The sequence below is a fragment of the Myripristis murdjan genome, chromosome 5, assembly GCF_902150065.1.
Source record: "Myripristis murdjan chromosome 5, fMyrMur1.1, whole genome shotgun sequence".
Lineage (NCBI taxonomy): Eukaryota > Metazoa > Chordata > Actinopteri > Holocentriformes > Holocentridae > Myripristis > Myripristis murdjan.
The window spans coordinates 2,469,466-2,612,749 of NC_043984.1; the positions used below are offsets into that span (position 1 = coordinate 2,469,466).

The window sequence follows — 143,284 nt, forward strand, 5'->3', positions numbered from 1 at the left end:
GCAGAGTCCTGCCTTTGGCAGCATGAAAAGACTTATCACTGTCTATGAATAGAAGTAATGAATTTGATTATGGCCTTGCAGGGATCCGCTAGCACATGTGCAACAGGGAGTATGTGACAATGAAGCTTCTATTACCGGTTCCAATTAACAAAATTATTATCAACGTCCTCACCAAGTGTCCCATTGTGCTGCAGAGCTTGAAGAGTTTCCAAGTTTATTTCATGTGGATGTAAAGATTCTGCTGATCCTGCTCACCGTGCCGCTTCTCAATACGTCTACATTAATCAGTCAGCGTCAGCTATTTTAAAGATGGATGACATGGAAGTATGATGCTGGTATGGATATTTATGAGGTATGCAGTAATATCATCTAAAAAGTAAGCAGATTTTTTTTTTTTTTTTTTTTGGTCCAGTGAAGGAGCCATATTTTTGTGCTTGTGGCCGTTGTCACCTCCTCATTTCCAGACACAACACATTCCCCAGGCAGACCACACCCGGCGCTGAGTGACCAAACATCCAACCCAATAACAGAGTTACTCAATAGCAGTTAGTCTGCAGCTGAAGGAAAGCCTGCTCCAGAGTTCACATAAATCAGTCTTATGCATTTATGTTCACCAAACATGGAGGATTTTTGCCACTTTGCCTTGTCCAAAGTAAATTTGGTGACTCCGTTTTCATTAGTTAATGAGTAAATTTACCCCCACCATCCATCCTCCCTTTTCTTTGGGAGGATGTGACTGAAGGGTGGTATTCACAGTGTGATCAACCACACCTCAAGCCTTCCAGTTCCCAGATCCATAAATTATTCAGCTACTGTTTCAGTCCTGGCTCCTCTTTTGTTCAAATTGTCCCTCCTTCTCACAGCGCAGATGCTTTTACTTTAATCAGTTGAAAATAAAGGCTGAACCCGTCTATTGGAAGGCTTGAGTGACTAATACTAGACGGAAAGCTGTGCAAAATAAACTTAACATTTTTAAAGTTCTCACACAGCTTTGTAATGATTGAGGCCCACTAGATTGTCAGTTTTGGACCTGTCAGCATGAGCTTTGAGAATAACTGTCCATATGTGGAGTTTCATGCTTCAGTAAATTATATTGCTTTGTCATTGTAGAAAATTCAAGAAATGCCTTCGTGAATGCCTTCTCAGCAACAAGGCCAGTGTCTGGTTCCTTCTTGTTCTGCACTTATCATCACTTTCAATATTATTGGCCCATGATTTAATTTTTAACATGCAACATTTTTTAGGGTCATCTTCCGCTTCACTTGCACAGCTTTTCCGGCCATGCCAACTCTAATGTTGGGGATTCATTCAGTGATTAGCCAATGAAGGAAGTGAAATTGGTGGTGACCTTGTGACCTTTGTGGGCTAATGGGTAATCATCCAGTTTTCTGAGCTCTTGAGACAACAGTGGGCTATGAGTCAGCTAAAAAAAAAATCACAGACACTTCAATAGACTTTACCAGCAGTATACCCAGATCAATGGAAAATCAATAGACTGGTATAGAAAAATAAACTATTACAAAATGTGTGAATCAACCTGAGAAAATAAGAGAAACTGTGAAAAGATTTTTTTTTACAACAACTTATGAAATCAAATCACCCACTTGTTCTCTTGATCCTTATCCTGAACCTGTGCTGGTTCCTGAACCACGTAGGCTACATGCTCCTGCAGGTAAGAACTGAATATCACAACTAAAGTTGGGTATCATTTTAGTTTTATCGATTCCAATTCTGCTTATTCATACGCTCATATAGGTTCTCGGTTCCGAATTCCAGTAGTTTTTTACTGCAAAAAAAAAAGAAGAACAAATGTTTCAAGAACAAAAATTAGCCTATCTTTATTCTCACATTCTACATTTGGGCTATAATCTGTAAACTGCAAACTGTGACAGGAAGATTTCATTTTCCCTTCATTTATAAATATACATTTTTAAGAAATAAATAAGCTACTCTTTCTTGTAAGGAATAATCAACAAAAACAATTACAAACCAAAGCTATTCAGATAAATGGAAAAATAACATTACAGCAAGAAGTTATAATTGTAGGGGGGGTGGGTGGGTGGTGGGCTATTGACATTTGAAAATATACACTATATTACCAAAAGTATTCGCTCACCTGCCTTTACTCATACTATGAACTGAAGTGCCATCCCATTCCTAACCCATAGAGTTCAATATGATGTCGGTCCACCTTTTGCAGCTATTACAGCTTCAACTCTTCTGGGAAGACTGTCCACAAGGTTGAGGAGAGTGTTTATAGGAATTTTTGACCATTCTTCCAAAAGCGCATTGGTGAGGTCACACACTGATGTTGGTCGAGAAGGCCTGGCTCTCAGTCTCCGCTCTAATTCATCCCAAAGGTGTTCTATCGGGTTCAGGTCAGGACTCTGTGCAGGCCAGTCAAGTTCATCCACACCAGACTCTGTCATCCATGTCTTTATGGACCTTGCTTTGTGCACTGGTGCACAGTCATGTTGGAAGAGGAAGGGGCCCGCTCCAAACTGTTCCCACAAGGTTGGGAGCATGGAATTGTCCAAAATGTTTTGGTATCCTGAAGCATTCAAAGTTCCTTTCACTGGAACTAAGGGGCCAAGCCCAGCTCCTGAAAAACAACCCCACACCATAATTCCTCCTCCACCAAATTTCACAGTCGGCACAATGCAGTCTGAAATGTACCGTTCTCCTGGCAACCTCCAAACCCAGACTCGTCCATCAGATTGCCAGATGGAAAAGCGTGATTCATCACTCCAGAGAACGCGTCTCCACTGCTCTAGAGGCCAGTGGCGGCGTGCTTTACACCATTGCATCCGACGCTTTGCATTGCACTTGGTGATGTGTGGCTTGGCTGCAGCTGCTCGGCCATGGAAACCCATTCCATGAAGCTCTCTGCGTACTGTACTTGGGCTAATCTGAAGGTCACATGAAGTTTGTAGCTCTGTAGCAATTGACTGTGCAGAAAGTCGGCGACCTCTTTGCACTATGCGCTTCAGCATCCGCTGACCCCTCTCCGTCACTTTACGTGGCCTACCACTTCGTGGCTGAGTTGCTGTTGTTCCCAAACGCTTCCATTTTGTTATAATAGAGCTGACAGTTGACTGTGGAATATTTAGGAGCGAGGAAATTTCACGACTGGATTTGTTGCACAGGTGGCATCCTATGACAGTTCCACGCTGGAATTCACTGAGCTCCTGAGAGCGGCCCATTCTTTCACAAATGTCTTGTTTCACAGTCTGCATGCCTGAGTGCTTGATTTTATACACCTGTGGCCAGGCCAAGTCATTAGGACACCTGATTCTGATCATTTGAATGGGTGAGCGAATACTTTTGGTAATATAGTGTATTACTCTATTTCTATTTTCCATTTCTCCAGCTTATTTTAATGGGGTTTTTTTTAACAAATAAATATAACCTGCTCACCTTGCATTGCCCTTCTGTTCTCTTTCACACACACACACACACGCACACGCACGCACACACACGCACACACACACACACACACACACACACACACACACACACACACACACACACACACACCTCTTGGGTCTCAGACTCTCAGTGCACACACACAGGCTTGCCCTATCTGGCCTCTTTCTGTAGTAACACAAACTCGTGTCTTGGATTGTTTTCAGCCGTGATTCTGTTTCCACATCAGCAACTAAGCTGCGTGTGGAGGCACCTTGTTGTTACTGACATACTGAATTGATCAAAATGACACTTCCTTTGTTCAATGCTGTGTAGTAGTGAGGTATTTAAGGTACCATGAAGGTACTGAATTTTGATACCCAGCCCTATTAACCTCAAACCTGAATAATAACGAGTAGAAAAATCTGTTTCCATCACATTATTCATGCTTTCCCAAATGACGTATTTTGGTACATCCCTAGTGTCACTACATACAAGTCACTTACTGCCATTTACTAGCCACTTTAGCAGGTAGCATTTTGTTGGGAAAAAAGCCTGGAAAATAAGAATACACCTGGAATAATTAAATAATTTCAGCGATGCTACATGATAATACTACTTCCAAGAGCCCATTGGTCCATCCACATCATCGTCTCACCAGTGACAGCTAAACAAAGGGAATGCCAGAAAGTAAATACAGCAGGACCTCATCTCGGCTGTCAGTAACACTAGATCAGTGGTTAGAAACGAAAAAAAAAAAGTATTAAAAAATATACTTCATCTGGGAGAGCAGGATGTCCAGTTCACAACCAAACAAAAATCAAGTAAAATTCTAAAAAAAAAAAAAAAAAAAGCCTGGAGCTCCTCCTACCTAGCCTGGTTCCAGACCCATGAACCACATGTTCACTTGATAAAGTTTCAAGCCATTCTGCAGGACTGGTGTTGCTTGTGAGCCAAACAGTTACTGTCAAGCTCTGGGCAGATGTTTAAATTCATGAAAATGAAACCACCATCCCATGCGTTTGCAAATAATTATCAGCAAACCAATCATTTTTGGTAACTAGAACCTAATCACATTTCCTCCTGACAGCATTATCATACGGTGTTGTCACAGACTAGTTTTTGGATGTTCTTACTCTCTCAAATAACCCACTACAATATATTTTGAATGTGCTGTCAGACCTGGCATGGGCCACACTGTACAGGTTAAATACTACCTTACAGTGGCAAACAAATTAATCAACATTAAAGGGACAGTTTGCATTTTTGGACATGTTCACTCGGCCCATTTTCGCTCCATCAGTATCAGCAGATATGAGTAGGCTAGGCCCATGTTGACACTTGCAGGGCCCTGTGGAGAGTCTCAATCAGCATCTCATCAGAAACGGCATGTTGTTTTATTAGCTGTGGGTTTGGTTTCTATGAAAACAATATCTGGACAATCACCACTCTCAGAAAAAAAAAACTGCGGGGCGCTCTGACGTAACACACAGTATGTTTGACCCTACAAAGCTGACAACAGAAATTCTTGACTATCTTTTCCTTTGGTCATCCTTACTAGCCTAAAACAATTACACCTTCACACTGAAGCAGACAATTATGATAATGGCCATCATATAGTGTTATATTATGTAGAAGCTTCACGCGTCTGATGATCCTGTGTGATAAGCTGATTTTCTTACCTGGTGGGCTGGCACAGCACTGCTCTTCAAAACATGTTGTTTCCTCTTTCCTGGGTTTGTGGGGACATAATCCTCTTTGCTGTCATGTGCTCTACACACACAAAGTTTTTTACTCCCTGCCATCTTGGTTTCGCTGCTGAAACCGACTCCATGAGGCCAAAGTTGTTGAAGAGGATAGCTGGTGACAGGAAACCAGTGAAATACATAAGGCGAAAGCTTTATGTATTTTGCCAGGAAACTACAAGTCCGCACCATTGTTGTTTTTCTTCTCTGACAATAAGCTTCTCTCTCTATGTCTAGCTCTCCCAGGTGATGGCATGTCATACATGTTGTTTTGAGAAGCAAAACATTTTATTTTTCTGACCCCAGCAAACCAGGAAGCCAGAACTTTGGCTATGGGACACCTGAAGTAAAAAAAAAAAAAAAAAAACTTTTCATGCACTACACTGCCACAGAGGATTTCATACAACTTCCTGTCCAAAAATGCGAACTATCCCTTTAAGCTTGCTTTGTCAGAATCATGCACAGCTTACAAGAGAATAATCAAAGGGTGTCATCTCAGCTTGGTCTAAAAAAAAAAAAAACTTGACTTCCTCAAAAGCTTCAGAGAAAGCTGTCACAGTACTTCATGTTTGTATGGTGCTTAGCACACACACTGCACCATTTAGACCAACATCTGGACAGACAGCACAATGGACGTGGGGGAGACGATCTACACATTACTGGAGATGCTGATTGCCGTTAGCTGCTGTGTGGGTAACGTCCTGGTGATCTGGGCAGTGTGGACCAGCAAAAGTCTGCAGCAGCCGACCTTCTGCTTTATGGCTTCTCTGGCTGTGGCTGACTTCATGGTGGGGTGTGTGGCGATACCGCTGGCCGTGTTGGTGGATGGCTGGGTGCACACTGCAGTCCACGCCTGTCTCTTCATCAGCTGCACTGTCATTCTGTTGACCCTGGCCTCAGTCTTGTCCCTGGCAGCTATCGCGGTGGACCGCTTCCTCCGTGTTTTTATACCTCTCAGGTAAGCTGTCAGCTGATCTGTGCTAATGCACGCATTTCACATGACCCATGCATGCACCCATGACGACACCGAGATTTTGATGGAACATTGAAAAATGGTAAAGCGTTGAAAAATGGCACAATGATAAGCATTTTTAATTTATTCGTTATTGATTTCATCACCATTTACGGGTGTTGTTTTGCAACAACTGTTTTCTGCAACTGTAGTGGTGATATTTTTATACACCATAAATTGTGTATATTTGGGGCTCCCTGGTAGGTCACCTGATGGAGTGCGTAGCTCTCAACAAGGCTGCGTGTTTACCGCAGCAGTTCAGGTTCAAATCTGAGCCCAAGCCATTTGCTGCATTTGATCTCCTCTCCCTCTTGACAGATACAAAGACACTTAAACACAAATTTCTGATTCAAATAGTTTTCATACTGTAGGATTGATATATACATACATAGATGATACTTGATAGCTAGTAATTACTGCTCTTTTTTCGCAGGTACAAAAGGACTGTAACACAGAGACACACGTGGCTGGTGGTTGCAGGGTGTTGGCTGGTGTCAGTAGCACTGAGCTTCACACCCATGCTTGGATGGTACAATGATGGAACCCCACCCAGCAACTCCTCCACCATCTTATGCAAGTTCATAGATGTGATCCCCATGTCGTACCTGGTTTACTTCAACTTCTTCCTCTGTACACTGATACCTCTTTTGGTTATGGCTGTGATGTACTGCTACATCTTCTGTACAATTCGGGGGAACCTTCGAGACAAACCGGGGAGCAATGCCCAATCCCACTCTCATACCTACCTTAAGAAAGAGAGAAATCTAGCAGGTTCTTTGTCTCTGGTCTTGGTGCTGTTTGCTCTTAGTTGGCTTCCTTTGCACATAATGAACTGTATCGTCTACTTTGGTAAGGTGTCTGATGTGCCACAAAAAGCTTTCTATGTCGGCATCCTGCTCTCCCATGCTAACTCAGCTGTGAACCCAGTCGTGTATGCCTTCAAAATCCCTAAGATCAAGCTGGCGTATGTGAGGATCTGCAGACAGTATATTTTATGTGGAGAAGAACAGCAACAATCTCAGACAAGCCAGACCTCGGACAACAATCCCAGTAGCAACATTAACAGCGTGGCCAAAAATAACTGAGCAGAGGCTTTCTTTTGTTCTTTTTCTTAATGTGCTCTTTTCATCCTATAGGCTCAGGTGGACTGAGCTTTTTTGTTCCTCATTATTGCAGTTACTTGCTAAACTATTAACACAAGGACTAAATGACACGAGGACTAAAACTGTATCTTTTAATGTGGCAATGTGCGCCACAGCATTTGTACACATTTTTCTTCAGAAATCTGTGTGTGTGTGTCTCTGTGTGTGTGTGTGTGTGTGTGTGACGAAGGGGGAGGGAGGAGGCTTTCCATGTGTGTCTGTATTACGAAAACCTCCCTGCTGAGTAACTTCCACTTGTATGAAAGGTTTCAGATCACTGTTGTATTTCTGTCTCTAAGTTCCAGTTCTTCAACTTAATGTCAACAGAGAGTACAATCTTTCCTGGAGACTATGTTGCCTTTCTTTCGGGACAAAAAAACCCCAAAACAAAACAAACAAACAAAACAGAAAAATGAAAAATCATCTTGCATATCAGAAATAGAGTATGTTGACAGGCCGAACATTGTAGGCCTATCTTTTTGCAGGTTGCATGTGGCATATCACCATATCATTAATAACCACTAGGTAGGCCTATAAACATATTGTAACAATTGATGATATATTTTATTTTTAACCAAGCAAGCTCAAGAGCACTTGACCATTGTTAACTAACAACTATTGGCAATGTCCATTTCTCAGTACAGTCTGTCATTTGCTGTTCATTTTCTTAGGCCACTGGCAATGATGTGATGTCATGTCGTATCCTAAGTGCAGGTACAATCATGTTTTGACAGCAGAAACATTTTTACATAAGTGGAGGAAATCAGGTTTTGGTGACAGTCATGTAGAATCAAAGACCTTATTTTTTGGACAGTCCTTATTATACAATACACTAAAACAATAAACACTGAACAAAGAAGTGCAAGTGTCAAGAATTCCCTTCTTTGACTGCGAGCCATCTGCTTGTTTTGACTGGTTGTCACAGACTTCAGAGAGGCCATAGTTTATCTATGATGATGATGATGATGATGATGATGATTTGTGTGTATGTGTTTGTCTACAATTTGTGTACACAAAATATGAATTTTAAAAATAACTAGAAAAGTGCAGTTTCTGGAAACTGCGTGGGCAAGCTGGTTCTGCTGGTTCTGTTCTGGTTGGCTGCTACAGTGTTGCTTGGCGGTTGCTATGGTGTTCTGGGTGGTTGCTAGGTGGTTGCTAGGTGGTTGCTATAGTGTTCTGGGTGGTTGCTAGGGTGTTGCTAGGTGGTTGCTATGGTCTTCTGGGCGGTTGCTAGGGTGTTGCTAGGCGGTTGCTATGGTGTTCTGGATGGTTGTTAGGGCGTTGCTAGGTGGTTGCTATGGTGTTCTGGATGGTTGCTATGGTATTTGGGGTGGTTGCTATGGGGTCGCTATGGTGTTTGGGGTGATTGCTACAGACTTGCTTTAGTGTTTGGGGCAAAGGCTGGGATGTAGTGGCAGCAGTGCCAGTGGCCACTCAAACAGAACAGGAGAGAAACCGAGGCATTCAGGGAGATTTGGAAATGCCAGAGTCAAATTGAAATCGCTTTGAAATTTATACTGAAAGGTAAATATTTATAGACATAGATGAATGTGAGTTTCATGGCCAGTGATGAAAGACATACTTTTATCTTCCGCTAAAGTAAAAGTCATACACCTGCATTGTAGAAATATCTAGCATCCAAATACACTCATAGCACAAAAAGAACACAGAAATCCAAATTACAGAAACCCTAAATGCCACCGTGTGTGTGTCATGTAGCCGATGACAGGCAGGTGTGTCACTGTCTGCCCAGAGACAGAGTTCTAGAAAGTTCACAGCATGAGTGACAGTGGTGTTATGAGATAATCTCCTCAAAGTAATGCTCAAAGAAATGCTTATTAATCAATGACAATAAGTCCAATCTAAAAATAAAATGTATCAGAGGAAACATAAGGCTTTGGGCTTTCAAAATGTGTAAAAATTATATTCCAAGTCCAAAGAATGACTGTAATTTTGCGAGTTAAAAAAGTGTGTGTTTGTTCTTCTCTCCCCAGATTTTGGGTTCCAGGTATAATGGGAGTCTATGGGGGAGAGAGCTGGCACTCCTGCCTCGTTAAGTGTCACCTTTTAAAAAGTTTAAGCTACTTTGCTTCTGTATTTATATTTTTCAAACCAAAACTAGTTTTCCTACTACTTTACCCGAATTTATGCATGTGGAGTGAAAATTGTGGCCAGGGGAGCAAGTAAAAGACAAAATTTTTAGACGATTTTTCAGGGCTGCTGCACTCTAGCCATGATGTCACTCACTCTGGCACTCCAAACATTCCGCCATTACTGTGTACTGCGGCCGAAATTCCGACTTCAAACTGGAATTGCAGAAAAATGTAAAGTTGGAGCGCCTTGAAAATCGACACACCGCTTCTTCTCCACAAGACGCACGTTTTTTGTATTTGGTGCGTGGACGCAGGTCAAAAGCTCTGTGCCCTGGAGCCTTCCAAAGTTTTGCCAATTCATTTCGCATGGCCCAGATTTTCCGTAAATTGGAATTGCGAAAATTCCGTAAGTCAGATTCCTTATAAAAGAAATAGCAAACGTCTCCCAATCAGGTCACACATTTTTCCAATTCATTGTGTGGGCCTAAAACGAAAGGTATGGAAGTAGTTACGTGCCAAAAAAACTTTCTCCCTGGTAGGCTCTCCAAACATTCCGGCATTAGTGTGTATTGCGTCTGGAAAGAAATAGTAGGAAGAACATGAGTGTGCAAGCTGCCTGCTTGCCCACTAATGATTAATAACATTCAGATTTAAGATACCCTTCTGTAAACTGTAAATCCATCAACAGCTATGAAATCTGCCATTGTCTTTCAGACAGAATAGAATAGAAAACCCAAGTACAACACAATCAGGAGCGCTACTCCTGATCAGTGCAATTAATAAGACAACAAGCACACACCCAGTAAATATGAAAGAAATAGTAATAAATTATGATAAAATAAAATAAAATAAATAATCACAATAAATATTAAAGAATGGACATTACAAACATTGTGTATTACAGATAAAAAATTTTGTGTATTGCATTTAAAATGTTTTCAAATTTAAAATGTTTAACTTTGAATTAATTTTTAAAATTAATTCGAAGTTATAGTGGCTCAGCAGATAACGGTGTTTCATGGTTTACACTGTGTTCAGTGATTTGATACAAATCAGCATATTGATGCCAGTAATTTTTTTTCATGCAAACTGTGTGTTTTAGCTCTTCCAGGGCTCTGTAGGTTGTCAAAACTATTTATTTTTATTTATTTTTTTTTTTTTAGGCATAAAAGCAGATAGGTCCACAGGTATTTGCACAGTGGTACAGTAATTATAATTTTGCCCTTGTACACCACCACAGTGGATTGGAAATGGAGAAATCAAGATGAGATTGAAGTGCAGACTTTCAGCTTTAATTTAGGTGGTTGAATAAAAATATGGCATTAACCTTTTAGGAATTACAGCCAGTTTTATACCTTTTCATGCCAATTTCAGGGGCTCAAAATAACTGGATAAACTATATATAGCATACATAACTATAATTATAAGGATTATATTTAATATCTGGAGGAAAGTCCTGAAGTCTGGAACACATGGACATCACCAAATTCTGAGTTTCCTCCCCTGAGACACTCTACCAAGCCTTTACTGCAGCTCCTTCAGGTGCTGCTGGTTTGCGGGTCTTTCTGACTTCAGTTTGGTCTTCAGCAGGTGAAGATAAAATGCGGGCTGAGTTGGGTGCACTGCAGGACCGCGTCTTCCTCAAGTACCTTTTTTTTCTTTCTCCCTTTCCACACCTTTCCTCTTTTTCCCCCGGATTTGGGGAATTAATGTATTAACCTCCACAGTCAGACACACACACGTGAGTTGCAACACCTCCTCCTCAACATGCTGCCTGTGTTTACAACATACTCGGACTGTTGGGGCGGGTGCTGACTGGCCTGGCCAGCAACATCTCTAAAAAAAAAAAAAAAAAAAGACAGGCAGGCCGCCGGGCCAGTGACAGGCCGGCACTTCGGGAATCCTCCTGGTTCTCCCTCTCCCGATGTACAGTCTAGGCCTGGATGATGTGCTCTGCTTTGGGTCATGAGCTGTTCCTTTCATTCTCCACACTTTTCTCTTCCCATCATTCTGGTACAAGTTCATTTTCATTTCATCTGTCCAAAGAACCTTGTTCCAGAGTCAGGCAGGTTTTTTAGATGTTTTTTACAAAGTCTAATCTGACCTTGCTGTTCTTGAGTGACACCAGTGGTTTGCACCTTGCTGTAGACCCTTTGTATTTATTTTCTCACAAACGTCTCTTGACTGTAGATTTGGAAAATGATACGTCTGCCTCCTCCACAGTCTTTTTTACTTCCCTAGATGTTGTGAATGGGTTTTTCTTCACCAGGGACAGAATTCCTCGGTTAGCCACTTTAGATGTCTTCCATGGTCTTCCAGGTCTTTTGGTGTTGCTGATCTTACCAGTGCATTCCTTCTTTTTCAGGATATACCAAACTGTTGATTTGGCTATCCGTCGGATAGATTTTACTTGCTTTCTAAGCCTAATAACGGCCTCCCTCACCTGCACCAGCATCTCTTTGGATCGCATGTTGAGGGTTCTGATAAACAGCTACCAAATGCAAATGCAAACACTTGAATGAACTCCAGAAATGAAATGAACTCCAGACCTTTTATTTTCTTAAGTTGTCATGGAATGAGAGAATGACTTTTGAGCCTCTGAAAGTGGTGTGACGATGTATAAAACTGGCTGTAATTCCTAAAAAGTTAGTGCCATACTTTTGTTCAGCCCATTAAATTAAAGCATGGACCTATCTATATGTACTTGATCAACCTAGAAGTGATAAGGCGGGTTGTGGTTTGGTCTGTCTGAAACTGAGGGCGACTGTGGCGAGGAAAGACTCCCTCTGAGAGGAAGAAGCCTCTGAGCGGGAGAGAGGGCCAGAGCCACTGAACACACAGCCTCTGGGTTTAGTGTTTTGTTTTTCTCATCTAGTCTGTAATTTCTGGAACACGTCAGAGCCGTGAGTCCCCACCCACCTGCACATCAAAACATTCAAATTCAACTTCATGTTCAAGTTCATTTTCTCCTCAGCAGAGAACCCGACTCTGGGATAAATAATCTGAGCCTGAACCACTGTGATTGGGTTGAGCCTGACAGGGTTCAAGAATTACAAACTCTTGTGCTCATTTACATTTTCCTACATAACGACTTTGAATGAGTTTCAACTGTTGCTGTGTATTTTGAGCACAAAAAAAAAAAAAAAAAAAAAGAGTCAGAAGGAATTGGAGCTTGACACTCCTACCTCACTCAGTTAATTTTTACTCATCACATTATTTATCCCAAACCGGCGCCACATTTTCATAATGTGAAACTATTCACCCACTATAGACGACTTCTGAAATACAATATATCAGGTTAGGGGTCTGAGGGCTTTCAGACAGATCTACATCATCATCATCATAAGGTTTATTTGCACAGGACTTTATAAAAGCCAGTTGTGCTTCACAACAAAGTGGAATGGAAATAAAAGAACTGCAGTTGGGATATGATTTATTTACTTATTTATTTATTTAGCTAAAGAGCACTTCAAATTTTTATTTGGTAGAAGAAATGACCGTAATAATTTACAGATGTGAAATTCATCAAAAGTAATTGATGGCGCATTAAAACAAGTCTCTAATGAGCAAGGATGTCCCATTTTGATAAATGCCTGTTGCGTGGCCTCCTCTTTCGAGGAATTGAGGATTTACAACTGAGAAATGAGAAAGGCCTCTGGTCTGCATCCCAACAAATGAGTGAGGTGAGAGAAACACAAGAACACATCACCATGTGTGTCAGCGTGACCCAGGCTTGGTTGGTCCACTGTTAGATCCAGAGCAGCACATCAGAATCCATTTAGTAGATTGCCATCAAATGTATGTTTTGGTGAACCCATGACCTTTCATGTAGCACCACCAGCATGCCAAATTTTAATACTCAACACTAATATGCCATAAAGTTTTTTTTGTTTGTTTTTTTGCATTGACATGAAATTTTGTGATTTCATGTTGACTAGATGATGAAACCCAGCAATTTTGGAGACCCTTTAACTCCACCAGTAGAGCCTGCAGGGCATCTGCATTAAATAATGTGCTTGTTTGAACATGGATGAGAGTGAAATGCCATGCATGTCTTTATTTACCAGATTACACAACTGGACAGTGTCTGGAAAGTCCAGGTGCTGAGGAGAAGATTGTGATTCTGGGCTCCAATCACCAGGATTTCCTTCAGACTAAATCCCATAGAGGAAGAAAAATGAGTTTTCCGGGGGTTTTTTCTCATAAATTTGTGAGTTTTTTTTCTCCGAAATGTAAAATTTTAACCTTGGAAATTTTGCTTCATCCAATAAACTTGTAACAGGCTCCATCTTTGATAATCCTTACCCCATCTTCACTGGATAGCTAAAATAAAAACACTCATACTCATACGCTCATACTGTTGACCAGAAAGATATTTTATGTAATTCAGACAGTGACTTGGGCCGATTCAGAAGAAAACAATCTTGTGATTCAGGATTTCCTTGTTACTAATCCCATTGCAAAGTAGAATTTGATGCAGCTGATAGTTCCTTGGCCAAAAAAAAAAAAAAGAAAAAGAAAAAAAAAAAAAGAAACAATATTTTTTTGAGTTTTTTCTTCTCATTAATTTACACCTTTAATCTCAGAAAGTCTTTTTTTCTCTGAGTATTACCCTCCCCTCCCCTCGCTCCATATTTCTGTACCCTACACTGGCCCAAATCCGCCATAATAATGTATTTTTTTGCTATTACTTTTTTTTTTTTTTACTTGACCTTAAAACACTTTTGTAGTACACAGTTCTGTTTCGTTACTAAACCATAAATTAACCTAACCTCATTCTTTTAGTCTTAAAAAAAATGATCTCCTCCTATCTGCCATTAAAAAATTTGTGCCAAATAATCAGCTGGCGACTGACATTGAAGAATTTTAATCACAGGAATCATCTGAAATGTATCCTAGAAGCTTATCAATATAGTGTGTGTGTGTGTGTGTGTGTGTGTGTGTCCCCTTTAACCTTTATTTGATAAGTGCATGTTATACCAGTTCTCATAGTCTTTTTAACAATAATGATAGATCCAACCTGGGAGAGGCTGTCTGTATTTGGTATTTGTATTTCTATATTCTACTGCTACTACTGCTTCACACACCTTTTTCTAGATGCCATTCTGCAATAACCGTGCTCCTGAGCTGGAAACCACATATCCAAAGTTAACTTGCACTGCCATTTTCGGTCTATAAAATCCATCAAATGAATGACGAAGCTAAAAATATTTGATTATGGAACCTTTATTTGGCTGCAAAATGCTCTTCAACGTAAGAAGCTGCAAGGTTACGAATCAAATACATTTCTTGTGGTGCAGTGGTAATACCATATTGTTTATGTGGCATGATAAATAAAAATCAACAACGCACTGTTTTCAGTACTTTATTAGAATAACTTGTGGTCATTTATAAGCCTGTATGCCTGTCATCACAGAGTAAGATCAGTTATAATCTTTTTCTTTAATTATCTAAATGACTTAGAACTGATTTTCAGTTTTGCTACTATAAGACACTTTATAAACAGTACAGAAGTCCTTTTTATTTAGGAGAGAGATGATCTGTTTCCCAGAATTTCTAGAGCGATATGTCACTCTTTGGCCACAAGATGGCATAAAAGGGGCTCCACCACACAGCCAGCAGATCCTTGAGCACCACTCAGTCTTATTCTACAGACTTCCAGGCATTCATTGTACCTCTCAAGGAAGGCAATAGACTGTATAGTTATCACCTGAATAGGATTCACTCCATCCCACAAACTATACAACCTACTACCTCACCTTGCTAGGCTCCGATCATCTGATCATACTGAATAAACAGAGTGAGCTTCACTTCACTCACTCTTCACTCATAATGCAACTTCAGACCATTTTGTTTTCGCATTGTGCTCCTCCAGAGCGAGTGATGGATTATTTCTGGAAGAGTCACTCCGTGCAACATTTCCTTTATCCATGAGGCCATGTGAGCAGAGTTCAGTCTCGGGCATCACAGGAGATCAGTCTGTCTCCTTAGGAAAGACAGTAGATTGTATAGTTATCTCAGAGGGAGGACACAAACCCCACAACTATTCAATCTACTACCTCAGCCTTAAGGACAGGTGTTACTGTTGCAAGAAGCTGCAGAAGAAATGTGTATGCCGAACTGTGAGACAAAAACAAAGAGATAGTGTTATTGTACACAAGTCATCAAGATTTTGCAGGTAATTGTCATTTGTTTGCATTTGCTTGGCCATCAGATGAGCAGGTTTACCCCATCAGGACAATTCAGAAAAGACTGTCCTGCAACTGTCTAAACTTTACAACACAAATAGTTTCTTAACCACACCCACTGGTCAGTTAAATAGACTAAAACACACAAGTAAAATATGGGTAAATATTATTGTAGACTCAAGTCTGATTTTCTCTTATCATTATAAATACACCCACATGGACGGGCACATACCACACACCCTTACAGACTTTTGTGTGGTGAAATTTGAATGACACCCCCTGCTGTGGGCTGAGGTAGTCTGGCAACAGTTTTATCAAGAAGTACCTGCATGGAGCAATTTGCTCTCTAGACAAGCCAGGGTGTATGTTGTAAAACCAGGGCTTGGTTCACCAAACTTCCACTATGAATGGATTCCTTGACTTCAAGCATGTTTATGCACATGATGAATCCAAGCCCCTGTATTTGTTAATTAAATGTAACAGATGAGTATATGGGAATGACAGGTGTGCCCAGCACCATGATAATCCAGTCAAACATTGGCATAATTTGTCCAGGCCTTAAAGGTAACTCACTTGCATGGAGAGAAATTGGCATGCAATAAAGGAAAGCTGCACCAGGAACTAGCGCCTGTTTTGCAGAGGAACTTGGGTTGAGCCTTTCCAGCTCCACTCCCCAGCAGGCTGAAATGAAAAGCTCAGTTTGAGCATGTCTTCCCCTGGTTATGTCCCTTTACAGCCAGCAAGCAATACAAAGTGAAGGGAGCAAAAAACAAAATGGAACTAAAACAAAATGGCAGTAGCTCAGCCATTTTAAGGAGTTGCTTGGCACACATGCCCAACATCAGCGGTGCAACCTGTTAACTTCTGCCTACTCCTTCTTATCCCTATCCATATCCTACAGTAGACTGGATTTGTTATGTCCTGCACAGTGCAAAAATATTGTTAATGTCTGCACCACTGCCTGTGTTCCCAGAGAAACAAAGGGAGTCCTGAGATTTACCCACTGATTTTGGTCATTAATACTTTAACGATTTCTAGGAGTTGATTCCTGCTAATTCATTCAGTTATTCACAAATTAACACTGAGGTCTGAAAAAATCCTAGTCATGATTTTTGGAAAATGCAAGGTTACCTACTTCTCTGACTTCAAAAAATGTTTTTTTTTTTTTTTTTTTTTTTGCTCAGTGTGAAAGCCACTTCAAGTCCTTTTGAAAAAGGACTCTGTTCACTGTGCCAACTCCAGTCTGGGATACAAGCTGGGCAGAGCTGTCTGGGCCCTGACAGAGCCATACTTTGGCTGCGCTGACTGAGCCCAGACACTGTTATGGTAGACGACGGTCAAACCATGCAAAGGCTGGGACACTTTGCATAAATTAGCATGTGAACCATGGTCGCTGAAAAGCGGCCGGGCAGTTCATTAACAATCTGAATTCCTCTTTGGCCTAATTAATGCCGACAGTGATTGAAATGTTTTGGCAGGCCATGAGGCTGTGGGAGTGCCAGGGCTTGCTCACTGGGGCAGAATGAAAAGGCACAAGGGCAGCAGAGAGTGGGAGGCCTTAATTGAGATGTTGAATTAATTAGATGGTAAATGGTATCACACTCCTATGACTGGCTGGCGAATACAGAGGGGATGGACTGAGGGCAGAAACAGATTCAACTTCTTAGACAAGAAAAGTTGTGAGGACTATAAACAATATTTGTTGTGCTTTGTCATTACTGTACGATTCTCTGTGAATAAAAACTATACATTCTGTAAAATCGTACTGATAAGGAGTCACACTTTCTTAAGTGTGCAGTCCAACTGAATGGACAGAGGCAGTGCTCACAAAGATAAAATTTTTTCAATGAATCTCAGCCAGCCAGACACTGTTTAAAATGCAAACTAAACTGGTACTGCATCCAGCTCTACAGTTTGTTTTTTCCCAGCTGTGGTGAGGTTTTTGTCACAGTAAGACAAAATATGTGTAACATTCGAAAGTTAGTCACTCGATGAAAAAATACGGAATGCTCTTTTTTTTTCTTGACATGATCATCTATAAAAATGTGTTAAATGAGTCGGTCAGATATAGATCCACTCACTGCACAGCAAAACAAAGGACATTTACTGAAGTCCTGCACTTGAGTGCCATTTTTAAAGTCCTAGAGCTTTCAGAATTTTTGTTTTGTCAGATGACTCCACTACATTTCAGAGGGAAGTATTGTACTTTTTACTCCACTAACTTTATCTGATGTTATGTTGCCGAAAGAAGTTCCACATGCAAAACATATGATTAGCTCATAAGATATGATGCACTGTTACTTTAAGTTACCCAGCAGAATATAGAGTAGTTAGAGCTATGACATTACAGTGCATATTACAGGTTAATGCATCAGAATAACTACTTTTACTTTTGCAACTTAATTCCTTTTTACCACTAATACTTCTACCCTTAAGGTCATTTTTCCTTCTGAAGAATTATCGCTGCTGCACACAAACCTGCTCATTGCTAACCTGTGATCCAGTTTAAAAAGGAATTGCTCACAAATGCTTCATTAAACTAATACCAGCCAACATCCATTTATCTAGTTTGTTTGATTTGAAGACAGCTTAACCACTAGCATGTCTTTAGAAAGACGTTTTATGAATTATGAGTGGAAAACATCTCTGAACCACAGGCCAGTTGGGCATGCAAACAGTTCCATTTTTTCATTCTGTCTTACCTTTTTACATTACAAAATGCTCCGTCATGCTCTCCAAATGTCATATTTGTGATTGTGCCTGTTTTTTTGGGTTTTTTTGCATTGAACTTTTTTTTTTTTTTTTTTTTTTTACATGCAATTACATTGTGCTAGAGGTATATGCCAAAACAAAGTTAGTCTCTATGCTGCTGAATGGAACCAAGCAAGAATCTTTTCAGTATTTTACCCCCGGAAGTGACGGTTTGATTTTCACAGTGTATTCTCAGGCTGCCGATTAGTGTAGAAAATAAAATGGCTGCTCTGTTGCAGAGTATAACAGAGGAATACTGTTTAGGAATCCATGACATTCATCTGATCTCTCACTCAGAACAACATGGAACTCAATATGTCGATAACCTGGTCATTCACTGTTGCTTCAAGACTGAAGATGCCCACAGCGGTTCTCCTCCTCTTACAATTGTAAACACTCATCTTATTACAGAAATCCATGTGGTCGAATGCCCAGATACCAAACAATTTAGTATTTCTAGACGAAGGCACAAAAAATACCCATCGCAAGTTGGCGTTGGTCCATGTGGCTCGGCGGAACACGAGGGACGACTGTGAGGGAAAAGACTGAGGTTGGATCTCTTATGCAGCTCTCTTCAATATTTGGTGCCAAGAAATGGGCATTGTCTGCGTGCCAAGCTGAATCTCAATGAGGCAAAAAGGGGGTGATGTCGGGGATGCGGTGTGGCAGTGCCCACCACTGACGGGGGGTGGGGGGGGTGGAGAGTATTGGCAGCCAAGCAATAAGAGGATGCCATGTCAGAAAAGGGTGTATGTGACAAGACAATAAGGTATGGTGGCAGAGCTTGCAGCCACATGCTCAGTGTGCGAGCCGCACCGCTGAGCCAGGTGCTCGAGCATCCACGGAAAGATCCTTTATTCCACGAGCAGACTTCACCCATATGTTCAGCGAGCACGTGTGTTCTATAGGGGCCTGAGGTTTTACTCGCTCCCCGGTCAAAATCTCATCATCTGTGATACATCCTGTTTATTAAAGCGAGATCAGCTAGGAGTTAACATTCATCTGGCAGCAACACACAGTCTACCATATACCTACACTCTGTATCACTCACTATAGCTGTCAGCGAGGCTTTGGTTCAAGCCTGATTTACAAAATTATAGTGATTTCCATGGAGCATCACAGTGAGCCAACCACCATGTTTTATACACAAAGCCTGCCATTTAAATGTGGAAGAGTAACTCTAGTCCATCTGCTTATAGGATTGAACATTGATTGACACTGGTGCAAAAGTCAAGAACTCTGGATTATGATGTTTGAGGTTGATCGGCATTTTTATTTTATTTTTTTTTTTTACTTACTGAAGCATTAAATTAAAGACTGCTGTTATTAACTTGACAGTGTTTTCCACATGGAGAAAAAACCTAAAAGACTCTGGAAGTCATGTTTGCCAATTAAAAATCCATGAGCTTTTCGCAACTCTTCAGTGTTTGATTGTTCTTTGAGATACCGGGCATTGCAGGACACTGACAATTTGAGACATTTAACTTTGCACAAACCTCAAAAAAGCAATTTTTGCGCCGACCACAAAACCATGAGCATTCCTTCTGGTTCAAGTTTCCCTCTTTTCCTTCGTCACGCTGCTGCTCGGCGCTTTGTGTCCTGTTTGTGCATCACGTCTTTTCAAGGCTAAATTTACTTCTTCAGTGTCAGATGAGCAATTAAACAGCCTTGCACGCTGAATTTTTGGGGGATGCAGAGGAATGTGAATTAAAACACATTTCTAATATAAGAGAATACTATTGTAATTCGAATCTTATCTTTCTTTTCTTTTGAACGAACAATAATTATTCATTCTCCTAATAATCTTAACATGAAAAAGGGAAGAAACAACGCCCATTTTTTGGGAGCTATGCCTTGTTTTTCTGGGGCCCCAGGTCAAATGAGAGAGGCTGTTCATTATGTTAAAAGACTTGATCAGAGGAGATTACCACGTCTTCATAAATAGCATATCCAAATAGGACGCTTGTTTGTTGTGGACTTTGCTTGCCTCCATTCTGTTGACTCAAGAGGTGTCAGTGTGACCGTGGCACACACTGATAGCGTACGTGCTGCATTGCTGTCCCTTCTGCTGCTTAGTGAACACACAGAACAAAGACCGCTCAAAATATATGGAGGTGGAGGGGCTGTGCCACTTTTTATTTCTAACTAGTACTGTGCAAGTTGACATGTAATCACTTTGAGAAAAGAATACTAAATTGATATTCAGATTATTCTTTGTAATTGTCTAAACTTTTCAAATTTTTGCAAAAATTCAGATTCATCGAGAATGATACTGTGCATATATGTTGATGATACACTAATTTTTTGTGGCTATCGCGATCCGATTTATTTATTTATTTGTTTTTAATTTGTTTATTTGATGGGATAGAGCACATTAATGAACATCAGGATATAATACAATATGCAAAAAAGCTGGAGTTAGCAAGAATGCTCATTTAAATCTATAGTTCCTGGTCAGGTAACAAGGAAGGAAGCAGTGCTGCTTCTGTAGTTCTTCATACATTTGGCATAACAATATCTTCTAGCATTGATACTAACATGTAGCTGTGAGTGATTACCTCTTCTTGTGAGTTTGTAATAGAACTTTCAGAATAAGAGTGGCTCTAAGCTTTTACAATATGTTTATGTCATGTGAAATGTACTTTACTGTGAATTTGTTTGTTGCGTGAAACTTTGTGAGAGCAGTGAGGCTTATATATTTTACACTGCAGGCTGTGGAAACTTTCCTCTCTCAGGGCCGAACTATTACATCCATGTTCCACTGTGCTGTAGTGACAAATGTGACATTCTCGAGATATCTGAGTCAAATTATTCTTTGCAAATACTTTTTTTATGATTTTTCTTAGTGAACATAGGTGCCAGATGGAAGTATAGTGGGTTCCAGTATGTTTAAACGGTCACAGGAGAGTATTTTTGTACACTAAGTTAACTTGGTGTACTTCACTGTAACTGACAACGTGAGCAATTTGGCTCCTTTACGAGAACCCTGCCAGTCTCATCTTCCATGCAAGTAAGAACAAATCCTGAGAAAACAAGCAAATCTATTCAGAAGTATAGTTTTCAAGTTGGATTTATGAGGAGTTATGCGTTTTCACAGAGTGTACATCTCGGTTCTCAAAGCTAGACCCGTGTTTGTGTAAAATGGCCTAGTCAACGAGGCACTGAAAAGCTGCTCAGTCGGCTTTGGTGGTGCTAACAAACAGGAAGAGCTGCAGTGATCGGGAGCTGAAAAGCTGTGAACAGTATATGTCCTGATAAAGGCACCAACAAAAAAGAGACTGTTCCTGGAAACCACAACGTCACTGAGAGCCTGTGACCGCGAGGAGGACAGACACGCAAATAGCGGGAGATATCTGTGGCTTTCCAAAAAAACATGTCATCAAGCAGCATAGCAAGTTCATCTGAGGAGAACTGGGGGAGGAGGAAACAAGTCCATTCTCTCGCTGTGTGTGTCTCTCTCTCTCTCTGCCCAGCCTCCCTGCACCCTCCCCCTTTTTTTTCCCCCAGTTTACCCTTTCTGTACATTATGCCATACTCTGTCTTTATCACACACTCAAGTGCTGACTCGCATGTGTGCAAACAAAACCAGACACAAATGCACCCGGGCTATAACATGCCAATATGTTTACGCAATCAGTTTTACAGTAAACATGGTTCATGGAACCGTCTGAGCCGTCTCAAACACAAAGGAAAAAACAAGTTGCTGCTTTTAAAATCATACGATTCGTTTTTTTTGTCTTCCTCTCGACGTTTGTGCCCTTAGACATTAGAAAAGCCTCAGCCAACGCAAAGATCCGAAATTGAGATCGTGCCATCTGACAATACAAGCCTCTTCATGTATAGAACAATGCTTGCATCAGAGAGATCTGGTTCATACTGGTTTTTGAACAGGTCTATCAAACAACAGCAGTGCATTCAAACCACTTCAAGAATCATTCTGGTTTGCGTGCAGAACACAGCAACCACATATTTTTGGGCACTATTAATCTTCCTACTCAGGGATACTTTTTCATTTTGTGGCAAAATCCATGGCACACATTGCCAGCTGGGGGATTTTTTTTTTCTTTTTTTTTTTTTTAAGTAGCTGGTTGCAGATTTTCTCCACCTATGACTAATAATGCATAATCCTGCAACACTTAGTGTAAAGGCTAAAATGCCTTTTATCTCAAAGCATTTCCTGTTTAAAACGTAGAGAGGCAGTAATTGCTTTTGAGGGGGTCACATTAGTTTACTCATTCTACAACCACTGTAGGTGTAATGTCTTTAGACTGTCGTGAAGTAGGTGTTACTTAAATCTTGCTTTTTTTTTTTTTTAACCACAATTCTGTACTTTTAGAGGCAGCAACATCTCTGATGCAGTTTCTCCTAACTTGGGGCATGTGTTTCAGACTCTTTACTACATTCACTACGCGCAAATGCTTTGGTTTTGAGCATTATTTGATGCCCTGAATCCGAGAAACCGCAGTAGCTAACTCAAAATCCTGGTGTGTCTCGGTGGAACAGAAATGGCGTAGATTTCGGCATTGTGTTCGGTGCAAGCAAAGCAGACACGTGTACAGTGGGAAGATGACAGCAGTAGAAGAAGAAGTGCAAAAGTGTGATAGAAAAGGAACACAGGGACAGGGAAATCCAAAGAGGAATCGTAAGGCCCAGAAAGTGAAGCATAATCAAAAATTAGAAATACCTGGAGGTGAGTTTTTTTTGTACAGGACAGGCTAGTGTTGACCCGCAGAGAATAGGCAATGGTGGCGGTGGAGGAAAAAAAAAAGGCGGGTTAGAAAGGAGACAAGAATGCATTTCCACATCCCTCTCTTTCGCCTGCAAGACGAGGGAAAGGCTGAGTGGTGTACCAGCGAGCCACCCCACTCGAACAGGGGCTGGGGCTTGAGAGCAGTTTTCTGGGCCATGCCCTCCTCTCTCCCTGCCCACTTTTGCCCTGCTGCCAAAAGGGAGAGACAGGGAGAGCAGAGAAAGAGGCAGAAAAGAGAAATCATGAGGTCACAAAAAGCTCGCTTAAACACACATACCGAAGATATGAATTTAGTTTTAGAGCGTGCATGCGGGGAGATCGTTGCAAGCCGGGTTCTGCTGCGGAGCAAAGTCATCAAGTTCACCAAGTGCACTCGCCTCGCAAAGAGGAGTGTTTCGAGTCACATGTAGATTGTGTGTCATCAAATAGACATCTTGTTTGACTGTAGGCTAAGACTCCGGAGTAAAGAGAGAAAGGTAGGAAGGGGAGACAAATCAGCTCGGGTAAAAAGTATCAGAAGTGAGTACTTACATGCTGTCTTGTATAAAAAAAAAAAAAAAAAAAAAAAAAAATCCAAAAGGCTTGACAGATTTATCTACAGTTGGCCAAACAATTCAATGCCAGATATTCCCGATGCATTTCAGAGCAAAAAGAGTTATAGGCTTCTCTCAGAGCCGTGCAGTGAAGCCTTTTGTCAGCAGTTGGCATCCTTCCCAGGTAGTACATGCCTCACAGTTCCCATTTTCGGTAGTCATTTCAGACGTCTGTAGCTGTTCTGCACCTGCCTGTGTTTTTATTTGGATTTGTTGCAGAGACAATAGGAAAAAAAAAATGGAAGCCAGTAAGGTTCTGGTTTAATGTGGTTGAAGTTGTGAATGAAAACCAGTGTTTACTGTCATCAGACAAAATAAGAGGTCCCAGATGTTTGCAAGAATTTCTACATACATATTTTGGACCGATCAGCTTCGAGAAGCAGTGTAAAAAGCAAGTAAGTGCGAGGAAAAGGTCAACCTCTGGAAACAAATGGCAGTGCTAAAATCCTAAGGCATTGTTCCATGTGGGCCATCGCCAAGAAATGTTAGTCACAATCCGAAGTCCCACTCCCAAACAGGCCACAGCGCTTTCATTTCAAGTGTGTCCACCCCAAGAGCCACAGTCACACACTCATCAGTACAGTATCTTTCCTCAGGCATTATCCAGGGCAGCTTCCTCTGTGACGTCACTGTCTCCTCAGATATGTGCATATATATTTATTTCTTTTAAAAATCAATCAATCATTTTCCTTTCATACAAATTCCTTCTCCTTTTATGCAGTCTTCTTTCCGGAGCAATTTTGTGGGTTTGAATTTTGCAGTTTCAAACAACTACGGATTTGCAAACGGGATTCACTGTGCTGGTGTCTGAGGCAGGTCGAAGAGTGAAAAGGAGAGGAGCTGCAAGCTCCCTTTTACAAATCTTTCTGTGTCTCGCTCTTCCTGCTCACGAATACTGAGCTTGTAAAAGTTTCAGCTGCGAGGGCTTTGGGCCAGCCTCCATTGGCACCATTTCAAAAGAGCACTGCCTGTTTCAAAAAACGGTGGGGACAAGTCTGTGAGCGAGCGCTGGCTCTTTGCACTCTCTCTTCCCTCCACCCCTCGCTCTGGGACTCCAAGCAGCAGCCACTCTCAGGACTTTGCTCTCATGTTAATGCCAGCTCATGCCAGCTCAGTCATCAGGCATCTGTTCATCTGTTAGGGATCCATGGGAGTCTGGGTTACCCTGGAGAGGCTGGTCTCTATCACTCCCTGTCACACACACACACACACACACACACACACACACACACACACACACACACACACAAACACACACACAGAGAGAGAGAGAGAGAGAGAGAGAGAGAGCATAGGAAATGCAGGCTACAGCCCTATTTCCTGGATACCTTGTCCTCCATTTAAGATGTGTGTCAAGCTCTCACGAGGCTCAGTGCTGCTTGGGTTACAGTTCACACAAGGTTCTGGCTGCTTTGTTCTGATTTTTACTCGGGGTGGCTCAGGGATTCTCATCTGACCTTCCACGTTGCTTCCTTCCTCGCACAACTTCATAGTTTTCTCCAAATGTGCCATTGTTCTCTTGTCCTTTTGCCACATTCTCTTGCTACGTTTTTGTAGTTTCACCATGACTAATTTCTCAGAATAATGCATAAAGATAAAGAGCATTCATGAGGAAATTAAGAAAAGGCTTATGGCATGCCAATACAGTATATCCAACCCCGGTGTGAGCTGTGCCTCTCTCCTTTCATTCCTGTGTTTGCTCAACTGTATAGCCTGTATATAGTGTACAGGTGTCATATGGGGACACAGCCCTCTGACCACTGTGTAGCACCAGAATGGGCAGACAGGGAATACTCCCAAATACATTGACTTTTTTTTTTTTTTTTTTTTTTTTACCCCACAGAGGTGCCAGAAAATTAAACAATCACAGGAAAGCAATCTTTGAAAGTCAACTCTGCATACTTTTTGATAGACATCTTACCAGATTCTAACTGAATTCTCCTGACAAGTTAAACCCCCACCCATTTGGCACTTGAAGCATGTTGAAAAAAAAAAAAAACAAGAGCTAAGAATTATTGAAAATTCCCAGCCCTGAGAGGGAGACAGTTTCCTTCTCTCTGCCTTCCTAGTGCTCAAACCGTGCACTGCTATTTGTACAGCAGAAAAGCATTGACCCTTCACACAGCTATCTGTGCAACGAGGAGGGAGACAAAGTTCACATGCTGGAGCTGTAACAATGATGAATAGACGCCGGCAAAAACAGCTGCTTCCGTACAGTCAGCTCTACAGTATTTTGCCGGGTTACAAAAACAGAGCTGTCCTTGAAGGGCACAGTGAGCAGCATCTATACACGCATTTTCCAAGAAGGACTGGCAATTATACGTAAGTGCATATGCTCTTCAGGTTGTTAGTGCACTGTGCCTCAACTGCCAAGAGATACCTCGTTGTCAGACCCTGACATTGGTCCATATATTATAAAAGGATCCTGATTGGTCTTGGTCGGATAATGTGCTTTGCAAATCACACAGCTCTCCCAGTCCTGCCCAAATGGTCACCAGCTGTAATTGCACTTAATGACATTTGTGCCTTTGTGTGTGTGCATGTGTTTATGTACATGGAGTGCATTCACCCGCACCTCTGTGTGCACGTCTGCATCTGTGTGTGTGTGTGTGTGTGTGTGTGTGTGTGTGTGTGTGTGTGTGTGTGTGTGTGTGTGTGTGTGTGCACGTGTGTGTGTGTGTGTGTGTGTGTGTGTGTGGATGGGGATTCAGTTGGCCTTAAAACCTTTTCGGCTCTGTTGGTCCCATTGCTGAGTTCCTCATAACAAGTGCATAGATAGATAGATAGATAGGTATAGATAGATAGGTATACTTTATTGATCCCAAACTGGGAAATTCCCACGTTACAGCAGCATCATCAATAAAAAACATAAAATAAAATTAAAATTAAAATTAAGAAGTATATACAATAGAGACTAAATACACTAAATATATACACTAAAGACAATAAGGGCTAAGTATATACAATAAACTAACCTAAGAATATGAGATGTTGAGATGTTGAAATGTTGAAACGATGGTAATAATAAATATGAAAAAATGAAATATATGCTGCGTAGATGAGCTTTATTCAAACCTGCAGAGCTTTATTGTAACTTCTAGTGGAGATACCAATTTTTCCAGAAATCCCATGCATTTCCTATTGAATTACAGGGAAATGTGGATAAAATGATGCACACCATCTAGATCTTCTCTATTTGATGTGATGCTGCAGCCATAAAACAGAGGCAGAGGGGTTTCAATATTTCACTCAATATGAGTGTGATTTAGCATCACATAAGCTTTGCAACGAGCAGATACAGAATATGGATGTGATATTGATGAACAATATGAAAAAAAATTTCTACCTGTGAACTTACCTAAGGGAAAACTGGAGTTCAAAAAGGTTAATGGTGCAACTATAACACCATGAATGAATGAATTAATGAACGAATTAATGAATATTTCACTCAATATACTGTAAGTGTGGTGTTGCTTCAATTAAATGCTACAACCAGATATACAAGATTTATACAATATGTATGTGCCATTATCATACAATATAGAAAAAAATGTTGTTGTTGTTGTTGTTGTTGTTGTTTAAGGCTATTTAGAGGGAAATTTAAGGGAACAAAAAAGTTCACCAACATCTGACACATTGTCGCCACTGGGACCCTCCACTTGCTGCCAACATGCTCAGAAAGAGTGATGTCATCATCTCCCACCGACTGTTCACATCAGTGTCCATTTCAGCCGCCCCACCTCCACCTCTTTCTCTGTTATGGGTCGATAAGGCAAATAATGCACTATGCATTGTGTAGCCATAATATGGTCTACTTTTTCTGGCCGGGAAGATTGTATTAACGAGGCCGAGAGGCAACAGAGAGGCTTGTGAGCAAAGGAGTGTTCTCAATTTGCTCTTTATTAGATTTGACACAGTGCTTTTTGGGCCTGCACGGGGAACTTTTATTTCGTTTCAACATTTGCCTCTTATCTTCTTACAAAGCTAAGTGTACCCCAATGACATATGGTCCGATGAGGAGCACATGTGTACAAATAAAGAGATAGTACAGGTTGAGGGAGATGGAAATTTGATCCCTCAGCTTTCAGGACAGCAACAGAATGAATACAATAATACATTATGCGCTGTACAAAGAGGAGCTTGAGGAGCGACACGTGGATCCTTCGAGGGATTCTACTCGGTGGCACATGAGAAATAGTTTAATTTCACTGTTGCTTCATTCATGTTAAGGACAGTTTAGGACAGAGTCAGAAGAATACAGGGTAAAAGATTGATCAGAGGTTTCATTGTTTTCTCTCCCTCCCAGAGTATAAATAGCTGTCCAGTTATCTCACCACAAACATCCTCTTGGCCTGAAGTCTCCTCAAATGAAATCTTTTCAAATTGGGACTCCATGGCTTAAGGTGTAACCCTCATTAAGCTGTAATTTATCTAACTTTTCATAGTTTACGATAGTTCTTTTCAACAGGATGTGACCTTGTTTAACCATGAAGAGTTCGTTTTCCATTATTCTATCAATGCCCCAAGAGACTATTTTGTTCCTGAAAAACATCATGCCATTTATAGTGAGTGGAAAGGAGACCTCCTGCTATTGTCTGCTTTTCTCTTCGTTCTCTCTCTCTTTCTCTCTCTCTCTCTCTCAAACAATCCCTCCTTTGGGGAAAGATTCATTTAACCCAGATTTTCCTGTTTCGTCTTCATTGTTTGCCCTTCCTGTGATAGGGCCCTCTCTGCGTTGATGATTCACCAGGCTTAGCGGTGCCACCGGGTTCACGTCCTCACCACCGTACTGTTTCAGCACTAAACGCACCGATGGACTAAAATATCATCATCATATCCCCCCTCAAACACAGGTCACTGCCACTGGAACACTCTACCTTTATGTACTTAACATCATTTTCCTGAGCATAGTGTTTGCACAACTGCTTTGAATGGTCCCTTTTTCACCATAACTTTGATTCATGTGTTTCCATTTCATTCAGGTTTGTTGTTACAGTTGTTGATGTAGTAAGAGCTGGGTTTATAGCCCCTCTCTTGCTGCTTCCCACTGCTTCGACACTATTTGCCACCATGCTGTAATAAAACACATTCGACGTGAAATAGGATTGGAAAAACAACTTATGGTGAGGAACATGCTGCAGTTACTGTCTCTTTAAGATCTTGATGGCCTCGCCTCGTCTCCCTTGAGGTCATTGGCCTTCCTTAGGCCGCCTGCCAACTGCCATGTTACTGTCAAATGTTGCAGAAATGCCAGCAAAGCCATTAGTCTAGACCCTTTTCAGCAGTCAACGCCTGGACAGTGTGAGCATGACCAGGGATGTGGACAGACAAAGACTCTGATCCCCCCCCCCCAAAACAAAAAAATCACTTTACACTCTTTACTTCCTATCACATGTGTTATTGTTCACGTCAGCTGTCATTTGCTCTCCTCCCATCTCCGCCAGTGAGGGCTGAGATAGCAGTGCTGAAGGTGTTTTCTAGATGCAGTTACCAGTTTCATTTTGGTAATAATGCTTTTCAGCCTTTAGAATATCATTGCCGAAGGTTACTAGATCAGTTTAAAATGCATAAAGGTGAAATAATGCACTTCCTTGTGCCCCCTGGTGCCTCAGCTGACTCTTGCACGGCTTTTTGTCTCTTGGGATACAGCAGCATCTGGTGGTTGTCTGAAGGAATCACATTATTAGTATTTTTAGTGCTATCAGTTTTTCTCATTTGCATTGGCTCAAATCTTCTTTCTTTCAAAACAGAAAGTTCAAATCTCTGAACAGTTAGCTTGTTGTTCACAAAATATTTGAAATTCTCATTCATTCATTCAAGCAAATTGCACATGTTTTGGCACATGTGTGCAAAAGAGTAAGTGCAATTGTCCACAATTGGCACAATAAGCACTTGCACATGGCTTGGTGACGTGATTCTCAGTGACACTGTGATGCTCTGCACAGTGTCTAAACATTCTGTCACTGAGCCATCGAACGCAGAATGATCCGTTAAGGTATCAAAATCTGTCATTGCAAGGGAACACATCAGATGTGATGTTGAGAAAAATATCTGGACAGGATGCCCACCAAAAGGATGAGAAATTGCAGTGTTGTTTTTGACTGAACTGCCACAGATTTTTCATTGTTGCAGTTTTTTTCTTGCATGGATGTCATTTTCTGGCAGTTCATTTGTGCAGCAGGGTAGCACATTGCTGCACAAATGAACTGAATACTGAATACATACAAATGTGCATATCCCTTTTCTGTGCGCAGCAGTATTATACAGTATTGACTTTTCCCAGTAAACTTTTACCTGCTGCTGAAAGTGGAATCTGAACAGCTCAGTGTGATACACAATAGCAGCCAGCGAGACAAAAGTGACATTCTTGTACAGTACAGTAAGCAGTCAGTGTCAACAAAAAAAGTAAAACAAAACAGAAATTTGTGTGTAAGAAACATTTCCAGGGCTGACAACCATGGTGAATAAACATCTAGACATTTTGAGCAGTACAGCTCAAACAATGAGAAAACAGCTTTTCATTTTGGTGGCACTGGCCAGTTTACTGACACAATAACTGGTTTTGAAGGAGGTGTTTTGGGTGAGTTACTAGTGTTTGCAGAAGTGCAATAGAGCTGTGATATCCCATGAAACAGTTGTGAGGAATGCACTTACAGTTTAGAGAAGATTAACACTGTTTCAAAGAATGAGCCACAGCAACTGAGAAAAACTGTATTGGTATTATAGTAGCAGTAGTATTACATGAATAAGTGGATATGAAAAATAGAAGAAAAATTAAAAAAAATAGAAAAAAATTGATTCTTTGCTTCTTTTTTATCTTTTTTATAATACTATTGTGTTATGGTATAAATAGTTAATAGTATCATGTTATGTGTGTATTATGACTGTGTAATGGAATTGTATGGAAAATGGATGGATGGATTATTTTTCATTCAATTCTGATGTTATTATTATTATTATTATTATTATTATTATTTTGTTATTATTATTATTGTATAGATTGTAGTAGTAGTAGTAGTATCAGTAGTACTAGTTATAATAGTAATACTGGTATGATTATGATGGTTATTTGTATCATTATATCCTTATTCATCTGAGGAAGCTAGACTGAGTATGCATAATAAATGGCAGTGGATATGGATGGATAGTTTTTAGTAGTTTCAGTGCCTTGCTCAAGGGCACATTACCTGCAGAGTGTCTTGTCCTTGGATTCAAACATGCAACCTTCTTGTCATAAACAAGCTTTTCTACCCTCTAGGCTCCTGCCTTTGTATTTGTGTGAGCACACACAGCTCACCTAAAACACGTTTTGTTTGGGCCTGTTTTTTTCTCTCTACAGTAAAGAAACCTGATTGCCTTTCATTACTTTTTCACAACATGTCAGTTGTGGAACATTTTTTGAGTGAAACTCGGAGTCATGCAAGCCACTGTTTCTTAATTTTTTAATTTTTTAATTTTTTAATTTTTTTTTTTTTTTTTTTTTTGGAATCCTTTGTAGCTTTTCAATGAAAAAAACCTAGAAATGCTCCCAGATGGTGTGTAGCTGATTAGGGTAATCCGAACTGAAGGGGCATGTTGTCTCGGTTGAGAGGTAGACGATGGGGTGCGGGCCTGCTGCCTTGTGAAAAATCCTCTTAGAAGCCAAGTCATGTGACCCTTGTCCTCTGGCCTACGGGATATGTATGAACCCTTGCGGGCATTCACAATGTGGATAGACACCTACGGTCAAACTGCTGCCCAGTGAAACGACTACCTGGTGAGACATGGCGTGTGTGTGCACGAATATAGCTTTTCACACACATTAACATGTAAGGTTAAATGCAGTGATTTACACTGGATGGTCTTTAGTCAGTGATCTGTTTCTTAGTCCAAAACCTGGATCCAACCCTACATCTACCATGCCTCTGCAGAAGGACGCCCTCAGAGAGGTCTGGACACATGACAGGTATGTTGATATTTTGGCATGGTGCACAACAGAACTTGTCACATGCAAATTTATTCATTTACAATTCAAGCAATTTCACTATCACTGTTTATGTTCACCTATAGAAGACAGCACAGTCTTTTTCTTCTTTTCTTCCCTGTGATGCAAACCATAAAGATACTAATCATTTGTATATTTTTTCCTCGTATGCATGGTGTTGCTGTGCTATATTCACTAAGCAGTCACCTTAGTTTCCATCTGCGTCCCCTCCGGAGCTTGGAAGTAAAGACATACGCGAATATTTCTTGGTTAAGTCACATATGTCCTGCCTCCTTTTCCCCACACCTAAGGTCTCGTGGTTTTCTCAATGGCTATTAATACTGCACGCTACCACGCCCAGTTTCCATACTCCACTAGCCAAGTGGTGCTAAACCAATAAGTGTCAGGGGAAAGCTTGATTCCTTGCTGTCATGTCCAATTCCTGCACCCTGCCTGACCTATTAATACAAGAACAACACTTTGTACCATTGGAAGCGCAAGAAGAGCAGATTTGACACTGACCAGGCTCCTGGCTGTCACAAAAAGCTTCTATGGCCTCTGTTTTCCTTTTCCTTTCCACTGTGTGCAGGTCTTGAATGATTACTGCAAATGCTGACCATTATTCACTGAGAATCCCCTCTCCTCACTGAACAGGCCAAACCTTGGATCAGCTATGTATTCCTGTCAGGTTAGATAGGGAGCACAGCAAAATCATGCCTTTTAGTTCCATCAAGCATTTTGCAGAGACCATCATGAACCAAACATGTGCCCTAAATGTGGCAGTTACAGTAATAAATGGCCACTATGCTCTTGAAGTATTATTATATTATTTTAATATGATAAATATGCACTTCACATTTTTGTCCCAGGCCCCAAGAGGACAATGCTGCTGCTTCAACATTGCGTCTGCAGGAAAAGGTAAAAGCTAAATAGAAGGATAGATGGATAGATACATGCATGTTTCCTCTGTTTGCTAAAACTGGAAAGAGCCAGTGAGACATTCAGTTATAGCCACTGTAATAAGTAAAGGTGTGAATGAATGCAGGCAAGAGTATTATCTCCCCATCCCTTACTCTTCAAAAGTATTTTGCAGCAGTTGTGCCAGAACTGACGTGAGTCCCCCAGATTCAAACATTCACAGGGACCATAACTTCTCTGGATAGTGGTCCCATGTGTGTTCCAGCTCCACCCTGATAAACAAGTCTTCACCCTCCTCTAAAGCCCTTGTTGGTCTCTCCCGTTGACGTGTTTCTACAGAGCAGATGGCTTTACGCATAAATCCTATTAACAACTTTCTGCTGATGGGGATGCACTGAGTACAGGGCTTTCTCACTCTCTCATTATCTCTGCCGAGAGGCCTGCTTTTTTATTTTCTAACCTCTGAGAAAGAAGCACATAATGTGTAGCTGAAGTCGGAGGCCGCACCATGTCTGCAGAGAAGGTAAATGAGTCGGGTTGTGATCCTGGTTTTGTGGTTTCTCGCTGACTTTGAAGTCAGTTTAGTTTGTTTTCTAACCTGCAACCGCTTACTGATGAGATCTCGAGGCATCTAGAGCAGGCGACATGAGTGATAAAATGAATGACATTTCGAATAACTATTTTAACGGTTGTCATGTAACATTATTAACAGTTGGCAACCCATGCCAAGTTTAGGACATGGGTTGCAATGCATTCATTAGAGGTAAAGTTGTTTTTACCTCTGTTTGAGTTTTTGAACGTAACAAAGCATCTATTTGTGACTAAGAATACTTCAGATTTCCTCATCTAAATTAGAAAGACATTAGGAAGGCTGATTACATTTAATCTCTGACCCGAATGTGAGGGAACTGCTCTTTGCAAATGTCAGGACGGGAATCATTCAGAGGAGAATGGAGTGCAGGAGACGTAACCTGGACAATATTTTGACATGACTTAGAAACTGTCACTCTAGGTGACTCTAGGTGACTACAGCATGGACGGCCTCTACTCATGGCATTAACATGCATCATGACAGCCAACCAGATTTCACCCAGATAGAGCTCATCCCCTTAGAAATGTATCTGTAAATGCACCCAAGAGGGACTGAGGACATCAAGCGTGCGATCCAATCACCTCAACAAGATGTCAGGACCAAATGTACCATACCTATTAACAGTTGTTTTTTTGTTTTTTTTTTATGCTGTTGTAAAAAATGGCCTGTCTGTTCATCCTCCAATACTAAAGTTAATTATTGGATCATAATATCATTAATCTACTTATTCAATTTTGAAATAAATGTCATTATTATTCCATAAATTTTCCTCTGACTTCTTAAGGGTTTCAGGCCTTTCACTGAATTACAATCATTACCTTCCAGTCATGTGCAATTACTGTACCCTCGGTAATCTGTTAAAGCCAAGCAACAACAGTAGAAAGACTTTAAAATTATTTTGGAAAAAAGAGACACTTTGCTTAAATTAAGAGCACAAATAATATGCATTTGGAAATGTTCTGTGTCAGCAGCAATTTTCAATTTTTAACAATTTTTCTTTGAAATTTGGAAGTTATGACTGTAATGCAGAAATGGGCAAAAGTCTACTGCATGTGTAACTAAGACAAAAAAAGAAATAGGAAAAAATGTCCTTTTTAAGTCCAGTTTAAGGCAGTAGTGTGGTCTTTTATGGTAGAGAACAAAACCACAAGAAAACAGATCAGGTTTGAAAGAAATGTTTCCCATTAGTGTCTGTCAATCATTATTTCAACAAAGAACCTGCTACTATAATGGACTAATATGTTTTATTTGTATAAAGTACATGTGAAACATGATGGGATTCATTAGCTTTAATATCATAACAAATGACAATGTCCCAGCTGTCTGACCTGCTACCTTTTCAATGAGCGGTGGATTGTCTGCGGTGAGGACAGAAATAGATCTCCATCCATGGGGAATCTACATCTAATAGGATTACCTTTACCATCGCTGTTTAAATCACATCGGCCACAATCACACTGACCTCCTTCTCTGTGACTTGGGACACTGACAGCTTGTTCCTGTCGCTACATGAGGGAGTGCAGGTGATAAAAGCCTCATAAAATCTTCAGGTCTTCCAAGACCGAGCACAGGTGTTGGGGGAACAGGCAAAACAAACAGCAGTCCCATCCCTGAGATTATTTTTGGACAGGGTTACCTTTTTTTAATGTGGATACATTGTTTTTCTTCTGTCTTCCCCTATTTCATCTGAAAACGATAGCATACAAAAAAATCTTGACAGACAAAGCTGACTAGGTTCATTCCTGGATGGATACTTAGTGAAGATGATGCTGGAGCAAATGACCCCATAGGTCATTTCTACCGCAGCTTATTATGACCTGGAGTTCCACTGTAATGTTAAGCGAACTCTAGCCACCTGACATTAGCTACCTAATATTAACAAACATTAGCTAATGTTTTGTGACCTTGTAACTTTTCATAACACAGTGCATTAACGAAGACTGCCCTCCAGCAAAAAAAGACCCTGCAGGTCATTTTCCAGCAGCTTCTTATGACCTATAGTTGCCTTTTAAAGTTAAATGACCTCTAGTCACCTAACATTAGCTACTTGATATTAACAAATATTAGCTAACGTTTGGTAACCTTAACTCTAACCTTAACTAAATATTTCAGGTGGCTAGTGGGCTAGCTAGCTAGCTCACTGAGGAAACAGTCCTTTGGCTGGAATTAGAGCTGCTCCTGTGGCTCGTATGTGCTACTAATTTAGGAAACACTCCTTTCTGGTCTCCTCTTTGGTCAAATGTGTGAGCCCAGCCAGCATGAGGAGGTGTTGGTACTGATGTTTGTTGAGACTGAGACATTGACATGCCTGGGAGTCAACCTCACAAAGTGTTGATTGTATTGTAATATGTATTCAGACCTTCTTAAATCTGGCCCCAACACACACCGCCCTTATTATAACTCAAAAAAAAAACAAAACCAAAAAACAATTCAAAGTAACACTGACACAAAAAACTACACTAAAACAAAACATTTTTAAACAATGAAAACTAAACTCAAATGAGCAAGCCCACTCTGGAAACTAACTGAAACTAAACTGAATTGAAAACAAAAATCAAAAAAGAAATAAAAAATAAGAAGTAATGGAAAATACAAAACTATAATAACTCAATAAATGACCTATGTGGTCATACAGGTTAGAGGAATTATTGATTACCTGGCTGTTAATGCATTGTTTACTTATGAAGAAGTACATTTACACAGAACACAAAATACATTTAAAATTGTCTCATCCATACTACGTTTAAATACAGCTACCAGTTACAGTTTTGATTATGAGTTACAATTAAGCATCTAGCAATTCAGGAAGACTCTTAAAATACTTTTACTGTAATAGGCTATAATTTCTAGCTCTTATTGCATTGTCCTCTGTGGTAAGCCCTACCTATCTGGCAGCTAAACAGGTTTGAAGTGGTTTGATCATTTAATTACGTTTCATAAGTTGAAGAGACAGTTTATCACACTGACAAGACATGTTGGCGTGCTGCCCGCTGTCCCTCTAGTACGTGTGATGCAATTTGTGTTTGTGATTTATTGTGCTCATGATGCATTTACTTAGGTTTCTTAGTACTCCAGTGGAGGTCTGAGCAAGTTACATAAAATAGTTACAAAACGGAGAAGTTTAAAATAGATTATTCAGTGCTTTCAAATTAAACTTTGCTTGCACGGTGTCACTGTGATTACCTCATGGCCTGTTGCTTAATTCAGTTGTCGTAACTAAATCTTAACTAAACTCTTAAGTCCTTCCATCAGTAAACAACTACAGTGTCAGAGAGGGAAAGAGAAAGGGACTAGGGAGGACTGCTGATCAAACCATTTCTTGTGAAAAAGTGGATGTAAACTTAAAGGTGCATTATGCATAACTGAGGGTTGAATGAAATAAGCGGACTCACAGAAAATATGGAATGAGCACCAAATTTATCAGTGAGTCGGGCCACCAATGAAAACAGTGTAGTGTCAGCCAATAATTTTAGCTGAACTGGGTCCCATTTTCTATGTATTAGTCTTTTGTATATGTTGTATAACATTTAAGAAGATGGAAAATGATGATTAGTAAGGTGATACAAATCAGCCGTCACACTGTAGGTCTCCATAATTTAAGCACATGCAGCTGGACAGGCTGGTTATCTATGGTGCTATATTGTCACCATTATTAGATACAGCAAGTCCAATTAAAATGAATAACATCAAAACAATGAAAACCAGTTAAGTAAGATAAAATCCAATGGTTTCCACACTTAATTAAGGTGGTTAAATTACTACAAGTTATTGTTTAGCTGGTTTGAGTTACAGTGGTCCAAAAGTTAAGTTAGATATAAATAAATGTGTTAAGTCAGTATAATGATATATCTTTATATTGGAAAAGGAAAGAAACAGCATTTTGTTGAATTTATGGTGGTCAGTTTAGTTAGCTGGACACAGACCCACTAATGAGATCCAAGTTGACCAGATAATGTTGGAATTGCATAATACAGTCCTGTTGGTTGCATGTCAATCAGTTATTGTCATCTTAATAATATTATTAAATTATAACACAACTCAGTTTGGTGGAAATTGTTGACATAACTTGATTAGGTAAATACAAGAAATTATTTTTTTTCTAGTTGTTCTCTTTTTAAATTGCTTTTCCCTTCATGTCCCTTGCTTCCCTTCATGTCTGAACTTGTGATGGTGAGTTATTATGATGAATCTGTTTAGTAGAACGCAAAATAAATGCTGCCATTTTGATACTGAGATTTCATACAACTTGCTGCTTAATGTAATAATTGTCTTTTTCAGTTTAATTTTACTTGGTCTGTGTCATGACTTTTTCTTTCTTTTTTTCTGTACCCTGAGTCTCACCTCTATGCTGTTTTGTAATCTTTAAGAACACTTCAAGAAACCAAAAAAGAAGAAAGAGGAGGCCAATGGCACCACAGAGGCCAAGTCAAACGGAACCGAAGCCAAGCCCAAAAAAACAAAGAGCAAGAAGAGCGAGGATGTGTCAGAAGACGAGAGCCCTGCCATTCAAAGTGAGCAATCTTGATGACACAATCTATCTTTTGCATAACGTATAGTTGATAACATGCAACACCAGACTCTAACTGCCTGTCCCACTATTGTTCCCCCCTTAATTGTTAAAAAGATGGAAAGAAGGTGAAGAAAAAGAAACCAGAAAAGGATAAAGAAGGAGCAGAGAAGGAAAAAGAGAAAGAGCCAAAGAAGAAAGCCAAAAGTGCTCCAAAAAAGAAGAAAAGTAAGTCATCAATAGCTATTACTGCAGTGGAAACATCGCAGCCATTTTCAGTGTGCTGTGTTAAAACTGGGATCTGTGAAGCCCTTTAGGGTTGTAACTGTGATTAAGGGCCGTACAAGCAAACCTGCCTGACTAATTTACTGCTCCGTAGGGGCCCAATTTGAATTTATTTTTGGAGCTCAGGAACGATAACAGTAAAAAGGCCAAAAATCGTTTGAGTTAATAATGTTGTGCCTTTCAACAGGTTCAGACACAGATGACGATGATGACGACGATGATGATGAGGAGGACACCCCCAAAAAGAAAACCAAGAAAAAGACAACAAAGGACAGTTCTCCTCCTCCTGCCTCTACCAAGCAGAAGAAATCCAAATCTAAAGGTATGGCAGCGTGTCGCGGGGTTTTGAACGGAGTTAAAGTGGACTTAGTACAACATGTGTAAGATCAGACTAATGCTTCTAAGAGGATTAGATGATTTCATTGTGTAATGAGGAGTAAGTGGAAAGTTTGGCTTATCTGCAAAGGTAGCAAAGCACAACTATTAGTGGAGTGGCTCGCCCCGAAAGTAATAAACTGGGAAGACAGGAGGTTTTCTTTGGATTTGAGTTAAAGTCTAAACAAATGTGAAGTGATTTGAATCAATCTGTTTCTCAAGGTATTCCACTTTTAAAAACACATATCTTCACGATCACAGGCAGTCAGACAGTCACTTTTCTGTTGTTGCTGCTGTTGTTGTTTTTTTTTTTTATATATGTTATTAAAGTCTTAAGGAGAAATTTGCTTTTTGCGTGACCGCCCTGCTGCCTGTTTTGAAATTCTAATTTTCTGTTCAGTTGGATTCCTTCTGAAAACAAAAAATCTATAATAATGTATCATGTGGATTTGAAATACATGCCTTGGAATTTAAAAAAAAAAAAAAAAAAAAAAAAAAGAAAAGAAATGAGAGTGTTTTTCGGAGAAGTTAGTATGTGCCAGGTCCTGCTGTACCTTCAGCAGTAGCAGCAGCAGTTACTCTTCCTCCATCTAACTTCTCCTGAAATAACAAGATTTTTTTTTTTTTTTTTTTTTTTTTTAATTCAAAGACATGTATTTCAAATCCAGATGTTCCACTGTGCAAATAAGACAGCTTCAGGGCTGCTGTAAGGTTTATATTTTCACTTTGACAGAGCCAGGCTAACGACTCCCATAGACTTCAAGTCTTTATGCTAAGCTAACATGAAATGCTACTCATAGGAACCAAACCAGTGGACATACAGAGGACAAAATGGTATCGAACATTTTGTCTCAGTCTGGGGAAGTCAGAAAAAGGATGTTTTGCCCAAATTGTTGAGATTTTCTTTTAAGTATTGTTAGTTGATGGTATGATTATTACAATTTTAGGTTATTGAAACATCCTAACTTTAGCCCCTTGCTGACAATCTAGTATCACATGGTACTAATGTATTCTTTAGATCATCTAGTTTCATATGATGCCAATATCTTTACTCTAAATTGAAAAAATGGTAACACTTTACAATAACAGTACAACAATTAATGTTAGTTAACGTTAGTTAATGCCGTAATGGTTAATAAACTGTTAGTTAATGATTATTATGGCATTTACTTATGTTAATAATATCTACAATAAGCCTTAAATAACATATATATTAATACCTTAGTATGAACAGCATTAGTACATGATTCTTAGACACATTAGTTAATGGTTAGTTAACTGTTACTTAATATTCATTACCTGTTACTTAATGTTTATTACAGCATTAACTAAAGTTAGTTATTGTAAAGAGTTACCGAAAAAATCATAAGTAATCATTAAAAAATAATAGTGACACTTAAGTGAATCGATTTTTTCCCAGTCCTAATTTTTGCGATGTACCTCAGGTCAGTACAGAATCTGTGCTCTATATGTTAAATCAGCAGTTTCAAGGATCAGCAGATCTCTGTAGTGGATTGGTGTGATGAAGTTGAGGTGTGCTCAGAAATAAGCTCTAACACTGACTAACAACCAGCAGCTGATGTTCAACTCAAACAAAAGTAAATGCACTACATAAAGGTGGAAATGCAAGTTTCTTTGAAAGAAACGTTGATAATGGAGTGGATCTTGTCTGCTCATCTCAATAATCCACATCTGTGCTACTCCGACCCTCCGTCTCCATTGTCTAGTGCATAAAGCAGCTATAAGAAGTTTAGCATTTGTTGCATTTGCCTCCACTGCTCGAGGGATTTAACCCATTTTTCAACTTGATGAAGTTTGCCATTTACATACATCCATGTCAGTCCTTACAGCCTTTCAGACAGCCAGTTTTTGGATGACAGGCATTTTGAGCAAAGGGCACAGCAGGAAGAATGCACTGTACTGCAGATTTTCAATTGTAATTAATAGCATATAAAATACAATGAAATAAATAGATAAGTAAATAAAAGTGGTGAAGTGGTGTGGGGTGAAAAGTTACTCTAAACCAAATTTATCAATGTCTGTTCACATTATTCTGCACTGTGAAATTATTTATTCATTAAGGTAATAACTGATTTTCATTTTACCTGTTGGTCTTTTCTCAGAGGACAAAGACTCTGATGGAAAAGAGAAGAAGTCAAAATCAAAGGAGAAAGAGAAGAAGAAGGAAGCAGCTTCAATGTTCCAGATAAATGGAGAGAAAGATTCTAAAAGCAAGAAGAAAGGTGAGTAAATATTGGAAATGATGTTTGATAAATCAGTCACATTGTTTTGTGGTCTGCCTGTTTTCAGGCCTCTGAACCCCCTACTACATTGCACTTATACTGACCCTGCATTGTGTACGTGTGTTTGTGGCTGTGTGTGTGTTTGTGTGTTTGTGTGTTTTGTTTTTTTTTTTTTGTTGGGTAGAGTCCATGCTGAAATGATACAATCTGTTAAAATAAAATATGAAATTTCTGTCATTACTGTTGACTATGTTGTGATGTTTGAAATGGCATGAAATTGAATAAAATGTTCTGAAATTAGAAATGTTTTAATAAAACATACGTCCTCTCTTATCAGCTGCCAAATCAGACAGTGATGAGAGTGAGGAGGAGACCAAGCCAAGCAAGTCAAAGAAAAAATCCAACTCCACCCCGGCGTCCATGTTCCAAACAGCAGGAGACAAGGACAAGGACAAAGACAAAGACAAAGACAAAGACAAAGACAAGAAGACAAAGAAGAAAGGTGAGTTTCTGAGCACCCTGCTCTGTCTTTTGGGTCACTAACCAGTGTGTGATTTACATGTTATTGTCTATTTCAGCCAAAGCAGAAGAAAGTGGTGATTCTGACTCTGAAAAAGAAGAGAAATCAAAGAAGAAGAAGGGGAAAGGGAAGAAGAAAAAGGTATCACTGTCATCACTCGTAGCCTCAACTTTCCATTTAGAGCATTTAGTGTGAAGTGAGCCACTTGGCTACTACTACTCAGCTAGTGTGTCGTGCCTAGTCCCTGCCAAATAAACTAATAACCCAAACTTTTCAGTCACACGCTTTATCTTATAGAGGAGATGCACCCTGAATGTTGTGCAAGATGAGCTAGATTTCTGTGCAAGTAGCAGACGAAGTAAAGGTTTCAGTGCAGACTTACCTGTTCTTTTCCTGTGTTCTGTCTCCAGGAGAGACCTCCATCACCTGAGATTGAGTTTGACAACCTGGAGGAGTTTGTCATGCAGCCGGCTCCACAGGGTGTGACGGTGAAATGTAGAGTGACCCGCGACCAGAGGGGGATGGATAAGAGCCTCTACCCTCTGTACTACCTTCACCTTGACAACGAGAAAAAGGTCAGGGACTCATTCTCTCACAGCTTTTGCACACAATTTGAGCAAATTTGTACTGTTTTTTTTAGAATTTACAGTTTTGTTCAACAAAGTCCTTTTTTTTTTTTTTTGTGTCATGAATCCTCATTTTATGTTTTTTTATTGTAAATTTGGGTGAAGATGCATTGGGAAGTTTCAATATTTAGCACATTAAGGAGATTAGCAGATTTGGTCCAAGAGTAAAAATGTAAATGAAATGTAAATGTAAAAAAAAGTAAATACTACTATTTATCACACACTTTTATACTCTTATATTTTTATATTTCTGTATTGTGTTTACTTCATTGTATTGTCCTTGGCTTGACCAGGCCTCGGTTCTTAATTTCATACCTCCTCATGTGCATGCATGTGTTGTTGGTATGACAATAAAGAATCCTTGAATCCTTGAATCCTTGAAAATAAGTGAGCACTGCTGAAGCACCAGCAGGGTAACAGTAACCTGATAATTCAGAGTGCCTTGAAAGTATAAAATACTACAACATTAAACAAGAAAAATAAAGTGAAAGCATTACTCCTAGCAGTCGTGTAAATTAAATTAATTAGTCCAGTAGTAAATCACACATTTTTATGATTTGTTCATCATATCTTATTATTTATTTTAATTCCTTGATTAAATTGCATCCCATTTGTAATGGCGTTTACTTACCCAGTAATGGAATGTATTTTTATTTGTTTATGTAAGTATTTAATAAATTTTTTCCCCCGTCTTTCCTCCTGTTTTGTAGACGTTTCTGTTGGCTGGAAGGAAAAGAAAGAAAAGCACAACTTCGAATTACCTCATCTCTGTTGATGCCACAGATTTATCAAGAGGTGGCGAGAATTTCGTTGGAAAACTGAGGTGCAGTAAGATTCAAAATGCATTCATTCAATTCATTTATTCATTCATTCATCTAATCAGTTGCAGTCAAACAGTCATGAACATCAGCATATGAATTGTGTGCCAGGATCAAGTATGGGTCATTAATATGAGAAGTGATTGTCTGTAGGTCAAACTTGATGGGGACTAAGTTCACAGTGTTTGACAACGCTCTGAACCCAGACAGAGCTCTTCCAGACATGTCGAACGCTCGCCAGGAGTTAGCAGCCATCATCTATGTAAGTCAGTGGACAAACTTTGCATTTCATGAATCATTTTCTAGGTAACGTTTGATCTAAAAACCATGTTTGTTTGGCATCAGGAAACCAATGTGTTGGGGATGAAAGGACCCAGAAGGATGACGGTCATAATCCCAGGGATGAACAAGGATAATGATCGAGTGCCTCTGCGACCGAGAAATGTCAGTATTCTCTATCAAAGTTTAGCATTACGCATGACATTACACATATGATTATAGATTATAGACGTTTGAGATGTTTTAATTCAAGCATCTCAGAACGCCTTCCCTATACACACTGGCAGCACTGACTAGACCTATACTGCTTTATACCACGCTGTGCCTACAGGCGGGCTCACACTGACCTCGCAGCATCAGGCTATATGGATCCTCTTGTCTATCACAAGTACAACACAGAGCCGTGCAAGCGTGCAAACTTGGTTAGCATTTGTTGGTTTATAACCTGTCACAATATTCTGTCAATTCTTTTCAGGAATGTGATGGTCTGTTGATAAGGCACCAGAATAGAAGAATGGAAAATCTAATTGAACTTCATAACAAGACGCCTGTGTGGAATGAAGAGACAGCATCTCATGTGCTCAACTTCAACGGCAGGGTCACGCAGGCCTCCATCAAGAACTTCCAGATAGTCCACAATAAAGATTGTAAGTACGCAGCTTGTAAGCACAGGGTTTACTTGGGATTTTTACTTTAGCAAAATAGCGATCTGCCATAATTGTTTCGGTATTAACTTTATTAATAATTAATTTAATTGTAACCACTATCATCACAGAGAATATGCGAGTTATTTTCTCTCTTTTTTCTCCCTACAATGGCCTTAGTATGCTGCCGTATCATGCAGATAGTATTACCTCAGTCACAACATAGTGTCTACATATCTTACTGCAAAATCCTACATAGGGTCCCACAGGGCAAAACTCTTTAATCTTACTGAAAGTTTGGGAACCCCTTAGATTTAATCAAAATTATTGAGATGACAATCCACTAAAACAGTATACCATCTTTTCCAGTGGACTACATTGTGATGCAGTTTGGACGGATAGCTGATGACATTTTCACGTTGGACTACAACTACCCGATGTGTGCCGTGCAAGCCTTTGCCATTGCACTCTCCAGCTTTGATGGCAAAATAGCCTGCGAATAACACAAGATCAAGATGTCCGGTCTCTATCCTGCCACCGCCAGTTTCTGGTGAAATGATGCGACATGTCCTCACCCAGAACAGACCAGCCTGTTTGGATGGACAGGCCCCCCAACACTTCATGTCATGCTGGTGACGATGAATGATGGTTCACAGTACCACCTGTTCTGCTTGCCCGTTTTTCCCATGGGATTAATACAATGTATCTCATCTTATCATGTGACCTGTCATGGCATTGGGCAGAAGAGAATCCTGGTTTTTGCCTTGGAGAAGCCATAGAAACGTTGTTGTGTCAGCATCAGTGTTTTCTGGCAATCACAGCAAGACACTTCAAAGGACTGCAGCCACTGGAGAATAGAGTGCGGATCGGGCTGCATAGATCGGGCCATCCAAGAGCATAGTAACCGAGCCCAACCTGCACCCAACAGGCATTCTTTTTTTGTGTGCAAATCCGACCCGACCTGATGGGTCTTGATGGGCTTGGGTCGGGTATCCACACACTATTGGAAAACTGTGAGATGTTTTGAGGTGATAGGAAACCTCAATAATGAAGGCTTTTTGGCTTTACACACTGTTGTGCTGTATTTGAAATACCAATAGGCCACTCAATCACTACTGTATTGTCTTGTGCTCTGATGTTTAAGTGCAAATACACCAACAACACATTAAAAATGTCCAGCAGAGTTCCTCTGACGACATATTCATATGTGCAGGTCTGACATTGTAGAGTTTTGCTCCATCATGACGTGTTAGCAACTGGAAAATGGCATTTAAAATTGAGATTTATTGCACAAAATGAAATGAAAAGGACAGGTGGCAGCCGTAGCTTATAGAGCGCATCTGCAAATCACACTAAATCATATAGGGCAGAAAATTGTGGCTGTGTCGCTTTGACATTGCTGATTGGGGTGTAGCTAGAGGTGGAATATAGGCTGAAGTTTCAGCCTATAGCAGTGCAGCAGGTCTCTGCCCTGTATGATTCAGTGATGATTTGCTCTTTAAATCCTTGATAACACATGATAACACTTTTACATGCTGGACTCTCCATTTTGTAGCTAGGTCTAACTTGGAATAATGAACTTAATGTAATAGGTACTAAGTCAGGCAGTTTTTTTTTTTTTTTTTTTTTTTTTTTACTTTATATAGGTGTCTCTGTTGTATGTCCCCCTGTCTAGTTTTAACATCAGGTGTTTTGATTAAGAATTCAGTGTAATTTAGATTTTAATTTTTATCTCAGATTCCTATGGAGTCTCTGATTTGGAAATTTGAGCTCCTGGAGATTTTTCTATTAACGTGTTTTTTTGTTTGTTTGTTTCAATATTTTTACTATTCATTTATCATGCTAAACACTGCCTTCGGTGCATTTTTAGGCCTACTGTAATAACGTTGTTAAATAAAGCATGTGAATTAAACCCACCCGAACTCATCAGCGTCTATTGCATGAAGTAAAAAGATGCATTTACACAACCTGTCACCTTCCTCGTGCTTCTGAGTTAGTTAGTGCACAGTGCAATGTGCTAAAATGTTGCAATAAAATCAACTACAAAAATAAAAGCCTTGGACTTTGCAAGTAGTCAGTCCTATTAAAAGTTACACCCCCTTTATAAAGCTAGATTTTTTGTTATGGTCCTGGTTGAGATCATTTGAAAATGTATTTGGAGACAGTACCATCTACTCTTGAGCAGAAAGCTGGCAGCAGGCCAGAAACTTTCTTTCGGTTGTGAGTTGGGACATAGACACCCACGCTGTTCTTCAGAAAAGACGGGCTTTGCTCGCAGGATGAAAAACCTGTTTGGGCCAAGGAGCTGGAGAGTAAGTGAGAGGTGTGTATTCTGCCTGAACCTGCTCAGGCAGTTGTCCAAACTCGCAGATTAAATGAAGCCTGAAGCTGGCGGGCCTTTCTGGACAGAGATCTTCACAAGTCAGCTCTTCCCCCCATTGTCTTTGCTGTTGTGTCCAGGTTTACTGCTGATTTTTTTTTTTTTTTTTTTTTACCAGATCCCAGAACAGTTATCATTCATATCTATCATATTCTGTACTAATGTCGGTACCTGAGACATTTTTCATCCAAGCAAACATCATTCTTTGTGTAATTTTGCTCTTTTAAGTCAAGTAAATGACAGTGGTGGGTGAAGTAATGGACAGTTCACCACAGATTTTAGTCATTTTTGTCTGTTCAAAATTGTTCAAAATTGGGAGCGTTATGTGTGCATTCATGCCCCGAGTTGAGATTTATTCAGCAGTAGACCTACCAGAAGTTGCAACAATGTTGTTGACCAACAGAAGGAGCTGTTGGTGGATGGAAACTTGCTCTTGGTCTGAGTGTAATGGTGATGAACAATGCCAGCAGTTTCAAGCTTCCTTTAATGGAGTAACCATAAAAGGGGGGAAAAAACTATATATCAATAGTCAGACATTATAGTGCTAATTAATTGCACCAAAAAAAGTATTCATTTTTCTTAAATGCTGATGGAAATAATAATTCCCTGCATTGTAAATATACCTCTGACGATGCAAGGGAATAGCAATTATTTTGATGACAGCTAAAAGCCTTATTTGAATGATTTTCTTACCTCCTTCCTTACCTCAACTGGTAAAGTGCTAACTGATTTATTATAATAGTTATGGAATTGCAGTCATGATTTACATTTTAAAAAGCAGCCCAGCTGAACTTGCACAAAACTGAGTAAGTCTTAGGTAAAACAAGCAACAGTAATCTTGTAATCAAAGGGAAACTATAGAAATAGAACCAAAAAACCACATACACTATTCTACAGGATTGTTGCAGCGATATTAGAGAGCGCAAAAAAGTACCATGATTTACCAGAGGGCTTTGCAAACTTTTTCATATTATGGACCTGCATGCTGACTGTCATTAAGCTGTGGACCCCCCATCTGACCCCCCATCTGAAGTGATGCAGGTCTCAGGACCCTGATATGAAAACAGATTTGCTTATTGTTTATATATATATGTGTGTGTGTGTGTGTGTGTGTGTGTGTGTGTGTGTGTGTGTATATATATATATATATATATATATATATATATATATATAATTCTGAATACATAAAAGGCAAGAGAACATAAAAACAAGCAGAGAAAGAGAAAATGAAAGTTTCCATCAGTGAACAGCTCTGTGCAAAAGAAATGATCCAAACACATACATATTTGGAAAAGGAGTGGGGAGAAGTGTAAACTTATTGAGTCCCACCCCTTCTCCATCAGTTAATGATTGATAATTATAATAATTGATAATCCTATTTTTTTTTTTTTTTAATATAAAGACTGGCTATTCTTAACTTTGTTTCAACAGAAGGTAATTGATAGTATCATATATAATAATACATAATAATTATTACTTATATTTATATTATGTTGCATGTAGTTTAGATGTCATGCTCCATCACTGACAGATTCAAAATAGTAGTGAGATTTAAACATAAAGGTAAAATAATCATTTATTAATTTAATAATTTATTACTGTCATTGTTATTATTATCATTATTATTATTGTTATTAGAACTAGTAATAGTAGTAGTAGTAGTAGTAGTAGTAGTGGTAGTAGTTGTAGTAATAGTATTAGTGTTGTTGTTGTTGTTGTTGTTGTTGTTGTAGTTGTTATGTAACAATTTCTTGTAAATTAAATTACAGAGAAATTAAACTGTAACTCATTTGGCTGAGAAGCCCCTCACGGAGCCCTCGGGTAGAGCTACAATTAAACGCACTGTAAACTCACCACTGAGCACCACGCTCAGAGTATGATAGTTTTTTTGTTTTGTTTTGTTTTTAATTAATGTTATTTTATTTGAGTTCAGTTTGGGTTACGGTCCGGTTGGGCTTTGCTCAGCCCGGTGCCTCGCTGTGCAGGACTGAGGCGGTTGAGGAAGTCCCGGTGCAGTGTGGAGGCTCCGGGGGTGGAGACCGCGGTGAAGTCACTGCCCCCCAAGCTTGTTGATTGACGCTCGCCAATGGCTCCTCCTTGCAAGTCTTTTTCCCCCCCTTCGTTTTCCAGTGTAGTGCGTTGATTTCATACCAAAGTCATACTTAACATTCCACTTATACTGTCAAACCTCTGAGAAATATTAGGGAAAACAATAAGGCGCCAAAACATAATAAACTATCAAAATTGGGCAGTTGTTCTCACTTTGAAAAGGGAAGGTGACTGCCAAAATAAAGGTAAGTTCTCCACAAATTTTGCCCTCTTTGTGTTATGAGTCTTCTCGCTGAAGTTTTTCATGCCGCTTGTCTCAGTGCAGTTTTCAGATCATTGTCATTTTTTACATTTTTCCGTGGAGCTCCCTGCGTTGGGAGGGAAGAAAACATTTACAGATTGATTGTCTATTGGGTTTGACTTTCTCACTGTGCCGGATTATCTTTGACAAGCCCTGTACACTAATATTTTCACGATTGTCCCGCTCACAGATTGACCAAAGGCTCTTTGACAGGGCAGAATGAGGGTTAATGTGTTTCTTTTCTGTGCCGCACAGTTGATACCTGGATCCCATTCCCCCAAACTTGTTCCCCAGAGGAATCCAACAATTCTGCCGACTGACAGAGAGGAACAAACGGTTCGGAGGAATACAGAAGTTCACAGTCTGCTCTGGGCCACTGCATCCTATAGGTAAGAGAACTTCTGCGTTTGTCAGCACAGTTAAACCAAGTCAAGTAGACGGCTCTTGTGCGTCTTGCAACACAAACACATCATGTTGCTCAGTTAAACAAAACAAAGTAGTAATACATATAAAAGCAATGTACTTTTCGTTACATCAGGATAGAAAAATGTCTTGAGCGCAGATTGTGAAGAAATCCCAGTTTCAGCGCACATTATTTAACTTGGTGTCCTGTCTCTGTAGCCTCTACCTAGCGATGGCAAGGGCTCAGCTAGATAAGCAGAACTTAGAGGCTTACCACTATTTTAAATAGATTTTTTGGGTATGTATACTGAAATAATTTAGGGTTAAAATATTTGTCAATGCAATTTCATACAAAAATGTCCTAATCTGCTAAATTTACAAATTTCAGCATAATCACACAGTTTAAAAAAAAAAAATAACAAAAAAAATAACAAAAACACAGAAACAAAAAAAAGGCATATTTTCTTTGTGCCCCCACCCCACAGATATACTTGTCCACTTGTACAGCGCAGTACTGGCTTCTGGTGTATTATGCTAGTATTTAGAAGCATTTGGAAATGCTGACACTAACGTGTGTTGAGTATACCAGCTGCCAGGAAAACATCATTTGGCTCATTCACAGCTGTAAGAAACGTCTGTCACAACAGTGTCCTCATAAATGATCCAGTTACAAGTTAAGAGACTGCACACTGCAATGGGTAAAAGGACTGGCTGCTAGAAATGAGTTGAGGTTTAAACTTATAGCAGCAGTGTTTTTTTTTTTTTTTTCTAATAAGGGTTATGTGTCTTTCTATCCCCTCACTGAATTAATTATTTAAATCTGTCTATCTATCTATCTATCTATCTATCTATCTATCTCACCACCAGCAGTTCTCTTACATTTTATTTGACTAACCTTTACATCAAAATCGTTAGGGGCTACTTCTTTCTTTCTTTCTTTCTTTCTTTCTTTCTTTCTGTCCTAGCTTCCAAACAGGGCAGCGATGAGTTGATACACTGCAAAGTCTCACTAAGTACATAATTCATAGGTGAGGAGTTGTGATGCATGGATATGTATACACTGAGCTAATTGCACAATTATATGAGTGGCACCTCAGGCAACACCTGCTCATGGTCTACTTTGTTAGTTCAGCTTGAGTAAACATTTTCACACTGACCAAATGTTTTAGCTGATTAGGAAATTAAAAAGTGGCAAGTTTGCACCCCCCCCACCCCCACACTTACACACGCACTATGATTTTGTACAGCTGCAGTTGCACAGTTAAATCACTGTGACTGCCATTCAACAGGTTTGGCCAAACAATAGAATGCTGTCTTACAGGTTATTCAAAGTAAGCAGAATAGCCTGTTAGCATTTCAGTTTGGGTACATTTGTATGTTATAGCCTGTCTACATGTTCAGTTTGAACACAGGTCTTTGTGACGTTTCCCACTTTTCCTGCTTTTTCATCTAGTTTTGGCAAACTATTGTGGAGTCTAACTACAGCGCATTCAAACAGTTTATACCGCCTTGTCTTATCCATATGGCTGTAAATTTAAATTTGACAGGCTGGTAGGGAGGCCTTTGAAGCCAGACGGTGTCTGTTGGAGCTGCACTCTCCGACTTTCAAATGAACACCCAGCAAAATCCAACTTAATTTGGTGCAAAATAAATATCGGGGATTACCAGTATCACTGTAGATTTTGACGCGTTGGTATGGCAGTGATTTGTGATGGTCACGTTAGGTCATGGATGGGAGACGGAATCTCTTGGTTCCACCCTTAAGGATCATGCCAGTGTACTTTCTAATTAACATGTGGAAATGATGTTCTGAAATAAAATGATCAAATAATATAACCAAACAATGCATCCTTGGTAAATGAAAGACGCTGAGACGCCTAATAATAGATTTTGATGCTGACGGGTAAATCTGGAAAGGATTAGCATTCTGCTGTTCTGACAGATTCCCCTCATTGTTTTTATGCAGCATGAATACATCAACCCTCCAATACACAATGTGGTCTTCTTTTTTTCTTAAATGTACTTTATGACTTGTCAGTCACTGCTGAACTACCATGTACTCTGAGATTTAAATGTGAGAGGGGGAAAGTTATATAACCCCACTAATGTCACAGGGGTCAATTAGATTATTGGTGTAATGTCCTCTTAAAGTGGCCATTTTCTCTCCTCAGCTCCCCAACAGGGTCACTTCAGTCCACTCAGAAGAAAGAGTTAACTTTGCGTTCTCAACATAGAAAATAGCCAGAATAATATTCAATACTTTACAAACATATGTTTAATCACATATTTCACAGCCACTGTAGCCATTCCAGGTCATTCCACAACAGATATGCTTTCATAGTCTTGGAACTTAAACATTTTCATTCTGCCTGCTGTTTCCAGTATGGAAGTGTATCCGCTTTTAAACTACGGAGTGTTTGCTCTGTATTCATGTCTGTTGACCGTTTGTCAGCAGCTTCACCCGTTTGTGTTAAACCCACAGAAGAATGGCTAATGAGCTCTGCCCATTTGTGCAGATGCTGGCTTCTTTTTAGCACCATCCCCAGAAGTGGTCGTCCAAATGGTGGGCACTTACCCCTCTGTCAACACAGATCTGAACAAATACCACTTGTGTCTGCATGGTGAACACAGAGGGCCTCAGAGAAGAGCCTCAGGCTCTCAGCAAAAGGACATTAATGACAAATCTGCAATACAATACCCAATCTAACACTACACTAGCGGCACTGATGTTAAACTTCATGGCTGTGTTTATGATGAATGCATATTGGGCTTTGAGGGCATTAAGTGATATAAACCATGAAACAAAATTCAAAATATCAAGGTTTGCATGGGTTATTATCAACTAAGAATAATAAAATGTCTATTTAGAACATATAGCTGTCTTGGCTTCACTCTTGAATTCCCCCTAAAACACAATTTATCAACATTGTATTCTAGTTAATGCATTGCACATGTTTACATATCCTCCAACCATGAGGTTTTAACAGATAAGATTTCTGGCCTCCTGTTCTGACCACTCAGGGGAGGAGCCTGGGAGTGGCCTAGAACAGTATAGTCTTTGTGTCAGCTGTCCCCAAGTTGCTAAACGTTTCAGTTGCTCTTTCTCTGGCAACTGACTGTTAAGAGTGATGTTCCACATAAATGTACTCTTGAGGAGGAAGAGCCCAGCTCGGGGAGAGAAACGCTGTGAGGATACAGTATGTGCCGGTTTCTGTGGCTTCTCCAGCGTCCATTATAGATAACAGGCTTCAAACTGCGCCCGTCTGTTCTTTCCTAGGCTTGTGTGTGTGGCCTGTGTGTTGGACTGAAGCTCCAGTGACCTAAGGGCACTCATGTGAAACCCCTTTAATCCCTGTGCTCAGAGTGTTTGGGGGTAGATGGATGACCTCCTTCTACATTGCAGAGTAATTCATTTTGGCAGCCCCCTATACACAGGTGTTGTGTTCATTGTGAAAATGATCAAATTGTTGTGTGCACTGTCTAGAGCGAAGACGTGAGGCACTCGGCAAAGTTCACTCCTGGTTCAGTGTGAGTGTCTGATGTTATTTTTTCCCAGTGTAAATCCCCTCTATACAGCCGTGATCATAACCATGAGTCCCCTTCATATGGCGCTTTTAACGCCTTGTTCCACAATTTCTATGGTTAGATGAGTTATTACTAGCGCATTCTACTGCAAAGTTATGCATGTCTTAAAGGTTTCACAGATTATGGCTTCAAACCGCTCGCCTCACCACAAAATGACCAATTCAGGCGAGGATGGCTTCTCTGCTACGTTCCCTGGAAAATTTCCGATTAAAATGCTGAATCAGGCTGTAAAAGAAGCACTCTGGCGCGCTCGGCCTGCTTTGTGTCAGTCTTTCCCTCTTCAGCTGGATTAAGGCTTAATTCTCTGAAAGTGTGACAATTCAGGGTAGACTGTGGCCAGCACCGTGCAGAGTTAAAATAGAGCAAGAATTAATGAAATGGGCCTTATGTTCAGGCTCTGGCTCAATGTGTGATAGTCGTTTAAGAGTGTATCCGCCTGAGACTTTACGGGTGACTCATTTCTTGTTGGGAAACCAATAACCCTTTCTTACCTCGGAGCGAGTCAGTCGGTCCCTTAATGCTAAGCGTAATTTGTTGACGAAAAACACGCCGTTTACAGTGATACTTTGGGGTGCAGATGCTTTGAGACGGATCTATTTTAGAGGCTGCCAGCTCATGCGCCTTAACTCTGAAAATGTGGTCGCTCATTCTTGCGTTTGCTAGACTTTCTCTGAACATTCGTGTTTTTCTTGGGCATGCAACTGGTATTGAGCTGCAAATGTTTTACTTGACGGGAGTGTGTGTGGTGGTGGTAGTGGTGTGTGTGTGTGTGTGTGTGTGTGCGTGTGTTTGTGTCAACCTTTCCCTCTGCCTCTCTTTCTGCTCCTTGCCGTGTGAGCTGTTGGCCGTCCGGCCCTCCTCTCACTCTCAGCTCTGATTGTTTCCTGAGCGCCGTGCCAGATAGGAAGTAGGAGGAAGTTATTGGAGGAGCTGGGGAGAATTTATTAGGGCCAAACACAGACAGAGGAGGGAAAGGGGTGGCGGTGGTGTTGGTGATGAGAGGGTGAGGGGGGGGGTTGACTCTCTGAGATTGGGCTCATGCTTTCATGGGTCTGTGGAAGGCAGCGGTGTCAATGGCTTGGGCGACCCCCCCCCCCCCCCCCCCAAAAAAAAAAAAAAGCAGAGTGAATGCAGAACAGCAAGACTGACGCTCACGCCTGCTGATCACCTCCCTTTCAGCCTCCGAATCGAGACGTAGTAACGCCGTTAAATCTGCGCGTTTGTGCGTGTCTGTGTCTATTTCAGTGTGTGTCAGGATACGAGGCTATGTTTCCAGTTCTTGTCAGAGAGCAGCTTGCCTGGCCGGGAACCTAAAATGTTTTCTTTATCTGTAATCTGACCTTAGAGAGCAGCTGCTCCTTCTACCGCCAAGTCCTGTTGTTTCCCCTGTCAAGTGTGTGTTTGTGTGGCTGTTGGTGTGTGTGTGTGTGTGTGTGTGTGTGGGGTGGGCTCAGTGTGACAGAGAGCGTTTGCTCTACATCTGTGAGTGCCCTTCAACCTTAAGAGGAGGGCTTGTGATTTGAATGGTTTTGATATCAAGGAGAAGTTTGTTGTGTGTGTCCCGGCACGGTGTGTAAATGGAGGATCAGTGTAGGTGTGCGTAGCTCTTCTCAGTCAGGCGGGGGGGCTTTTGGCTGCCCTGAGGGGCCCAGTCTCTGCGGGTGTCCTGCCAGAGAGTGTCCCAACTCCACCAGCAATCTAACAAAGCCTGCCTTTTTGAAAGACATGAACACATTTTGTCGTTTTCTGCCTAGCGCACAGATGGAGCTGCGCTCATGTATTCTGTCAGCGGGTAAATGATGGAGAGACATGCAAGCCGACTTGCTTGGTCTGCATTTGAAGAGACAGATTTGAGCGAAATCTGTTAACAATCTGCTTTTGGGACATGAGTCACAAAAATTGAGTCATGGTGATTGGGGGGTGGGTGGAAGTTCAGACTTTTTGGATAAGAAAGGATGGATGATTTTCACAATCACAATCCTCCTTCAGCCCAGCGGGCCCGGCTGATATGGATCCAATCAAATATTGGGATATCTTCGGCCGGATACCTTGATATCGATATTTTGATGATGCTGTAGGCATGACTATTGGGGCTTTCATGTGATATTTCTACAAGATTTTTGATAGTTTAGATTCATAATGTGGATATGAGGCAGGTAGAGGAAGCAGGTAGAGACAAGTAATCGAACAGCTAGAACAGTGTAAAAACTTTAGAAAATTGCATCCCTTTACGATAATGCAGCCTTTGAAACGATTTAAAATCCCAGACAATATCTATTCTCATATCATCACTGCAAAAACGCAAAATCTTACCAAGATTATTTGTCTTATTTCAAGTCAAAAATGTCTTATTTCTAGTCAAAATATCTCATTACACTTAAAATAAGGCATGATCACCTCAGAAGTAAATTGTTTTTAGGCAATTTTCACTTGTTTCAAGTGAAAATTCTCTTGAAACAAGTGAAAATTTGCTTGTTTCATTGGCAAAATTTGCCAGTGGAAAAAGTGAAAATTCACTTGAAATAAGTGAAAATTAGCTTGAAACAAGAAACAAATTTTGCCAATGAAACAAGCAAATTTTCACTTGAGACAAGAGACAGTTGTCTAAAAACAAGTTACTTCTGAGGTGATCATGTCTTATTTTAAGTGTAATGAGATATTTTGACTAGGAATAAGACATTTTTGACTTGAAATAAGACAAATAATCTTGGTAAGATTTTGAGTTTTTGCAGTGATGATATTGACATGACGTTGATATATCACCCAGGTCTAAAGAGGCCATGTCCTCTTGGGTTGATGTGACTGACTTATCCCACTGTGCATTAAGCACCCAGCAGTTTCTCCACCTGCCTTTCTGTCTGAACCGGGCAAAGAAATACTGATGTTTACATATTTTGCCCTACGGAAATGATTTTGCATGAGGAATCACATCTCACCACCAGTGTGCATCCAGGCTGCCGGGTTGAGGCTGTGAATCTACAATCTGCTGTGACAGAATCTTCCATAAAATAAAGTCTCTTTTACCGCTGAGTGCTTTTGGTTGCTTAAGAGGAGGAACCGGCTTCTCTTGTAAGTCAGTTGCTTTGACAAATCACAGCTGAAGTGGGGGGGGAAAAGCTCAGCAGGACTTTAAAATCGCAGCGAAGCAAATAAAAAAAAGCGCCAGTGAGTCTGAAAGACATTGCAGAAGCGTAAAAACTTTGAGGTTGAATGAAATTAGAAACTTGCATGTACTGTACAAACTGTTCAAAATGTTGCTGGTCACCTCCAAGCACGCAGAACCCTGGATAAACAGCAGGACTGGAAAGGGATTTAAACCGTCCTCTAAGCGCTGAAACGTCGCAAATCTCTCGATAGCTTTGCCGCCCGGAGGACAAACTGCGGATCTGGAATGTTTTGTGTCTTTAAATTGAAACGGTCTGTATTGATGCACAGTGCTGGTGCTGTGCCTACCTTGGCCCATACTGTCCTCATCTGTTTTCCTTGGTGGTAACACCACTGTCTTCGCTCAATGGGCTTCCATGGCTCTCATGGTGGGATGTTTAGTCTCTGCAAAGATTTATTTCTGCGATCCATCCTGTTTGTCCTCCGGTGTCAGTCAGTATGTGGAATTGGCTTTTCCCATCCCAAAGGAATGAAGCAAGGATGCTGCGATCATACCCTGAAAATCATCTCGCTGTAATTTTGAGGAGTAAAAACACTTACAGCTCAGAGGCATCAGGATGATCTCATGTTCAGTTAAAAAGTGGAATGCATGAATAGAAGTTCGAAAGGTACAAAATGATTGACATTTATTGCTAGTTCCGCTCTCTGTGTGACTGAGTCGACACTATTATGCTAAATCCTTGCTAGTGTCATTTATAAATGTCTGGCCCTCCATTTGTTATTGTCAAAACACACAATCTCTGTTTGTTTTCCTGCCTGTAGGTGTTTGTAAGGGATTTTCCGACATTCAGTGGCACACTTAAACAAACGTCTGTGATACAAACGTCTGTGATGGAATCCCTTCCCTTATTTAGGCTGCACCGACAGCTTTCCCCAGTGTGGCCGGCAGCCTGAGAGTGACTCAGTAGAATTACTGGAATTCAATGGGACATTTCACTGTACACAGTCCTGAGTAGGAAAAAAAGGGATATACAGTACAGGGGTACTGTGCCAATAAACTCTGTGGCTTTGGAGATGGAGCTGGAGCAAAGATAAGCCGATTGCTGAAAACAGACTGCAATGTGATCGCTCAATAAGGCCTGGGAAAATGGGAAGAGGATTCTGGTGCATGAATGGTGCCGTTTGAATGAACGTGTGAGGTGCATAGTTTTGCAGCGTTATTTACATTCCTGCTGCACATTGGAATTCTGTAGCATGTTGGTCTCACTGAGTCCTGTGGCCTGACTCCCAGAAAGTGGGAGGGGAGGTGTGTCTCGCCTGGTTTTGTGTTAAATGTGAGTGCGCCATGTCATTCAATCAAGAGCCCTAATAAACCCTCCCATCTGGCAACTGCCGAAAGGCGCCATTCATATGGGGGTCTTACAGACAGGCTCGGGCTTGGTGTGTTTATGTATTTCTTGGTTACTGATAGCTCTGTGTGTGTGTGTGTGTGTGTGTGTGTGTGTACGTGTGTCCTGTGTCAAAGAGTGGGATACCTACAGTGTATTGCACTCCTTGTATGTATCGTTCACGCACCACATTTTCATATGATGCTACGACATTTACACATTAGTGCACTGTGTCAAATACATTGTTCTCATTCTGTTCAGTCAACTGAAATGGCATTTTAAGGGATGTTACTTTGACTCAGTTTGTAACCCAGTTTTTCATATATGTTCTATATATTATTATGAAGTAGTTTGGATGTGAAGCTTTGTTTATGCAGTATTGCGATGCATCATAATACAGATTGTATCGTATTATGTACTGTGATATGCATCGTAGGGTATACTCATGAATCATCATGAGTATGTATATATGCACATTTTTGTGTGACTGATGATTATGCTGCGGTGTTTCTCATCTAAACTTGGCTCCGTGGGATTTGAGAGCATCTTGAGAACAGCTGAATATATTGACTATGCTGTTTAGAGGAGCTTTTCATTTCAGATGACGTGCCGGCGGCGAATAATATTTGAGGACTGAAGGCCCAGAAGGGTGTTCATCATAATCCTTGCTTTGGAATTTTCTATGATTATTGAACCAACTGTTGTATTTGATTCTGTAAAAAAAAAAAAAAAAAAACTGTTCTGGTAATGTCATGTGGTCTTTACTGTTGTTTTGATTTAAGTCTTATGATTCCACTCCAGGATGTATTGAAACAAGCCATAGGGTAATGGCTCCGCTGACAATGCCCTCTAGTCATAAGCGGGGGGTGGGGTCATGTAACGGGAGCGTGGCCCGGCCGGTTCCATGCTGATGTTGCATTCCAGCAGGAACAATCCCACTGTTTTCCAGACCCCAAAGTGGACAGCTAAATTGGACAGCCCCCCCCCACCTCCCCATTACGCACACCCCCTTTCCCCCCCTCTCTCCACTCTCCAGCCCGCTCACCACCCACCCACTACCCCTCCCATACATGCATCCCCTGGTCTCCTGTCCTTATTTGGGTAGAGACGTTCTGAGCGCTGGGCGGAGGGGGTGGAGTGGGGGGAGCGGGGGAGGAGGGGGAGGGGAGGGGAGGGCGTTGGGTTGACACAAGGGAGGCAGGAGGAGAAACAGTGAACGCTCGCAGCCCTTTCTTAATAAGGACATGTCTGGAATTCAAGCCCCTCTCTCGGCGAAGAGCCTCTCTTTTCACAGCACCCCACTTAAAAGCGCTCTTGTGCACACTTGGAGCTTCACCGAGGGCCGCCCCAGCTTGCATGCTGCATTCAGCTGCTCCTCATAGCTCGCTGTTATGGAGGAGCTTTGCGGTGTTTTCTCAGCTATAATTGGAGAGGGACAATTGAGTGGCCACCACCACCCCACCCCCCCACCCTCCCCCATCACGGGGATTGTGCCACCAGTGTTTGATTATTGGCCCGGCAGCACTGAAGCTGCTGCTCTCTACCACCTGAGGATTCATTAATGAAACACACTGGGCCGCCTGAAAAGAGCTGTGACACCAGACCACACAAAGAGCATCTGCTGTACTTGAGACTAAAGCATATTTCAGCCGCTGGTTGACACACACACACACACACACACACACACACAGGCCAGCCAGGTATTTAGAGTTTAGTGCCGCTGCACAAGCGCTCATGTCCATGGCTCTTTGTGCCGACTGATGCCACAGAGTGTTCATTTCTCATTGTTTCATAGTTTGATGATAGCAGGACGACTGAATGAAGGCAAGGCAAATCTACGAGTGAACAGGGGTTGAAGTTGTCGGGTTAATTTTATTTAGGTTTTCAATGAGCACTGAACATAGGTGACGGTTATTAATGTTAAGAAAACGCAGTAGCGTACAAAACAAAATCCTTTCACATAAATAAATCAATAATAATTTTTAAAAAATCACATACACACATACACATATCAGTTTGCACACATAAACACGTAGACCTACAGCCATTTTAGATTCATAAAATGCATTATATATATATATATATGTTCAGGTTTTTTTTTTTCTTAAAAGCCTGGATGATCATTATTTGTTTATTTATTTTATTAATTTATTTACTTGTCTCACACACTCTTTGGTGCACTGCCTCTGAATGTTTGCTCTTTAATGTTTGAATACTGAAATATTAGCGTGACTGGTCATTGCGGATGATCCTGCAGTGTGATGGGGGGTGGTGGCAAAGTGCAATGGGTACACTCTATAACCAATACGTCCTCAGCTATAATTAGCGTTTTGACCTGTGGATATTTGTCGAACTCCTGTTTGGGTTTAGTGATTCCCATAGGCTGCATTTCTGTGTCTTAGAACATGGCGGGATGGTTTTGAAGCAGGAAGTGGAGTATTGCAGGTCCTCTGGTTTTTGATCCGGTGTAATTCCCTGTAAATGATGATGGGAATGGAAAGGAAGGATCACTAATCCTCCACCTCTGCCCTTTCAGCCTGTGGTTCTGAGATGGCTTGGGATAACTGCAGCAATTATAAAGTGTGTATCATTCCAGTTTCACACTGAGAGAGAAAGAGGGTGAGAGAAAAAGAGAGGCACGACATAGACTAGAATAGAAGAGAACAGAATAGAAAAGAATAGTGTTTCTTAGGTTTTGAAATGAGGTGAGTTCACAATGTACACCTTAGAATTGCATGTAGAATTGCAGTGAGAGGTTGTATAGGAATGTTCTGACTTGATGGCGAACCAAATAAATAAATAAATAAAATAATCATGGTAAACTTGCCAGTATTTAGCTGTGATTTTTGGTCCATTATGAAACTTGATTATGCATTTAATTTTGTTGACATGAGACTTACTAGGAGCACAAGCATATACCCAGATGAAAGAAAAAAAATCTTGGCCCCTCAATTTCATGTTTAAACATACCATGTAGCATCATATTAGGGAGGCATTCTTGGACCTTGAGAGCTATTAAAGGGATTTTACAGATTTACAGTTTAAAAGTTTTTTTTTTTTTTTTTTGTTTTTTCAGAACACCAAAACAAATCACATTGTTATCACAAAAGTGATTTTCTTGGTTGATTTTTGCTTTACAAGGAAGAGGCAGTTGAATATCTTCTTACTTTATACAGTACGCAGCAACCCCATGGAGGAGGTCAAATATTGGTTTCTAATGAAAAAAGAGAAATCTGAAAGCAAAAAGGTTGGATGCTTTTAAAATTTTATTAGATATTTTTATTATGCTCCTAAATGCTCTTGTAATTTGATGATTTCAATTCACCCACAGGGCCACTACTTTTGGCATTCTCTGTATTTGTCCAATGTGTGTATTTTTGTCAACATCTGCAGAAATGCTAATGTAAAAACGCAAGCATCCTGGGAGGATAATGGTTACCTCATAGACTTCCATTTGAGAAACAATACAATGCTGAAAAGGCAGCTTGAAAAATACTTAAGATCCTTGCCTGCAGTCAGCCATAAGCCAACCACATTGGGACACAGTTCCCAGACCACAAGAATTCTTTGAGGCTAGTGCTGATTAGTGAGGTCTTTAAACTTCATTTTATGGAATATCTTGAATTCATTTGGCCATTTCAGAGAAATAAAATCTACGAAATTATAGTAATAATTACGGTTAGCATTGTTTATTCATACAAATTTAATGATTGCAATAAAGAAAATGTCAACAAAGCAAAAGTAGTACCCTATAGATAAATGGTTTTCCATATTCAAGACGACCCTTTATATGGTTATGGTGTAGCACATTAACCTCATACAGTTCTGGGGCCCTTTTTTGTGACTACCCAAATAATTCAATTTTTGCAGATTTTTAAACAAAAGCAATAGAAACTGCAGGGATTTTGAGCACACTGTTTGGATGGTATGCTATTGGCCTGCACAAGTACTGAGTAAAGTCCCTGCTCTAATAAATGCAGAGCTTCCTATGTTTGATTTATCTTGCAGGCAGCCAGTTGAAATTTGCTTGCAAATGTCAGGCGTGCTGACATATGAAGTCAAAACTAAGACATGATGTAAGAAAACTATGGCAGTTCACTGTTGCTACAGGCAATCTATGTTAGTAAGTAATTTGTAGTAACAATGGGAACAAGACTGGCGTGGGATTTAATTAGCAAAGTCTGTCCCCTTCTGAAAATAGCCTGAGATTGACAGACTCGTTGAATGTTGCAACACCTTAAACATCCCTCAGCCCATATGGTGTAGTTTGTGCAGTGATGTGGCACAGTCTTAACACGAATTAGTCTGAAATTAACATAATAGCGCACTTGTTAGTAGATGGTGATGGTGATAGGCCTCCCATGGGCCAAAACAAGGTGCTGAACCAGTTCAAACAGGGCCATTATGAGTCAGTGTGTAACCACACAAGCAGAATGTATGCCTTAATCCTGCATTTCAAAATAGTGTATCGTGTGTCTCTCTTTAACGATGATTATGGTGATTCATGCTTGGCATAGCTGTGATTACGGTTCTGGAATTAAAATGAGGAATCGTCTTTTTTGCTGTCGCTCTTGTGCAGATCCTTTGATCGTGGGGCTCGGGGTCGGGCCCAGGGGGAGCCGCCACCATTGCGTCCAACGAGTGGAGTGCCAACGGTAGCCCGGAAGATGGGCTGGACGGGGACAACGAGGAGCTGGACAAGACCATGGACGGGGACGCCGAGGGCGTGTGGAGCCCGGATATCGAGCAGAGCTTCCAGGAGGCCCTCGCCATCTACCCTCCCTGTGGCAGGAGGAAAATCATCCTCTCAGATGAGGGCAAGATGTATGGTGAGCAGAGCACTTTGTTAGCGAGAAACAGAACCGTAACAGAGTCAGGTGTGGCCATAATGAATTCACAGAATGGAGAATGAAGGGTCCTGTTAGTATTTGGGACTGCAGGAAAACCAATGCTCAGTGTGGTACCTTAAAGAGAAATATCAGAGACATCTCCTCCTCCCGCTCAGCGCCACAGCTTTGACACAGAGGTGTTTTCTTTTCACAGAAAACTCTGTGTAACAAGTCTGTACCTGTCGTGCTCTGACCCAGGGGCAGGTTCTTCCAGTCCCACCAGCGCTCTCAGCACTGGTTATCGCTGTCCTCGGAGCATCTCGGCTCCCCTCCTCTTGATTTACACCTGTCTTTTCTCCAAACTGGTTTTCTTCTAACCCCTTTGGTCTTTTTTAATGCCTGGCATTTTATGGCTCTCTCTCTCTTCCTCGCTGCACCGGCTGTGAGCCCGTCAGTCACAAAACCTGCCCTTTGTTTTTTATCACCAAACATCATGTGCTGTTCCCCTGTATGGCTGCGAGAGAGGTTTGCCTGTAGGTGACGGAGGCTGGTTTCTCGAGAAGCGCTGTGTTTGATGCCGGATGACTCACGTAAATTAGCAATAATTAGCACAGCTTGACTCAAGACTCGGGAACAAAAAAACATCGCATTGGCATGTTGTTCTGTCAAAGATTTTAAACATCCATAGGGCTTCAGAATAGTTATGTTGTTTCCTGCAGTGTGTTCATTAAAATGCAGGTGTCGAGCATTTTATGTCCTGAAACTCCCTGCATCCAGATGGATAAGTTGGCAAGCTCTTTGTTAGAATTGCAAACATCCAGGTGCTGGAAATTGAATGCATTTGTATTTCGTTATTTGGATTCCCCATCTTCCCACCCCAATTGGTGAGAAAGTGCTTAATGGCTGGTTTGAATTAGATCTTGGATTTGATTTTGCTTAAAACAGGAATAAACGCTGATTGATTGCAATTGTGCTAAGCTCGGCTGATACTTTTTTCTTACTGTTTTACTTTGCATTGTCCTCAGCAAACCTCCCTTTGGTTTGAGAAATTTATGTTATTTTCACCATTGCAATGCAGCTCCCTCAAGCCATGCTTTGTAAGATTTTCCTGCCCTTTAATTATTGTCCATGTCTCATAAACTTAAAATTGATTCCTGCTTCATTGTAACCATAAAAAACCATCAATCACCACCATCAAAGTCCCAGACAAACTGTATATTTTAGGAGCATTAGAGTTTGTTTTTATACTGCTTTTGGGTAGCTGTTCTGCGCTCGAAGTCGGATGGAATTCTTTTGGCATGATTCACCCAGGATGGAATCTCATTCTCTCATTTGTCAGACACATTTGGATATTTATGGACAGCTACATACCTGAGATGACTCAACCACTGCTGCTGCTGCTTCTGTTGTTACGCTCAGGGCCGTTTCTAGCTTTCTTGGGGCCCTATATAAAATCCTGCCCCCCCCACACCCATGCCCCATTTCAAGCACTCATGAATGCACACCAAATCTGCATCATATTCTACCCTGCTTAATATCCATAATGGTAACCAACAGTTATTTTTAATTGCTATCTATTAGGTAGTTATGTATTATCTAGTTTATATATTACTTATTTGTTATTAAACCCTGTTTAATAAGTTAGGAGCCAATTGCAGCAGACACCAAAAGGCCAAATAAGCTATACATCCACCCCAGCCTTAACCATCAGGCTTGGAGACAGTTACCTTGTATCATAACCTGTCCCGGCCTTAACCAGAGTAGAGGGATATTTAGGGGAACCAGAAACAATAAACAATACAATGAGACTTTTATTTTGGAGATATTATTATTTTAAAGGAGTAGTTCATGGGGGAAGTGCGATGCCAGTTGTAACTTTACAATAAATCCCATTCGAACACCATCTTCTCACACACTCTAGAACAGGATGTAAAAACAAGTCACATTCCATGTTGTATGTTGTTCTTCCTTGGTTTTGTTTCATTTTCGTTTTTTGCTTCTTGGGGATTAAGTCCTTTTGGAAGCCATAACAGTGCATAAACTACCTGTCAGACTGCCAGACTTGACGGACTTGACTGCATTAGCCATCAGCATCGGTAAATCAATACGTCAGAATCAGATGATGACTTTGAAATTGGTTTGCATATAAGGCCAAGAGCTCTCAGAATAAAAATTACTTTTTGACATATACATTCATTTTATTTTATTTTTCATGAGGATGCTTGGTTACCAAAAGTGTCAGTCAGGCGCAAAGCCAATGGCTCATTGCAGAGGGGACCTACAGAGGACATGTAGTTATACAAGCAGAGTCAGATCCAAGATGAACAGGGACAGAAGGGCGGAGTGGAGAAAAAAAGCGCATATACAAACAGCACCTTAGCAAACCTATAGGCTGTCATGGATTTTGCCAAAAACGTGCACAGACCTCAGTCAGATAAAAGATCAATCAGTCCGACAGACTAGATTTGTGAGGCATGCAACCAAGGATATGTCAGAAAACAAAGTGAATAAGTAGAGTGGTGGCGGTGCCTATACGACCACATACAGCCACACAGTCATGTAATGTTAACAGTCAGGCCTCGCATCAGCCCCCACACATGACAACAAACTAGTGTTCACACCAAGAAACTGGCATTCCACACATGATCACAGTAACCAGCACAAGCTCCGAAACAGTCCAAGTAGCAGTCCAGCAGCTATGACAGTGAAAGACTGTCATAACAATAATAATGTTATAATGGAAATCAAACAACTTACCAATGATGCCTTAATCCAGCTGCTGCTGCAGTTTGAATCCATATCCAGTCCAACATGTTATGAAATCCAAATGGTAGCTAGCTATGTCCAAATGTAAAATGACTTTATTGTTTGTCACACAAACAAAACTTTATTCAACATATTCAACTAAACAACAAAAAAGCATGTTTGGTTATGTAGATTGGGCCCAAGGTCGGCCCTTTTGTGAATGGAGGAAGCCAGAGGGCGTGGGCAGCTGCCCCCCCTGCACACACTGCTACAGATGTCAATTTATATTCAACCAGAGAAAAAATTTGTTGGCTCAACAGGGCTCCTTGGCTGTCACAGAGGAGCCCTGCGCAAATGTGAAGTCCACATATAGCAAGAATCGGCTCTGGTAACGCCGTTCCTTTCTTAAAGAACAGAGAGCGTCTAAACATGGACCAGGCTGTTGGACCAGGGAAAAGTGTGTTGAGTCTGTTTCCAGTTAGTGTTTTATGTTCCTCTGATGTGCGGACAGTAATGAATGCAATCAAAGAATAGAGCTGAGACCTTGTTTTTTATGTGAGGCAGACTTGCAAAAGTTAAAACATAATAGCCTAAGCCTAATCCCTAATTTCCCGAAATGCCACAATTAGTTCACAACACACTTTTAATTTGACTGACCTTTAGCCTAGGCCATTGAAGCCGTCACTAAACTGCCCTAAACAACTCTTTGGTTTGATTTAGCAAGACAGTGTTGCGTCCCAAGCTCCATGCATTTGTCATGAGAATGTCAACAAAGAAGTAGGTTGTCCACAATCTGTCCCCTTAGCAACAAACTGTCAGGACCCCAGTTAGAGGTCAAGACGAATGCCTATTTTTTTTCTAGAACAGTAAACACCCTCTCCATTTACACTAAGTCATCTGAGGTTCTCCTGGCAGAGCCAAGGCATGCCCCAGAAGAGGCCTTCTCACAAGGTGATGACCTCAGACATCTTAAAGCTGCCCTGACGTGAGGTTGGGGGAATTTTAACGATTGTGCTTTGCGTAATACTGTCTACCTTGCAGTCTCAGACTCCCAGTGGCCTTAGAAAGTCATCCAGTCCCACTGGGAATTCCACATTTTCCACCAAGATTTTTTTTTTTTTTTGGCCTTTGGTGGGAAACCTGTGCAAATTTCCATTGCTGTACAGGATGACAGCAATACATGAGCACAGAGCTCTGCTCCAAGGAATTGTCCAGACTTCCCAGCGGCATTGCCAGTCATGGAGCTTGGGAGTGAAAAAGAGTTCAAAGGGGAATACCACTGAATTGAACAACACATGTTCATAATCAGTCCAGTCAGTGTTTCTGAACATGAGCAACTCTCTCCCAAGTCAAGTAATCACAGAAGTTAGACTCTCCTCTGTGATGTTTGGATGTGAAACCTGTGGCCACTGCACTGATTGTACGGGAGACTGACTTTATAGAGTCCACAGCATTTTCCTCAACTCTTTTGTCAACACTTCTACATCAAATGCAGTTTATATAACAATATGAGTGTTTCCAAACTATAAAATTCTAAAATCTATCCAAATTCCTCCAAAAGATCCTTTTCATTAATTTCCCACTCATTTTTATTCATTCAGACAGCAGTGAGACCACGCTGTCCCCAGTTACAATTCAAACACTGGCCTGTTGGATCTAATTTAAGTTTAATAATTGAAAAAGAAAAGCTGAAATGTAGAGACCCAGATCCATGCTAGATATCCACCAACAACTGTTGTTACACCCTACACTGCGAGTTCACCGTGTTCACAAAGATGAGCATGTGTGTCAAAAAAATGTTGCCTGTCTTGTTTTGCACTGGGGCCACGCTAACATCTCGTTCACCTGCGTTTTCTGGATCTCGGCAGGCGTGTCAAACCCCGAGCACACCTCTCCCTTAGCCCTGCAGCTGTCACTACTGCAGTGCACTCTGGGAACAAAGGGGGAGAAAAAAAGAGCAAAATTAGGCGCTGGAGGGAGGCGCATGTCTGTTTTGACCATTGTAGGCACGTAGTTAGGCATGAGGAGTGTGTTTGCTGCATGCACAGAGTTCGGAGGAAGACAGGGGAGCGAAGGTGTGAGGGGTCCGGGACGAGTTAGTGTTTTGACAGACGGGCCGGAGTAGTCTGTGATGATGACTGAGCAGGCCCGCTGCTCGCCTGTCAGCCCCCTTACTGAGATGTAAGGAATGTTTTCAGTCATGGCTGAGCAGTATGTTAGCAATTTAGGATTACCTCAATGTTATGAGAAGGGAGGAGGGGAGAGAGGGAGAGAATATGGGTGGAGAGAGGGAGAAGCAGAGAGACAGAGCGGGAGAAGGGGGGAGTTAGAGGGACGGGGAGGGAAGAGAGATTACCTTTTTGCTCACTATCTTAGCATGGAAATGGAAAATTCCAGCGGACATGTAGTAAAAGAAAAAAAGATGGGCGTGTCCTGGCAGGGAAGAGGTTAAGAGCGGCAAAGTCAGCCTGCAGGGATCTGAACTACTCTGAGTGGGTGTTGAGCAATCAACAAGGCAATGAGAGAGAGAACACGAAAGGGGGAGAAGATGGAAAGATAGTGAGTGTGGGGAAATGGAGAGGCAGGACGCGAATGTGCATGTGTGTGTGTGTGTATGGGTGTGTGCGTGCTTGGGTGTATGCATGTGCATGTCTGTGCACCCATGAGTAGGAAAGGCCAGAGGCTTACAGTAAATAACACTTTACTGTGTCTGTATTGGCTGATGTTTCGGTCCACTGACCTTTTTCAGGATTTAGAAGATACAATCAAGGTATTGTATTCTTACTGAAATGTGAGGCTCTGTAACATTTTTCATTTTGTGTGTGTGTGTGTGTGTGTGCGTGTGTGTGTGTGTCTGTGTACACCTGTCATGTCCCTCTGCTGTGTGCTCCAGCCTGTTCACTATCTGACTTGGGGCCCTCAGCTCTTTGCTGACCCCTCACTCTTGTCAAGTCTGGACAGGCCCGGGCTGCTCGTCTCCTCTTTTTGCACAATGAAATAAAAGCTGCTGCTCATGCTATACATAGGGCTGTTGTTTGTGTCAGTAGCCTCTCAGTGCCGTCAGTACACTGGATTCAAAATATCAGTGCAGTGTGGAGCATTTTGCGCTGTTGCTTTGTTGTAGTTGCACATAAATCTCTGGTGGCGTTTTAACGTTTTGAAACCCAAACATATTGTGTGTGCTTTAGAAAGTGCAGGCGCTTGTCTCACCAAAAAAAAATAAATAAATAAAAAAAAAAAAAAAAATATATATATATATATATATATACACACACACACACACACACACACACACACAAAAATATATATATATATATATATATAAACACAAAAAATAAATAAAATAAAATAAAGATCTTAAGTACTTAAGTAAGAAAAGTCAAAGAATACTAAAAAATATATAAAGGTTATTTCTGAATATTTAAAATTTATATATATATATATATATGTGTGTGTGTGTGTGTGTGTGTGTGTGTGTGTGTGTGTATCACTACTTTTGCCTACAAAATTGTTGGAATGCACTATTGGAATGCGTATACTCATTGTTTAAAATCAGGGAATGAAGAGCTTTCCTGAACTTTCTCTCTTGGCCTTGTCTTCCCAGGCCAACGTGGTCATTTTCAAATATTTTTTGAAAGAAGTAAAGGGACTTTAATTTAGGTTTCAGAGCGTTAAACAAGAAATATGCAAGGTCTTCAATCTTCCTCTCCGTTTTGTAATTACTGCTCAACGCATAACATATTTTTTCAGAATGCCTTTGCAATGTAGCTACTATGTTTATATAACACATGCATTATTTTCATAGTCATGTTAACAATAGATAAAACTCGGTTTCACGGAGCCTCAGCGTAGAAATGTGTGCAGTGAATTCTGAGTAGTAGCAGATCCATTTGGTGATTCAGAGGCCGCCTCATCTGTCTCTGAGAAGCAGGAGTTCTCCCGCTCCCTCACACTAAGGCAGCCCTGTGGCACTGCTCTCACAAGCCCTGCCATGAGATAGCAGTGAAATTCATACCAGAGCTCAGTAGCTGAGAAGATGTGAAGTCTTTTTCCCCCTCCTTCCCTCTCTGCTGAAGAGATTGAGAGTGGCAGTTGGGCTGGGCTTGGGACTGCATTGTTCTTTCTCTGCCATCCTCTGCAGGGGACGGTCAGCAGCAGGTGTTGCTGTCCGTTGGGTACGGGGTCACACAGTGGTGTTGTTTTGGGAAGAGGGCTGCCCTGCTGCCAGGTGGCAGTTGCTGGCAAAGACAGTTATGGCTTTGTGTTTCCTCCAAGAATTACAGCATCAGCTGCCTCTTTTGCCCCTCTAACTGCAGCCCCCCCTGCCTTGCCCCAACCCAATAGCCCTCACCCCTGCTGTAACCCCTGCTTCTCCCAGAGTTGGAAGTGCATATGTGCATGTGTGTGTTCGCCCATGCACTGGCTGTGTTCACAGGCCCGGGCCAATCAGACTGGCTAGCACAGATGTGACAGGCTGAGAGGAATGCTAGGAATGCGGAGGCGCTGGAGCGGGCGTGTCCATCCTTGGCCTGGGGGAGAAGGGGAGGTGCTATGTCAGTATCGGCAGACAGCTCTGCTCTGCTTCGCTTTGCTCTGCTCTGCTCTGCTCTGCTGGCCGACTGGCGGGCTGACTGGTTGGAGAGTACAGTGGGTGCTGCAAGCCTGCTGGAGATGGCCTGCAGTACTTTTATGGTAATTGCACTCACCAGGGCCTTCAGGAGGCCAAGGGCTAAGGAGTGTGTGAAAAAAACAGGACTCGGGAGTATCTCCTGTCATTATGCGTCTGGATGGTCTGAAAGCTGTTAACCCATGGCGTTCCTAGACACATAGCCTTTTGAGTCTTTTTGTGTGTGTGTGTGTGTGTGTGTGTGTGTGTGCGTGCGCGCGCGTGTGTGTGCATGTGTGTGTGTGTTTAAGAAGGGGTGTCATGACCACTCAGCTGGTGTAAATTTCTGTCAGCAAATTTAGGGGAGGTCAGGTCATTATTCGTAGTGATACCACAGTTCAGCCTCTTTCTTTGGCCCAGTTTTCAGCCACAGAAACCCAGTAAGCATGACTTGGCAATGAAAAGACGTGCAAAAAGATGGGCTGATTTTCCCATGGGACAGCATTCTGACGCTTTCCGTGCGCCTCAGAAAAGAAGATCCGTTTTGCTTGATCTAAGCTGCGCGTCACTGAAAAGCTCCTAAAGGCTCCTAAATGCATCCTGTCTTCCAGGGGATGTATAGAGAAGCACGAGAGCCCGGAATAGAAGGCCGTTCTCTGCACAACCTGTTTGTGCAGAATGTCGAGTGTAGATGTTATGTCATGAAAAGCATGGTCCTGTTTTCTAAGCACGCTCTGTAATTAGACTACACAGCCGTGTGAGCAGACAGTAAAGAGGTGTCAAACAAGCGAGTGAAACTAATGGGACAAAAACATCAACACAATAGTCTGTTTGTGTTAAACGAGAACGGAACCTTTAAAATATGATTTTTCCAAAAGGAAGCAGAGGTGTTATTGTGGCCTTTGACCCATGACAAGCAGCTCATACGTTTGTCTTGAGAACATCTGAGAAAGGTCACCCTGCTCTTCTTTTAGTGAGAGACCTGCACAAAGGTATCGCTAGTCTGCCACCTTCTGTTCAGTTTATGGCATTATCAGTGCATGCTGCAATCCACTAATGTTACACTTCCTATTAATTATGCAGGCAGATTTGCTAGATTTATTACAAAACAAATGTGTTCTTGTAGCATTACCATAAAAAAATAGCAAAAAGGCTAGTCATCTGTTCTTCATGGCCAGATGTTAAAGACATCCTAAAATATAAAATTAACCAAAAGCACATTTTTAGATAGTTGAGCTCACACTTCATTTTAGTGGGCTGCAAATTTCATGGCAAGTAGGTGATAATTAGCAAGTAACGTTTTTGAAATGTCTTTGAAATTACACCAACATTTACCTCAAAACCGATTGAGAACCGAAACTTGTGCTTCATTCTAGATGAATATTTCAGATCCATTAAATCATGAAAATCAATCCAGGGCTGCCACCGGTCATGGAATTTCTGGCTGCCTCTACATGTGCAAATTGAACGCAGCTTCCGTTCTGCGCAGCTTAGTTGTATTGGATTTCTACAGGAAAACAAAAAATTAAATGGAATTTGGAATGTTCAGAATGAGTTTGGTGACACAGTAAAAGTAAAGCTTTCTGTTTTGAATAAATTTTAGGTAAATGCTGATGTAATTTGGGGGTAATTCTAAAGAAATTTCAAATAAGTTACTCACTAAATACATTGTTATAGCAAAGAACACAAAGGAAACCATATATAAATCGAGTAAAGCATATATGACCTCTAGGAGAAGAATCAAAATCTCATTTGTTTGGATTTAAGGACAAGTGGACATTATGCGCCAAAACATTAAAACAATTGTTAAATTGTTAAAATTGTTAAACAGACCACTGTCTATAGTTAGAAATTTGGATAACCAACATCGCAGTCCAAAAATGAAGTCAGAGGAGGCCACTTGATCAAGATAGGAACTCGGCTCTAATGCAATTTGAAAATGGGACAATGCCAGATTCGAACCATCAACACCAGTGCAGAGGCAGCTGACTGCCCTGCCGAGCAAATACTGGTATTGTCTGACAGCACAAGGGTTAGTCAGAAAATGGCAGAGGGAAATGGTAGGCAGAGAGCAGAAGAAGTATACACAGGACAGTAAAGCAAGACAAAAAAAAAAAAAAAAAAACGCAAAACATGACACAAAGTCAGACAGAAGGAAGCAAAACGGCAGCTGAAGACAGACAGCAGAGGAGATAACTCTGTAATCTAATGTGCACATGCTCTATCTGATCATTGATAAGCCTTCATTCTGACTGGCTCGTAAAGGAAGGCCTAATATTATTAACTTTCTTTCCTGCTCCGTCACAGGTCGCAATGAACTGATAGCGAGGTACATAAAGCTGAGGACAGGCAAAACCCGCACAAGGAAACAGGTAACTTTTGCATGGTTTCTTTTTTTTTTTTTGTAGAACAGATGCATGCCAATGACAGACTTGGATGCTCATTAGAATCATTCCTTAGGTCAAAATGCATGTCTGTGGTTGTAATTAGGGTTAAAGCATAACACATCATCACTGAAGGGGTAAAAAGACACAACATCCATGTTGCTAGTTCGTGTTATCATGTGATTTAACTGGCGTTGGAAGCGCAAATTGTCACCTTTAATTGTATTAATTTTACTTTACTGGTTCTACACCTGTGTGTGAACAAGTGTGTGCGCGCGTGGTCCATGTGTGGCTGTGTGTGCACGCTGTTTCTTCAATGCTCAAAAGCTGTTTCACACCCCTTTAGGTGTCTAGTCACATACAGGTGTTAGCACGGAAGAAAGTTCGAGAATACCAGGCGGGCATCAAGGTAGGTGCTGCCAACTGGCCTCCGGGCAACACTGACGGGGCGTCTCTTTCCTCTTTGGTTACGGCTTCTCCCTCTTCCCTTCTCTCCCTGTCTCCTTTTCTATTCCCTCCTCTCGGCTATTCTCCTTTGCAGGTTTCTAGCCATTTGCAGGTTCTCGCCCGGAGAAAATCTCGCGAGATCCAGTCAAAGCTAAAGGTATGCGCTTCACCGCGGGCTGGGCGGGGCTGGTAAAGGCTTGGCTTTGCACTAACCAGCTCATTTGTGCTTATTGTCAGCGTAGGGACAGGAGCATAAAAGTTGGCGGGTTTATGTGTCATACTTAATTGTTGCCAGTAATGCGTGGCAAGCACGATCCATTGCTTAATCGTTTTTAATATAAATGTTTAATTACTTTAATATAGATGTTTTGAAGGAGTTAGTTCCCTGAGACGCCGCGCAAAGCATAACCTCAATCCTGCTTGTGTATCATGCATGCAGCACACAAAGAGACACCAAGAGGGTTTTTTTTTTTTTTTAAATTATTATTTGATTTCTACTTAGGTCCTAGCTCCATTAACTAAGGACTAATCTCATTACTCAATAATGAAAGCGCAGAAGCTTCTGCTGTTGTGGAATGTCGGGCTGCGATGACGAGCTTGGTGAAAGGTCTTTTTGCCACATGCTGCCGTTGCTCCAGCTCCATTCATCTGTCCTCTGTGCCCGCCACGCCTCTGTCTGCATACTTTCCTGAGACTTCCTCTGTTCTCGAACCTCTCTCTTCTTTGATACCCTTAGTTCCTTGAATGTATTGTACATTCCGAAAAAGGATAACATTGTTGTGATGTGACATGTGTCTTATCGTCCCTGCAATATATATATATATATTTTTTGCATTATCATACAAAAAAGGTTGATGCCACCTGCATATTCATTAACACAGAATGCACAGATTATGTTATCACTGAAGACTTTCCGGGATACTGTAATGTTGCTTTTAAAGGGTGAAAAAGAGAGAAAGTATTAATTATGTTTCTGTACTCACTTCAGAGATTTAGTGTTGTTTTGTCACAAATTTGGTATGAAAATGCTACGGATGCCATGTGCAACAAAAAGTGTCCCTTATTTTCTGTTTCCTTTTCAAACAAAACAAAACAAAAAAAAAAGACACATCTTTGCAGCATAATTAGTATGGCTGTAAGGTCAGCCATTTTGCTGCATTACGCTGCATAAGTTCATTCTAGGATAAGAGCATGTGGTCTCACTTTATTATACTGGGCAGCATTTGGTAATACTTTATGTCAGTTGTTGCCTCAGCCTTTGAATATATACTGAATCAAAAACATAACCTATCAATTAACTGAACAGTTATAGCCACTGCAGATGACCCTTGTCAAGTTTTTATCCTGAATTTCTCCTGTATCCATGCTGAAGTCTATTCTTTATTGAGCCATGTAAGGTTGAGCCTTAAATTCAGATGGCTGAAAAGAGCACCCCATTCCTCGACGGATGGAGCACAAGTGCAACATTAGTTGGGCAAGAGAGCAGTAAAAAGTGGAACAGCTACAGTGGCTCCATCTGCACCCAATTCTGGGTTTGTCCTAATAAAATTAAAGTTTGCTTGAAATAAATCTCCAAGGGTCTCTGAATTCTTCCATTTTAGCTGACTTTTTTCTTTGACTAGGATAGCTGTAGGATCTGCACAGCATTATAATGTGATATATTTCCCAATATGTGCCAATAAATGAACCCACCAGCATTTTTTCTTTTTATTTTGAAGCCATCATGAAGAATCAAATTATGCAGTGTTCAGTTAGGATGTTCAGTGAAACATCCGTGATTCTAGTGACGTATAAGCTATTATTTCAACATTTTACTGTATTAAAAAAAAAACATTAAAAATAAGTTGAAACATGTCACATATAAAAATACCAGCAATTTTGTTTCATTTTGATTCTACTGTATTAGCAGCTCTTAAGCACTTTCCACTACTTGCATTTAATTTTTGAGATTTATAGGCTCTAAACCTGGGACAAATGGCCTCTCATTCTGAATTGGGAATTTTTTGAACCCACTGAGCAAAAGATGTCATTTCTATGCTTCAGCTCTGTTTTAAATTTTATATATTTGAGATGTATATATATATATATATATATATATATATATATATATATATATATATATATATAATATTTTATTACATATTTAAACAACAAACAGACAACTGCATATATTAAAAACTATTCGCCAGAGAACCTCAAATGAAAGAGATACCATTATATTTTTGTCATATAGCCCAGAAAACAGAACTTTCACCTGTAGGCATAGATGTCTGTAAGCATTAAGAAACAGCTAATGAACATAATATTGCTCAGTGGGATGCAAAATGATCGAAATGATTACACACCAAGTGCACTTGAATTCAAATGCACTGACAATTTGACAGTTTTATGTCATGAAAAACTCTTGATTATCTGAACACATCACGTAAGAGCTGCACAGTACTAATGGTTTCTCTCTCTTCTGATTTAGGCAATGAATTTGGTAAGTGAATTTGACTTGTGCAATATGCTTCTGCCCTTCCGTTTGCTTGGCAGTGCCAGTCCCTTGCTATGGCCCTCTGCTGGCATGGCATCCCACCCTAGTGCTATCCCAGAATGAAGCAATGCTCAAGAACCCGTTACTGCTGTGCATCCTACCTGATAGAGTGTAACCCCCCCTCCCCCAGCCTCTGCCAAAGTACACCTCTGCCCAAGTATAGCTTGCTTTGCATAGGGTGTCGCTCTTTGATTCGGGGTCTTGCTTTTGAGGTATCCTTCCTTAATGTGCATAGGGTTTGCTAAATTAGCCAGTAATATTGTATAATAATATTCTTGTTCATTCGTAAAAAAAGAGAGAGTGCATTTGAAAAAAATTTTGCTTTTTGTATGAAAGCAAACTTCTTTGATGTGTTTTTAAATCACATGGTCTAAAGTAAGTGGGATCCAGTACATTCACCTGGAGGTTTTTTTTTTTTTTTTTTTTTTTTTGACTTTTCAGCTTGGATCTTGTTTTACATTGTTAAATGCAATATGAATGCAATAGTGAATACTTTTCCCTGTGCTACAATCTGATACGCCTTTTCTAATTATTCTTGTCCTTATGGTGGTCCTGGTATTGCTGACCTTTACTCTGGCTCATGACCCACGCGCACATGATGCGCTGGGGTTATCCTGCTTCATTTTTTTAATCTGTACTTCTCTGTGCTTCATTCTATTTAACAGCTTTCTCAGTAACAGTTTGCTTTGCTCACATCTGCTTTGAGATTGGAAGAGCATCACCACAAAAGTATTATTGTGTATGATCATTTTTTTATGATAAACAAAAGATCTGATTGACTAGTCAATATTCATATTCATCAAAATGATCAGAACTGTATAAGGTTCTTAAACAGAACCTTCTGTTGCAACTGCAATACTTTTATTGATGTGACCGTAAATATTTTGGTCTTAGAAAATATTTCACAGTAAAAATATTCGGATTATTTATTAAAAAAGGAACCAGAGAATAAAATGAAATGGAACCAAAGACATTTGGGAACCTAAATTCTTAAGGTCTACATAATCAATATTGCTATAAAAGACCACAGAGCAACAACTTCTTACAGGGGGAGCTCAGGGGGAAAGGGGATTATTGTTTGATTATGCTGCCACCTTGTGGTGAACCCTCCTCATCTCACTGTCCCAATCCACAGGATCAGGCCTCTAAAGACAAGGCCCTGCAGAACATGGCAGCACTGTCGTCTGCACAGATTGTCTCCCCGAACCTAATCAAGAACCATCTTACACCACTGCCTCCCGCTCCCTACCCCCCACAACACAGGGTGAGACCTCTCTTTTCACTCACAAGCACAAACCATTCCTCTCTTTTGCAACTACACCAGCAAAACAAGTTTATTCTCTCATGCTTTAGAAAATAATGACAGTGGATTAAGTTCTGATATATACTATCAAACAACAACTGACATTGTTTTGTGTTCTACTCTGCAGTTCTGGCCTGCTCCAATCCCAGGACAGCCTGGACCCTCTCAGGAGTAAGTACATGCCTCTGTCAGTGCCACCAGTAATCTTTTTAGAGATCTGAAACTGAACACCATGAGTCCTTTATACAGTTAGTCCTGAGTGGACATTAAAAATTAATCTTGAAAATTCTGTGTGACTTTACAATAAGACCACCCCTGTAAAATGTTTAGGAATGGTTGTAGTTGGCTTATTAATTATAACACTTCAAAAATCATTAACAAAGAATTTTAGACAGGTTTTAACACAGTTTTCATTCACTGATGCAGACTCACTATTTGGCAAGATCAAGTTACTGCTCAGATCTTGCTCCTTGCTCAGCTTACTTTGTTTGGTCTTGCCAAATAGTGAGCCTGCGTCAGTGTGTGAAAACTGTGTCACAACTTGTTTAAAATTCTTTATTAATGAGTTATAGTATTCTAATTAATAAGATAATTATAAACCATTCCTAATCCCTTTATAAGGGTGGTCTTCTCAGTGGTGGACCTGGAATATTACTCATCAAAATAACTGTTGATGGAATTGTGGTTTTTACTAGTACAAATGTAATTGTTGATATCTTTAATTAGAATTTACTAGTCAGAGTTAACTAATAAAAACTGATTTGTAGATAGAGTGAGATGCCATAAAGGACAGTGGTGATATATGACTGGTCAAAAATATGTTATATGCTGAAATCATGAAATTATGGATATAAGGTCCTGAAAATGTGACTAGTCAAAATTGTTGTATGGATATGTAGACCTCATATCATGACTAGTAAGAATTTCTTTGTAGATATTTCATTAGATTTAGAATTTCCACTAGTAATAATGTCATTAAAGATATCTTCAATTGCAGTTTTTACTAGTAAAACTGAGTTAGGACTTGTTAAGTTGGTTGGCATTTTAGACCAAAACAGCTCGCGCAATGTGTTCATTATCAGGCCTGAGACTGATGCTTGTTGAGGGAGGGGGGTTAATGTGGGTTGGATACTGCTGGCATGTTTAACGGATCACATTTTTGCACATCAGGCTGGTTCTAGAGTTCAACCCGGGAAGGACTCCTGGGCTTGGCCGCACCAGCCATGCGTAAGTTCCCCTAGCCCAGGTTCAGCTGTGAGCACAAAGCAGCACTAACTCTCCTTCAGCACTCTCCTGTGTTTTTCCTGTGCTAATGTAAACCACCACCAAACCTGCTTCAGCATTGGACGACCTTGAAAAAAAAAATGCCAAATAAGAAACAGACACATTACATCCCCTGTGCCCTGGGCACTATGAAAACACAACATTCTGTTACTTTCATTTGTTTACCTAATGATCTCTATCTATATCCACTCAGTGTCCACTTTATCAGCTCCACCTGTACAGTCTAATGCAGTTCAGGTCAGCAGCTCTGCCATAAATTCTATCTTTTAACAAAGTTTATAATGTTCAGTTTGTGTTGACATTGTGTACATTTAATTCTGTGTTTATTATTGAGGTTGTAGTTTGCAGAGGTCTTGGACTGGACTACATTATATTGAGAGGTGTTTATAATTTTTTGTCCTCTTTATTTATATACATGAGGGGGACAGAATAATAGAAACAGCTGTCAATCAAATGCAGTCCAGTTCAGCAGCAGCACTAACTATGAGCTCAATGCCAAACACAGAAGTGAATGAACACCTCTATTACTGTGACAAACAGAAAACCTGAGAATTATAGGCAACAGGAAAGGAAAAAACAGTGGGACTGGATTGGATTGGATTGGATTGGATTATACAGGTGGACCTAATAAAGTGGCCACTGAGTGTAGATATATTTACCTCTTTGAACACATATATAAATTATGAAGCAGAGGTGGACTTACACCTAGCTGGTGCAGCAACACATGCTTACAATTTGGCACTAACATATGATGCAGAATGACAACCAAAAAATAATAAATAAATAAAAAGATGTGCAAATATAATAACCAGCATTCCACCAGTATCAGTCAGGACTTAGAATACCTGGTTGAAATGCTCCTTTTTGTGACAGTTCACTCTGCATAGTAAATATTATGGTATGTCTTTGTGTCACTGACCCAGTCATTCTCTTTCAGTATCAAACCTTTTGCACAGTCCCCATACCCAAGCATACCGGGTCCTGTACCCTCCTCCATATCAAGTGAGTACAATAAGTTGATTTCAGTGAGAAACTTTCAAAAAATAAACTAAACCAGTGAAATCAAAGCAAATGATGATGGGAGCTGATATTGTTTGTGTGTGTGTGTGTGTGTGTGTGTGTGTGTGTGTGTGTGTGTTACTCAGATTATGAACCCTTGGCTCCCCCTCCCCCGCCGGTTGCCACAGCAGTGCCAGTGTGGCAGGACCGGACCATTGCCTCCTCTAAGCTGCGGATGCTGGAGTACTCAGCCTTCATGGAGGTCCAAAGGGACCCTGACAACGTGAGTTGAAATGTCAAAATACAGCACAAGGAAGAGCTTTACACTGTCTTGGGGGAAAAAAAATAGTACTTGACATAATCATTTAGTCAGTGAATCAATATTGCTGAGGTAAGACAGGGTGAAAGGATCGCAGAACTCTTTGTCTTTCTAATTATTATTAATAACTGGTGAAATGGAATCTGCTCTGATTTCCAGCAGTACATGGCAGATCTGGGTAGCATGTGATTGTCAAATACTTTTCTTTATGTTTCCCTTTTGGTTCAGATAGGAGTATTGCCACATGGACTACAGCACAATCAGAGTCGGAAAGCTAATCAAATTCAGGAACTTGCTTAAAAGTCGATCTGTTGATTGACAGCTCACCTCGCCCTGTCTGAACTGCCCTGAGGTGGTAGATTACATCATCTGAAGCTGCTGTTTGGCTCTGATCTGATGTCAGAGAGCTATATTGCTTGGCAGTTAGTTAAAGCTAATCCAATGCTCTCTTTCTTCCTGTGGCTAACCATCTTCTCCCTTGTCTCCCTCCCCTCTCTCCACTGCAGTACAGCAAACACTTGTTTGTCCACATCGGGCAGACCAACCCCTCCTACAGCGACCCGCTTCTAGAGGCCGTGGACATTCGGCAGATCTACGACAAGTTCCCTGAAAAGAAAGGCGGGCTCAAAGAGCTATATGAGAAAGGCCCGCAGAATGCATTCTTCCTCGTCAAATTCTGGGTAGGTTTTCGTTTTCGTCTACCAACAATACATTGTTGTTACTGTGTACTTGACTTACACAGGACGTGTGTAGTTTAACATTAACATTGTCCTACCATGGAAAACTGCCACACATTTTGTGAGCAACTAGAAAGCTGAAAAAGCACTGCCACAGACAGGGCTAGAGGTTTATATCAATTAGAATATGTAAAAATCTAATAAATGTAATAAATAAAGTCATAATGAATTGAAAACATTGTTTCACCTTGGTAGCCACTTCTCCATATCAAACACATCTATTTGAAAATGAAAACGTTACAAAGTAGTCTTTTTTTGTGTTTTAACATAAAAATTCTGTCACTCCCACTTTTGCAAGTAGCTGCCTCATGGAATACATGAAGTAGGCACACATAAAGATTTCAACCAGTACCACCAGCACAGTTTTTAATAGTTCCCCCTCTCAACCGCTCATCATATAAAAATCATCAGCTGCAACACTTCACAACCTTCAGCATTAATTTCTGCTACATGGTACATATCACCCAAAAAAAGCTACATTAAACAATATTAAAAAGTAAAATGATCACTTGCAATGTGAGAGTCATCACTCTGGGTCTTTTTTCCACCAGCCAGTTTAAGCTTACTGAATTTCCGTAGCGGCCTCCTCTGCTCCTCCTCTTACCCCCTCGATGCTTCAACTTCATTCAGAGAGACAGAATAATCCAAGTAATCCAACAGGAGCCTTGTGACACTGAAATGCATCCGTCATTTACATCCCAAAAACACAATTTTCACCTTACTTTTCGGCTTTGTACGAACAATCTACTGTAAACTGAATGCAGGACTGACTGTGGTGCAGACATTCGTGACATGGGAAGACCCGCCCCTACTCTGCCTCTGATTGGCTAACCCTAACCCTAACCTTCACCCAACCCTAACGCTAACCTTAACCAAAGGCAACAATTACTAGCCAGTCAGAGGCGAGCAGGGCGGGGTATACATTTCTACTATGTCAATTTTATCTCCTGTGTTAAAAATGGAATTTGAGCTCTCTGCACCCTCTAATACAGTGGTTCTCAAACTTTTTTCAATAATGCTCCCCCTTTGAAATATTTTTTTTCAGCCAAGTACCCCCTAACAGGTGCAAAAAAAAACCCTAAAAATCCAGCTCTGTGTCTGTGTCTGGAACAATAACCTGAAACTGAGGATATTTTGTTATTTCTGTTTTTGCTTCTTTTTTCTCTTCTGCCTCCTTGTTTTCAGCTGTATCGCTGCTACGTTTCAGCCACTAATCCCTTTCCTGGATTTTTTTGGTCTTGTCTTCCCAGTCATAGTGAATAAATGTCCTCGCTTGGCGACCACAGCAGCAGATTTAAACCACAAACACACACATTTGACACCTTCGGGAAACCCAGAGGGAAAACTGAATATAAAATGTTATTGAACTTATGAAACTTAGATTTACTTTTTATTGAACTTATTATAGCATAGGTTAATTACTTTAGGAATTATTCATGACTGATATTTTTTGAATTAACATATATATAAAAAAAACTCCTGTACCCCCTGTAGTACTCCAATGTACCTGTAAGGGTATGCATACCCCCCATTTGAGAACCACTGGTCTTTGGGTCAGAAATCACTGAGTGCAGCTTTAAGACACTGTTCCTACTGCAGTGGCTCGTAGATGTGCAGAATGAGAAATACTTTATTGATCCCCAGGGGAAATTTGGCATTCATTTTGAAGAATCTGTAACCTGTAACTTTTGAGAGTTCAACATTATCTACACAGCCTTTCACAGAGGATTGCCTCACGGACACGCTGAGAACAGAACAGGCTTCACTAACTTTATATTCCCGTGTTTGTAATAATCCAATACTCCATGTCCATTTTTGAACAGCCCACCTCTGCATTATAGCCTGCCTGATCATGCTGTTGCAATTGCTAGCCACAGTCAAAATACCATTTCTTGTGAGTGTTTGGTCACAAGTGTCCACCTGTGTGAGGATCTTCCTAAATCTGATGATGTTCACAGGCGGACCTGAACAGCAGTGGGATGCAGGACGGCCCTGGTTCATTCTACGGCGTCAGCAGCCAGTACAGCAGTGTTGAGAACATGACGATTACTGTTTCAACCAAAGTCTGCTCATTTGGCAAGCAGGTGGTCGAGAAAGTAGAGGTAAGGAGCGTTCCTTAAATTATCTCTCTGCTTCTCAAAAATAAATGATATAGAGCATAACATTAATACACTCAGCCAGAGTGATTGTCAGGTCGCTGCCAGGTGTTTTTGACTCTCCTGTGCACATTTCAGACAGAGTACGCCCGCCCAGAGGGAGGAAAGTATGTTTACAGGATCCACCGCTCTCCTATGTGCGAGTACATGATCAACTTCATCCACAAACTCAAACACTTGCCTGAAAAATACATGATGAACAGTGTTCTTGAAAACTTCACTATCCTACAGGTAACATACAGTTAATAATATCAAATTGTTGCAAAATGCCATCAATTCAGTTGCAAATAATGTCGTATTTCTCAGTTGGGGCTATGCTGCTGCACATGTTTGACCATGTTTTATGTCTTCATTTTCTCTCAGGTTGTAACAAACCGTGACACCCAGGAGACCTTGCTTTGTATAGCGTTTGTTTTTGAGGTTTCCACGAGTGAGCATGGAGCTCAGTATCATGTCTACAGACTTGTTAAAGACTAACAGCCCTTCAGGGAAGTTTTGGAAAGCCTGACAAAGCGTGACACAATCTCTATAACCTGCTCAACTATCCTGGAAAAAAAGAAAAGACAAAAAAACCATTCAGTGTCAGACCGAACTAACACGGACACATTTTATACTTCACGAGAAAGTCTTGTATATTAGGAAAAAAGAATGAATTCTCTGCTGACGAGCAAAGAAATTTGAAGAATTCAGGACTTTTTTTTTTTCATCAGCCAACTACTTTCCATGTGTTTATACATGCTTTAGATAAAGTGGGTCACTTTTGATTGATGCAGAACAATTGATGGATCTTGAAATGTGTTTTTTTTTTTAACTGAGGGAATGAGAATGTGTCTGGAGTTGTAACAATATAATTATAGTATGCAAGGGAACACACTCTGAGCAATAAGAGAAGTGTAGACCTAGGCTATTTAAGATTGGACGTGGAAGTACAAAGAGTACAGGACCACGGAAGGGGAAAACCAGAGCCAAGTGGTTTGTTACATGAGGTAAGTTAGGAAAGCAAGTGCCTTTTCTCCAAAGATGATATCGTTGCCTGCCACTTTGGAATGCCTTTTTATACCTCTCGTTTTACACGAACAGAAAGTAGGTACATTTTGTCAGTAGATCGGAACCAGACCTCTGGGATCCAGATCTTTGTGGCATACTTCTTTTCTGGGCACACGGGGGAATCGGATGGGATAACTGTTTTACATGTAGCCTGTTGTTAAAAAGAATCGTCCCGGGTTTTACAGTCCAAATGTACAGAAAGAAGGTTGATTGTATTACCATATTATGTAGTTGATCATACTTTATTACACAATAGAAAATCAGGTCTTACAAGAATCTGTAACTGGTTGATGACACTTGGGATGCCTTGTACCATTGCTAGCCTGACGTTTAGTCTGGGCTTTTTTTTTTTTACCATCCTTACAAGATTCCCTTTTGTTTCTGTTTGAAGACATGTGCTTTGTTGCACTTAAAAAGATCAAGAAGGGGTGAGGCAACAGTAGTGCTTATTTTCTGCCTTGAGATATGTAGCTTAATTGAAATGAATTGTCTCTGTACTGTGAGTCAGTGGATGCTAAAGGAATATGTGTTACATAGGAGTATTTTGGGGACTTGTGTTCGTATTTGTGATTAACTTTTAACTCAGCACAGAGACCATATCTGCTTGGTTAAAATGGAGAGGTGTTATCACTGTTTCTTTTGTTTAAAAAAGAGGTTGTAATGCTGTGAAGTTGATTCGTTTGCTTCACCCTTCTCCTTGTAGAGTATGGAGAAGCGACATAGTAGTTGAGTCAGTTCAATTTTCTGCATTGATGTTTAAGGTTAAACATTTAGAAAACATATATGAAATAAATTTGAACATGCAAAAATTAAAAAAAAAAATGTCTTGAATGAGAGTTATTGTCTCTGTGCTGTGGAGTGTGACCATTGATTGTTATTTATAGGGTTGGAAAGCAAATGGTGGGGGGGAAGGGCGGGTAACTCGTGATTTATTGATCATTTGCCATTGTAATGGACAAGATATAAGTATTGCAGGACTTTATATTAAAGACAGGATAACTGTCCTCCCGTGGCTCTCACTAGACAAGCGATGGTGTCTGCTCTGTATGGTTCACTGTACAGTTTTATCATAAAACTTTATACATCAGATATTGGATGTTGGATTAATTGCACCTGGCTTTGAATGTCATATTTCAGAAGCTAGATACAATAACACTCCTCTAGCAGGTTTCTCAATTTATCTTTTATACAGACCATTTTTTTTTTTTTTTTACCATTATCAAGATTAATGTTTTGTTTTGATTCTGCTCTCTTTTGACTTTCAGTGTATGCCATATGCTTCACTGAAAATAATGTGTGATTGTGTTGATATTGATAACGATTAATGAGATATCTAATGTATCATATTCAGAATGGTGTGGGCAATTTTTTTTCTTTTTTTTTTTTTTGGTTAAAAGGTGGTTTACTATTGTCTTGGTTACCATTGTGCATTGCAATTTTATACTTTCTGTTATCTTCAAAGTAGAGGTTGAAGTATGTAATCAAACAAATGTATCTAACAACAAAAGACGCATGGTGCCTTTGGGGCCATTTTTTCCCCAGAAACATATTAAAAGTGTTTGTCAAACTCTGATGTGTCCATGTTGTTCCTTCTCATACAGAATGTACAGATTGCATAATGATGTTAAAATTAGACTTTGTAAAGTTTCTGAAGAAACTTTGAATGTGTTTGGCACCCTTGCGATCTCCTGCACATGCACTAAACCACCAGCCCTATGCTGTTTGTAGGTTGTGTAGTGTTGTCGCTCTTGCCCAGGTGGGGAGTTGAACCCTGGTCTCATACACAGCAGGCAGAGACACAAACCACTGTGCCATTAGGACTTCCGTGGCACAAGTTAGAAATGGGATACTATAAAGCACACAGTATCATTGACAGTGGAGCTTGGGAGAGAATCGCCTAAAAGTAGTTGTCAAACAAATGTTTTTTTTTTTTTTATCAACGACAGTAAGTCCGAAAAGTTTTTTATCCAGAAAATAAAATGTATCTTGAGAAAGGTAAGGCTTTGGGCTTTCCAACTGTGTTAAAATTATTTGCCAACTCCCAAAAATGCCCGAGATTCGGCGAGTTGAAAAAGTGTATGTTTATCCTCTACCCAGATTGTGGGTTCCAGGTATAATGGGAGTCTATGGGGGAGAGAGCTGGCACTACTGCCTCGTTAAGTGTCAGTGTGTAAAAAGTATACGTTGTTTTGCTTTTGTATTTACATTTTTCAAAGCATAACTATTTTTCCTACTACTTTTCCAAAAAAATTATGCACGTGGAGTGAAAATTGTGGCCAGGAGAGCAAGTTAAAGACAAAAGTTTTAGACGATTTTTCAGGGCTGCTCCACTCTAGCTGTGATGTCACTCACTTTAGCTCACGCAATACACACCCATTCAAAAGTCAGAGGTGGCTCAAAAACTGACCACAAACTTAAACTGTGTTTTATGGCAAACTAAAACATACATGAAAAATTATAAAATTTGAACTTCTGCTGACCCGTTTAAGCTTTGAATGGAGTTTGTCGGCCAAAGAATGAGGAAGCTGTGAGGCTTTGAAAATGCATGGGTCTCAGCCAGTTCCCCATTATTTTCCAGTGAGGGACGCAGGTCAAAAGCTCTGCGCCCTGGAGCCTTGGGAAGTTTTGGCCATTCATTGCGGATGCGAAATTTGCGCAGTTTTTTGGGGATTTTTGTCGCCATGGTAACTGAAATATACAAAAGTCAGAGCACACAATTCCCGACTGAGAAGCACGTTTTCATAATTATAATGTCATAGGTATCTTCAAAACTGTGGGAGGAGTAGCGAACCGAAATTTGCTATAATAATAAGAATAAGAAACGCGCAGAATAACAATAGTGACCTCGTTCCTTCGGACGGAGGCACTAATAATAATAAGAAGAAATATGCACAAGATTAAGATGTGTTGCCTTTTCAAGGCATGCACCTAATTAAATGAACCGCAATAAATAAACTCTAAAAGAACTCCATCTCCCAGAATTCCACGCGGCCGAGGTTTTCACGTGGTCTCCGGAGAGGAAAAATGCGGCCGGGTGAAACCAGCGTCAAGTTGTCCCGCTAAAAATAATACAATTAATGTATTATATACTTGAGTATATTTTTATTGAGTATATCATAGATTGGTGAGTTCGCCAAAGATCGCTGAAACAATACCGGAAAGTTGGTGATTTCGCCTTCAAAATAGCGTATGAAAGTTTCAAAAGAACCAAACGTATTGTGTATGGGCGAACAATTTCAGCAACAGTAATAAAAAAAATAAAAATAAAAAATAAAAAACTACGGTCATTTACTATTGATTCTGAATTATGTTCTGTATGTGTGCATATGGTATTGTGTTGTTCAGAAAGCGCTGAACCCCTCTAAAATACGTGCTTGCACTGGTTCAAGGGTTTATTTTGAAGGTCACAACCGGATGTCAGTGTGTAGATTAACTGTTACTTCATGGTAGAAGAGGAAAAAAACGCAGTAGTGGAACTTTACACTGGGTGAGATGCTGTGACCAGCTGTGAGTGTTTTCTGTCAGCAGGCTAACAGGAAGTGTTTGGGATTTAACCAAATCTAGGAACCTTTCTGCGGCTTGTTGACGTCCTGACTGCTGCCGCACGACTAGCAGACGAGTTCACTAGCGCAGGCTAACGTCAACACTGCAGCTTTGCACGGTAAGTTCAAATATTTTCACTGGGACGTGTAACCCTAGCTAACGGCAGACCTAGCCAAGTTAACGGTCACGGAGTTTGTGGTAATTAACGGCATTTTAATGGAGAACTGCGAACCTTCTTACCTTACCAATGTTACAATTTCTAAAATAAAACCGCGTTTCAGTAATTTCATCAACGGAGTTAATGATACCAAGAATAATAGAGCATGTAGAAAGTAGGTGAGGGTCGAGCGAAGCTTTGCATCCAAAATACTACTACCAGCGGTACTACACTGTCTGTTTTATTTTTTTAACCCTTGCAAAAAGGAGATGACACGGCTTTTTAGGTCACTTGTAATAGAGTATTTATAAGAAGTGTCACCTGCCTGTTAGAATCACTGCTGTATTCCTTTTAAAATGTTCAGCCTTCCCACTGCAAGACTTCCACACACCACCAGGAAGTCATCATGATTTGTAACAGTGGCACGATGGGACCCAGTTCATCATGTTCTGGAGACACATTCAACTGGATCCATTTGGCTAGACTTGACAGTGTAGAATTTTGCACTGCTCATGGGCTATACTCAAGGCTGGCCTTAGCCATTTGGAGTTTCAAAGGATTTGAATTTCTGCTGCTTACCATCACAGTATTTACACATACTCAATACCTAGTCTGGTCTATTCAAAAGATCTGCTCCTCATTCTTTTCACCATAGGTGTCAGGTGCATTCCAATGTCAGTGCTCTGTTAGCTTAAAGCCAGTGTGTTTTGGCACTCCCAGGAGAATGGGCTGAAAGCAGAGGCCTCCTGCTTTGTCTCCTTTTATTGAAAACCAATAGGCACTTGCCCATAGTAGAGACCTGATGTGGCCAACTCAGAGAGACTGTAACACATCATCCACATGCTCATGTGTAGGCTCTTGCTTCCTGCAACCCTGATTAGGAATAAGCAGGTATGGAAAAGGAAAAATAGAATGTGTAAACTAGGTTATAGCTTTAGCAGTATCTGCGTATTATTTACCAGATGAATGGTTTGGTTTGGTTTTGGTCTGTTTATTTACACATATAAGAAACTTTATAAAAGATACAAAATAAAATGAACAGGGAAACATGGGGCAGAATTGCCTAAAAACCCTCAAAGGGCTTGAAAAGTGGGATTCTCCAGGTAGCATATCACTGGAAATAAGCACAAACTGTATGTGTCATATGAATAATTTAAAAAGTAATACAAAAGAAAATCAAATAGAAAAGAAATGTAATATAGCACTCAACAACAGTGCATCATGTAAATACACTTTCACACTTGTAATGAATTGAGTCGTGGTCATAAGACATTCACTATCATTAACCTATCATTAACAGACAAACAACATACACTCATCTGCTATGGTTTATAGATTCATAAGACAAGAAACATAAAAGAAAGTAATCCAAACAATTTGAGAAAAAAGGAAAAAACAAGGCAGTATGAATAGAAAGCCTTTGGACTTGGAAAATATTGTTTGGACCCAGCTGAAATGGGCAGGACATTTAGAAAATATGGATTGGTTCAGAGAAGTGATTTCAAGACTCTTTCAAACCGCTGTGGAGACAATCTCAAGAAATGTAAAGACAGAATTACATATTTTGGACCATCTGTATAATTGACTAAACTGAGATTGGACTGAAATGCCAATACAAATGCTACGTAAAGGTGACACTGACATTTTTTGTTGTGTCGAGTCATGAAAAAACCTTTACAGGCAAATAACATCAAATGACCTTCCTGAGGAACAACTCCAATTTCTTTGCAATCCAAAATGTAGTCCAGCTTTAGATTAATTTTCCTACTGTGTTGTTTACAGCTATTACGTTTTTACATCTGCTTTCCAGGAAAATGCCGTGCAGGAACATATTTTCTAGATGTATAATTTATGCAGTTGCTGTATCTGAATGGTGTATCTGTGTATAGACCAATCAATAAAACATGTCATGAGCTCAAAACAAAGTCCTCTAGTCATAAGCTTGTCAGTTTTCATTGAAATTGTGCTGATTCCTGGTCACCTAAAACTATTTCAGGCTAAGAACTTGACCCATGGTCAGAGTGCAGTCTGCTTGGATTGCACTTTTAGTTGCTTAGTAGGCTGTTTTCATATGAATGCTTATTTTTGTGTCTGTGAGTCCCCACTATCCTTCCGTTCCCATATAATTTTCAGGGTTCCTACGCAGTCTGGAAAAGTATGAAGAAGTATGGAATATCATTTTGGTCATTTCCTGGTTTGGAAATATGTAGAAAAGGAAGAAGTCTGGAAAGACTATTGTTGCTATTTACACTATTCTAAAATCAGTCAGTCAACAAATAAATCACAATGCATTTTTCATTTTGAAGAGGACATGTTTTACATTGAGAGAGCGTGGGAGAGAACAATTACAATGCCTCCTTTCGACTGTGTGTCGATTCTGTGCTGTGGCCGTAGAGCTTAGCGAACGGACAACAGTAGCTACTCCCTCCAATAGCCCCATTTCACCCATGGCTACAAGATGGTCAAATGTACCTTTTTGGGTAAGTGGCTTACCCATCCAGATTATTCAAAGTGGTTTGCGAAGGATCTCAAGCAAAAGCAGTGTGTAAATTATGTGCCAAATTGGTCGATATATCAAACATGGGTGAGGCAGTCATTTGCAGTCACACAGAGGGCAAAAAGCTCACAGATTTTTAAACTGTCCTCTAGACGCCCGTCCTGGGTGTGTTAATTTTTTTTTTTTTTTTAAGGAAATGACTTAAAGGCCATTTGCAACCTTTTTCCATACACACCTGGTTCTACTAGATTTGACTTGGTACATTAGTTCAGTGCAGCTGGGATTTGTGTTCCATTACAGCAGGGATACCTGCTTGAAGATGTGTCTTTAACTAGTGGCAAAGCTCCACAGTTCACTTCTCTTGACCAGTTTTTCCTCCCTTCCACACCAGCAGCCCACAGGATTGTTTTATTTTCAAAAATAACCAACAAGACCAACTTGAAATGGCTGTTTTCCATGAGCAGCGAGATTCACTGACTGATAAGTTCTGACACAGATAGATTCTAAATTATGATACATGTTTCATGTGTCTCACTTCAGTATTTCCTGGTTGTAAGCAGCTCTGTTTCAGAGCTGTTCAGTTTTTTTCTGGTCAATGAAGGACAACGAAGCTCTCTGACATTGTTGCATCCCGCCTGAGGGCGGGTCCAGCAAGCTCTGGAGATGGTCCATCTTGGGCACAACTTGGCGCACTTAAACTGGTCAATCAATCAATCAGTCTTTATTTATATAGCGTCAAATCACAACAGAAGTTATCACATGACGCTTTACAGGTAGAGCAGGTAAAGACCATGCTCTACAGATTACAGTAGAAAAGAATACAAAGAAACCCAACAGATTCCCTCCTGAGCATGCTCTTGGCGACAGTGGCGAGGTAAAACTCCCCTTTAACAGGAAGAATCCTCAGGTAGAACTAGACTCAGGGTGGGCGGTCATCTACCTCTACCGGTTTGGCAGGGAGGGGAGAGAGAGAGAGACAAAGAGACAGAGACAGCGAGATAGGGCAAACTGGGACAGATGGCAACAACAGAAACAGCAGAGTATCCTGAACAGGTAATCTAGATTGAAGTGACACGCGGCATCCAGCCTTCTGCAGCTGGATGACCTTCCAGGATGAGCAGGACAGTATAACCTAGACAAGACACAGAAAGCACAACGAAAGCAAAGGGGCAGATGATGGTAATGCAGCTGTCAGGAGTTTGATATAGCCTGAAAAAAATCTACCAAGAAGTCTGGAAATGTACATCTGCAAAAGTATGGAATTTTATAACAGAAAATGTGTAGGAACCCTGCATTTTAATGTGATAGATAGATAGACTTACTTATTCAATCTGCTCATAAAGGCTTCATTTTGAGTTCACATTTATGCAGAGGCCAAGCCACATTTGACCTAGAAGTGCCAGTCCTCCATGTCCCATTGCTGCAGTTAAATCTCTATTGTCATTATTTTTCCTTTCTCTTTCTTCTCTTCACACTATTTATATATTAGGGAATGACTGCCTCCAGATTATGTAGATTATGAGTTCCAGTTGCAAACAAGCCTGACATTTTCCAAATCTGGTTTTGAAGATCAGTCTGCTCACTGAATTTGTCCTGAAGTGGATAGATGACAAAATCACACTCAAACGACAGCTTTAACAGCAGATCTTGGTTGTCCCTTTAAGAGCTGTCCCGGACACCGCAGCCGTTCCAGTCTGTTGCCCCGATCCTACAGTCCCCGAACAGGATCCAGCTCAGCCTGAGCCTGTGCCACTGCTCTGGCTATCATCAGGACTGCTGATCCACTGCTCCACCAGTATGGCTAACAGAGACACTGTCAGTCTGCGGGTCTTCTCTCTCAACTGCTGGTCAGTGGCTGTGCTGTGTAGCCTTCCTTTCTGTCTCGTTTTGTTCTCTGATACATGCTGATGAAAAGGAGTTGTTGTTTTGTAGGGGGATCCGCTACCTTAGCAAACACTGTCCTCAGCGCTATGCCATGATCGGGGATATGTTGTGCAAGGAAGAACATGACATTGTCTTACTACAGGAGGTTGGTGGAAGTGCACACATGCTCACTCAGACAAGCACATGCACAAGTCATTCCTGTTCATCTCACACGCTCGTTTGAGGAGGACATGAGGATATGTGTGGGCTGTTGGTTAACCATATCATTTTTCTACAATGAAGCCCAAATTTATGCCGTAAATCCAGTCACAGCCCCTTAGGAATAATATTAATTATGCAGATTGCTGGTGGGGTTTTTTTGTGTGTGTGTGTGTGTGTGTGTGTGTGTGTGTGTGTGTGTGTGTGTGTGTGTGTGTGTGTGTGTGTGTGTGTGTGTGTGTGTGTGTGTGTGTGTGTGTGTTTTAAGTGATATACACATTGGTCTTTTCTTCTTTCAGGTATGGAGTGAAAAAGACTATCTGTCCTTGAAAAAGAAACTTGCCAGTTGCCATTCCTTCTCTCATTACTTCAAAAGGTAATGTTCTTATTTTCATTTTAAAGATTATTTTTCAACCTGTTACCTTTGAATCAGTCATTCCATTCATTTAATCTCTGTGATGCAAATTCATCAAGAAATTCTAACACTCCTGTGCCAAAAAACGAGTAGTTACACTGTAGTGAACCATTCATGGGAAATAATGTCTGGGAATTTTGTGTTTGAAGTGTAGTTCTAGAAGAGTAAGATTAGCTGTTACACAAAGGATTATCTCAGTGTTTTGCAGCTGAAATCTTTCTTGACCTCCATACCAAAGCACAAGACTTAGATTAAGGCCCTATTTTTCTAATCTCCAGGTCACATAAAAGTGTTAACTCCAGAAGACTTCACAAGTTCTAGAGGTCACTCATAGAAGTTCCAGCATAAATTAAATGTAAATTTAAACCCGGGGTGTGATTTATCTCCCTTGCCCCCACCCCAGTCACTCACCAATAATATGCACACTGCTGAAGCAGGTGTTTTGTGTGTAACTCACAACTCTTACCCATGTGTTGCTTTTCCTCTTGCCCTTCAGTGGAGTCATAGGCAGTGGACTGGCCATTTTCTCCAAACATAGAATCCATGATGCATTTCTTTATCGTTACTCACTGAATGGTTATCCATACATGGTAAGTTTGGAGAGGATGAGACACAGACACAGAAAAATAATGCTCATTCCAAGTAGAACTTGAAGTAGGTTAACTAATGTGACTGTTGACCAAAAGACAAAGAGGACTCATGCAGTTGAACTTGTTTCACTTCTGCAACATGTCAGCCCAGAGCACATCTTTATGAAGACACACAAGAAAATTGAGAAAGACCCATAGGGGTTTTAGACATTAAACAAATGAAGCTTACTTCCCTAAATCTGTATTTATTCATTTTTGTTTGCTAAAATTTGGCAAGAAAAAGAAAAAGAAAAAGATTATCATGCAAATGTTCTAAACCTCTAAATGAAACAGTATCATAGCTAATATGCAGTATCCTGTTATTTATCTTCCTGTACACTCTTAGTAACACCTTTTCTTTGTATCATAGCATATCCTTTAGGCCAGTCTCCTTTTCTCTAAGTTTCTATATCTTCCCTCTGTGCAGGCCCACCATGGAGACTGGTTTGGAGGTAAAGCCGTTGGGATGGCCATCTTAAACATAGGGAGACTGACAGCACACGTTTATGTCACTCATGTAAGCTTAGCTAACAAACGGTTGTTAATGACAATGTGTGTTATGGTTGGTTGTTGATTAATGTGCTGCTGTCCCGATCGGATGTTTTCAGCTGCATGCAGAGTACTGCAGAGAGAAGGACTCCTATCTACCTCACAGAGTGGTTCAGGCCTGGGAGCTGCAGCAGTTCATTCGGTAGTGGGACTGTATTGTATGTGTGGGGTCCACACATAGAATACAGTTTTACAGTGTTCACATTCAGCTTACAAATTTCAGAACACATTCATTTTTATCTTGATGTTAATTTGTATCATTTATAAAAATGTCTCTATATCCATTAGCCATACCTCCGCTGGAGCAGATGTGGTGATTGTAGGCGGCGATCTTAACATGCACCCTCAGGACCTTGGCAACAGACTACTAAGGGCATACACAGGCCTCCGGGACTCTTATTTAGACACGGCTAAGTTTGATGTAGGTACTGACAAGAAATCAAACATGATACATACTGTAAGCACACTGACCAAGTTGTGGATTCCTTCTAAAACTGTTGTTTTGTTTCTGTTGCAGGGCTGTGAGGATGGTATGACTCTAATAGCGGACAACCCTTTCATTAGCAAGAAAGAGATCGTTCCTTTTGAGAAAGGAATCCGAATAGACTATATCCTATTCAAGGTAGAAGAAAACATTTGTTTCATCATTCACATTAGTTATATCCAGTCATATTTATTGCAGCATAATATTCAAGGTATTTTTTATGTTCACCATTTCCATTTTTATTACATGAGGTGCTCAAGAGCTATATTATAATGTAGGTTCTGTAAAAGATATACTATAGAATAGATAATATACCATCAGTTCCAGTGTTGTATTTTTTGATTGGCTGGGAGGCATTCTGGTGAGTGCCCATATCTGCCAGTACTGGCACTCTGATTGCATTTCTCTATATGTATGAGTTTGTTTAGCCTAAGTACCTGTAATACAGCTAATACAAAGTGACCTACTAAACTGTATCATCTGATACACAGTAATGGTTTGTCAAACAAAAAGCAGCAGCAATGAATTACTGTGATTTTGTCAAGTTGATGGGTTTGAAAAAGGTATTTTTCATGTAGCACCAGAACATGAACATGAAATTACGTGATGGTGTATAGCAGCAGTGCTAGCAGCTACATTTTGCTCTTTTCAGAATTATGTTCTCCCCAGCTACTAATACAAAATACATTTTGAATTAATAATGAAACAGTGGTGTAATCGCAGTTGCATGTGTTATTGCTTAAATAACTCCTACATTTTTTTTTTTTCATGTTCTCTCCCCAGGGTTCCTCTACAGTGAACATTCAGTGTGAGTGCATGTCCACTACCAAAGGTTCTGTCCCTGACCATCCTTTCCCATACTCTGATCATGAGGCGCTGACTGCTGAGCTGAGGCTGGACCCACTCACCCAGACTGAAATCAGAAGTGACAAGTATATGGATCAGAACTGTGCTGAAGGTACTTTTCCATGGCAGTTCACAAGCGTAGCCTTGTATAAAAACAATTTGAAAGAACCCCCCAAATTTCTGATTTGTTTTTCCTCCCCCATGTCTTCAGGCAAGTTGGCTGAGTTGGTAGACATTCTGACAGAGGCCCGTACAGAAGTCAAAGTTGGTCTGCACTGTGCTGAAAGGATGCGCTACACAGCAACACGTACTGGAGTGATGGGCCTGGCTCTGCTTTTCCTGGAGCTGGCCATCGCAGCTGTGCCCTGGTTGGCTCTGGGGGCAGAGCAACCTTTCCCCCGCATCTCCTTCTACCTGCTGGGTGCGCTGTGTTTCGCCATCTTGCTGACTACCTCTTTGCTGTACATCTTCTACACCATGGAAGTGAAGTCTCTTCAGGGGGCTGAGGACCAGATGAGGCTGGCTGTCGGCAGTCTGCAAGAGAGGCTCCGTGGCTCTCCGGTGGTAAATCCTCACAACAGCCAGCGAGGGCCCCCCGAGGGCCAGGACCCCAGTGCCTTTGACCCAGAGGAATAGATCATTAGGCATTGCAACTGGGTCAGCATGGACTCATGGAAAGTCTTTGATATGAGGTTTGAGAAGGACCTTGGGAGGAGTGCTGCTGTTCTGAATGTGTTTTATGTGCTTGAGATTTAGATTTTTACTGCAGAATGCATCATGAAGGGGCTTGAACCAGAGATGGACATTTTTGAACGTAGTGCAGGACACATGCTATGACATTTTTATACTTTGTTTTTAATACTTGTTTCTTTTTACCTTAAACCTTGGTTTCCCTCCATGCACTTCCTCAAATATGCTTCCAGTTTAACAATATGGCAGTTCCATCCTGCACCCTGCAGTGATAAGTTACTAAATACTGTACATCATAAATGCGAATGTGAATCTGTATGTTAAAGCTACTTTATAGTGTACCCAGACTTGAAATGATTGGGAATTAAGTGTGAGGCCTTTCAGGTCCAACTTGATTCCAAAACTCTGTGCCAGTGGGACCATTTTTTTTTCTTTTTTTTTCTTTTCTGTCTTTCTTTCTTTCTTTTTTGATAATATAGAAGTAATTTTGCTGCTTACAACCACATGAAAGACAGAAGTAATTGTGCAACTTACATAATGTTGTTAGAACCAATGCACACCATGCAGCCTCAAGTTACAGACTGTATTTAGCTTTTTATTTACTTAAATGCTAACGTAAATTTTATCCCTACACCTCAGGGAAGATGCAGAAACTGTGTGGGTAGCAATGTTAATAGAATATTTTGGTTTGACAGATCACTGAGTGCTAAGAGACAAAGGCTCCAGCACACTGGTTAGGTCTTTTTAATGCAATGCAGGAAAAGGACAAACCCTGCATGTCTCATTTATCATGTTTATTGACTTGCACGGCAGAGTGCTTTTATGTTAGGAGACAATCTCTGCTCCTGTGTTATATAGCCCAAAATATAGCAGTGTGAATGCACTAAAAATGTTTTAGGTTCTTTAACTTGATCTAAGTACAGCAGATAGATCAGCTAATTTTACACAGTGTCTTATTGCATCCTTATGGAAAATGGAAAATGCTTTAGTGTTTAATCCACCTAGTTGACTAACAAGATAAATCATTTCCTTTTTAATGTTATAAGCGCTAAGAAATGAGCTAGCATTGCATATACGTAGTTCACTTTCAGTATAAAACAATGAAAGATCTCGCAAAAGCTTGTTTTTAAAGGATTTACTTTGATTATTTAGCCTATCTTCTTCAGCCTCAGTCTCTGCGCAATCTTGTAGTAGTGCACAGCTCTTAATTGTACCAAGATGTATAGCATTTCAAATAATACCTCATTGTTTTCATTCCTGTTAAACTATCTTGAACATTATTGTGAAGGCAATAATAAAGATTTTTATTCATGGTTTTTGGTTGATCTGCTAATATGACACAATCCATGACTCAGGAAGTGGATGAGAAGCCAGCTGATAGCCAGCTTTTGCACATTTTAATTGTACATGTTAACCCCAAATTCTTGTGAATGAAAGCTATCCACACATTCACCACTAGAGGGCGATGTTTCATCACACCCAGAAAAGCCTGCTGTCTGAGGCTGAGTAGAAGCAAGGAAATAAAAGGTGTCTTAATGAGGCTAATACATTGTAAAATAATCCGGTATTGGTGCAGTGCAGTGACACCAGCTGGCTGCAGAGCTGGAGCCATACGGCCACTGCAGCAAATGTGGTTGTGTTTATTGTGAGGGTTTTGACAGCAAACAGCTCTGGAGTCAGCTGAGGTTTCGCCCATAATTGCCATACAATTTATATGCTTTGATCATTAAACCTAAATAAAAGCGTGAAATTATATGCCATGTTATTTCACACATTGAGGAGTGACAAAGGAACTGCAGATGTGCTGGCTTCTGTCAAAATGAATCATCAAGCTGATTGATCTGCAGCCCTTGCATGAATGACAGACAGTCATCATATGAGGCTGACTGCCAGGAGCTTGCCAGATCCCACAATCCAGCTGGCACATGCTCCGCCTCAGGACAGGTGTAGACATGGGTGTGGTACTTTCAAAGTGTTTTGGGTTTCCTTTATGTATCTGCACAATGCATTACAACTCATACAGCCTTCCAAGAGACCACAGCACTGCAGTCAGAGAGTGCCATTTCCCATGATTAGTATTAACAAGTTGGGCTTGTCTCTAATGAAAACACTGGAATAAACATGGGCTTGGCCTGCATTAAGCCCTTACAATGAGTTCCAGTGAAATTAATTTTGCCATTTCAGCTTTTTGCCAGTGCTGGTGTACGCATTTACCTCCACCAAAGAGTCAGTGTTTACCTTGATTCTATTCTATTCTATTCTATTCTATTCTATTCTAAATTTTAAATCACAGTATAATTGATGTTAGATAGGAAAAGAGCAATTCAACCAGATTTTTCAGTTACTGGAATAGTGGAAAAGACTTTATTATCGTACTGCACAGATTTTCATATAAAGCATTCCCAAACAGGCCGATGATTTTGTCCATAAAAGAAACACCATTTGAGAATATTTTCATTGTTCAGTTCAGTCTATGTCAGCTGCCCAAAAGCCAATCAAATCCCAAAGGTTTTGTGCAGAAGTACCTGCAATCCCAAGGTTTCCCTTTCACCATCTGATCAGAGCTCAGCCATTTTTATTTTTCATTTTTTGGGGGGAATTATTTTGTAATTTCCTTGTGATTTGATGGTAATTCTCTTGTCATTTTATTTAAAATACATAATTATAATCATTACAAATATATTTTTGCTGGGGATTTCTTTATTTAATTTTAGGGTTATTATCCTGCAATTTTGAAGGCTTTTTTTGTATTTTTGTTTTATTTTTAATGATTGATTTTCTGTTTCTTACTTTTAAATACATCATGGTTTCAGTGGGTTAAAAAGGAGCTCCTGTTCCTGTGGCCAGTGCCTTATGTCATTGTATGTAGCATGTTATTTATTGCAGGACAGATGATTGGGATATTTACATTTTGAAAACGACAGAAGTCAGTAATGACTTTTTTTTATCCAGCAGCCCCTGACCCTCTTTCATTTTGCAAAAGTGGCCCCTGGTCTGAACTACTTCAGTGTCTCTGCTCTGGTCTAGATACTGCAGGTCATTAACAGTGGGACCGTAAACCCATGACCACAACACACTTTCACTCTGTCATGTGGAAACCTGTAAGGACCCCTGGGAGCCCCCTCAAGAAGCCCTGCTGCTCACTGGGCAGTTTGGTAACCACTGACTCACTGCTTTAGATCTTTCAACCTTTCACCTTTGAACCTTTGCATAGACTATGAAATATATCTGCAAAATGTCTGTGGTATAGACTGTCTATTTGGAATAGAAGTATACTCATAATGTATAATTTATAGTATAATTTCCAAGTGGCAGTCCCTGATGTCTGGTATGTTAGGGCCACCAGAGGGGGAAAAATCATGGAGCCAGGGCAGGGGGTTCATATACAGAGCAATATGATTCAGAATTTCCAATATAAAAGTTGTAAATTTACAAGAAAAAAAAATCACAATTTATTTTGTGTTTTGTGTGTGTGTGTGTGTGTGTGTGTGTGTGTGTGTGTGTGTGTGTGTGTGTGTGTGTGTGTGTGTGTGTGTTTATTTTTTGTTTTTGGACACTGCCATGTGCTTCATTGGCCGCTTGCCTGCAGCTGATCACCTCATCAAATTCTACTTTGACATGGGATTCAGGAACAAGGAAATCCTGTTGATTTTAGCCCAGAATCACAAGATTGTTTACTTCTGAATCGGCCCAAGTCTCTTCAAAGTCCAGATGCTGAGGAGAAGATTGTGATTCTGGGCTCAAATCACCAGGATTTTGCTTTTTACTTTAAATAACAAGTACAGGGAAAAAACAGTTTTGAATTTTTTCTCCTAAATTTGTGACTATAATCTAAGAATTTTCTTTTCTTTTCTTTTCTTTTGTCATCAATTTGTGAAAAAAAAAATAAAAAATACGCCATGGTAGAGCCTGTTGGACCCGGTCCACCTTTTGGCAGAGGGTGCGTAAGTCAGGCTGCACAGTCAGGCTTGTTAAGTGATATTCTGGGAAAAGACTTTCACTTGACGGAAATAGCCACCGTTGTTCTACGTTACTGGCTAAGACTTGTCAGAGCAGGTAGAGAGGGAGGCTGGAGGATGGTTTGCAGCATGGGTGGGAGTCTCACCTCTCACCTGAGGCTGCTCTAGACCCGCCTAGAGCAGCCTCAGCCTGCTGGATCTATTGTGCTTCCTCAGGGTGCGGTCTAATCTCTGAGGGCAGGGCAAGGTGACTCTTTATTACTTTCGACTGTGCGGGCTCACAGAGTTCACATGTGAGCCATCCAGCGAGAGCAGGAGCGAAAATGACGAGCCTGGAACCGCTGAGGTCAATCATATCCATGAACAATGTGGATAACACGTCTCTGGCTCTGCCGTCTGTGAACCAGTTCAGATCAGGCCAGCAGCGCGTCCGGGACCAGGTGCAGACCGTCAGGAGGATAAAGTCCAGGCACAGCAGCAGAAGTGGATCTGCTAGTCTATCTCCAACAAGTAAGCCTGTTAATATGTCCGGTTAACCGCACTCCAAACCAAACCTTCAGTGCCGACAGCACTAGGCTTCTCATTTGGTACTTTATGAGATGAGAGCCACGTAACTGCACCGTTTTTTTTTTTGTTGTTTTTTTTTTTTTTTTTTCCTTTTAAATAAATAAATAGGACATGAGTCAGCATTTTCTGTTATTGCAGGTAACACAACAGCTGCTGAATGGCTCCAGTTATATAAACGTTTCAAAGGTGGCTTAGTGATGACTTGACAGAAAACCTGATTCATAACTGATATCCATTCAGATGAGGAAATCTGAGAGTTTTGTTTTTGTTTTGTTTTGTTTTGTTTTTTGTTTGTTTTTCAATTATTACCTTTATTTAAACAGGAAGATCATTGAGTGCTGGCCCTCATTCACAATGATGTTGAGTAAAATGACAATAGTAATATTAACAATAATAATACTTATTATTATTATTATTATTATTATTATTATTATTATTATCATTATTATTATTATCATTAAAGGTACAATATAAAGGAGAACAATCAGTTATGGCAATTATTTATATACACTTAATTATAATAATAATAATAATAATAATAATAATAATAATATTACAAGATACTAAATACAAAGACAATTCAATTAAAAAAGGTATAAACAGAGGCTGAATGATTTGTGATCATGGATTTAAATTGACCGAGGGTTACTATACTGAAGAACTCATCTTTAGGGAGCTTTGTAAAGTATTCCGCGGGTCGGAGCTTAGATCTTCCAAGCTCAGTCCAGTCCTTGAGGAACTTGCAGACAAAGCCAGTCATTAGAGAGTTTGACGCCCTAGAGGACCGGATCAGCGGAGATGTGATGTGAAATGGCAGTTTCCCAATAAGAGCCTTATAAATAAACAAATACATGTGTCTGTTTTTGTAAAGGATGCAATAATGAGTGCTATAAACCTCAGCAGTAATAAACCTGTGAGCAGAACAATAAACAGCATCCTGGGGTGTAAGAGTAGAGGCAGAGGTGTGCCAATAAATCACATCACCAAAATCCATAACAGAGAACAGCTTCAACAATCATTTTCCTATACAAACCAGAGGAAAATGTATTTTATTTTTATACAGAAAGAAAGAAATACTGAAGAAATATTTTTAAATCAAGTAAACAGTAACTTTTACAAGTAAAAAAGTTACTTTTAAGTAACTTTCATCATATTTTACTTTTTGGTGAATCACAATCAGAACTCCATATCGTGGAGTAAAATGGGGATTATTTGCAAAGAAGCTGCACAGAAGAAAATACGCAAGACTTTTAAAAAAGGGTTTAACAGTGTGACCACTGTTGTGCATGAAGAAAGTGTCATTAGACAAACAGCTTTTTGATAAATTATGCTCTCACTGTCAGATCTATGTGGCATTTATCTATTTTCAGCACTTACTTTTCTCCAGCTGACATACAGTACTTGTATCTTTTAGCTTAAAACACATATGCAGCAGGGAAATCGAATAAGTAACAGTTCTCATAGTTAAAGGCAATGGACCAGGTGTCATTCCAGTTATGAAGCATGATAACAATTGGCTAAGCTATTTACCTTTAACATTTTTCCTTAGGCCCTGCCTATGATAGTGTCTTCATAGACACTTACCGGATTGCACCTAGCACAATTAATGGAGGCTTCTTCCTTGGAAATGGCATTTCGAAAGCGGTAAGTTTTCACAACATAGCGTAGTATAGAAATTGCAAGTAATTGGCAAAAGTGACCCCTGATATTGTAATGGACACAATCCAGTGAGTGAGTAACTGATGTACATCTGTGTTGAGGTGCTGAAGATGTGGAAGATGACTCAGTGTTTCTTAGTGAGTGGTTTGTTGCTCATTATCTCCGTCTAGTATGGCTTTATCTGCTGCACAGATTCCCACAACAGTAATCCAAATCACTCAGTTCAGTGGAATGTGAAATTTTAAATGGTACTAGACAAAATATCAGTGGGATTTTTTGCAATCATACAACTAAACAATATGCAGGAAAGATGAACGCAACACCTGTAATATTGTGTTTTCTTCGTAATGAATATGTGTGATGTGCCTATTATACTATGACTTTCCTCTCATTTCTTTCTCAACAAATGATTTCAAAATGTCGCCACTCACACGTGTTTGTTTACAAGCCGCTCCCCTGGAAACTGCCTGGTGTTCAGATAACCACACTGGGGAATGTCCCATTGAATGCGCTCTCAAATTTAAATTCACACGTTGCCAGCTCTCTGTCAGTCAGTTCTTGCTTGTGGTTTTAAATGTGTTTACTGGTGAAATCAGCTGAGATAAGCCTTCTCAGTGAATTATTGTTCATCATAAGCACATGTATTCTTTGGCTCTACAGCTCAGCCAAGACAAAAACATCAACCGGCAAATCATCAACAACTCCAAGGGATCAACTATCCAGAGGAGCTTAAAGTTATCTAACTATCAGTATGAAGGCAGTTTTGCCCCTGTCGGCCCCATGCCAGTTGGTGCAGCCAACACCAGCCGCAGTGAGCCTGATCTGGGTTGGCGGCTCTCCATGCCGAGACGTGCCGCTCCATCGCAGAGACTCCTGTCCAATAGGTCCAGCACCCACTTCACAGAAACCAGCACCAATAAGCTCTTTTCAAGCAACCCACCCCAGCCGCAGCCACAGTTCATTATGAATGGCACGGGTCACACCAAAACGAGTAGCCAGTTCATAATTGGCCAAGTTGAAATGAAGAAAGCACCCTCAAAGCACTCCATTGTTGAGAATGCACCCAAGATCAAGGGAGATTCAGGGTGAGTGGAATGATTTTAAATGATTTTTAATTTGCAGTTATTACCAGCTATGATGCTTATATTTCTAAATCCATGCATTGAAAAATTCTTGTATATACTGTAAACAGCTAGCCCAGTCTCTTCCGTCTGCATACAAATAGCATGACTTTAATCAGAATCAGAATACTTTATTGATCCCCAGGGGGAAATTACTTAATTTACAAATTTCAGGTTGTGTGCAGTTCAAGTCCAGTTGTGCATGGAGTTTATACACCAACCCAGTAGCACACCATGTGTAATAGAGCCACTGGTGACATGACAGTATAAAGGGAGCAGGTTCAGTCCCTCTTCTAAGTGAGACTGGAGTTTTGTCTTTAGTTAACCTAACCTTTACCTAACCTAACCTAACCTAACCTGACCTAACCTAACCTAACCTAACTTAACTTAACCTAACCTAACCTAACCTAACCTAACCTTTACCTAACCTGACCTAACCTAACCTAACCTTTACCTAACCTGACCTAACCTAACCTTTACCTAACCTTTACCTAACCTGACCTAACCTAACCTAACCTTTACCTAACCTGACCTAACCTAACCTAACCTAACCTAACCTTTACCTAACCTGACCTAACCTTTACCTAACCTGACCTAACCTAACCTTTACCTAACCTGACCTAACCTAACCTTTACCAACCTATCCTAACCTAACCTAACCTAACCTAACCTTTACCTAACATAACCTAACCTAACCTTTACCTAAATTAACCTTTACCTAACCCAACCTAACCTAACCTAACCTTTACCTAACCTAACCTAAGCTTTACCTAACCTAAGCTTTCCTAATCTTTCTAACCTAGCCTAACCTTTACCAAACCCAACCTTTACCTAACCTAATTTAACCTAACCTAATCTAATCTAACCTAACCTTTACTTAACCTAACCAAACCTCTACCTAACCTATACTCACCTTACCTAACCTTTACCTTACCTAACCTAACCTAACCTAACCTTTACCTAACCTAACCTTACCTAACCTCACCTAACCTTTACCTAACCTAAGCTTTAGCTAACCTAACCTAACCTTTACCCAACCTAACTTCTACCTAACCTAACCTTTAGCTAACCTAACCTCACCTCACCTAACCTTTACCTAACCTAAGCTTTACCTAACCTCACCTAACCTAACCTATAGCTAACCTAACCTAACTTAACTTTTGCCTAACCTAACCTCACCTAACCTAACCTTTACCTAACCTTTCCTAATCTTTCTTACCCAACCTAACCTAACCTTTCCTAACCTTTCCCTAACCTAACCTAACCTAACCTAACCTCACCTCACCTAACCTTTACCTAACCTCACCTAAACTAGCCTAGCCTAACCTTCACCTTGTCTATTCTTTCCTAACCTATGCTTAGGCTTTCCTAACCTTAACCATAACCTTTCCCTAAACTTAACCGAGCAGTTTTTTTTTGTCTGTTTGTTTTTTTGGCTAACATTAGCTAACAAGCTAACAATTAGATAACGAGCTAACGTTACATAATATTAGATCTTACAGCAAATGCTGGTGATGCCATGACTGTTCAAGGTAATGGTGGTAGTTGGAAGCATCTGCTCTCCACAGACGTTAATGGGAAAGATCGGTGTATCACCTGCATGCAGAATTGGACTTTGGTGTATGCGCTGCATGCAGTTTGAAAGTGTCACATCTTATGATTTGTACACAGACTGATGAGATTGGGGTTGAGACAGCATTTAGTGTGCTAATGTGTTTTTCACCTACAGGTCAAATGACAACAGTGGTGCTGTAGATATCACACTGAAGGAAGCTGTGCAGTATCTCTCCAGTGGGGAAGAGGCATATCAGCACTGTGGAGCTTGCTTCATCCAGCACAACACCTTCATTGATGACAAAACTAAAGAGGAGGTGGCTTATCTTGTGTTGTCAGACTTCTATAGTTTCCACTGTAGTGTAACCAGCAATTTTGTTTTGAGTGTAATCAGGTGATTTACCTGCAGGAGCCCGCCTGCCCGAGGCTAACATTGGGCCACATGGGGTTCATAAGTCAAAATTCAGTACAGATACATGACAAAAAGCATAAAGCCTTTCCTTGTACAAATGAGCATGATGTCTGGCCTCATTAAAATAAGGATAAGTAACTATATAAAATCAGTAATTCTAAAATAATGCTTTACATAAATAGCTGTCATTTGGGATTTTGGATTACTGGGTGCTCTGGCAGTGCTAACACCATAAGACTGCTTGTCTCCCAGGTGTTAAAGCTCAATGGGATCCCTCCCCTGGTGGCTCTGCTGCAAAGTCCCAGCGTGCAGGTCAGCCAGACGGCCTCGGCCACCCTTCGCAACATATCCTTCAAAAACAACAGTGCCAAGGAGGAAATTCAACGCTGTGAGGGCATCACTGAGGCCGTGGCCCTGCTCAGAAACACCGACTCCTCAGAGACACAGAAACAGCTGACAGGTAGAAGGCCGCTCAGCCTTACATGCAGAAAGCCTTGCTCACAGAATAAGCGCTGTACATTCACAGATGACAGTCAGACACACAAGACAGACAGAGAGGTACTTATATCTCTTTCAGCATAATCCAATTGAATTCCTGTTGTCAATCAGCAGTGCTGTTGTGCTGCAGGGACTGTTAGCGTTTGAAGTGTCATGCCAAAATCTGCACTCTAAATGTGTTAATGCACAAAATATTCTGCAGCAGATGGAAATTGTGTGTTGTGTGTGTGAAGTGTTTAAGATATTTTAATGCTTAATGTTTAAGATAGTGTCTGCTATAATAGCACGGACTGAAAACTCAAAATTTCATCACTGAATGTCTGCCTATGATAATTACCCTATAGAGACAAAATGAGGCCAAAGCATTGCAAGGAAGTGTTATAATCAAAAAACAATTTGCAAATCAAACTGAGGTGCTGCCCTACAGAAAAGGAATAGGGCCACACACACACACACACACACACACACACACACTATCACACAATTATAGAAAAGAGTTCTGAGATTAATTTCAGAATTCTAAGAAAAATATTTGAGATTAAAGTTACCATTCTGACTTTAATCTCAAAATGCAGGGGAGAAAGTCTGAGTTCAGAGAATAAAGTTGTTTTATCTTGTAAGTCTGAATTGTGACTTTAGGAAAGATTAGACACCCCGAAAATTAACTTTTCTTTGAATTCTGAGAATTAAGTTGGAATTCTGAGATTCATCACAGAACACATTTTTTTAAGTATTTTTGTGTGGCCCCAATCCTTTTCTGTATTGACAACGAAGATGATTATGTTTTTCCAGGACTCGTCTCCAATCCTTTTTCTTTACAGCACTTTTTCTTTGACACACTTTTTCTCACTCCTCTAACCCCACCCACATGTTAAGAAGATGGTACAAAGTGAAAAAAGAAAAGTAAAAAAGCACTGCAAAGATAATGAATCTTAAAAGAAAATGTCACAATTTGATAGATTGGTCCTACTTTACTGAACCTCAAGCCTTTAACATTTCTGCCTGTGATGGTTTCCTTCTGTTGGTGCCACAGGCAGTGAGCAAATACCTCACTAATTGGCTTTGAGTCTCACTCGCAGGTCAAACAGCTGAAGTGGTCTTTTTCTCCGCAGGCCTGCTGTGGAACCTGTCCTCTGTTGACAGCCTGAAGCCAGACCTGGTGAAGAGCGCTCTGCCTGTGTTAATGGAGAGCGTGATACTTCCTTACACAACAGGTCCTGACCGGACCATCAACAACAACCTAGACCCCGAGGTCTTCTTTAATGCCACAGGATGTCTACGGTAACCAAAAAATTCTTGGTATTCTCAGACTTACAGGTTACAGGTAGATGTCAACTTAGCACCTACCAACTTGGCTTATTCATACCCCGTTTCCATTAAAGATCTAATTTGAGGCACATTAGCCAAGTCAACCGTCAATTAACAAGCAGAGCTATGCTTCAAAGTATTGTTACTTAATATTTAAATTAGTTTGGGCATATCTAGAGCAGATGACATCATTTTGAACAGCTGCTAATTTTACGCTGAAGACAACTTGGCCCTTTACTTTGCACAGCATGGTAGCTGCCCTATCACCTGCTTTCTTTGAGCAGAATGTGAGATTATTGGCCAATACTGACATTTGTACCTTTTAGTCAAGCTGAAAGAAGTACATTTGTTAGCCTCTCTGCATAGCTGGTCAACAAATGTTGAGGACCAGCTGTCAAGGAATGTTTTGAAATGAGATATTGCTGTGATGGGCCCTGAGCCTGTTGCTGGCCCAATGCAACCTGCCTTTGGCCCTCAAGCTCAACATGTTAAGGCCGCTTCCAAAAACTTCAGTCTATTTAAACCAAACCCTTGAGCAACATACTAAACACTTGTTTGGTCATGTTTTTTTTTCCATTTCAGAAAAATTGCATGGATTTGGTCCGTCTGTGTTTAACGTCAAAGCTGCAAAGAGGATTATAGATGATACAGATTATTCGATGTTATTTAATGTCACCTTGACTACTGCAATCCCCAGTTTATCTTTTTTATTCAAAAAACAGCTCCAGTTTGATCAAAATTCAGCCACAAGTCTGTTTTACCCACCTAAGATCTACTAACTATCTAACGTCTTCACCTGTTGCCTGTCCGTTTCAGAACCAGTTTTGAGATGTTATTGATTACTTCTAAATCTTGCTTGGCCAGGTCCTGGTTATCTTTGCAAAATCTTGATCCCTTATAAGTCTGTGTGCAGCCTGAGAAAAACAAAGATGACAGAGCCTCTGCTGGCAGGGCTTCCAACGTGCCTCAGGAGCTCAGGCTGCTGAGTCAATATCACCTTTAAATCACTTCTCCAAAGCTCCTTTTATTGAAAGGCCTTTTTGTAATGGTTGGATTGCAAACTGACACACAAAAAGTGCCTGGAAGTGCATAAACCCTCGAGAGTACCATAGGGACTAAAGTATCAAAATGATCGATCCATTCCTAATGTTGACCTATGATGTTCCAAATGGTTTCTTTCATTCACTATATATATATATATATATATATATATGTTGACCTACGATGTTCCAAATGGTTTCTTTCATTCACTATATATATATATATATATATATATATATATATCATTGCTGTTATTGTTATTTGTAGTAGTAGTTGTAATAGTAGTAATGGTAATACTAGTGGTATAAGCATATAAGCACTAGGACGGACTTCTTTATGGAAAACTGTGGCTTCCAAAATTGCTGAAAATATGATGACTAAATTGTACTGTGTCTGTGTTATTCTGCTTTATGTGGGTTGGTCTCTTCTGTCTCACAGACTGCTTAGCATGACTATCGAAACTGGCAGCTTGTTACTGGCACCCAAAACAGTGATTTCAGTCTGCCAGTTCTTGTCAAATTAAGTCATGTTACAGCAACAGAAGTTGGCAAGGACTGATGTGAAAATTTCTGCGTAACCTGTTGTTTCCCAAAACTTTAGTTAACAGATGCCCTGTATTTGATTTTCAACAGAAACCTCAGCAGTGCCAAGCAAAGCAACAGACAGGCGATGAGAAAGTGTCGTGGTTTGGTGGACTCTCTGGTCAGCTATGTGAAGGACTGTGTGGAGGCAGACAGACCAGACGATAAGGTGAAGGAGGAAACGATGATGTCTAACCTGCTGCCGATCCCAGGCGCTCTCTGCCTCTTGTGTCTCTCTTGTGATATCTCTCTCACTCCATTACTCTTTCAGTCTTCAGTCACGTGCAAGCACATCACACACTCATGCAGTGAAACTGAACAAAAAAAAAATTGGCACCAACTGCAATTCAAAGTGTAATTAAGTCTGTGCTGAATCATCACAATTTGCGATGATGCATTTTGCATTTGGACATTCCATCAGTGCTTAAAGGAATATTCCAGTGTTTTGGGCAAAATACTCTTTTGTCAGTTTACCCAGTCTGAGACAAGATGTTTGATACCATTTTCGCCTGTGTAGGCCCAGTGGTTCAGTTCCTATGGTTAGCATTTTGTGTTAGCGTAGCATAAAGACTCTATGTCTATGGGAGTCATTAGCCTTGCTCTTTTTTTTACTGAGTTTTTTTACTTTTTGACTCATTTACTGAATGAGTGAGTGCATTTCCTGCCATATCTGCCTGTACCTTCAGTGGTGCATGGATCACTGCACTAGATGGAAGGACAAGTGTCCATCAGTTATTGTTCCAAACATCTAACGTCCCCTAAAACCACTCTCCCTCTTTTTTTTTGTTTATTCCAGATGTTTATTCCCAATCCACATGATCCACTGTGTAAATGAGACACCTTTATGAGTTGTTGTAAGGTTTATTTTTCCAATTTGACAGACCCAGGCTAACGACTCCCATAGACTTCAAGTCTTTATGCTAAGCTAACACAAAATGCTACCCTTAGGAACTGAACCACTGGACGTACAGAGGTGAAAATAATATAAAACATCCTGTCTCAGGCTGGGTAAGTCCCAAAATGTTGAAGTATTCCTTTAATATTATTTAACTGATTATTTAAATGCTATGATTATAGTTTGGTGATTTGGCTTGTCCATATGCATAGCACAACCACATTATCTGATTGGACACCCAGATGTCATAACAACCTTCACTTATATTGTCCTGTTCTTTGATTCAGCTGTTACCTTTAGATCAATTTAAAATTCAACATGAGAATTATCACTTTGCTAAAGATGGGTACAATTTATTCATGTATTAAGGACAAATCAGAGGCTAAATAGCCTCAATGCAATGTAGTCAGTAAGACATGTTATATTCAGTCTCAAGAGTTCAGTGTATTTTTGAGTATGTAAATATTTAAAATGCCTACTGTTAGTTCCATTTTACATTCTTATATTCGATATCTTTGTCTTCCTGTATGTTGGAGCAGTCCGTAGAAAACAGTGTCTGCATCCTCCACAACCTGACGTTCCAGCTGCAGGCCGAGGCCCCGGCTCTGTTCAGCAGGATCACAGCCTTGTCCCGGACCACCAGCAGGACCCCGAGCCAAGGGGACACTGGCCCCATCGGCTGCTTCAGCCCACAGAGCAGCAAAGTGCTGGAGCATGAGGTGCGAAGTGGAGGGAGCACAGTATAGACAAGCATACACACCTATACACTCCCAGGTCCCAGGGCCAATTTAGCTTCCAGACACACAATGACAGATTTCCAGAATCTCGTCTAGACAGTACCTGTCAGTGTGTGGCACGTTATTCACTCCTGCTGAGTGAAAGGTCATTTTCTCTACTAATCAATCTGGCACCCAAGATTATAGCTGGCAGTCAGATCAGGTCTGACTTAGATTCCAGCAGCTGCTGTTTGTAACGTTAGTGCATTGTGTTGAATTTTACCTTTGTCTAAGAAGTCCCCCACCCATGTGCCACTTATCAAAAGACAGAACGTGCCAATGACAGAACATGTGGGTGAAGCTTTGTTGCCTCTATCAAGACAAGAAATTGCCTCAAGCTCCACATAATATGAATGACCTTTTGGAAAAAAAAAAAAAAAAAAGAAGTCTAATGTTGCTTTTGGTTGTATGCTCCACATATGGATGACATGAGATGCTGTATGTTATACCACATGTAACAATTGCAGTTGAGAATAATCTGCTCCCTGTCTGGTCTAGAATCATTTTGACTACGCAGTCGCTGAGGATCAAAACCCGCAAGGAGCAGGCTGGCTGATTCACTCCAAAACCCTGCAGGCTTATCTGTCCTTGCTGGGCTCCAGCCAGCGAGAGGAGACCCAGGAGGCCTGCTGTGGGGCGCTGCAGAACCTCACCACTCACCAAGGCGCTGTAAGGGAAAACCCCCTCCATGCAAATCAACAGGGCTGAACTGCATTGTCAGTAGTACTGTGAACAAGTGTTGCTTGTTCACACTGAGAAGGACCAAGAGAGCTGGGGCACACAATACAGACCATTGAAAACTACTGCTATTGTAGATGATTTTGCTTCTGTACTTGTTTACTGAATATTCTTAAAATTCTATCTGGACAGGTAGGGGTGGGAATTGGCATCCCGACATGCTGATGCAGTTTGATTCACAAAACTTTGGTGCCAATTCCCTATCTGTTGCGATTCTGTAATTGTTGTGATTCTGTAGGTATTTTTTAAGCACTTGACTATGAGAATCTGAATCCTACTTCCAATGACAATCATAAGCAGGTGATTGCTTGTGATGATTCCCATGAAGCATGAAGCAGGTCTTTGTTTGGGTTTGGGTTTGGAATTGGGACTTAAACGATGCTTATTTCCACCTCAAATAAAATAAAATATGCGATATAAAAATTTTTGAGATTTTTTTTTTCCCATTCATATCAACAGGTCTCAGCTGTAATGAGCCAGGCCATTGTGCAGAAGCTGAACGGCTTGCAAGTCATCGCTCCTCTTCTGAGGTCAAACAAAGCGAACTTACAGAGAAACACAGTGGCGCTGGTAGGAAACCTGGCCAAAAACCTGCACCTTCACAGCTCCTTAGGTGAGGAGAAAGATCCACAAGAGCACTTCACACTTTGTGTTTTTCTTCGTTTCAAAATGCTTTGTGATGAACATATTACCTGATGTTTATTGTTTCACATAAAACTGATTTAATATTTAAAGTGCAAAATGAGGAATGAGTTGAGTTTGCAAATAATTTTGCAATAATGCCAGCAATTGTTTTGTAAGATTAGTTGTTACATTATTGAAATGAGGGCAATCTAATTTTTTGTTTGTTTGTTTGTTTGTTTTTACAAGTGTTAGCTTGTGGTAAACAGCCAGTGTGATGTTGTTTCGTTGTAGCTCGTCAAGCTCTGCCAGAGCTGGTGGGCATCATGAGCGCTGGCACCGTGGGAGCGAACGAGTCTGATGACACTTTGGCCATGGCGTGCCAAACGGCTCAGTGCGTGCTGCTGAAGGAGCCTGACCTGGGCAAGCACCTGCTAAACAACAAGCTGATCAACTCTCTGAACGACATCAGCCACAACAAGTAAGGTCACATGTAATCACAGAGAGCTATCTGCAGACATGTGAGGAATACTCACCCCTTCCATGAAACATGTCACTCACCATGTGAATCCTGGCATGAGCTATGACCCTGTGCTGATTTTGATTATCAATACCACCTTAATCTTTTCAATTATAAAGGCTAAACTGAAAGATTTTTTTTTTTTTACCTTAAAACAACTGAAACATGAGTTCTGCAACCAAACATTTGGAACACAGTCCAATATTTTGCATGCTCAGTGTTGCCTGAAAATTATTTTGACATTGTTCATATGTTTGGTAGTCGTAGTTTTCACTGGATGTTGTTTTTCTTCTTGTTAGGTATTTCCCCAAATCCAGCAAAGCTGCAGCCCTGTTCCTCTACAACCTCTGGTCCGAGAAAGACATACAAAGCTTCCTAAAAAAGGTTTGTTCACGCTGTTTCTGCTTGTGACTAAGCTGGGTGTGTCTTTACCACTTCTTTCCCTTGACACAACAGTCCACACCTCTCTCTGGTATTTTGAGATAAATAGGGGAAGACTGAAGGATTAGCGAGCGATGTCTAATGTGAGAAAAAAAAAACATGAATGTAAGTGAAGAGCCTAAATAATGCAGGCATGGAATCCAGTAGTGCAGGTTCAAGAAAACTCATATAATTAGATGCAAGCTCATTGTATCGCATTTAAGAATATGCATATACGTTTGTACCCTATGATCAAGATGTCATATCGAAGAGTGAAAACTGCCACGAGCAAAATGCAAATAATCACATAGTTTTGTTAGGGTGTCTTCAGCCTTTTGGATTATTGAGGTCCAATGCTGATTTTTTTTTTCTTACAATCTGTCCCACAGCAAGGAATGAGCAAGGCCAGCTTTGTGAATGACATCACCACGGCTGCACACAAGTCCGTTCAGGTTGTAGAGTAATGCGGCTGCATGAAACACATCACCCTGCGATCCATTCCACGCCCATGGGACATAAACACGATGAGGCTGAGCAGCATCCCCCGATTGTCATTTCACATAAAAAAAAAAATAAAATAAAATAAAAACAATGTACCTGCACAACAAGTGCTGGTACTGTTTTCTTTGTTGGAACACAGGTGAAGGTGAAAGGTCAAAAGTGATACTGTTTACTGTAATATACAACGAACTACGTTTGCATTTGCTTTTCTACTCTTTATGGATGTCATATTTCTTAACATATTTCTCGTGTGTTTGTGCCTACATTCTTCAGTCACATTTTCAGGGTTCAGATTTTTGCCCATATTTTGCAGTGCAGTTGCTCTTTTGAACTGTTCGCCAAAACCTCATCAATAAATTAAGATGGCTTTATCAGATGAACAGAGATCATTGTGAGAACATCATTTCTGTTGTTTAGAATGATGAGTTAGAGATGATTTACTTTGGCTGTGATGATCAGTAAGTTAACAGAACACTGACATTGTGATATGTAGCTTCAATTTTTGTTCACATTTTGTAAATAGTGCTTTTGTTGCATGATTCAGTGGATCCATTCATCCATTTTTTCATATATGCACATCGAAAGTGATCCGGTTTTTATCACAAAGTGTCAATAAAGCTGATCCAGCAATGGATGCAAGAGAATTTGGAATCGTAATTGAATCTGTGAATTTTGTACTAATCTGGACGAGTCACTTGTAATAGTGGCTGTCATGGCCGGAGCTGCAGTGAGTTTAGGATGAGTGAAACCTCTTGTTTATGTCACACCGCATTAGGATGTGGCTTCACTTAAAACTTCCTCTAGGCCCATTACCAAAGTACATCTGTCAACAGTTGTTTACTCCACCCTTATGATTTGTAATCAAGGGTTTGAGGCAGACAGCAAAACACTGAGGCTGTTGTTGTTTTGAATGTGTTACATAACAGATTTTTGACCTGGGTCTCCCACACAACCAAACACAAATCCACCAGGCGGCTGGGGAGTCCAGTGGCCATGGGAGATGGATTCTATGGACAAAAGTATTGGGACACACCCCTATATCACCGAATTCAGGTGTTTCATTGAGCCCCATTGCTACAGGTGTTGAAAATCAAGCAGCTAACCATGGTGAGTGAGTTTGGTGTGGAAGAACTTGACTGGCCTGCGCAGAGCCCTGACCTCAACCCCATCCAACACCTTTGGGATGAACTAGAACAGATTGCAAGCCAGGCCCTCTGGTCCAACATCAGTGTCTGGTCCAACATCAGATAGGAACTTCCAGTCAGAGAAATTGTTTTGACAAGCCAGCAATACATCAATAACTTTGGCAGTCACATTGGTCCTCATTAAGGAGGGTGTGGTTTTTAATACCTGTGGAGTTAATGCTATCCATCGGTTCCCACAAGGTACAAAGCCAAAACTCAGACACTGTTTACTTTTGTTTAGCACATTCTCAAAGATATTTTATTCATTTTAATCACACAATAGTAAACACAGGAGCCAAAGTTAGTGTTGACTTCACTTTTGTTTCTACTCTAAGCAAAATGTCAGACTTAGGGTTTAGCGTCGAATTTGAATGTCATCTGCAGATAATAGAGTCAAGCGAAACGGGTGACACACTCCCAGTTTCCAGTCAATGTTAACTAAACACATGCTGCATCTCTGGTGATGATCAGGGCATTTTGCAATCAGAAGGTTTTGCAATCAGAACATCTCCAGCATGCTGCTATATTTCTGATGACTGACTCAACATGCGCTTTGTTCACGGGTACTTTTTAAAAGACTCTTACAAGATTTTCCAACTGGCTCTTTTTATTCTTTTGTATTCTTTTGTAATAAATGTTCAAGTATTCATTTAGAAAACATGGTAAAGCGCTGTCCAAGTCACACGTTGATGTCAAGATCTGGAGCCTTTTGGGGAGGACGTGAAATCAGTGGTGTTCTTCTGGTAGATCACTTCCTCAGGCCACGCTTGCTCCTGCCCTTTGTGCTAGGAATAAAGTAAAGTCAAGCAGAGCTCCGTTGTGTCAGTCAATATAGAATGTAACTAATATGTATATCAAAACCACACAATTGCAGCACAAGACCATAGTTTTCCAATCTCTTGGGCAAATGCACTGCAAAAACGCAAAATCTTACCAAGATTATTTGTCTTATTTCAAGTCAAAAATGTCTTATTTCTAGTCAAAATATCTCATTACACTTAAAATAAGACATGATCACCTCAGAAGTAACTTGTTTTTAGACAATTTTAAAATTTGCTTGTTTCATTGGCAAAATTTGCCAGTGGAAAAAGTGAAAATTCACTTGAAATAAGTGAAAATTAGCTAGAAACAAGAAACACATTTTGCCAATAAAACAAGCAAATTTTCACTTGTTTCAAGCAAATTTTCACTTGAAACAAGAGACAACTGTCTAAAAACAAGTTACTTCTGAGGTGATCATGTCTTATTTTAAGTGTAATGAGATATTTTGACTAGAAATAAGACATTTTTGACTTGAAATAAGACAAATAATCTTGGTAAGATTTTGAGTTTTTGCAGTGTGGGCTTGTTTAGTCTAGCAACTGAGCAAATGCACAGCAAAAAGTTTCCATCAAGGTATTTAGTCTCATATACAGTCTTGAAAAATCTTGTTTTTCTTCAAACAAACAATAATTTTTTTTTTTTTTAAATCTACCAGTGGGATGGAACAATCCAACTTGTTTCCACTGCAGTTTCACTTGTCTCAGGACTTTTAAATATACTGTAACAGAGCAGAATAAGGCAGATCGACCCACTAGGATCAAGAAAATGACACTTCATTCAAGAAAACATCTCATCCCACTGGCAGTTTTTTTTTTTTTTTTAAGTCTGACTGTAAGACTATATGACTCGATAAGATGGAGATCTTTTTTGCATTGTGCAGGTGTGACCGTTGCTCTCATAGAAATTCAGTTTATTCTACCGATGCATTCGATGGAAATTGCTCTGGATAAAAGCAGAACTGAAATGCCTAAAATTTAAAATGCAAAGGTTTGGATCACTCGGCCCTGAACCAAACTCATCAAACCCTGAAAGGCCAAAAGACTATTTAATGTAATGTGCAAATTCTGAAATGATCTGTATTACCTCATTTGAAATTTAGCATGCATCTGCCATGACCTCTCATGTAGTCTCAGTAAACTTTCTTTAAGTGTTGCCAACTATAGCTACCTCACTCTGTGTGTGTGTGACCAGTTGAGTTAATCCCTGTACAGATGATCTTTTGGCTAGCTTTGTGGATTTGGATGCTGCTGCTGTCCCAGGACAGCTTAGTGGCAGCTTTTGAGAGCTGCCTGCTATTGGAAGGGGGATTTGCTACCAAATCGTTCTTGAGTACCAATGCACTGCCATTTTTATCTGCTGTAGCTGTGCTGATATTTGATCCTGTCGCTAACCCACTATCTCCCACCCCCACGCCCCACCAAAAAAATAAAGCAAAAAAAAGAAGAATACTTATTAGCTCTAGTTGTAACTCAGATTGCATATCCGTGCCTGGTAAAACAGTCATATCCTGTTGAAAGCCAGTGTCAAGCTTTTTATCAGTATTTCATTACAGCCTTTCTCCTTTGTGAGGCATAGATATGATGGTATGGTTCCAGTGATTTTGGAAAGCCACACTGGCTGTTCAGTGTATTTTGAGCTGCATCACCACAGATGATATCACCTAGCAATTTTTGCGGTCCATTAGCTCTTGTTCCACCATTAGGGCTCCTTCTGGTTTATGGAGATGTTTGTATATATGTTGCCCGGATGCCCCAACCTGCCCTTTGTCAAGACATCTCTCTTACGGTTGCTTTTTGTCTTCCCAATCCTGTTGGATTGGGTATAGTCAGGAAATAGCCCCGCTGTGGGGCAGCTGGCACGAGCAGCTGTCACCCAAGCCTCTTCAAACAAGTGGGGAGCGGTGCAGGGAGAGAAGGTGAGGGGAAGTTGAAACGGGAGGAGGTGGAAACTTGATGAGGTCACTTGGTGAACCTCTATGCTGGTACAGGCTTATGAGTCTTAGCAGGGAATTAGTAATTTCTGTCTTTAGGTTGGAGGAAAACTAGGGTGGAGGAAAGTTTGTTTTTTTTTTCCTCTTGTGGCCTTTTGCCCTTTTTGGTATGGTTAAGTGCATTTATTTTTTTGAGAAAGGTCTATTGTGTTGTCTAAAATGTAAATATTTTGTTCCATCCATATGGATAAAGGTTATGGTTGCAGATAACTAGTGTCTCCCTGCAAAGGTCACATTGTATATTATTAGATTGCCACTCAAGCCTCAGTACTATACCATGCTGACAGATATACATGTGTTACCAAGTTAACTGCAATGGTAACACAAAGCAAGCTTTATTTATATAATATGCTTTGTTTATGCCTCTTAATGCACATTCACATATTACTATCTTTTTTGTGCCTCTTTCCATGCAGCATGTGTGTTGCAAAGTGCTGAAAAGTTAGAATACCACCAAACATGACTTGCCCTGTGACTTTGGTACATTGGCAGTACCAGCGCATGTCATAAATATAATTGACTTACTTTTTCTGATGATCGCTGACCCGGTTTCTCAGCACAGTAACCTGGATAAAAACACGATCAGGAGTTTAATTTGCGCCTCTGAGCCATTTCTCTCCACTGGTTTTGGAGCGTGACTCATCACCACTTTAAACCTGTCCTGTTCAGCATGTCAGTATGTGCAATGCACAACTATGGCTGAGTTCCACATGCAATAGCTGAGCAACTGGAAATCAGGTATTTTGTGTTTGTGTGTGTGTGTGTGTGTGTGTGTGTGTGTGTGTGTGTGTGTGTGTGTGTGTGTTTGGGTAAAATTTTTCCATTTATGTTTCTGCAAGCTGAAATAAGCTGAAAATAAGCTGAAATGTCAATGTTTCTGAATCAAAAATATGTTGCATATCAACATTTAGACTTGTAGCCAATGTGGTGGGGCCACTATGTCAGTGTCGCTTCACTGTTAACATTCACAAACACTAGCTAACGTTAGCATCTTAGCTAATTTAGCCACTTTTGCTTTCTTTGTTAGGAAAAGCTTATGGTTAAGGTTCGGAAAATGTGCATCATCATGGTTAGGGTTAGGAAAATGTGCATCATTATGATTAGGGTTAGGAAAATGTTCCAAAGCTCTCAAGTCTCACGCATTGGGCATGAGACACGCATTTCAACCCGTTCACACGCCACACCTTGTGTTTCTCATGCAGAGAAATAACCAGGATAACGCCCACCAAGTTGCGCTGCTATTTTTTTTTATAACAGTGGAACTGGTGGAGGAATCAAGTGAGTTCCGGGTAGAGTTCAGAAGGCCCTGCCACGCACCAGCTAATCAAATGAAAAGACTGTAGCTACCGAACAGCCAATCAGAAAATAGCATTGCTGTATCCGGGTAAGATTTAGATATTCCCGCTACAACAACGTTACATTCTGATTCCAACGATACATTGATTCACGCGCTCACTGAAGTAGCTACAGAAGGCGTCACTTGACACATTGATGCAGACCACCTGTCCTGCCTCCTCGTGTGGTGTTTTTCACTTGTTTTATACTATGTCACAAACTTTAAAACATCACATTGGTTTGCAAAAAGGTAAAACGCCAACTTTTTTTTCCTGGCAGCTAGTCATCCATAATCCCTCTGCCAGTCATAGTGGGTTAATGTTTTGGCCTCCGTCCCGGAACCTTCCAAAGATATGCGGCCAGTGTACACAAGACTGCATTAATAATAAAGGAGGGTGCAGTAAAATAAGTCATGTGTGGTAGCCTACCTCATACTTCTGCCTCGTGTACTTATACTGAAGGTCAAACTTCTCTCCCTCCAGTTGGTGCATCCAGTTCCACAGCTCTTTGGCTTTTTCCCTGCGTTGATGGAATCAGGAATATGAAAGAAATCATTGAGGAAAGGCACAGACAATGTGAGTGCTGGTAAATGGAAACTGCACGGTAAGAAAGTCTAACTGTCGGAAACAACAACAACTCTGCTGCCTTACCTGAGAGTGTCCTCTCTCATGTGATCGACGTTTAACTCCTTACGCCGCTCACTGAGAATCTTCCTCTTCTTCTCTCTCTCTGTTTGTTTTTTCGTCCCACCCTTGTTCGGTGCCTATCAGGAATACAGCATGTGTTAAGATGCAGTTCTCCATCAGGCCAGGACTTTCTCGTTTAGATGATACACGTTTTAGTCACCTTGTATCCAGAGAAATTCAAGCTGGCGAGGATCTTCTTCTTCTTTGCATCTTCATCTGCTCTCTTCTTTGCTTCCTCCTCTTCCTTCTTTGCTTTCTCTTCCTGGTGGGACAAATACAGTAGCCTTTGATATTTGTAGTCCTCATTTATCAATGAGGTTCATATCAGACATAGGTTAAAATACAAGGATACAAGGATACAAGGAAGTTTATTGGTCATTATACAACAGGTTGTATAATGAAATTAAAATAATGAATAATTCATGTTGTTTGTTTTATCTGTTGTTTTTTTGTTTTATATATTTATTGTTTTTATCTGCTTCCAGGTGGGTAGTATGACTGCCAGAGTGAATCACAGGAAAGGAAGTCAATTTAGCAAACTTTACTATTTCTCCTCTGACATGTAACCCCACCTGGCATGCCTGTCAAACCCTTTAAAACAAAGTCTTAGAAATATTTGTGAATATTATTTGACAGAATATACATACAGCGAGTTTGTTTTGCCGTTCTTTTTCTCTCTCTGCCCTGATCTTCATCTGCTCTGCTCTCTCCGACCTGCGTTTCTCCTGAGGAGAAAAAGGAAAGATACTGTCAAGGCAAAGTCAAATTCTCAGTGCTCCCAAATTATGACAAAACCTTGTCCTTAAAGGAAAACTCCAATATTTTGAGCAAAATACCCCTTTTCTGGCTTCCCCAGAGTGAGACGTGATGTTTGATACCATTTCCACATCTGTATGTCCACTGGTTCAGTTCCTATGGGTAGCATATCCCATTAGCTTAACATAAAGACTTGAGGTCTATAGACATTAGCCTGCTTCCATCAAAGTGAAAAAATAAACCTTACAGCAGTTCTGAAGCTGTCTTAGTTGCACAATGTGTAATATGTGTTTGAAATACACAATGCAAACACAAACATCTTGGAAAAAGGTTATTTTGCCCAAAATGTTGGAGTACTCGTTTATTATTATAAATTATTGTGAGTTTCCTTCTTTTCTCAGGCATGATACATGCTGTAAACATACAATGCGACTTGTAAGGCTAAGAAGCTCCTCCTCCTCCTTCTTACGGCTCTCAAAGTGAGCTTCAATCAGGGTCTGCAGCTCAGTCAGGTCCTTTTCCATGCGCTTTCGATGAATGTCCTGAAATCACAGGGAGAGATGGAAAGTAGTGTGTAAGTTATGCCCTTTCTGCTGCAGGTAGAACTTTGATCTATGCTTGGTGCACTTACATCAAAGTCCACTTTTTCTCCATCTGGGATCTTTGGCGGTGTCAAGCCAGGCACAAAGGCAGGCCTGAACAAGGTGCAAAAACAAAAAAAATTCCATTGGTGGGAGGATTTCTCAATCATGAATTCGAATTCGAATGAATTATGTTTGGGTTACACTATAAATTTTGATGTTTTTAAAATGTTCTTACTTTTTGGGCTTTGTGTCTTCTGTATGTCCAATTTAAGAAAAGCAAAGAGAAGTCAAATCCTTACTCTTACATTTATGGAACAACTCGTTAAAAACAAGAAAGAATATGAGGCAATGCATAAGCAAATCCACAGGGCATGTTTTTCCTTTTGTCACACATAAAGTGTCTCTGTGCTTGATTCGCCCTCCATACCTCCTTCTTCATTCTCCTCTGCAGCGTCTGCCGAAAGATTAGAGGGTCAGTGCAGTGTCAGTGCTGACAGTGATGAAGAGACGGTGCAGAGGGTGAAACAGAGAGTGATGAAACCCAGGGTAGCCTCGGGGACAATGCTCAAGCAGGTCAGACCAGTCTCACAAATATTTCTCTTGCACTTTTGCAGAGTTACAAAAGGCAGCTTTTCACCTAAATGACTGACTTTCGGTGACTTTTCAAGGAGCTAAATGTTTCCTTGGCGTTTCTGCTGCAGGCGAAAGACCCGCACAGATTAGGCAAATAAGTCTGCTGCTATGTGAAACAGCCACAGACATTTTACCTGTCATTTTTTACAGTCATGAACCATCAGGCTATGTAAATGCCCTTGTTGACAGATTACTGACACTGTTTACAATTTTTTTTATGATCTTATTTTATTGTTTTTCCTCTGCTTTCCTCTGCCTATGGGGAAAAGCTGAGTCCTTCAGCTGTGTGTTTGTGCCCTAGAGGAAAATGAAACTAGGAACATCTGTCTCCACCATAAATCATTTGCTGAGTGTTTGATGGTTATTTATTTGTGGTTTAGAACGTAACAGTTGTGAAACAATCAGAAAATAACGTTTTATTTCTCTCTGTCACTGGCTTCGTCATGCACAGCACCACCACACTATCTCTCTCTCTCTCTCTTGCTCAACCGTGCTCTTAGCTCACTCGTGGTACCTCTGCTTTTGTCTTGTTTATTGGAAATGAGTCGGGAAGACAACAGCAAGGCCTAACTTTACTTTTAATGTTATCAAAGAGAAGAGAAATGTCCTCCTGTCATCCTAAACTGATCCTATACCTATATCGTATACCCTATATCTATACTAGAGTACTTTGTTTTATGAATGAAGCTTGCGCACAAGTTGAAGCAGCCACACTGTGTGCAAGCCCCACCCACCAAAGTTCCTGGGCAGTTCAAAAGTCCCTACCCACTGAGGCTGTGTCCGAAATTGCTCCCTCCCTCCCTACTCCCTACCCACTATATAGGGAATTCAATGTTGTGGACTATATAGTGAACTCAATAGCGGACCGTTTCGGACACGACTTTGCTCGTTGTTCGGCGCCGTTCTGCAATGCATGATGGGATATATTGCCTGGTTAGTGACCATCAGATGTCCACTACATTTCGTGGTGGATTGTGGGATACATCCAGTGGACTATGTAGTGAACATTAATAATCACTAAACATTCGGACACCCCTACAAAATGGTGTAATCACTATATAGTGCACTATATAGTGATTAGGGAGTGATTTCGGACACAGCCTGAGGACTTTTTGGGTAAAAAAACAAAACAAACAAACAAAAAAAAAAAAACTTCCCCAGAACTACGTTTTGACCCTGGTCCCGGAAGTCGAAACACAGACATTTCCTCAAAAGATTTCTAGTCCCTGGGGAAGGTTCCTGTGGTTGAAAAATACTTTACAGTCCAGTCAAACAATTCCATACAAATAAAACCATCAAATACATATTTGAAAACAGGCATGAGGGAATAAAAAATAGGTATGAAAGCCTGGCACTAAGAATATGCTGAAAGAGGTGATTTAAGTGCAAATGGGACATTACTTATTACTTTACAAAACATGCGCAATGTATTTCATATCTCAATACAGCTTTTTTGAGCTTCATCTAATGGTCAGAACAACACAACTGTAGTCATTAACCAAATCACAAGAAGGAGCGAATCCTAAAGTTTGATCCACACGGTCATACTGTAAAGTGTAGAATGTGTTCTTCCTGAGCCTGCCTGGTTAAGCCAGTCTTTGCACAAAATACTCGAGTGTCATTGCTGACTGACAGACTGTCACAAAGCTTGTTGTGTTAAAGTGAAGGAGCAGCAGAGTAATGATGGACATCTTCACACACATAGCAGACACACATAGTTGACCACCTCCTGTCAGCACTGATGGATTTGTCCAGAGAGGTATCCTATACGCAGCCACATCTGTTTTTCCCCCATCAGGAAAAATCAGCTTTAAGGCAATTCCTTTTGAATAATAGAGGGCTGTCAGGCTGACTGCTGCAGCTAGGTGTGTCCCTCTTACCTGTGCCAGTTTCCTCCTGAGACTCTGCTCAGTGTGTGGGAGAAAGAGAGAGGGAGAGAGAGAGAGAGAGAGAGAGAGAGAGAGAGAGAGAGAGAGAGAGAGAGAGAGAGAGAGAGAGAGATAAAGAAGTCAGTCTGTCGTGGTTGAGTTTTTTGTTCATTAGTCATCACAGTATATCTCTCTTCCATCGAAAGACAGGGATCCGCCCAACATTCATTAACATCTACTGTCACCTTACCAGAAGTTAGTCCAGAATTTCCTGAGAAAACTGCTCTCTACTGTAATTATGTGAAGTAGACCAGATCTTGCTACTTAATTCACATTTAAAGTTGCATTATGTAGTTGTCATGAGTCTGTATTCTCTTTTACTACCTGTTTTACATTTTAGTACACTTTTAATTAAATTCAGATTCGTCATGAATCTGAGAATCCCCCTTTATTTTGTGAAAATGAAAAATGTATATTTTATAGTAAATTTCAGGAGCTGAAGTTAAGTTAAAACCACATTGTACAACTTTAAATGGACCTGGCAACTATGAACTGCATTTTCAACTGATGATATGAGAGCTAATATCACATTGCATCCTAAGACTAGTGAGTATGTTCACTTTGTAAATCAGCAGTGGTTGTCGTAAGGTGTGTGAACCCTCACTCCACACAGTAGCCCACGATTATGTCTAGCTTAAGCTGGCATGCAAACCAATATTAGCAGAAGCAGTACTACCTTCTACCTCCTCTTTTTCCTCCTCTACCTCCTCCTCCTCCTCCTCCTCTGTTACCTCTTCCTCCTCCTCTGTGCAAAGCAAGCAGTTTGGGTCAGCAAGCGATCAATGTCCCAGCAGGGAAGGACACATTAGAAACATAAGAAATGAATGCACTGCAGATTTCATCACTGGCAAATGTGTTGGGAAAGCCTTCAACATTAAGATGCATTTAAAAAAAAAAAAATAGGCTGGGCTGCACAACCTGTGGCCATTTTCTTTAAACCTTTAAACCTTGTATATCCTGTGTTTTATCAACTGATGCCTTTGAAATAACCAGTATTGGCAGTAGTGAAGATAGACATTCATTAAAACAGTCTTACAGATGTTTTGCTTTTATCTATCTTTGAAATACTAGATATCAAAAATAGAGGCTATGATGGGTTTTACCATAATTATTATAAAAAAAAATACAAATCAAAAAGATTTATCAACCAACAAAATGGTACTGATAATAGTGGTGCTTTTTTTTATAATTTGTTGGAGTGTTGTGCTAGTTTTCCATGAATTTCTACATCATTTAATTTGGTATTTGAATGAAGTGGAAAAAAATGTAAAAAAAAAAAAAAAAAAAAAAAAATCCAAGTAGCTTCAGTGCTGCATTTCTAATTCTGTCCATTGTTTTCATCGTTTCCATGGGCTCTCTGTGGAGAAAGTGATACCCGGCTTCAGTCAGAGGGCCCTCAGTAGTGGGGGGTAACACAACCTCTTTGAGCGGCACAGAAGGTAAACTAACCTGCGTTTAGATGACCTTTAATTGGCATATAAATGAGAGTGGGTATTGTGCGCTCGCCCACAGCCTTCCCCAAGGCCCTGTATTCAGAACAAACTGACCTACATTGCTCCCGAACACCAAGTCTGCTCCACACAGATCGAGACAGGTGCTGCTTGGTTTCAGGGACGGCGGGGCTGTGCTGCCATCCAAATGGATCGACACACAGGAGACAGAAATAGAGGTACAGTAAGACCCTTTGTCTCTTTGATGGGGAGCTGTTGCACTTCTGAGGTAAAAAGGACAGGGCCCGTGGGATATTTATGCAAGTCCAACCTCAGGCCGAGAAGACTGACAGCAAGAAAGAGGTCAATTTGGGAGAGGAGCTCAAGGACAGCAGTCGCCTCTATGGGGGCACCCACATGCCAGAAATACAGTATGCTGTGTCCCGAAGCCAGAAGCTTAGCAGATGCAGTGTGTTAAGTGACCGAGAATGTTGAAACACATGGCTTCAGAGTGTAAATCAGGTAACAAAGTGGCAGAAAAAAACACAACTCAGCCTCTGAATATTGTATAATTATTGCTACTGAAACTAGAAGCAGTTTCAGTTATACTACATTTTCATCACATTTCTTACCACAAACATTACTGAAGCGAAAAGCAAGAGGCCAATTGTGAAAGCACTGTCCTTTACAAGTATCTTAAATATGGGCATGAACAAATGTATCAGCAGCATATTTCTGATTTACAAACACACATGCAGCAAAATCAGAATATGCAGGCATCAGATTGATATTATTAACTGCAGTTTATCCATAGTTAAGATGCAGCAGTTCTGTGTGTCTGAGCATCCATCCAGGGAGGATTTCTGTTAACCTGTACCACTGACAACACTTGAAAGACGAGGTGTAAAGAGTCACTTAGCCCAAGAGTGCGGTTTCAAGGGAAAGAGTAAATGGATACGCTTACTTACGGTGCTCTCTCCTGAAAGCAGACCAAAAATGTTCTGTTACAATTGATTCTGTATTTGTAACACATCAATTGTTTTGCTCACGCTCCAGACATAAGAAAAAAAAAAAAAAAGTCTGTTTACTCACTCGTCCATTGTGTCTGACATGTTTATGAAGCACCTGTTCAGGTAAATACACAGACATGCATTATCAGTGACATGACATCAAAATGAACGATAAAACAATGTCAATAGTACAATTTAGTGTTTGAAATGCAAGCGTTTGCAAGGTAATGGAGGAATTAGAATTAGAATTTACTGTCCATAAACACATAACAGAGCGTACAGACTCACCCGGACAGTGCGATGCGCGCTTGAGAAGGGGGTCAGTGGGGAATTGTATACTGTGCCCCTCTCTGTGTGCCATAAGCTTTTAAACCCAGGAGTGGATCACATGGCGGCAAGCTGCCTGTGTCTACAATGGGTGGGCACATACCTGCTAACAGATGGTAGATAGCATTAGCTAGAATGGGAAAACATGTATTCTCCATGGACTGGCGTTGTCTATTTTTACTCATCAAAAACCTGGACTGGGCAGCACGGGATTACTGCTCGTAAAAAGGTTCGGGTTCTCAGGGCCTTGCAGACGTGCGGTTTGAGATAATCCGTGTGATGAGCATCTTCCCATTTGCACGTAAACATGTGCAGACACATACGCACGCATGGAACTGGTCTGTTGCCAATTGCGGTATCCTAAAGAGGAAACACAGCACCATATGTATCACACAAAGCAAACACAGGAACATGAGGACATTATGTAAGAGCAACAATTCAGAATAGGAATATTGCGCAATGGGATCATTATCAGTGTACTCCCATGGCACGGTACCAAGGGAAAGAGTAAGAGCAACCTTCACACCCTTCAACGCCTCCATTTCCAGCACCTTGCCTCTAATCTGATTCTCTGTCCTCGGCCCTAACATGAAGTAATGTTACAGCCAATCGGGTATTGTTGATAATAGTATCAACAACACCCTTTATGGCCATGCCAAGTCTCCTGATACTCCCAGCGTTTGCTATTAATACGTATGCTACCCCACACAAACCAGACCAGCCACTGTACTGTCATCCAGCGCATGCCTCTCATGTTGTTTACCAACACCTAGTCTGTAATTGTAGAAAGCACCGCGTTGAACCGCTGTCAGCCTGGCTCCAGGTTACAGAGTGATTTATTGGATGAGCATTGTCACCAGGAAATGTAACATCTCACCTTCTGATGATTTGGATGTGAAAATATGCATAAGTGGAACCCAAACATGAGTTTACAACATGCGTGTTGAGTTTTGATGTGGCTCAAAATATTCCAAAGCTTCTTTCCCTTTAAAAAAAAAAAAAAAGTCCATTTGTGAGAATACCTCAAGTATAGTAAAATAAATTCTGGCCTGCCCCTGAGAGGAACTTTTCCTCTGCACTGCAAAAACTCAAAATCTTACCAAGATTATTTGTCTTATTTCAAGTCAAAAATGTCTTATTTCTAGTCAAAATATCTCATTACACTTAAAATAAGACATGATCACCTCAGAAGTAACTTGTTTTTAGACAATTGAAACAAGTGAAAATTTGTTTGTTTCATTGGCAAAATTTGTTTCTTGTTTCTAGCTAATTTTCTCTTATTTCAAGTGAATTTTCACTTTTTCCACTGGCAAATTTTGCCAATGAAAAAAAGTGAATTTTCACTTGAAACAAGTGAAAATTGTCTAAAAACAAGTTACTTCTGAGGTGATCATGTCTTATTTTAAGTGTAATGAGATATTTTGACTAGAAATAAGACATTTTTGACTTGAAATAAGACAAATAATCTTGGTAAGATTTTGCGTTTTTGCAGTGTGATATTTATGGCTAATATTTAGACTTCAGTCTTTTTTCCCTGTGGTTGTTTACATAGGAGGAAAAGTGAGCTGTTTGTGTGGTGCACAGCCTGTGGAGTTTGAGTCTAATGACCTGTTTTCTCTACTTTCAAATGCCTCTGTAATGTAACCTAAATAGTCACAGTGACTGTGGCATATGGATGTTCTGAGCCATCAACACCTCAATGGGAGAAATTTGAATTTGAAAGTTTGGTGTTGTTACTCTGTGTGTGTTTGGTGTACTATGCCTGGCTGCCTTGCTCTCTCTCTCCCTGGTTTTCTACCTGTGTCCTGGTGTGTGCAGGTGAAACCAATTAAAGGGAAGTTCAGTGAAGTAAAGGGAACCTGAGAAGCAGTGAGGAAGACGCCCGACAGCTTTCAGCAGCACAGTGTCGGGGATCTTTTCTTTTCTTTTCTCCACAATTGTTTTTTTTCCCCTGCTCGATTTTAGTGTGTTGAGTTTTGTTATTTTAGTAGGGATTAGAGACTTCCTGTAGTCCAGTTCATGGCTTTTGTGTCTGGTTGGGTTATATCTTCCCCTTCTTTTTTTTTCTTTTTTTTTTTTTTTTTTGAGTGGGATCTCCAGCCCCTATTGTTTATTTTCTGTTGCACTTTGAGAATATTTTTTTTTCTTGATAAATAAAAGTAGTTATTTTCTTGATAACTCAGTGGCTGTGGCGTCCTATATATGTTTCAGCCCTCAGATGAACCATTATTTCCTGAGAGGCCACAACATGTTTTCAGTGTCTGATGAGTACGGTTTATAACAAGCTTTTGGAAGGTTGAAAACAGACCACATAAAGTAATCTCAATACTTTTTAGACCTTTTGTCTTTTGAAACCAATTTTAGCTGTTGAAGTACTGCGTTTATTTAAAATGAAAATGAGAAAAATGACTTTGTTTTGTTTTGTTTCAGTAGAAACCTTGGTGGCTGCGGCATTACCTTACCCTCTGTGCAGTGTGGGAGCAGGCTGACTGTGAGCTGACACTGCCATCTAGTTTCACATCGCAGAAGTGAATCTGACTGCAGACCAATGGAGGCTCGAGTGTATCAAAGCATCGATTTTTGGCAATCTTTGCCAAGATTACAGCAGAAGCATTAAAAAAATCTAATCTAACCTACAAAAAATATATAAGCAAAAAAAGCAATTGATTGTAATAGTAATTTACACAATGTATTATCCACTTCTATTATCCACTTTTAGTCAATACTGGATAATTTGATTGAGGATTATGTTTTGAAAGATTTGAACAGATTCTGCTGTTAGCCTGATATATTATTATCCTGAAGGTGTTATGTTTTCTGCTCTTTGATATGTCTATATCTTTATCTATATAGATAGATAGACATTTCAGGACCAGTTATTCATATTTGCTTGATATTACCAGGCCAGCCATATACATTTTCATGACAATAACAATATACCAACCATATCATAATACCAGCAATGTGACAAAGCCACCGTAACAAACTGAACAGCTGATTGTCGTGTTTGACCATAAAACTTTAATTCTGGAACGATGAAAACATGACCAGCAGAGGAAATGTGAGACAAAAACAGAAAGCACATCTGCTGTTTATTTTCGGGACAATGACAAATGATTGCACACAGCCACGAGACCCAACAGTAAAAAGACCCAGGCCCAGTGTCTCACCTGGTGGAGCGGACCACTTGTCTCCAGCTTTGATTCCACACTGAGCCATTTGCTGCGTGTCATCCCCTCTCTCTCTCCTTTGCTGTCTTCACTTTTCTTGTCACTATTAAAATAAAGTGGAATGTCAAAAATTAACAAAAAAAAAAACCTTAAAAAAAGAGAAGTGGGAAAAAAATCGTAGTGGGAAATGATACAGTAAACAAACACTGGGGGAATCTTTTGGCAACTGTGCATGTGGGGTTTATGCACCTGGGCTCTCTTTGTGCACTCTGGAGTAGCTGGATGACAAGCCATGGTATTTGACATAAAACTTAAGTTTACTTTTTTTTGTCTGCTATCATCCCTTTACAGGTCAGAGACATTTGAAGTGTCAAAAATCTCCATGGCCTCCATGTTCTTCCTTTAGTCACTCCACCAATTTTTATTTATTTATTTATTTATTTTTGTTTCTTTCCCTCTGGTGCCCAGTAAAGTCAGTCTTTGCCACGGTTCTGGATAACAAGTAGAAAGACATTGCACACACTTAGATCTCTCCCATACAGAAATGCATTAGGGATTTCTATATGTGGCATATATGTCCATATTAAATATCTATATATACACAGACATACACAAACATAAAACATATATCTAACATATCTTAAAAATACACACATCCTCTGCAAGCTTTTGAATTTTCTTCAGTCACTGGCTGCCACTGTCATATAGTATAGTGAACAGTTCTGGCTGCACACATATCACCATACTGTATGAGGGACAATATATGTTGCTTCATATATTCATATGTTCCAAATATAGGCTAAATGCTACATACATCATTATATCTAAAAGGGGTATATATTTTTGTTTTGTATGTGACTGTATATGTAACACAAGTGATAATATTTCTCATGTATATCGGCGTATATGTTCATATAGTGGGTTTTCTATGGGCAATTTGGATTTGTTAGGACACGCTGTCGGTCTCAAACACCGTCACCAGCTCTTTTCACTGTTGATTTCTTCTGTCATGTTCTGTCTGTGGGTTTCTGTTGTACTCATTCTAATTCATGCTGGACAAGAACATCAGCTGAGTGCCTACAGTGTAAATGTAATAAATAAAACATCAGCCTCAGAAACAACTGTGCAACAGCTGCAGCTAATGTGCTGCTGGGATAACTCCTCTGAATGATTGTCAGCCATTGCATCATGATGTTGTTTCCATTTTCCATTTTTATTTTATATATATATATATATATATATATATATATATATATATATATATATATTTATTTATTTATTTATATATATTTATATATATACATATATATATATAACACACACACACACACACACACACACACACATATTTATTTATTTATTCATTTATTTGCAGTAAGCAAATAAATGGCTGTGTTTTTAGCAAGGCCACCTGCTCTGTGTCCTCTGTCTTGACTGATTTGACAATAGCCCGCAGGTCAAGGGAGAGCTGATGTGCTGGAGCCCCGACGGGGGGAAGAGCAGCAGAGCAGCAGAGCAGCATGAGCAGACACCCTCCCCCTCCTCAGGCTGGGTCTCTTGAACTTCCCCTGCAGGTTCAACACCTTGATGTTCAGGGCTTTGATCTGCTGAGAAAGTGGAGATAGATTTAAATAGATTTCATGTGCAGGCATCCCAGCAGGTTTTAATTAAAAACTTAACTGTCTTAGTGTGCTATGACATGCTGTGCATTTGACAACTTTACTGCACTGTCGCAAGTTAAGCAGATATTATTTTATGTGTCTATTTATTTATTTGGCTGTTTATATTGAAGTTGTTTTATCCATGCTATTCATTATTTAGCTTTCCTCTCTGCTTCTTTCTGTCAAGCTCCCACCGTTGCTTCCATCTATCACAGGGAGTCTTAGTGTGTGTGTGTGGGTGTGTGGGTGTGTGTGTGTGAACAAAGGACAGGCGCAGACAGTGACTAATTAGGCAAGAATCATGAATCATGAATGGTTCTTTGAGGCAGAACTTTAGCAAAAACAGGTTCTTTAAAGAACCATTTTTAAGAAATGGTTTGAAATCAGTTTTTTTGGTGAGGTTGAAAACCAACATGAACATGTTGTTGGCCGTTTCTCGACATTCCTCTTTCCTTCATTCAGTTTCAGAAGAGGTATTAAAAATGTCAGCTGGCATTTTTCACTGTTTTCTGATGGTTTATAGAGCAAGACATTAATGCATTCATTGAGAAAATAATCTGCACATTAATCCATTATGAAAATAACTGTTAATTGCAGTCCTAATTTCATGCTGCAATCATCAAATAAAAATGAAGAACCTTTAGTTCTTTAAAGTAAGTAAAAGTAAAGAACCACATAAAGTGTGTGAAGAACCAGCCCCCTAAACACTACCTGTTCACAGAGTTCAGACATGGACCATGATGTTTGATGGGCTTGCAGAAGGTACCAGTGATCAAAGAATATAAAATTAATGGACACTTTTTTTTTTTTTTTTTTTTTTTTTTTTGCATTTGGGTGAATAAATGACCTTTTTTTTTTTTTTTTTTTTTTTTTTTAACTAAAACTTATGATTCCTTGTGGTTGCTTGCTTGGTCCCTCACATTAATGAGTGAATGAATGAATGAATGAATGAATGAATGAATTAACCTGGTCAGGTTAACTTGCAGATTATTAGGATCAACCAAACACAGACCAGAGGCTTTTTTTTTCCACATCTCTTGCTATACAATCATGCCATCACAACATTTGCTTCCTCACATCCTATAACAGCTGTGGCAAGGCTACAGCAGGATGTGCATGTGGAAAGTTACATTACAACTCTTCTCCTTTTGGATGAAAACTTCAGCGAGAGACTGTTCTACAACTCCAGCCACAGCTTGCTGATACAATATGTTACTACAGGTGATTTCCTTAGATTGTGGTTGGCCAATGAGAGTTGGTGTTGGAGATGTGTTCTGCCCCCTTGAGGCTGCAGCGTCTCCTTGGCCTAATGAGAATAATAGTTGCAGACAGCAGACAAACTGCAGCGCCATATGCTGCTACCACTCTTTGATATTAAGTCCCAGCTTGCATATATCTAAGCTGAGTGTGTATGTTTGTGTTTGTGTGTGTGCAGAGCAGAACCTGTCTGCCTGTGCTTGTGTCTGTCTGTGAATGAGGGTCAGTGTGTTTCATTCACATGCTCAGGGACAGTAAATCCCCTAAATGGCTCAGTGAAATCACTTGTGTCTGGGTTGTGTAACTTATGTTTGGGTTATAGATTTTGTTCTCTCTGGCATATACAGTCGTGACATCAAAGTAGAGGTCCAGTCTGACTTTGAGTATACACACACACAGCAACACTAGCAAGTGGAACACATCTTTGTTTTATTTAGAGGCCTGAGTTTGGTGCAAGTGGAAACTTGTCTCTCGAGAAATGAATTATTTCCATTCACTACCGAGCAGCTGAAGTGTGTTAATGTCTACTTAATACACACGACGGAGTGCACCAAATATTTCCCTTCCCACAAAAATAGACTGACCCAGTGAACTCAAGTGGAAGCTATGCCCCCCAATTTGCTTTCACCTATTATTTTGAATGAAGTCATGGAAAAGCCAGACAAAAGGGTGATCTGAGACAGGCTAAAGAATGTGAGACGGGTTGGGGTATGGTAAGGAGCGTGGCAAATAAACAGCTCCCTGATCTGTTACACACACTGTAAGGGTATACTACAGTAACAGTAAAAGCAGGAAAACTATATTGTAATAAGGCACACAAAATCCTGAGCTGCCACTAACGAATGTGGAACAAACCAGGAGCAAACTGTTAGTTTACAAATAGTTAAAAGCAGGTTATGGTTAACGTTTCAAAATGTTAGCTACGAAAAAACATGGTTCTTTCTTGACACAGGATTTTAACCCCCTCTGATGGTGATTGTGCCACCTGCCAGTGTTTTTCATTAGCTTTTTACATATGCTGTTATTTCTGTATTTTTTTGTTGGAATATTTTTGTAGGATTCATGCACATATTTATATATAATACCCCTTTTTTTTTTTTTTTTTTTTACAACTAGCACTGATACACAAAGAAGGATTAATACACATATTTATACATCATGCACATATTTTTTTATATTATTTATTTTGCTATTTCTTATCATTTTACTTAATCAACAAATAAACAAAAAAATAAATAATTAAAAGTTGAGCATCACTACCCTGAGGAAGAGTACTGCACACTTACCTTTGTGGCCATTAATGAACCAAATTAAGTGAAGTAAAAGTAGGTGAAGTCTTACCATAGAAACTGGATTTCAGCTTGTTTGTCCACATTCTTGGTTGTACTTTACATCAAAAACATGTAATATATTTGTGGTAACACATGGATGGCAGGCAGTGGTTGTTGTATCCAGCTGCCAGCAGTGGTCACACTGAGAGAGCGGCACTTCAGCGGGATATGCAGCGAGCTGTCAGGGGACCACCCTGCGTCATCACACTTCACTGACTGGACTGGGGACCACTGGCATTGTGGCCTGCCTGTGCTGCCACCGCCACAGCTATTTAGTACAGCCTGCAAGTGCACATCTGCTGTGGGGCTCCGAAATATTGCTGATATGAAACCAGCTCTAGAATGAAGTCAGTCCGTAGAGACTGAAAGTTACTGCATTTTCATTGCTGCTGCATCTTTTGTTCCTGTGTTTTATTGTTGTGGTTAGAGTTAGGTTCTGTAACGTTGCAAGAATTGACTTTTGCTCCAGCTGAGTCATTACCTTTGAGTCTTTGGTATTGATTTGATTTATGACACATGAGAGCCAGGCTGCTGATGCATGGCAGCTGATTATAATCCACTGTATATATGAAAGCAACAATAACAACAGACAGTTTCTGGGAAATTGAATACTGACATACACACAGAGAGATGTCAAGGGATTGTATAGTAGTTTTCCAGCTGTGCTTTGTTTTAAAGTAAACAGTTAAGTCCTTTTTAGCAAATGGTTTAGAAATGCAGGCAGTGCATTGTATCATGCAGGGGTTCATTAAAAAAAAGACAAATATTGATCACACTATTTTTTTTTTTTTTTTTAAGAGATAGCATACCAGTGGTTAGTTGACTAAATGATCCAGGTAATGTTGTCAATATTAGTATTTCAAAGTGGTTATGGCTTTTTTTTTCACCTGTTATCTGCTGAGTAGAGGGCCAGGAACAATGGATCGGCATGTCCATGGCCTTTTGATACAAACAGTACGACATTTAGAGGAAAACTCTACATAGGAGAATGAGCGACTCGCTGGAGATGAAACAAATTGTTTGCTCCAATTCTTTATTACAGCTCTGAAGCAAGACTAAAAAGACGTGACAGTAACGTAATGGATGGCAGGCCTTCAGTGTGCAGTAAAACACAGCTTTGTATAGATTTCCCATCTAGTTTTGTTGTCGCTTGTTCTTTCGCACATGGCTGAGTCAGTGCCAGAGCTCTTGGCTGTCTCTCTGCTGCTGTTCTGGTCAGGGTGCCAGCCTCTGGGAGCAGGCAGAGACAGGGCAGAGGACTAAAACTCTGTTGTTCACCACCACAGCTGGCATTTTGCTCTGTGTTTTGATGATGAGGAGGAGGAGGAGGAGGAAAAACAAACACACGAGCGCACCCCAGCACCCAGAAACATACACACTGATTTCATCAGATCAGACGTGCCACTACGCTACAAAGAACAATGAAAACTGTGTCCAGCTTGCCAAATTGCGCAACATATTCAACCGTTTTACTTATGTATTAGTTGGTGAAATTGCCATTCAGAGCCCATTTGAATATTTAAGGGAATGATAATAAACTCTAATGTTTTTGGCTGATGTTTATTAGGTGCCTCAACTCTAATGCACGTTGTAAGACAATATGTACAACATCTGAACATTTCAAGTATGATGTGAACAATAGATAACCTCCCTTGGCAGTATTTCACAGCTGTCACTGATGAACCATGATGATCTCAGTTTGTTCTCACACATGGCCTCTGACTGATTCTGACCTTAATTAAACTCAACATTTGCCAGACTTGAGTTATGTTAGCGCAGGGTGTGAGCCACATTGTATGACTCACTATGTTTTTATTCACTTGCTCTCAAAATGAAGCCAACTTACAAGGCTGTTATCTATTCAGTATAAATACATTTAGTAAATGTGGCTCGAAACACAGCGTTCCATTAGTGTGTCTTAAGGTTTACATGCATTTTAACCACATAAACGTTAAAACCTAACATACCAGATTCTAAAGCAATATATGGAGTGAAGTCTGTTTGGTGAACACCTACAAAAAGCTGTGAGCTGCATGCTTATGCCTCGCTGCCTTCAGCTAGAAGGACAGGGGAGAGCAGGCTAGGTATTGACTGATGGGTCCTGGAACCGATGGTATCAGTGCGCAAATGTCAGTCCCAGGTGGCCTGAGGCTTTACTGGGAGTGTGCCAGAGCTCCTGCACCCTGACCAAACCCAAAGCCCTTGGGGCCAAAGTTCTTTGCATAGCATCCTGTGAATGAAATGAAAGTAAATTAGAAACTCTGTGGGTAATACATTGAAAAATTGGAAACTACTGTTGAGTGACAGAGCTTCTCTGGAGGCAAAAGCAATCTCAAGGTTTACAGCTTGAACATTAACTTAAAGACCTCATCAAATGGACTCTTACTTTCTTGATTTGATATACTTCCTGTTGAAACAGGATGTCTGGAAAGACAGAATTCAGGGAAGGATCCCAAGTGTAAATCAATAGACCAAACCATGACCCTAACCCAACAGGATATCAGCTTGGGAGAAAAACACAATTTTATTTGAAGGAATGGGTGGATGAGAGAGTAAGTTTAAAGATTTGTGAATGTTTTATTGGTTGAAATTTTAATTTACACCCACTATTGCAGGATGATGTCACTATTTAAGATACACTTTTACAGGAAGTAAAAGTCATGTGAGGTAATTTCATGGGGACTTTAACAGTTAACTTGAATGGCAAAGAAGATCCAGCAAAAATATAAACAGCAATGCCTTTTTTCTATTCACTCATGATCTCAGAAAATCAGTAAGTCTAACCTCCTAACCTGCATAACACTGGGCTTCAGTCTAAAGTGACTTAATCACAACAAATGCAGTTCTTTATTTTCCCCCATTAAGGATTATACCAACCAGTGAGATTATTTCTGCCTCCAGAGCAGCTCTGTGTGCCCCTACGTCATGTGCAATCTTGTCTTACTGCATGTGTTTTACAAAGTGTCAACAGTAACAGTAGCTGATGACAGACCTTTACAGTAGATCTCTCCATCCTTGTCAGCGAGAGTTGTGGACTCCAGTCCCTTGCCACACTTAGCACAGCGAAAGCAGCCTTTATGCCATGACTGGATGAGAGAGGAAAGTGTTGGAACAAGCACTGGGCCTCACACAAACGCCAGCAACAACAGCTACTCATCATTCACAGAACAGAGAGGATATCCCAACTGGGTCGGGCAAGTTGTGGCAATTGCTGCACTTCCAAAATAAAGATGGCATTGTCAGAATTAATGTCAAATAAAATTCCAGAAATGTATCTGGAAGTCACTTTAGGGGAACCTTTGTGACTAGGGTTGCCACTTAACTGATAGCTTAGCTGAATTAATTAAACTGACCAAATTTGTCTTCTCAATGGTGATTTAGTACCATCACTGATAGTAGGCACAGGGTCTTAACATAGGATTTTGTCAACTGAGACATACAATTTGGCAAACCAGCACAAGTGAGAGAGTTTCATAAGTTGCAGCATACTAAAATGAGTTATATAACCACTGGTATACAGATAAGAGAAAAGAGAAAATATTTCTTACATTGCCACCCCCAATAACCTTCTCTGCTGCATACACTGCTTTGCCACATCGTGGACACACATCCGAACCTCCCACTTTTTGGGCAAACTTGGAGGCGTTTGGGTTATTTGTAGGGCGATGGGGTGCTTGTCTGTCAAGGAGAGGGCAATCCGGAATTAAACTTTGCATAATCATATACTTTGTCACTTTATGATGCACGTGCACAATATGTACCACGCCTGGACACTGCACTAAATAAATTGCTAGAATAACAGAACTTGAATACATTTTCCTTACGCTTCAGGCTTGATTCCAAGTCCTTCTCCTGTATCCATGCTCAGAGTGCCGGCTCCACCACCAAAACCATAGCCTTTTGGACCATATTTCTTGCCATAGCATGATTTGCAGTAGATCTCATCCACATGGACAGCCACTGTTGTGCTGTCCAGGTTCTTCTTGCAGACCACTTACAACAAGGGGTAAGGGGAAAAGAACAAAATTTAAACATTGAAATCAAGGGTCATTTCTTTTTTCATCTTTTTTTCTCTTTTTCATTTCATTTCACTTCATTTTTTTTTTTTTTAAGTCTCCGAGCCTGGATAATTCAAAGTTATCTGTTTGGACATTTTGGAACATTTATTCACAGATATCAAACTGAATCATCCTACAGAGCCAGTGTGATGTATTACAAAAGAAGGTATATTGCTATGTGCTCAGCTGGGTCAAATAAATACTTGTCTGAGCTGAGGGGGATTCTGTGCACCTTCCTCTGCCATATAAGGAAGACCAAGGCTGTGTCACGTTTTCACTGCATCCAAATAAGGGCAGAGGTGTCTCGGGATGCCGTGGTTCCTACTCTGTTGCCAAATATTCTGCATTCCTCCCCGGCACTCCGGGATCATTTCAGAGTCATTTACGTGTTCAGGGTCGGTTGAATCATTAAAAGGATTATTTCAGAACCTATGTACTTACTGCACAGAAAACAGGATTTGTGCCAGCTCTTCCCCTCACATTGCACTTCCTCAGCAAAGTAGACAGTTTTCTGGCAGCAGCCGCACTTGTTTCCTCCTCCAAAAGGCATTCTGTGAAGAGTCAGGAGAATCGGTTGTATACATTCCTTATATCATGAGCGCATATTTAGGAGGGGTCAGGGAGGACAAGTCCCCCCCAATATTTATAAATTATAATGTATTTTACTTTGGCACCCCTCTTGATCCCCTGACCCCCCGCTAAATGTGTCCCCCCTAATGTCTAAGGGAAATTTGTGCCGCTGCCTTATATAATGTATACAATCTGTTTTTTGGAGTTCAGGCTGTGCAGTGTGTCATGGAGGCATCAATATTGCTCAGCAGAGAACAGAACACATCTGCAACAGTCAAGTCTGGATACAACAATATGACAGATACAACAGCATGATATAATAATTCCTTTAAAAGGCAAAGTTGCAGCTGGTACTGCTACACTACTCTCTTGTTCTCTCCTCTTTAGTTCAGCATGCTGGAATAAGGATATCTGAAGGACTGTTCCCTAACTAATCCCCAAATATAAAATGCAAAATACCTGCTTGGGCTGCTCAGATAGGACCAAACACCTCATACAGATAACCTGCTGTCAGAATACACTGACAGCGGGTGCGGACGTTTTATCAAGGTGAATGCTGAGCTGCAGTAGTGTATGACATGCATTTTCATAACTGCTCCTTTAGCCAATTTGAGATACATCAGCCATGGCTTGTCTGTCAGACAGAAAGTCAGTAATCTCCCACATCGCTGTGGATAAACAGGAAATTCCCTGCATTTCATTTTGTGATTACACATGTTAACATTTCCTGACCTCAGACAACCCGTCAGGCCATGCTGCTGGGGTGGCTTTGAGACCGCACATGTCATCACAGTGAGGTCAATCAAACCACCATGTTAAAAAAATATTCCCTTAAATTAAAAAAAAAAAAAAAAAAAAGTAGTAAATAGTTTGATCATGCATCATCTCCAACACTGATTATTGTTTTGGCAACATAAGAACCTGCCTACTGTGTTCTTATGTAGCAGAAATAAGCCTGTGAGATATTTTGACCCAGGAAGCTGCTCTTGGCAGTGAGCACCTTCTGAAGGTGGATGCTGGTCATTTCCTATCTGATGCCTTTCCTGCTTACCCTGAGGAAACAGCCTCTTAGCACACACCCGTCTTTTCCAAGGCCATAATAGGACATTTTCCTTCTTCCACAGTGCTGCATGCTTACATACAACTAATCAAAAAGTCAGCTTTTTGTATGTTATTATGTTTCTCAGTCTCAATTTGCATTAGAACGTGCCCTTAGCAAAACAGTACAGCCTGATAACTGTATGTAAAGCAGTGCCAGTGTCATTTGAATAAACATAACTTAGTGCCTTCAAGTCTTCAAGTCCAAAAACTGCAGTGTTGTGTCTATTTCTTTTGAAATCAACCAGAAAGAACCCTGTACTGCACTTTTCAAGTTAACTCTCACTGTAGTCAAAGCAGTGAAAGTTTAAAACATGAATTCCCAGCCAACTTGACACTTTCTACACTGTTGACAAGTTCTGACAGTGCTGTGTGGATCCTACCAGCTAGTCTACGTTGTATTCCTACCTGCGGTGAGGTGAAAGGCCGGCGGTCTCTGTGGCTGAGGAGTAACACTCACAGATGATGGAGTTTAGATGAGACACAAGTCTGATGGAGAGGAGCAGTGCTGGCTGACAGGACACCAGGCTGGAGCTGGAGGAGGAGTCAGGGCACTCGGACAGAGAGCGAGAGAGATGAAGGGAGGGAGACACAAAGTGAGAGTTGACTTACTGATGGGAGTGGAAGGAATGACATGAGAGGGAGAGAGAGGGTGGGAGGCTGCAGGAAGGAGGGAGGGAGGGAAAAAAATTCACCGCCTCCTGCTGTCCTGAACATCCCTGTTTAGTGAAAACATGCCCTGTTAAAAAAAAAAAAAAAAATACAGCCAATACATGATGCAAGCAATGCATGAATTATACTGATGTCTACTTGTTGGCTGCCCCACACGGCAGTGAAAGGAATGACTGGAGGATCTGAGCAGCATGACAACAATAAACTATGGTGATGTTTACCAGCCTCGACAATCTGTGACTGCTTTATAGCAAAAGGATGAGAGAGGAAAAAGATCTACTGCAGATCAGTCCAGCTTTCAGCCAAATGAACGCTTGCTCACGGCTGTTTGGGACCAAGTTTGCTAAGTTTTGGTTGTCACTTTCTATGTGCTGGGAAGATATTCCAACTGGGTAAATACACAATGCCAAGAAAGTAACTTGGGCGACTAAGGCAAATTTATTCTGGGTTGGTGCCTCAGTTTATTGCAGATGGGACACTCTTCTCCGCTGTTACACTATCTTGTGACTTAGGCTCACTATACTGACAGAGAATTCTTGCCTAGCATTTTACATTTCTGCAAACCAAGGATACATTGACATGGCATGTTTTCAAGTTTCATGATATAATATCCACCTTATTTTGGAATGTGGAGGAAAATAATTGGCTGAAATTCAGTTTTTTTTTTGTTCCATGCATCCATTTGATCAGTTCCCTGCTAACTAGCTCACCTAGCTTATCTGATGTTGTTGTGTTAGCTGCTGTGGCAAAATGTGAGTTAGTTAGCCAATGACCGGAAGTGCCTGGGTGGACGTCTTGCACAAAAAAAAACTTCAAGTGGCTGTGTCTGTATTGCTGTTAAGAATAAGGTGAATTAAGTGAGCAAAAACCATTGTGTTAGGAGGTAGGTGAGGTGGCAGAGGGCACAATCAGCAGGACGTCTTCTGCAAGCCGGGGCTCAAGTCTCCTCAACTTCAAGTGAGAGCTGTGTTTGTTGTAATGTAATGCTGTTTCATATGTTAACAAGTGACCTTTTCCCAACCTTAACCATGATGATGAACCTTGCCTCTAACCTTAACCAAATAGTTTTGGTGGCTAACAAAGCAAACGAAAGTTGCTGAAGTAGCAAACAAGCTAGGCCAGTGGTGTAGTCTAGTTTATTCTAGTGGGTATACGCGCGCGCACACACACACACACACACACGCGCGCGCGCGCGCGCGCGCGCGCTTTCTGAAACGTTAACGTTAGCCCCAGCTGTACTAGTGTCCCCCGAAGCGGCAGTATTCACAGGACAAGCAGCAGGCTTACTGAAACACTGAAATAGTGTCATTTGGTTTTGCTTTCTTTTCATTTCATTTCTCCACTGACTAGCATTGGGCCATTTGAGGTTGTTGATTCGTGCCCTTCTTCAAGCCATTCACCGCTTCACCTAGTAGTTTCCGTAGGATTCACGTCACGCCTGACGGAAGTCCCTATGGTCAAAAAGAACTCGCTTCATAACACAGAGAAGGCGAATTTATGAACGGGAAAGTGAACGTTATGTCAAAAAAACATACTGATGCGTATCTCTGCGCATTTTTAAGTGCTTATACGGAAATTCGGGACCTTTTCTAGTGGGTATACGGCGTATACCTGCGTATCATGTAGACTACACCACTGAGCTAGGCCTACATTAGTTGGTGTTTGACAGTTATGTGAATCTGACACAGGCTCCACCACACTGACTGTAAGTATAACTGTTGATATGCAACGTAGTTTTGTTTCAGAAACACATACACTTCAATGCCTTTGTTTGAGTCCTGTGTCGAGTGAGAGCTGTTTGTTTTTGCTAAAGTGTTGTAATGTTAACTATAACCTTTTCCTAACCTTAACCAAGCAGTTTTGGTGGCTAATGAAGCTAATGAAGCAAACAGAATTGGGTAAAGTAGCAAACAAGCTAACATGAGCTAGCGTTTGACAGTCGTGAATTTGACACAGGCTCCACCACATTGTGTAAATGTTAATGTTGATATGCATTTTTGGTTCAGAAACTGACAAATTTCAGCACCTTTGCTAGTTTGCTGAAACGTAATATGGCAACATTTTATCCTGGCAAGTGGTTTGTACATTTTTAGCCTCATTCCATTTTTATCAAGAGTTTGACTTGAAGATGGAGCTTTTTATTTAATACTTGACACTTTGAACTTTCACATATAGATAAAGACATCCAGACTAGTAGCTCTGTGTGAGGCTGAGACAGCCCTATGCTCAGAGAAGAGATTTTATAATTGTCTGACTGTGAAGGTCAGCGGTTAAATGACAGTTTTGTGTGTGTGTGTGTGTGTGTGTGTGTGTGTGTGTGTGTGTGTGTGTGTTAGTTGTGCTCAATCAAATTCCCAACTTTGGACATAACTTTCCTTCAAAATAAAAAGAAAGAAAGCTCTTTACAACAACAGTATTAATGAAATTTATCAATCAGTCTCTAGCTTTAGGAGCCAATTGCAGTTTTAATTAAAATTTCAAACTGAGTTCATGAATAGTTTTTTTTTTTTATCCCAGCCCACACACAGATATTCAAGATAGTTAAGCAAGGCAGCAGACTTCATGTTGCATAGTGACAACTATATTTGCTGGAGATTCCCTCTCTCAACCACATGACATTTTCACATTTGACCTTTCTGCATGTCCTTGTGGAGCACTCAGTCACTGTAATTTGTCTGTGGGTATGCTTGGGTATACACTCCGTACTGGTGCTGTTCTTTCCTGGATAAACACAGACAAAGGAAATGCAGAGTGAAAAAAAAAATGAAACAAAAATCCACTCCGTCATTCTTGTGTGGCTTGGTAAACACAAGCAGCAGTGATATGAAAAGTAGATTGCCTGCAAATGGCTGCAGCCTGTGAAATGCCGCAGCCGCTGCCTTACAAGGTGTTGGTTTTGATGAGCATGGGATGTCCTTGCTTGCTCAGTGGTTTACTCAGCGTCTCCAGAAGGCTGGGACCTTTTGGAGGGGTTTAAACATGCTACGTGACTCAGTTGGGAATAAGTCAATTAGAAATTTAAGTATTTCTATTTTCAGCTCTATCTTACCTATTTTGCTATGGGAGGGATTGTGAACTTGATGTAATTAGCTGACTAATGAGAGGTAACAGTGATGTATTATTTGAAAACACTTCAGGAAATCTGTACTAAAATGACTGGTCACTTGAATATAACTAAGCAAGTTAATTAGCCTGTTTTTATCAGCGGACACGGCTTCAAGCACTGATCCATAAAACAAACCCAATGATTTAATTTCAAAGACCACAAGAAGCCTAATCTGTGCTTCCTCTCTGTGTTTCACTGGCAAAATGTCCTTGAGTAATGCGATTTACAGATAATGTTTTCAGTTTTTCTGGGTCATATAACATTTATTATCTATTGCCAGTATAATGCTGGTATCTGGTGCCTATGACACACTTACACATTGAGGGCATTAGAGGCATTTAGCTGATGTTCCTATCCTCCGTGACATTCAGTGAGTGTGCCGATGCTGTAGGGGTTCACTGTCTTGCACAGATTGAACCTGTGACCTTTCCACTACATGGTGGTCAGTCTCACCACAAAGCCATGCTGCCATGCAGAATCAAATCCAATGGTTCTATTTCATGTTTTCAGAAGGATTAGATCCCCCTCTGTGTTATTTTGCTTAGTCATCCAGTGAAGAGCATGAACACGTGCACTCACAGCAAGGCTCAGATGACTCCCTTCGATTAAAGAGGATCAAGAGAGGTGAATCTGATAGGGAAGATGGTAGTCGATGCAAGGAGGGAAGTAAAGCGAGTAGACAGTGATGGTGGTTGGTCTGCCTACCCTGCTCTCTCCAAGCCCTCTGGGCTCTTCACCATCATAGGAAGAGACAATGATGAACTCAAGAAGCCTATTTATAGCCCATCATTGGCCAACACAAGCCCTCTGTTTCTGCTGTGTGGATATCCGCCTAGGCTACTTGTGCGCACATGTGATTGTGTGTGTGTGTGTGTGTGTGTGTGTGTGTGTGTGTGTGTGTGTGTGTGAGAGAGAGAGAGAGAGAGAGAGAGAGAGAGAAATGGATTAATCCAGAGGAAGAAGCAAGATAAGAGGCGAGGACGGGGCTGGGCTGCGGTCCATCCATCAGTGTACACGGGAGTAGTGATTACTCATTGGAGTCTTATAGAGGAATTCAGCACAGTCTCCTTGCGTCCGACTTGACTTGAAGCCAGGGCTCCTCCTCTGGTAAATGGTTCCCCCTGGCACCATTTTGCACAGAAGCTTTGCCAAGTTTATATCTGTCAGGTGAGGAAGGAAGAGCTGGAGGAGGTGAGCTGACTTCATGCTGAGAATGTTTGCACAGCTAGCTGTCAGTGTGTCAGGCTGCGTGTACCCTGGTGATTAGTGTTGAATCCACTGGGATTGATGTTTACAGTGATGCAAAGCCATGTTTTTGTTGTGGATGAGTGCATGGTTGATATCAGTGTTTGTGTGTGCACATATATGTTTGCAAGTTTGTTAATTTATGGAATGACTGCGGTATACTTTGCCATTAACATTACGTTACCATTAGTAATGTGGTTAGTAGTTATGCTTGCTGGTTTAAATGCTGCTCATTAAACTACAGTAGAGTATATGTGTGTATTTCCATAGTGGTCAGGGGGTTCTCAGAGATCATGTGACTTCTAAATTGAACTTTTCAACAATAATGGTTTTGTTCTGTCAGAATCTCTTCCAGTTCATTCCAAGCCTACATAATTTGCATGGGAAAACAAAAGCAAGCTTTTCAACCATGAGTACTCACCAGTATTTATAGTTTTTCAGATGATGTAACTTGTAAATGTTAGGATATCGTTAATATAATCCCCATCCATCAATGGAGGCAGCTATTGTTTTTTATCTTCTCTGCCAATAAAGCATCGTTAGCTAAACCTCCGGGGGGAAATGAGATAATTAGGTTTAAGGCAAACGCAATTTGGCACGATGTCAGTGGAGGAGGATCCTCTCTCTATTTCAGCAGCTCTGCAACAGCAGCACAGGCATGACTGGGACGGTTTCATGAGCCCTCTCATGTGCTATGCAGCAGTGTGGTCGTCAGGAGTGATGATGGAGACATGCAGTTTCACAAATTAGTCAGTAGAGGTCACATGTGGACAGAGATTAAGTCTGAAAGATGCCTGTGACACACCCTAATCTCTCTCTCTCTCTCTCTCTCTCTCTCTCTCTCTCTCTCTCTCTCTCTCTCGCTCTCGCTCTCTCTCCCTCTGTGTGGTGTTTGTGTATATTGGAGTAAACTTAATTGACGCAAATGGTAATAGGGCTCACTAACAAAAGCAGAAACTATGGATTTGAGAGTCAAGTGGAAAAGCAATAGGCAGGCTAAGAATATGGGGTGAGGGATGAAGGACTTTGCTGCCAGTTGCTCACTTGTGTCCCTGTGAACCTGCAGATTCTTTATCTCGGCACCTTTAATTAAGCTGTGATTACGTTCAGCCCCATGTGAAGGATGTAATCATGTAGATAGCAATTTGTATCTATCAAGGTCAGGCCGTGGATGTGTGGATGTGTATGCGGATGTGTGTGCACATGAATTAGACATTCATTTCTGTCTATTTATAAGCACGTCCACTTCACATTTTTGAGTCTAATCCTCTCTTGTCATCTGTCTCTGACTCCACGCAGAGGAGGAAAGGCTCT

General features: G+C 40.5%; 8 protein-coding genes across 11 annotated transcripts; 6 read left to right on the forward strand and 2 right to left on the reverse strand.

Moving 5' to 3' along the window:
• Window positions 1–5,710: 5,710 nt before the first annotated feature.
• Window positions 5,711–7,274, forward strand: LOC115359623 (adenosine receptor A1-like). The gene is made up of 2 exons (XM_030052177.1): window positions 5,711–6,108; window positions 6,596–7,274. Exons 1-2 carry the CDS (start codon window positions 5,780–5,782, stop codon window positions 7,245–7,247), a joined length of 981 nt encoding a protein of 326 aa, XP_029908037.1. The 5' UTR covers window positions 5,711–5,779; the 3' UTR covers window positions 7,248–7,274.
• Window positions 7,275–31,330: 24,056 nt separating this feature from the next.
• On the forward strand, window positions 31,331–37,987 carry LOC115359153 (uncharacterized protein DDB_G0284459-like). Its single transcript, XM_030051498.1, has 5 exons — window positions 31,331–31,627; window positions 32,515–32,563; window positions 37,534–37,666; window positions 37,780–37,890; window positions 37,980–37,987. Exons 1-5 carry the CDS (start codon window positions 31,581–31,583, stop codon window positions 37,985–37,987), a joined length of 348 nt encoding a protein of 115 aa, XP_029907358.1. The 5' UTR covers window positions 31,331–31,580.
• A 113-nt stretch (window positions 37,988–38,100) lies between these two features.
• Window positions 38,101–45,378, forward strand: LOC115358957 (tubby-related protein 1-like). Its single transcript, XM_030051122.1, has 10 exons — window positions 38,101–38,269; window positions 40,446–40,565; window positions 40,903–41,067; window positions 41,144–41,226; window positions 41,496–41,660; window positions 42,422–42,534; window positions 42,683–42,791; window positions 42,875–42,973; window positions 43,284–43,455; window positions 43,822–45,378. Exons 1-10 carry the CDS (start codon window positions 38,116–38,118, stop codon window positions 43,953–43,955), a joined length of 1,314 nt encoding a protein of 437 aa, XP_029906982.1. The 5' UTR covers window positions 38,101–38,115; the 3' UTR covers window positions 43,956–45,378.
• A 2,581-nt stretch (window positions 45,379–47,959) lies between these two features.
• tead3b (TEA domain family member 3 b) lies at window positions 47,960–82,815 on the forward strand. 4 transcript variants are annotated; one of them, XM_030051123.1, is made up of 15 exons: window positions 47,960–48,126; window positions 48,438–48,571; window positions 61,242–61,491; window positions 71,150–71,214; window positions 71,573–71,635; window positions 74,144–74,155; window positions 75,345–75,473; window positions 75,640–75,683; window positions 76,683–76,739; window positions 77,734–77,800; window positions 77,944–78,078; window positions 78,621–78,794; window positions 80,810–80,953; window positions 81,086–81,238; window positions 81,371–82,815. In XM_030051123.1, the coding sequence occupies exons 3-15, from the start codon at window positions 61,368–61,370 to the stop codon at window positions 81,482–81,484; spliced, it is 1,281 nt and encodes a 426-aa protein (XP_029906983.1). In that variant the 5' UTR covers window positions 47,960–48,126; window positions 48,438–48,571; window positions 61,242–61,367; the 3' UTR covers window positions 81,485–82,815. The 4 variants fall into 4 exon arrangements, with proteins under 4 accessions (XP_029906983.1, XP_029906985.1, XP_029906984.1 ...); XM_030051125.1 differs by lacking the exon at window positions 76,683–76,739 and having other exon boundaries at window positions 77,734–77,798; window positions 77,942–78,078; XM_030051124.1 differs by lacking the exon at window positions 74,144–74,155 and having other exon boundaries at window positions 77,734–77,798; window positions 77,942–78,078.
• Window positions 82,816–85,494: 2,679 nt separating this feature from the next.
• Window positions 85,495–95,259, forward strand: smpd2b (sphingomyelin phosphodiesterase 2b). Its single transcript, XM_030052408.1, has 11 exons — window positions 85,495–85,715; window positions 89,916–90,098; window positions 90,184–90,280; window positions 90,633–90,709; window positions 91,245–91,338; window positions 91,805–91,894; window positions 91,986–92,068; window positions 92,215–92,347; window positions 92,444–92,548; window positions 93,194–93,368; window positions 93,468–95,259. Exons 2-11 carry the CDS (start codon window positions 90,049–90,051, stop codon window positions 93,890–93,892), a joined length of 1,329 nt encoding a protein of 442 aa, XP_029908268.1. The 5' UTR covers window positions 85,495–85,715; window positions 89,916–90,048; the 3' UTR covers window positions 93,893–95,259.
• A 2,896-nt stretch (window positions 95,260–98,155) lies between these two features.
• Window positions 98,156–111,738, forward strand: pkp1b (plakophilin 1b). The gene is made up of 13 exons (XM_030050627.1): window positions 98,156–98,415; window positions 100,022–100,116; window positions 100,792–101,216; window positions 102,982–103,123; window positions 103,471–103,678; window positions 104,829–104,997; window positions 106,698–106,815; window positions 108,081–108,260; window positions 108,816–108,986; window positions 109,515–109,668; window positions 109,971–110,157; window positions 110,496–110,580; window positions 111,006–111,738. Exons 1-13 carry the CDS (start codon window positions 98,229–98,231, stop codon window positions 111,078–111,080), a joined length of 2,196 nt encoding a protein of 731 aa, XP_029906487.1. The 5' UTR covers window positions 98,156–98,228; the 3' UTR covers window positions 111,081–111,738.
• A 923-nt stretch (window positions 111,739–112,661) lies between these two features.
• On the reverse strand, window positions 112,662–121,811 carry LOC115359154 (troponin T, cardiac muscle isoforms-like; the record flags this gene model as incomplete). Its single annotated transcript, XM_030051500.1, has 10 exons — window positions 112,662–113,086; window positions 115,639–115,679; window positions 116,877–116,967; window positions 117,099–117,211; window positions 117,295–117,396; window positions 117,782–117,859; window positions 118,316–118,432; window positions 118,522–118,585; window positions 118,710–118,728; window positions 121,670–121,811. Coding segments are annotated over 10 exons (804 nt in total), but the record flags the coding sequence as incomplete, so codon positions are not given.
• A 10,951-nt stretch (window positions 121,812–132,762) lies between these two features.
• Window positions 132,763–137,536, reverse strand: csrp1b (cysteine and glycine-rich protein 1b). Its single transcript, XM_030052670.1, has 6 exons — window positions 137,356–137,536; window positions 135,721–135,830; window positions 135,046–135,214; window positions 134,770–134,899; window positions 134,214–134,307; window positions 132,763–133,451 (listed from the first exon to the last, which is right to left on the reverse strand). Exons 2-6 carry the CDS (start codon window positions 135,827–135,829, stop codon window positions 133,375–133,377), a joined length of 579 nt encoding a protein of 192 aa, XP_029908530.1. The 5' UTR covers window position 135,830; window positions 137,356–137,536; the 3' UTR covers window positions 132,763–133,374.
• Window positions 137,537–143,284: the final 5,748 nt, after the last annotated feature.

Excerpts from the sequence above, each read along its gene's own strand:
- LOC115359623 (XM_030052177.1), top strand. The coding sequence starts at position 5,780 with ATGGACGTGGGGGAGACGATCTACACATTACTGGAGATGCTGATTGCC. Across the intron at positions 6,109-6,595 it reads CGTGTTTTTATACCTCTCAG|GTACAAAAGGACTGTAACAC; the intron begins GTAAGCTGTCAG and ends CTTTTTTCGCAG.
- LOC115359153 (XM_030051498.1), top strand. The coding sequence starts at position 31,581 with ATGCCTCTGCAGAAGGACGCCCTCAGAGAGGTCTGGACACATGACAG. Across the intron at positions 31,628-32,514 it reads GAGGTCTGGACACATGACAG|GCCCCAAGAGGACAATGCTG; the intron begins GTATGTTGATAT and ends TTTTTGTCCCAG. Across the intron at positions 32,564-37,533 it reads CATTGCGTCTGCAGGAAAAG|AAACCAAAAAAGAAGAAAGA; the intron begins GTAAAAGCTAAA and ends GAACACTTCAAG.
- LOC115358957 (XM_030051122.1), top strand. The coding sequence starts at position 38,116 with ATGTTGTGCCTTTCAACAGGTTCAGACACAGATGACGATGATGACGAC. Across the intron at positions 40,566-40,902 it reads TTCTAAAAGCAAGAAGAAAG|CTGCCAAATCAGACAGTGAT; the intron begins GTGAGTAAATAT and ends CTCTCTTATCAG. Across the intron at positions 41,227-41,495 it reads GGAAAGGGAAGAAGAAAAAG|GAGAGACCTCCATCACCTGA; the intron begins GTATCACTGTCA and ends TTCTGTCTCCAG.
- tead3b (XM_030051123.1), top strand. The coding sequence starts at position 61,368 with ATGGACGGGGACGCCGAGGGCGTGTGGAGCCCGGATATCGAGCAGAGC. Across the intron at positions 76,740-77,733 it reads CTTGGCCGCACCAGCCATGC|TATCAAACCTTTTGCACAGT; the intron begins GTAAGTTCCCCT and ends ATTCTCTTTCAG. Across the intron at positions 80,954-81,085 it reads AGGTGGTCGAGAAAGTAGAG|ACAGAGTACGCCCGCCCAGA; the intron begins GTAAGGAGCGTT and ends TGCACATTTCAG.
- smpd2b (XM_030052408.1), top strand. The coding sequence starts at position 90,049 with ATGGCTAACAGAGACACTGTCAGTCTGCGGGTCTTCTCTCTCAACTGC. Across the intron at positions 90,099-90,183 it reads GTCTTCTCTCTCAACTGCTG|GGGGATCCGCTACCTTAGCA; the intron begins GTCAGTGGCTGT and ends GTTGTTTTGTAG. Across the intron at positions 91,895-91,985 it reads CACACGTTTATGTCACTCAT|CTGCATGCAGAGTACTGCAG; the intron begins GTAAGCTTAGCT and ends GGATGTTTTCAG.
- pkp1b (XM_030050627.1), top strand. The coding sequence starts at position 98,229 with ATGACGAGCCTGGAACCGCTGAGGTCAATCATATCCATGAACAATGTG. Across the intron at positions 101,217-102,981 it reads AAGATCAAGGGAGATTCAGG|GTCAAATGACAACAGTGGTG; the intron begins GTGAGTGGAATG and ends TTTCACCTACAG. Across the intron at positions 109,669-109,970 it reads GCACCTTCACAGCTCCTTAG|CTCGTCAAGCTCTGCCAGAG; the intron begins GTGAGGAGAAAG and ends GTTTCGTTGTAG.
- csrp1b (XM_030052670.1), bottom strand. The coding sequence starts at position 135,829 with ATGCCTTTTGGAGGAGGAAACAAGTGCGGCTGCTGCCAGAAAACTGTC. Across the intron at positions 134,900-135,045 it reads CTTGGAATCAAGCCTGAAGC|ACAAGCACCCCATCGCCCTA; the intron begins GTAAGGAAAATG and ends TCTCCTTGACAG. Across the intron at positions 134,308-134,769 it reads AGGTTATTGGGGGTGGCAAT|TCATGGCATAAAGGCTGCTT; the intron begins GTAAGAAATATT and ends TCTCTCATCCAG.